This window comes from Poecile atricapillus, chromosome 1 (genome assembly GCF_030490865.1).
Source record: "Poecile atricapillus isolate bPoeAtr1 chromosome 1, bPoeAtr1.hap1, whole genome shotgun sequence".
Classification (NCBI taxonomy): Eukaryota; Metazoa; Chordata; class Aves; order Passeriformes; family Paridae; genus Poecile; species Poecile atricapillus.
The window spans coordinates 86,367,262-86,511,440 of record NC_081249.1 but is presented as its reverse complement, the minus strand read 5'-3'; the positions used below and the strand labels follow the sequence as shown (position 1 = coordinate 86,511,440).

General features: G+C 42.8%; 2 protein-coding genes across 2 annotated transcripts; both read right to left on the bottom strand.

The window, feature by feature from the left end:
* Window positions 1-10,320: 10,320 nt before the first annotated feature.
* LOC131574909 (transforming growth factor beta activator LRRC32-like) lies at window positions 10,321-22,527 on the bottom strand. Its single transcript, XM_058829773.1, has 3 exons — window positions 22,239-22,527; window positions 18,474-18,564; window positions 10,321-13,931 (listed from the first exon to the last, which is right to left on the bottom strand). Exons 2-3 carry the CDS (start codon window positions 18,558-18,560, stop codon window positions 11,991-11,993), a joined length of 2,028 nt encoding a protein of 675 aa, XP_058685756.1. The 5' UTR covers window positions 18,561-18,564; window positions 22,239-22,527; the 3' UTR covers window positions 10,321-11,990.
* Window positions 22,528-35,977: 13,450 nt separating this feature from the next.
* GUCY2F (guanylate cyclase 2F, retinal) lies at window positions 35,978-98,282 on the bottom strand. Its single transcript, XM_058837038.1, has 19 exons — window positions 98,159-98,282; window positions 75,446-76,033; window positions 74,237-74,538; window positions 72,401-72,755; window positions 69,083-69,167; window positions 65,017-65,113; window positions 64,379-64,513; window positions 63,030-63,110; window positions 61,881-62,057; window positions 60,849-61,005; window positions 59,320-59,469; window positions 57,260-57,408; window positions 55,730-55,893; window positions 55,233-55,425; window positions 54,980-55,154; window positions 49,814-49,912; window positions 48,424-48,518; window positions 47,274-47,359; window positions 35,978-38,193 (listed from the first exon to the last, which is right to left on the bottom strand). The coding sequence occupies exons 1-19, from the start codon at window positions 98,280-98,282 to the stop codon at window positions 38,055-38,057; spliced, it is 3,351 nt and encodes a 1,116-aa protein (XP_058693021.1). The 3' UTR covers window positions 35,978-38,054.
* Window positions 98,283-144,179: the final 45,897 nt, after the last annotated feature.

Genomic DNA, 144,179 nt, shown 5'->3' with positions numbered 1-144,179 from the left:
TTCCTTACGCTGGGTAAAAGCAGCACTGGACATCAGAGCAATCTATCTGGCTACTGAGTCATTGCTGCCAGCCCAAGGGGACCAGGGGGTTGGATAGCTAATTCCTGATTTAATAAAGTGGAGTGCTGTAGGACAGCTTCATTACCTCTTCCACCTTTGACTTCGCTTTGAGCTTCTCAATGTGGAGACGTGGTAGGGCATGAGCTGACCCTGTCTGGGGCTGTGCCCAGGGAAGCTCCTTGGTGGAAGCTGTGAGCTCAGGCACACGGAGCCATCCAGATCCCAAACAGAGCTGGTGTGAGGCTGAGCAGCTCAGCACCAGGGTGGAGCAAATATACAGCTGTCTGTACCCATCCATGCAGGGCACCCTCGGGGAGCCCAAAGGGAGCTGCTGGCAGGGGTTGTCCAATGCCTTTTCCCCAGAAGCATGTTCCCTGGCACAGGATTTGTCTGGAGCAACCCTCCCCAGGGGGCTGTTTCCTTAATGGAGGAATGTACTGACAGCCTGATGCAATGCTGAGTTATAAAGGCATGATTTATGACATATGTTACTGCACGAAAGGAAAACAGTAGCACTGAGGAGGCGGGGTCTGGGGACAGCAAGATTTATTCCCTACGACTGTATCCAAAAGGCAGTGTTACATAGGTACTGCTGAACAATGGAAAGGTGCCTTCTCTCACAGCATCCTAGGGTCCCACTCTCTTCTGGCAGCCACACGTGTGCTTTCCCAACACGAGGGAGGGAAGAAGGCAACCATCTGGACAGCAGGACAATACAGGGATGCCTCATTCCACTGGGCTTTGGACAAGTAGCAGATTGCTGGTCTGGTTGCTAAACTGGAAGCCTCAAGTTTAGCTTCTACTCCAGGAGATCTAGAAAGATGGGGAATAGCTGCTACAAGGAAACTCAGTAAAGATGCATTGTGATTAATGCCTCTGCCTTGTGTGCAATTTCATCCTTGGCCAATGCAAAATGCATTTTGTTGCAAATGTGGTGTGATGCACACTTTAGGCTGAGAACAGTGTGCAAGCTAATATTTACTGTACATGGGTGCTCCAAATGGAGTCACCTTGTACAGTTTCTCTGTGTCCTTGGAAACACTCAGGTCCTACCCATCTGTTAGAGGAACCAGGTTGTGCTCCTCTCCTACCATTTTTGATTGATTTTTTCAGACATGTTATGATACACAGGACAGTCCTGATTCCTGCAGTCAGTGGGACTGTAACATGGACAGGTTCTCACTTGAAGCATGTAAAAAAATGTTCATTTTTCTCTACCTGGGTTCAAAGAACACACTGATTTATAAGTGAATTTTATGTAGGTTCTGATGAAAAATCTTCCTTAAAAGGAACTTCACAGGTTTATAAGTTATCATTGCTACTTTGAAGTCCTTTACATTTGCCACAAACAGCACACTCCATGACATGTTGGATAAAAAAATGCTTTCAGCTATGCTTGGTGATCCAAACCGCTACACTGTAGAAATCAACAGGTTCAGAAGAACATACTACAAAAGAGAAAAAAAAAAAAAAATCCAATGAAGATTTGACCTTCTACCTTTTCAATAGGACTGTGGTGGTGTTTTTATGCCTACACTATGAACAGTCAAAACTAGACCCCATTTTCCCTTGGTCAGAAGTTTTTGAGAACAGATGTATTTTTGACACAGTGCCAGCCCACAATTCATGTTTGCCTGCACCTTTTACAGCATAGAATTGATTTGTACTATAATATTTTGACACATTGAAATGACTGTTCCAATTAGCATAGTTTTGTTTCTAGTCAATAATATTATTTCTAAAAATTTAAATGTTCTAGAAATAATAATAAAGAAGGAAGAGAGGCCTCACTTCTTTATGAAATATGGGTGCATGAATTCCCCTGACCTAATTTCCGGTAGACTCAAATATGATACAGTTCAAAAGTTCAGCTTGGGTTTAAATTTTGTTGAGTTTATGTTCTGTTTGAGACAGATGGCCTGAAACAGATGGGAGAAGTCCAGTGAAGAACAGAGGGAGAGGAGGTCAGCGTTCAGGATGGAGTATACAGAACAGCTGGGGAAGAAAAAGCAGAAGATGCATTAAATGAATGAATATTTTGTACAAAGCCTCACTTTTGTTGAGGTTTTCACCTTAGTGACACCAGTTTTCACCTTGGTTGTCCTCTGATCACAGTTCAAAAAGTTGGTGGATACATGGAACCTGATGAGCATCACCTGATGTCAGCAGCTGTCCCATTGTTGGTAAAACAAAAAATGAGCACCAGTGGCAGCAGTGCCTTCACTGCTATGACTGAAGCTTTCCTACCAAAGGGTTTCCCCCAATCAGGAGCCTGGACATGTTGGTTTCATTGTTTTGGGACAAGTTTTTGTTCATGGAACAAGAAGGATTTAGGTACTCAGGCTGGTATGAAAGCCATCCAAGATATTTAGAATTGTCTTAGAAGTCCTGAATAATTTACATTTCAACATCTCTAAGTCCAAATTGATGGGAAAGCATCCACTCCTTTCCCCATGCAAAAAGCTTCTTCCAGAAGGCAGACTGCTGCATTCCCGAGGTTCAGGATTGATCCCAACATAGATTTACATCTGTGCAACCAGTGAGACTATAAAAATCCACCCAACATTTGATTTACATTTTCTTTGTGTTTTTTCCTGCTTCACCTCTGATTCAGATTTTCCCTTTCTGTTTATATGCTTTAACTCTCTCCCTTCCTCTGTGAACCAGCTCTCACAACCTTTTTGTAAAGGTCCTGTTTTTCACGCCTTTCCTAGTTGCTCCTGGATCCTTTCTGAACTCTCTCACAGTGTCTGGATGGAAAATATTGCCAGGTTTTGTAACCTTATTCTTGAGACCGTGATTCTTGAGGAGCAAACCTGGGAGCTCTGCAAAGCAAGACAGCACAAGGCAGATAGGAGCAGCTGCCACAGAGTTGTGTCCTAATAAATTATCCCTAGTCAGGATGTTAATGATACTGGAGATAGTTTTAGCCTGTCCCATTTGTCAAGTAAAACATGAAAATGTTTTAAACTGCTTCACAAGCGAGGAGAGATGTAGAGAGCTGTGAGGATTTGGCTGGTGAACAGATTGTAACTTGACCTCATTCATTTACAGTTGAGACATCTTCAAAAACTCTGCTGGTTTAACCAGAAAAGTAATTTCCATGCATTCCCAATGTGGATAGCATATTGTGGATTTGTTTCTAACTTGTGGGATGTCTGAAACAGTGCAGTGGAAAAGCAAGAGAGGTTTGGATGTTTGTACAGAAGACTTAGCTATGTGCTAGTCATGTCTTTAAGGCTTTATTAATTGAATAAAGCCTTTTTTATTATTATTGGAACAGGAAAGATAAGAAGATCTGCTCATTTTATTTAATCCAAATAAGGCAAGATCTTTCTTTGAGATAAGACTTTATTCCCATAACAACTCTTGCACAAGACCAAAATTGCAACAAGCAAGTTGTGAAAGAAGAGGTGGCAAGGAAAAAACACCCTTTGGTTGGTAAGATGCTGAAAGCATTGCTCCACAGACAGCAGTAAGCCATTTGTTTAAATGTGCATCAGCTGGGTACTCTGCAAGGAAACATCTGAAAGTGCTTTGTGTGGGTGAATCCAGAGGCCTACTGAAGAGCAGTTGGAAGTACATGATGCAAACCAAATGAAGTGACACATACTCTGGGGCACAAACATGTGATGTCCTTGCACTTTTATTGACTCTACTGGAAAACCTCCTTATGAGCAGTCTGAGGAAGCAGGGGGCGGCAAAAGTAAACAAAGAGGACAACATGACATTGGGTGTTCACGGGAAGAGAGCTGTGCAAAATCTTCTGTGATCAAAGTTTATCCTGGTTTCTAGTTTGGGTTACTTTTTAAGAGAGTAAGCTGACACAAGACTTCAGAGATCAGGTTTAGTGTATCAACCAGTTAAGGCGAAACACTTGGACCCTCTGTTTATTGAACTAATTCTGACTTCCCATCCAACAGGGAGCCCAAATGGATACACACAAACCGGTGTGCAGTTGCCTTTCAGATACCCTGGGGCTTGCTGATGTCATACTCCTTCATGGTGGCACCTTCATTTTATCCTTCCTCAGTGACTTAAGTGCCCCAAAGTCTGGGCTGTAGAGGAAGACAGAGCTGACCACTGGTGGTTCACATCCACAAACCTCCCACATGAAACACAGTGACTGAAAGTTGTGGTGACTTTTCTTTCCCTTCTCTCATACAGCCCCATGTTCAGAGCACCATGTAGAGTATGGCACACCATGGCTCAGTGTTCCCTGCAGGAAGGAAATTGCTTTAAAGAGTATATCAGGAAATATGGGAGGATGGTACTTCCCAACAGTCTTGTTCAGGCTCTTCCCCTCTGCTTCTGCAGTCCCAGTGGCCAATTTGTTTTGTTCAGTTCTCCAGAGATTATTTAAATGCCCTGTATGGAGCATAACATTCTATAAATGGAGCCAAAAACGAGGATCAATCGATAGGATCCAGACAGGGTTACCCAAGGACTGCCAAGGAAAGCACCACTTGGTGAACAGAAAATACCCATCAGGGAAGGGAAGAGGACTGGTTTGGCCATCTAAGCATGGAGTTATCATGGCAGGTCTATTTCCAGCTGCACTTTGTACAGAGCTTTTTCGAGCAGTGACACTTTGGCAACGTTTACCCACTTAGGAGACATGGTACGGGGATTCTCAACTGTAGAAGGACAGTAAAGATTTGTGTTTTGGATTTAACATATGTAGAGAGGCAATTAAAGCACCTGGAACCTCACCTAACTGGGCATCATTCCCTCCAAACAGCTCGATTAAGGAGTGTTTGGTCCAGCTCAGCAAGGCAATAACTTGCCTGATGTCCATGGTGAAACACAAGGGGCAGATTAGAGGAAACATATGGTCTTGGATCACATATGTAAGGAAAGAAACATATGCTGAAGTCTGTCACAAGGAGCTTTTTCCAAGAGTAAACAACAATTAATGAAGCTGGAGGCTTGAAATTCCTCAATCTACTACTCTTGCCAGAATTTTTCGTAACATTTTAAATTGAAAGGCAGTGGAGTCATAACATTTGTAAGTATTATAAAAAGCACAAATTACTATATAAGTGCTCATGATGGAAGGAAGTTTTATGATCAAAAAAACATTTTAAAGTTAAAATCTTATCTGATAGGTTTCTTCTGGAATTTTATACATTCACTACCATTATTGTATTTTATTTTATGCTCTTCCTGTGTCCCAGCACTAATTGGAGTGTAAAAATATGAAAAAATTTACGTAGTTTCAACAGCCTAATATATTTTTTTTTACTTTGTTTTGTTTTATTTTACTTTGTTTAGTTTTAGTGATAGCTGGGAGGGATGTTATTTAGGATTAGCTGATAGAAACATTTCCTCATCTACTCTTGAACAAAGATAGTAAAAGCAAACAATGTTGCAATGATTACTTCATTTTGTTATATAAGAATGTGCTCGCTGCAGTTGGAATATCTGAATTCAAAATGAAGTTCTGGCCTTGCAAAGGACACATTTCCCAACCTCACATTTTTCAGAAGTTTCATGGAAAATTTTGAAAATATTAATTAAAAAAAAAAAAAAAAAGGAGAAAGATGACATGAACTCAGGCTTCAATAATCTGACTATCTCTGCCCACATGTGACATCATCAACTACTTTTGCTGTCTCTCTGGACACTTTTACTGTGAAATCCCTTTTACTGCATCAGTACAGGGAACAGATACTGCTTGCAGACTCTATTGCTGCAAAGTTTCTCTGCTATCTGTTTCTCATCTCAGTGCATGACCCATATCTGTCTTGCAAAGGTTTGGAGAATAATTCAGATTGGAAGGAGCCTCTGGAAAACCTTGTCCAGCTGCCTGATAAAAGCAGGGCCAACTTTATTGTCAGAATTTGTTGTTCAGGGCTTTGCCCTGAGGAGTTTTGAAAGCCTACAAGTATTTTCCAGAGTTCAGCCTCTCTCATTATTAAGAATTTTTTTCCTTATGTTTAATGGGATCTTCTGCAATTGCAACTTGCAGTGGTTCTATCTTGTCCTTCAACTGAATCCTCCTGGGAGGAGATGATGCCATCTTCCTTGTAGCTGCCCATCCAGTCTCCTCCTCTGGAAATATCCTAGGTGAGCCTACTCTAGCAGGGCAGCTGGACTAGAGAGGTCGCTTTCAGTCTGAACCATTCTGTGATTCTTTGATTTGTACTCCAAAATCCTGGTTTAGCTGTTCTTACTCCTCTTCTGCTTGACTCTTGCCACAGCTCCTACCCTGCTGTCTGTTCCAGACTTTCTTCTCTTTGTTGGGTTTCTTTCCTGAAAATGGAGTCTTTTCCTCTAGTCTTTGATCTGGCACTCTGGATTCCCTTCTCCCCTCCATTTCCTGGGAAAGTTAGGAACAGCAGAGAAGAATCTCCTCTGTAGTCATTTCCCAGAATGTTTCTTCACAAAGTATACTGCTTATGAACTGGAAAATCATAGAATTACTGAACGGTTTGGGCTGGAATAGATTTTAAAGATCATCTAGTTCCAGTCCCCCTGACACAGGCAGGGTTGCCACCCACTAGGATCAGATTGCTCAAAGTCCTGTCCAATCTGGCTTTCATGGATGGAGCATCTACAGCTTCTTGGCAACTTGTGTCAGTACCTCACCCCTCTCACAGTAAAGAATTTCTTCCTCATGTCTAATCCAAATCTCCCCATTTTTTAGTTTAAAACTGTTCTTCCATGTCCTGTTTAAAAAGCCCATTTAAAAAGATGCTCTTTTTTTTGTTTCTGAATACTGAAAGGCTGCAATAAAGTGTCCCATGTGTCTCCCAAATGTGTCTTTGATGCAATGACTGTTAGACATGGACAGGAGGAGGAAATCTGTGGAACAAGCTTGGCCCTGCAATGCAGCAGAACTGCCATGAACAATAGCTTGGGAGAAAAGTGACTCTCCAAGTGTTTCAAGACTGTTCCCTCATTTTTGCCAAAGTTTTCATTAGTATCATGTTGCATCAGCCTCCAGATGTCTTTCCTTGTGAGTGTTGCACAGTCTGACAGACTCTCCTCAGAAAATTCTTGTCTCTTTTTCCTCCCATTTCAGCTTCATCCCATTTCCCTGTTTACTTTACACTTCTGTTTGCCGCCCTGCATGAACTGATGTCCTTCTCTGTTTTCATGCATCACACACTTGTATGTAGCCAGTATGTTGTGTAACCAAGGTACTTGTGTCTCCTCCTGCTCTGCACAGCTCATCTCTGACTACCTGTTTGCAAAGCTGCTCCTATCCCTCCCTATTTGATGCTCTTCAGTTTCCAATTACACTTCTCCGTTCCCCTTCATGAAGACATGAATTGTACTAAAACTCTCTTCTCTACTCCATTTCCTTTCCATCTTTCACTTCTTCTATCATCCTTCACTTCTGTTCCATTATTTTTCTCCTAGGCTCTCTTCTCACCTTTCCTCTACAAGAGATTGGGTGATGCTTTCCTGATCTTCTCTAAACTCTTGGGGAGAGGTGGATAAGTGCCTACCACTGCCTGTTCCTCTTCACTTCTCAGAGGGAATTACACCAACACTTTGTTTCCTCCTTTTCCCATCACTCACTCTGAGCACTTTGACGGCTCTAAACTCTCAATCCTCATTCCTCTTTTTTCTTGGCAAAATCTATTTGGACCCTCACCAATCCAGGACCTATGGGACCAAAATCTGTTCTGGCTGCATAGCTGCAGCATTGACAGGAAGCTGAGGATGCTGCACTTAATTTTGCTCTTTTCTTATGTCTATTTTCTCTATTTTCACTCAAACTTACCCACAAAAACTGAGGATGGGAGTGAGAGTGGGGGGATAGTTAACTTGAGTTGATATGGTCCTTCTGAGGGCAGACTACAGGGCAGAGGAGGTGTTAACATTGTTGTTTTTCAGCTCTTCAGATGCTCCAAACAACTCTGGCAGAGCAGAAACTCTAATTAGAAAGCTCTGAGAGAAATAATTATATATACATCTGCACAACCTCATTTTTTTTCTGGGGTTTGTATAAGACATACCACAGAGCCTTGGTTTTTGGAGGAAATGGACCCCGTTTTCTGGAAAATGTGACTTGTTGCAGGGCTGGCAAGACACAGGCTGCAAATTTAGGCATCTGAAATGAATCAGTGATCACTTTTGAAAATCTTGATCAAAATGTTTCACATGGACAGGCATGAAATAGGAATCCACAAGCAGCAGCACCACAGGCTGTTTGTTATTACAGATGATTGTTTAGCACAGGCTGTTCTAATTTAGGTTAAACAAAGCTAATCCTGAAATTATCTATTTCTGAAACTAGCCTTGTGTGTCTGTGCCTTTGCACATGTGTGCACAAACAGAATAGGTAAATGTTTATGGAAAATAACATGGCAAGAAGATACCTTGCCTGGTTTTCTTTCTTATAGAGATACAGGGGATCCAAGTTGTTGTCTTGGTTTTCTCCCCTCCAGGGTTCTGAATTACATGGGGATTAGATAGAATAAGAGAGCAAATGCTTTGGGCTCCCAAAATATTAGGAGGCACTTACTGTGTTGTGTACTGACCTACTGTGGCTGCTTTAGGGCTGAGTACAGTCCCTGCAGGGCAGTCTGTAGCCAGAGGCCCTGGTACTCTGTCAGGGTACAGGATATTCTGCAGGGAAAAAAGGGTACTCTGGAGAAAAAAAGCCAGTACTTCTGGAAACTGAGACTTATTTTCCATGGATGGCTAAAATGAGCCATGACTTGCTGAGTATTTAGGGACTCTCTCTGTTTCTATTTTTTCTAGCATTCCTAATGTTTCCAGTACTTATATTTACCTGATGCCAGGCACATTTAGTTTAGATGTCATGTAGAAATTCTTTACTCAGAGGGTGGTGAAACGCTGGAGCAGGTTGCCACATTCCTGTAAGTATTCAAGACTAGATTACAAGTCTGTTGCAAGGACTTTACAAAAAAGCAATAAATGAGGGTGTAAATTCTTGCCTGCAAAATTCTAGTCAAAACAGACTGTATCATGCCTATTATCCTGGTATCAGCAGGGAAAGGGTTAATTTTCTTCTTCATTAAACTGTGCCATTAATTAGGAAAATGGAGCTGACTGGTGGCAAGATGTGTAATGTGTGAGTAACGTCAACGTTTGATGCGGGATCATGGCTTGGCATTTGGGCTTCTTGAAGACACACTAACGGACAGGAGAGGCAAGAGCTGGGGCTGTCAGCTACAGTCCCCCTAGTTTGATGCATAATATCATGCAGGGCTCATATGCAGGGCTCATATTTCTCCCTGTTTTTCCTCTCTGCTATTTTATTCATGGGGTTTTTTTCCCCCCTCTTGTTCCTCACTCCATCCAAAATAATAGAATCGGCTGGAGCAGGGTTGTGTCACTTCTTGGTTGATCATACTGCTAACAGAAAAATCCAAACAAGCCGTGCTGCATTTTACTCCTGAGGCTTATTCTTGAGAAAACTGTTTTTGCTCCTGGGGAAGTCAATGCAAATCTAATTAGTCCCAGATGTTTAGTAGTAACAACCACTTCCTTTTGGGAGAGCTAAACAAAAGCAGTGTGAAAACTAGTAATTAAACGGGTTTGACTCTGTCATCAGGCTATTAACTAATTCCAGCCATGCTGGTCAAGTTAATACTGGCTCTGAGAAGGAGATTGTCATGCTTGACACAAAAGCCATAAACTCAGTGTGTGGCAGATTAACCTGTGTTTGGGCACACAGCTCAGCTTGCCTTCACACCAAGGGAAAAGCTCAGCACCTTCAACATCGGACTTCCAGATAGCTCCTGGGATTGCTGCTTGTGCAGTCTGCTAGACTGGAGACTAAAGACTGGACTTTATATCCCTACTTGAATAAAGGCTTGAGCCGATGGTGGGCTCAAGCATGAGCTTTTGTAGATGTTAGATCAGGCCCCATTGCTGCTGAGGATTTGTGCAAATTTGTAGAATTAAGGAATCACAGAATGGTTTCGGTTGGAAAGGACTTGCAAGACCATCTAGTTCCACCCCCATTGCCATGGGAAGGGAGACTTTCTGCTAGACCAGGTTGCTTAAGACACCACCTAACCTGGCCTTGGACACTTCCAGGATGGGTCACCCACAAGTTCTCTGAAAAACCTATTCCAAATTTTTGCCTGCATCTTCAGTAGACCCTCTTGGTCTCCATGGCACTCTAAGATATGGAACAGTTGTCCCTTCTTCAGGACCAGGAGGTAGAGGTCTAAGGTGGAATCTGAACACCATAGGAAAAACAGGAAGGATTTTCTTTTCATCTGTGGAGCATTTCAAACTGGTGATTTAATATATTCACAACCCTGTGCATTTTACAAAATTCAAATATGTTTTTATTATACAAAATTCCACAGTGAAATCTACCAGCCAGTTTTTTATGTAGCTGCTTTAAAAATAGAATTATACACCTTTTTGTAGTGTGTTAATTTTTTCATTCACTAGCTTGAAGAAACAGAAATGAAGCAGCAATTTGAGTTATTTACCTGGACAGGTTTTGGTTTGACCTCTGTTTCTGTTATATGCCTTAATGTAAAGTTCGTGGCATTAACAGAAGACCTGATATAGTTCCTTTTGAAGCCATTGCACTCCATTAGCAGGTCAGGCTCCCACTGCTGGTGAGCTTTTATTCACTTCAAAAGGGTGAATTTTGTGTCAGGGTACAACACAAAATACATGTCAGTGTCAACTTTTAGCAACGTAGCATGTTAGCTGTGCTAAACCCATCACGGAATGAGGATCTGCATAACTTTTCTTACAGCACATCCTCTAGACTGTAATGCCTTTTTAGGGTGACACAGTGAACATCTGATCTGAACAATGGCACACAACTGGGTTTCCTGTGTATCACTTCACAATGGTATCTTTTTGCAGTCTAACTTTCCATGACCTTTAAAAAGAGATATATTATTCTTCTGTATTGAAATTCAACTGTATGCTGTGAACTTCCCTCAGGTTTTGCTTAGAAATGTAAGCATTTCAGTCCAATTCTAGCTGGTTGAAGTCCATTCTCCAAGATTTTTCTTTTGCAAAGTATTCACCCCAGTGATTAATTTCTTCACATTATACCCGGTTAAATATGTATTGCACGTGAGAGGCCAATTTCTCCTCTTTTAGTTAAACTGTGGACCTGTGACAGATCTGGACCTGAGCAGATCTGGTAACACATCAGCAGCTGTCTCATGCTTGAGATTTCTTTCTCATCCCTCATGGGTACTAAGTGCCAGAACTAATTGATCTCATCTACCTCTCATGTCTTGCCCCAGTGACTGGAGCAACATCCCAATAAATGAAAGGAGATATCCAAAGAGGTTCCTACCACATGGTCTTTGGTTTCCATGGTCAGCTGTCTAAATAGTGAACAGGAGCACAACGGACACTACCTGTAATTTGGTTTTGTTTTAATTTTTTTTTTTTTTAGCTAAATTCTCATTGTTTTGGAACTCAAGGGGAATTTGCAACCAACTTCACTGAGTGAAGATGGTGTTTTGACCCACTCTGGCATATCTTTGTATAATTTCAGTTTAAGAAGGGTTAGGAGCTAACCAGCTAGGTAAAAGCAAAGCTCAGACCAAATCGAAACATCTTGTGGAGGCACATAATTTTGAGAAAGGATTTCTTAATTGGCTGATGCCATCATCTGAGCTTAGTGAAAACTCTCAGATCTCAAGACCTTAGAGGCCTTTTTCTTTTGAGCTGGTTTAAATTACACATCTCTCAAAACAACAGCAGAACTTTACAGTGGCCTCTTCTAACACTGTGTCATCTTTTAAGCAGATCTGCATGTGAATGAAGCAAGTGCAAAACAGAGCAAATTCTCCTTCCAGTCCCTCCAACCCAGACCACTACAGTGGTGCAGTTCAGGGACACCTCAAAACCGTCTCAAAATCCACAGTTAAAACTCAAAGATGAGATTTTTTTCCTTCATTCCTACACAGTGCCAGGGTAGCACCTGATTTCTTCAGTTTTCAAGGCATTTTGTGTTCCTATGCTTTAAATTGATGGTTAAAGTTTTGTCTTCGGAAGCAAAAAAATGAACCCACACCAATGATGATCACAGATAAAACTAGTACAAATGTTAATATAATGAGGATGTTGATTTTCTTCAGATCCTCTTTTTCACAGTCTTCTGGTCTAATGTTCCCAATGTGCATTTCTTCCCAATACCCGAAGCTTTGAATGTACTGGCACGTTAAGTGCTCCACATTGGGGATCTGGACATTTTTGTTCTGGATCATTGATGAAAGCCAGATGTTTCCACAGCAGTTGAGTGGGTTCCCAGAGAGATACAATTTTTTAAGTGAATTTTCTAATGCTAAAATATTGCTGTCCTGTAACGTACTGAACCTATTGTTCCGTAGGTCTAGAACTTCCAGTGGAGAGTCACTACTCCACTTAGGCAGCCAGTTCAGCTGATTTTCAGAGAGGTTTAAATGCTTAAGGTGACTAAAACAAGGCAAGTCAATATTTAAATCTGTCAGGCTATTGCCATGTAAATGCAAGTATTCCAGAGACTTTTCCAGTCCTACTAGTGCTTTAAGTTCCATTTTCAGTCCAGGGTTCATGGAGAGATCCAAGACAAGCAGCGGGGTCTTGTAGAAGGTGTGTGCTGGTAAGATGTTCAGCATGTTGTCTGCTAGGTACAAGTACTGGAGAGCAGGAGAATTAACAAATGACACACAGCCACTTTCGTCTCCAGCAAGTCTTTGCTTAGCTAATCCTGAGTACATGCTGCAAAGGCTGATATTATTGCTCTGTAGGTTAAGAAGTCTGAGGCTAGGAAGACTGGAAAATATGTCGAATTGCAGGGTCTGAAGGTTGTTGTTTTGAATATGAAACTCCCTCAAATTTGACAAGGCATCAGCATCGAGGAGAAGGTTCTGCAAAGCATTGTAGCTCAAGTCAAGGACGGTTAGGGAGATTAGTGTGCTGTCATAACCTACTGCAAATGCCTGAAGACAGTTTTTGCTGAGATTAAGGGTGTGAAGGGACAACATTGACTCAAAGAACCCATCTGGAATGGATTTAATTTCATTATAACTTAAGTCTAAATATACAAGTTGGGATAAATGAAGAGAACTTGTATTTTTACTTTGCTTCTGATCAAGAAGATGAAAAGAAGCATCTAGCCATTCATCATCCATGTAGTCCATTTTATTATATGGGGATTCAGCAGTGAGCTGGATTAAATTATTTGATAAATTCAGAGTTACCAGTTTATTTACCTGAGGGAAGACTGGGAAGTGAAGCAATTTATTTTCACTAAGATCTAGATATCTTAGACTATATTCATCATTTGACTTAGTGATGCTGAAGGTCTCAATGCTATTCCTGCTAAGGTCAAGTATCTCCAATTGCCTGAGGTTGAAATCAGAGATGCAAGTAATTGAATTTGTGGAGAGATTGAGTTTGGAAAGGTTTGCTAGAGTCTCAAAAGCACCTTCTTCTATTTCCATGATGATATTTCTCTGAAGATCTATCTCCACAAGACTGGGGGATCCCTGAAACATCTTGTGTGATATCACTACAATACTGTTGTCTGCCAAGGAAAGATACTGCAGTGTTGGAGCTTGATTAATGAAATACTCAGCCATCCCATTGTACAGATTGTTGTGGGACAAGTCCATTGTTTCCACCTTGGGCAGAAGTCCAATCCCCTCTGTCCCATTCTGAGCAAGCTCATGTAAATGATTATTGGCTAAATTTATTTCCAGTAAACTCGTCATGTGTGCAAACACTCCAGACGTAATGAAGCTTATCTGGTTGAAGCTTAAATCCAAATACTGGAGTGAAGTGTAAAATGATAATGGCATTTTAGGGATGCTTTGAATCAGATTTCCAGACAGATCTATTTTGTTTACATTCAGATGGAGCTCGTGAGGGATTCGGTGGAGGTCTTTGTTGTGGCAAAATGCCTGTGAGTTTGCCTGCCAAAAAAGAGAGAAAAGGGGTTGTCACTTGACAAATTAAAAACATTTTTGCATGATATATATAATGAAAATAACATTCAAGATCCAGGCAGAACCTCCTCCTGAAACACTGATTCCACCACTTTATCTGAGCAGTCAGACAGCAAGAGCAACAATCCTAACACTTCTCTGCAGCTAACAGCACTCTTTTCGTTTTAAAGGCATCTCTGACTTACAACAGTAGAGTTTTATCTGTGTATGATACCTACGGAATCCTCTCCTTTTGTACCTTTCTCCTGGACTCTTTTTAACAGTCCCAAGTAAAGGAGTTTTGCCCCTTTTCCATTGCAATCAAGCACCATTTCTTCACTTTTCTTCTGATTTTTTTTTTAATTTTCTCACTTTTACGTCTGTGTTAGATTTTTTTAACTCAACTTGCAAGAGTAAGCAGTACTTGAAAAAGCTTCACTCTGTTGACAGTATGGGTCCAAAAGCAAGGAGGTGGAAGAACATATAAGGATTCTGCATCACAAAACCTGTCTCTCCTTCATAATCACACCCTTGGATACTAGATCATGCTTTCCTTTAGCCATGGCTTAGTTTAGTAATGCACCTTTATCCAAAATGGGTCATTCAATGACTGAAATATTTCTGATGTAAATCCCCAAACTCTTCCTGCTTTTACTATCCATGTTTATCCTTTTGCTAAGGTAACAGTTACCTTCTTCTTGCATGGGGGGTGTGCCTTGTGAAACTGCTTTGACAAAACACACATGACACACCATGGAAAAGAAAAATTCTGTAAAGCCAGCACTTGAGAGAGAAAAAAGCTGTGAGGTGCAGTGAGAGTCATACTTTTTCAGGCCAATTCTCAGCAGCAGATAGAGAAAAAAAAAAAGTCAAAATCAAATCCATCTTCCAGAAGCAAGTCTGTTTAATTGCAGGTAGGATTGAGTCTGTGTCTAGGACAAATTTGGAGTGTGTGCTTTTAAGGAAGATTTGGAACATGAACATGGTCATCCTTATGTAAAGATCAAGCTATATTTTGTTAATAAGGAGAACATACAGCAGCGTGAGGAAATGGAATGTGAAAGACTTGGATGGCATTTAATTTACTGGAGGAAAACTCTTTGTCATGAATGTATTTGCTTGTCTGGACCATATAGTATTTGTAGAAAGATCAGAAAGGAAATAAATAAAAAGAAAAAAAATCTGTTTAATCTTAATTTTTATAGAGAAACAGGATCCAGATTTCATGACACAAAGTTTTTCAGATAGTAAAGAAACATTAAAAGTAAAAAAATATTAAAACCCATCTGTTTCATGTGAACTTTGAGGTGAATGTAGTGGCACATCTGCCTTGGAGAAGTGTGACACTAGTCAGTCTTTTGTGAAACTCTTTTGCATAATCTAAATTTTGGAGACCACACAAAAATGTGTCAGAAAAGTACCAGTGCTCATCCAAACTCCAGATATAGTCAGACTGCTCCACAGTCCTTCCTGTAATATATCTTTCCCAAAGATCCTAAGTAAACTGACTACAAAAACATGAAACCCTTTTTCCCCACCTCCAATTCACTTAAATCTCCCCCAGCTAAAAATATTATGGAGAAAGAAGGAATTTTTCTGGCCTCTCCCTGATACTATTTCTTTCCTGCCAAGCCATCGTAGGATTCCTCATTTTGAGCTACAATATGCCTAGAACTGGGCTTAGCTCCAAGGCATTAAAAGGAAGCCTTTTTTATTTGGTTTGTGGAAGAGGCAGAATCCAGAAGGATGAAAAAATCCGGAGTGAAAAAGCAGCAGGTACTTTGCAGCCTAACGGAGATGCCAGGTTTCTTCAGACACTCTGAGCCAAATCTCAACAAGTGTAGAGCCCCCTTCACTCCTTCTGTGAGAAAGTTCTGATCCAACTCCTGTCAATGCCAGCCAGCCTATTTTCACTGAAGTCAATGGGCGAGAGGTCAGTCTCGCCATGTATCACCATGTATATTGCAGGATTTGGCTTTTAATCTGCATTCATTTCCCACTGTCTGCCATTTGCTCCTATAATAGTTCCCCTCCCATATTTTTTTTTTAAACCATCATTCTTTTTTGCTGACAATTTGATAGTCACCATATTTTTTCTGCACCTTCTTTACTCCCCTGAGGCCCAAACGGCATGAATTTCATCCTCATCAGGAATGGGAAGAAAAGATAAAGCACATCTCATTGGGATAGATCATCTCTTTGGTGTATCTCCCCTCCTCCCACCTCTTAGCCCAATGCATGGGCAGCCTGAGACTGGGGAAGAGTTTTGCCAGTCTCATGTTCTGACTTCATCTTTTTTGCTGGTGCTGCCATCAGTTTATTTCAAGTCCATTGTCAAGAAGTACTGCAGGGTGAGGGGCATTTGGTCCCTTCAGTGTCTGGTCCCATTTGTGTGCTGGCAAAAAAACGACCCAACAGCTCAAAAGCTGAGCATCATTTGGATTCTTGTTTCAGTTCTTTGCTGCTCAGCATTGGGAGGAAGTTGTCATCCATGTTCTTAAGAGCCCTGCAAGAAAAGCAGCTGGATCCAGGCCTCCACTCACATTTTCCTTTGAACTCATGAACATTTGAACCAAAGAAATTGGGCTGCACTTGTGTGGTGTCCATGGCCATTCCTAGAACAGCTGCCCAGGTGGAGTTTCAGCTACAGAATCAAACCTCAGCAGTTTGCCCAGGTACCCCACATCAGCTGACCTGTGATAACTGGTCGTGCACATGTTCTTGCACCACCTCAACCCAAGATAAGACAGAATTTCCTAAAATTCCTTCCCTTCTGTAAATTATTTCAGAGCTTATCCTTTGCCAGCAAACATGAATTAGCAGAAACATCTTTCTTTGTGAGGTAGAACATGATCTAATTGAAGCCTTGCTTGTCCTTGGAAGGCAACATGAGTTAGGAAGAACCTCCTGACATTTAAGCTGTGCACTGTTTTGCAAACAAGTAGACATGCCATAACTTGTATAATCAGTGCAGCTCACTCCTGTGTCAAGGGTCTGGAAGGGATTGCATACTTCCTAAAACCTCTTCTAGGGTTCCTGTTCAATGTCAGGAACACTAGTGGTGAATCAGAGATGGGCACAAGTTTCTGACTCATGCCTCTTCCAGGAGACTTGAGATGAAAGTATTAAATTTTGAGCTGTTGCTGTTTTAGAGGTGTCAGCACAGGGAAAGTACCATGTGAAACACTGAGGCTGTGATGAAAAATAGCGATGCAGGACTTCAATGAACCCAGCAGCTAATCCAGTAGCTCCTTCTTTCTTTAAGCAGTGTTTGGATTTACATGCACCCTTCGTTGGAGTAAACATCCAGTGAAGGAAGATGATCAGCATCGACATCTGCAGTGCTGAGCTGTTCATTTATTTGAGATAAGTGTTGCAGCCTTTGACTGCAGCTTTCTGTCAGAGCTAAATTTATCTCAGTTAACTGCTTAGAGCCTTGGGTCATTGGCTTGATGGAACCAGTTTACGGTGGAGTGGTTGAAACAAGCACATGTTTACTTCTCAGCAGTCAGCTGGGTCTGCGACCCATCCAAAAACAGTGATGGGACAAGTCTGCTTGGATTACTGTGTGTCTTTCCCAGCCTTCACTTGACTGTGATACATGGGGCCCAAGCTTCATCAGTCTTCCATCTCCAGCCAATGAACTGAACTATTCAGTCACTTTCCCAAGATCGTTCTGTATAAACTGGGTTTTAGTTTCTTTAGAATTCAGGAAGTGCAGCAACACAGCAGGTGGGCAGGAATGCAGTGAGTCCCATAAGGGAGTTGTGTACAGCCAGTAAATAGGGTTTTTTTTCCTATTTTGGAAATTCTTGAAGATTTGTGCTAAGCAGCTCCAATATTCAGGGAAAAAAACGGTATTTTTAAAAACCTATTACAGTCAGAAACACTTTGATAGGGAAGGGAGAAAACTCAGGTCTGAATAACATTCATAATAGTGTACTTGGTGCTTGCAAAAATCCAAGGACAAAATTTTGTACTAGAGCAAGAGGCTTTGCCACTTATTTTGTCTCCAGCAGAAGTCAGGTGCAACTTCCCTGGCAGCAAGGCTGTGTCAGGGCAGAGGAGGTCAGTCTCCCTGCTGGTACAGAAGGGCTGGTACAGATATACTTCACAGAAGATTCTCTATTTAAAGCACAAAAAACTTAAGCCTGATAGAAAGGAGTTGATTTTAGGTCTAAGCGTTTTCTCTGTCTCAGTCCCAGAACCCCTCTATGGTCTCAAGGAAATCAGGTCAAATTTTTTTTAACCAGCTCCCCTTTAGAAAAAAAAACCCTGAGATAATGACCCTTCTTCCTCCCTCACCCCTCCTCCACCCCTCTTATGTGCTGTCATTAGAAAAAGGACATAGCCTGAGAAGTGCCTGCTACCCATCCCCTAACCCTGCAAATCCCACCTCTGCCACCACAGAAAGGCTGGTCCTGGGGGATTTCCCTTCTCAGAGACTATGGCTGTTTGCACAGTGCCTGTACAAGGCTGTCCCAGCCCCACTGCAGATCCCAAAGGGCCTGGGCAGGAATCCCTCCTTACCATTTCACAGGATGTCCCCTCTATGGGATGATAGTTAGAGGCTCCTGTGTTCACCACTGCCAGCAAGAAGATGATGTTCAGTTTCATGGTTCTGAGGGTAAAAGCAATTATAGTTAGATTTCAAATGGGACACAGAGGACAACACATGTTAAAGCAGGCACCAGATCATCATATAATATGGAGATGGACACAAGCAGTGCAATAAATGAACTCATCTCTGAGCCTACTACACTTCTGACCTACCTGTGTAGCTTTGTGTTCCTTTGAGCCTGGTGGGAAAAGGAGGATGCAAGGCATTTAATGGGTTTGTGTGGTTCCAGATGCTGCCTAGATGATACCCAGGCCACCCAATGAAGACCAGATGCTCATGCTGGGTAGTGTATCTGGCATCATAGAGAAAGAGCACTCAAATGGAAATGGTTTATGTCACCCTGAAAATTAAGCCTTCTGATCCTGTCTTTTCATCTTTCCCAGGAAAGTAACTGTAAACATAGATGTTTATGCATTCCTTCTAAGAGACGTCTTTTGATGGATGTTTCTCATGACCACTGTGATCGGGAAGGTGGTAACTTAATTATCCAATCCCTGGTCATTGTCAAGAATCTATAAATACTGGAGTCAGAAAAATAAAGTGTTTTTAATTTCCTATCATACCATTGAGACGTATCTGTGTGAATCATTCTGTGTCTTTTAGCAACAGGTTTATGTTTAGATACAACAAATTAAGATGAGGATATTAGCCACAACAGGGCACCACCCTGATAGACATTCTTCTGTCATGCAGAACATGATTTCAGATGGCTTGTGAGTTCAAGTTTGTATCTATTACTTTGTGCTGCCCTCTAGGGCAGAAGCAGCTGTCTAATTGCTGGTTTCCTCCCTGTCTCCTGCTAACTAAGTACTGCTGCTGGAAAATCCACCTTTACACAGGTTTTCCCATTGTTTTCTCCCAGAGCCACATGCCTCTACTGTAGCAATGCAAATTTCCCGTGGTTGAAATAATATGCCGAAGAGCTGGGCTCTTAACACTTAATTTGCTTCACAATGCACCCTGAAATGAGAGGCATAAATCGCAGAATCATGGAGTCACAGAATGGTTTGGGTTGGAAGGGACCTTAAAGATCGCTGGCTCCAGCCCCTCTGCCGTGGTTAGGGACACCTTCCTGCAGACCAGATTGCCGGTCTAGCCATGAAAATGCTATGAAAAAACAACGGGGGAGGGCATGATTAGGTGCTATGGATAGAAAAATTCATGTTAAGCTCTCAAAACAGCAATCCATCAGTGAGATTATCACAACCCCAGACAAGTTCCCCTTGACTGGTCTCTTGTCATACTCGTTTTGACCATCTTCCCTCAAGCAGGTTGTGTCTTGAGCTCCCCTTGTCTGGAGCTGGCTGCAGTGCTGATTTTGGCATTCTTCCTGGACTCAAGCTCTCTATCTGCAAACCCCTTGGGGTGAGCAGGGAACTTAGGCCGAAGCTGGGGACTTCTGTGGTGTTCAGAGGTTTAAATTCCTTTCAGATGCTCTGTGTTTAGAGTTTGCCCTGTCAGCAGCATGTAATAGCACTTGCAAAGCACAGACTCTTTTGCAAGACAAACCTCAAACATTTGAGGCCTCCATGAGGAAAAAGATATAAATTTAAAGATGGGGTATTTTGATTTAATTTAGAGATGGACTACTAATATCATGCCTGTAATGAAGAGCAACAAGTGACCTAGATGACTGTAGCTTCACATTTCCTTCACATGGAAGTTCAGAGCACTTTGGGAAGTTTGGACTTGCAAGTCTAAAAATAGCAGAGATTTTGTTGGTTGTGCTTTTTAAAAACCCAGCTCAGTTCCTCAGGCTGTTTTACCAAGGGACCAAACAGTTGTGCCAGGTGAACTGTGAAGAAGAGCCTGGACAGAAACAAATGCCAAACCAGGAGGGAAGGGCATGCACTGATTCTGCTGCTCAGGACTTTGCTTCATTAAAATCACAGCCAAGTCAAGTCTGCATACCAAAATAAGGATTCCTACATCTCCTCTAACCCCAACATGGCTTTTCTCCTGTCTTTTGATGCTGTTGCCTTCCTTGTTTCTCACTCTGTCTTCTCTCTACTTGCACCTGCAGTCAGATGTTTAGACAACAGAATTTCCCCACCAGAAATGAACATTTTCAATTAATGGGATACATGGGGTTTAGCCAGATTCCCTATGTTATTCACTTTTTTTTTTTTTTTTCTTTTTTTTTTTACCTACTCCTCTCTACAGGAAAGGAAAAGGGAATAAAATGACAATTGCATGAAATTCACCAGGCTGGAGACTTGCTGAGCAAGGGGATGAGTGAAGGGACAGTAGGAGAAGGGAAAATGAAAACACTTATATCAGCAGAAAGTGATTTGCAGATTAAACTATCTGACCATGAAAACAAACTATCTCCCTGGAAAACACAGTTTCTGGGAAAACTCAAATTCAGGAGCTAAAACATAATAATTTCCCATATTATTTTAGTGCAGCAAAAGAGAGAAAGACAGGCTTTTAATTCAGCAGTTTGTTTTAGTTGACAGTGGAATCAGTGCCTGGGAAAAGATCTATTCAATTTGTGTGATCCAACGGGAGGAAAAATGAGGTGAGGATAGTTATTTCTGATAGATCTGATTGCATGATACTGATACCCATCCTTGAATCCATCCATCATTATGTTAGTAAAAATTAAAGCACTGGTACAATCACTGAAATGGAAATATCTTTATAAAAAGAGGTTACTTATTGTAAATGTCTATCACTGAAAATTAAAGGATTTTAGCATTTTAGAGTAATAAGTTGATTTTAAAGTTGAAATTATTACATCTTAGTAAAAAAAAAAAACCACAAACATATTTCTGCTGTTGTGGAAAACCTAAATTTTGATTCTATTTAAGGAAACATATCTGCACTTTAATCAAAAATACTTTATCAAAATACAACAGGGTTTGGCTTTATAAATTTATCTGTGACTTTTAAATAAGTAAGAATTTTCTAAAACTTTATCAGTTCCAAATACTGTCTAAGTGTTAATTCCTGTGGTAACAATCCAGATGCAGCAAAACCCTCTCAGTAAGTCATTGTTCACCCAAGGTGACATTCAAGCTGTCAGGATCTTAAGAGTAGCACAATAATGCTGCCATCTCACACTTCGTGCTCCAACAGGGAGAGCTCAATGACAGTGCTGATAGTAAGAAGAGCAGAGGAGCCAAACAGCCTTTTTTCCCATTTTACCCGGGGGCTGTGTGATTTGCCCAAGGCTGTGTTAAGATTCGGGGAGCTGGGCAAGTGGCATTTAATCAGTGTACAAGGCTGATCTCTGCAGCACTCCTGGTTCAGAGCACTACTATAATGCAGCAATTCCACAAACAGGCTAAAGTCCTGTAAAGAAAGAAAAAATACCCAGACACGTCCCCATCTTTCACTACTGCAAACAGAGAATAACAACAAACCTGGAGTATGACAACTGCATTGTTGTAAACTAATCGGTGCCTCCTTAACACAAGGGATCTGACTCGCTGCAGTGCAAGTCCCTGATGGGTTAAATATACAGCTGTGTGGATAGAGCCATCTACACAGTGTGTTTAGCCAGTTCCTCAGCCTATCCATAAACACGGGATATTTTATTTATACAGTACCTTCCTCGTTCGTGTTACTTTTAAAGGCTGCAGCTCTAAGTCGCCAGAGCCCCCATCTCTCCTGCAGTCAAAAGCTCAACTTTCCAGCATGCTCCCAGGTTCGCATGCATCTCCACATACCTGCTCTGTGGCTGGAGGAGAAGGAGGAGCAGGAATCACCTCTGCTTGCAGCCTTCTGTCTCACAGATTCTCCCAGCAGCTTTTCCACGGCAAGTCGAGGAAGAGTTTCCTTAGGGAAGTCGTACCTCTATTGCATGCCAGCTGACTAAAACTCTGTGAGCTCCGAGAGAAGTTTGAAGTCACAGGGAAAAAAAATGCTCCCCATAGACTGGTCCGTGAATTCATTCCTTTGCAGTCACGATCTCTTATGTATTCCCAGGCTCCCACAAGCATGTGAATACATACCTCCGTAATTGTTTTAAAATGTGTGTGTCCTCTGCGCTTCTCTTTATTTTCCATTTCGTCCATTCAGTCTTGGCTAATTTCCTGCAGTTTCTCAGCTGGTAATTATGCTCCTCTCATATTGACACACGAAACAGTCTGTAAATTCCACAAAAAGATCCCCTCTGCAGGCTCTGCAGACACGTGCTTGTCTCTGAAGTCATCCCCGCCTGTCCCACAGCTGTCAGCTTGCAGATTCCCAGGGGATGGAGTGCATCAGGGGCACTGAGCTAGTTGCAAACCCAAAACTCCAAGTCCACGCAGAGTGGGATGCATAGGAAAAGGTTATATGGGAGGGAAGCTTTGCAGTAGGGACAACACATATGTTTGGTTTCCCAACAGCTCAGTTGTGTCTCTGTGGCACAGGAGTAGGATGACCAAACGCACCCTTGGGGGAAAGGATAAATTCAATTTAATGCTTGAATGGGAAATAATGTAAATGCCTTCCAGAAAGGGCAGTGGGATGGATTTTTCCTTCTTTCCCTTGCATGTGAAGATTTCTTTTATTTCAGAAGCAGTGCACTTGTGCAAACCAGTGGGGTACCTGTGCATTGCATTGTTGTCTTTTTCTGCTTAGACGTGCCCTGGTACCAGGGCAGGGGTGCATTGGCCCCTACATGATAGTTTGCAGCAGTGCAAACCTCTGAGAGAGTTTGGCCAGCTCCTCAGTGGGTGTCTCAGGATCAAACTGAGTGTTGGGTTCACCAGCCAAGGTGCAGCCCTGCCTGGGCCGCTCTACCAGGGAGCTCCTGCAAGCATCAGAGACCAAAGCAAGCATCCCAGGGACCACTGCAGATCTTCTTCCCTGGGTTCATAAAGAGTATCTCAATTGGGTCACCTCCTGCCTGGAGTAGAATTTTGCCTTCAGAATTGTGTGTTTTCCCCTCTTTGCACTGACATCTGCCATTATGAATGAGGATTTTTGATGGGCCAAAAGGAAAAACGGGGCTACTGATTCCTTCTACTGGACAGCATAAATTCTGTCCAACTTCCCCGGATTTGTTTGTTAAAATCAGATAAAACCCATGTCCTTTAGCACCATGTGCCAAACAGCTTTGTGGATTCTGCTAAACATATGCTGGCTCCAGGGTTTGCTCCTCTGTGACAGATTACTGTTCATTCTCTTTAGCACACCAGCTCCTGACAAGGTTACTTCAGATCTACACCTTACTGCAGGATTCAAGATGAAAATGCCTACAGATGTGAAAGACTTGGTTTGTTAAATGTTGCAATGAGTACATTTTGCACCTGTTACTGCAATAAGAATGTAACAAGGATAATAAATTTTAAAGCAAAGTGCACATTATGGCAAAGAAGTAAACAATAGCGATAAATGTTCTTAATGATATAATGTATGATAATGAACATGTATAGCTGCACATGCAGATTTTTTAAAGGCCAAATGGTTTAACAATTAGTAGGCAAACTATTTCTCATTGACTTGTCTTGGCAACAGAAGCAGATCTGGAGGAGTTTTTTTGTGCACAGCAGCTCCAAAACCTTATTGAGGACCTCAGAATAGCACCTATACTGGACATAGGTAGTCCAAAAAATACAGCACAGTATCAAGGAGTGAGCATGTGGTCTGAAAGCCCCAATGACCCTGTGATCTTCCTAAAGTAGGAGTCCACTCTGGCTCTATCTTGTGGCACTGTGCCTCATGACTATGGCGGTGCTATTTGGTTTGGCATCAGCTCCACACTGATGTGTTGATGTCCATCTCCCACCCAAGCTGCACCTCCCTTCATGCTCCATGCTCTTTCATTTGTCTGGGGCTGACAGAGGGAGGACACCAAGGAGGTATTGTCTCCCCTCCTGTAATCACACCAGGACAACCTCTTGGCCAACTCGACATCGCAGCAGCCAAGCCTGGAGGACAGCTGCATTTGTGCTGCTCAGAGATGTGGGGCCAGTTTTATTACCCAGGTGGTGCATGGCTAGCTAAAGGAAAATGGCCTGTCACAGAAAGGATAGGAAGCCTCCTGAAGATGAGTTTCAGGCTTACATGGAAGCAGAAGAAATTATTCACACAGAAGCTGCTCTTGTTAGATGTCTATCTCTGGTGTGTGGGCTGCAGAAACTTGGGTCACCCAGTGGTTGGTGCCCAGTGACACATGAGTGCTGTTGCTTCTCCAGTTACATCTCTCCCAGTAAAGGTATCTCTCCCAGGGAGTGATCCCTGGCTGGATCCATACAGACCTGTCCCTTCTCTAGAGCAAGTTGTCTATTTCCTGGTGTGTAGCACTCAGGTATCTGACTCTAGATGGTTCCCCTACAGCCCTGAATTTCTTGTTTCACTGCTAGCTTTCTTTGAGGATACCTTGATATTGTGAATATTGAATATTGACAGTGTCCAAATCTGCTGTGGAATAGTGTGGGAGGACTGTGTGGAGCAGAAGCAATCAAACCTGATGCAGGTCCTGAAGGAAACCACAGAACTACACCCAGCTTGGAGGGAACAAGCTGTTTTTGTGGGAAAGGGTGCCCTTGGGAGAGCTAACCCTCAGTGGGATTGACTCTGGAGAGATGGCTTATCTGACAGCATCGATGCACCAAAGCATACCCCATGGAAGAACCTGAGGATGTGAGGAGGGACACCACACCCGGAAAACTTGCCACCAAAACTGCTTACAAGCACCAGTCCTGTGATAACGTCTGCTGGTATCTGCCATGCACAGATCCTACACGCCTCCATATTCAGGCAGCAGGATGTGGCAACGAGCAAATCCCACATGAAAATAAAAAGCCACAGGTCAGTTCTGGTCACACAAAATCAACCCTGGGCCCTCTCCTTCCCTTCCTACTGTCACGGGATTCCCACTCTTCCATGGGAGAGGGGAACAGGCTTGGTTGGTGGGGCTGGCATGGAGACAAGCAGTAGTGTATGAACAGAAAGAAAAATTCCTGGCTATTGAGATGCTCCAAGATATCACTTCCAGTATAAGCATCATTATCTTAAGCTGACGTAAGCCCGGTTGCTTTTTTAGAAATATACACTAAAAAAAATCCCAAAAACCCCAAACAAAACAGCCAGGAAGAGAACTGGCTGGTTTTAGTAACTTGCAAAAGATTAGAAGTTGATCATGTGCAAATAAGTTGTATCTTATCAACAAGATGTCTGTCTTTAATTATAAATTATATTTTCCCAGCCTAAACAAAGTTTGATATTTATGCTCCATTTCCTCTATAGCCTCTTCTTTTTTAAAAAAATACATAAGGAACAATGGTTCCAAGAGCTTTGCTCTAGCCACTCTTTTTCTGTTTCAGCTGCTGTTGTTGAGGGAAGTTTGGTGCTGGGATGATGCTTCACACACTGGTGCTGATACAGGTAGTGAGCTGAAAAGTGACATTTCTCTGGTCACCAGGTCAGCTGTGATTCCTGTCCCATCTCAGCCCTCATCTTATGGTGCTGCAGTTCTCAGCAATGCTGATTTTAAATCAAAGAAGATGTTGCTCTTGGCATTTCCCCAGACTAGATTTGTGTCAGTCCTGTTTGGTACTGACCATAACCTTCTTCAGGTCCACATGGCAGGGTAAAAATGCATATCCAGTTCCCATGGGACACCCCACACTCAGCAAACCAGATGTGGACAGCTATGAAGGAGTTAGCTGCAACCATGTTACAATGCAGTGATTTAAAGGGTGGACAAAGTCCTGGCTCATCTGATTACTCTTGGGTGCCAGGGTCCTCAAACACTGCTTGAAGCCTAGGCAGACTGTGGCAGAAAATTGAGCAAGAAAGCAAAACGCACATCACAAAGACAAAAAGACATTTATGGAACCCTTGAGAGATGTTGTACCTCACCTGGAGTGGCAGATATGGTGGAGACTCCCAGCACAAGCAGGAATTGCCACAGGATGGGGTGACTTTGGTGAAAAGGGTCTTCTGCAGAGTTTTCAGAGAGATGATAACACAAATAACTTGGGGAGAAAACAATGCCTGATGGGGAGGCTCCTGGAGGGAGCTCTTACAGGGAGGCAGTAAGAGAAAAAAGAGAGGAAAACCATGTGGGAAAAACTCCCAGACAAGTAAACAGATATGACAGGAGCTGCAGAGTCTCATACTTTTGGTGGGGGTTGGGGTGAGGGTGTCAAAATTGTGCAAATGGACTTTGTGTTTGTACTATGGAGGACCTAAACAATCTCCAGGCTACTCTGGCTTTATTTTCCAAACCCTGTTGTCCTCAGACATGCACCATCCTGCATTGAGAGTTTGAGCTATGGCTTGCAAGCAAAGTCAATAGGTGAACAACTCAAGAAGCAAGAAATAAGGGAGAAACTTTCTGCCTTGCACTTGCCCTGCTCCCATGGTTGAAGGAAACCTGCATTTTACCCTGACTTTTGAAGTGTCTCTGGGTTTTTCCTGCCCTCTGCTAACTTCTCCAGGGATATCTTCTAGCCTGTGCTTGAAACATCCCAAAGCTTTATCAACAGGTTCAAGGAGCTGTGCTGCATGTGACAAGTCTGATTTATCATGAAATGCAGAGCAAACAAGATTGATGTGGTTTCTCTTGCAAATATTTTCTATATCTCTGCTCTAGCACTGCATTAGCAGAAGGATCAATGAATCAGGTGGTGTGGAACAAGCTGAAGAACAGTTTGCTCTGCCTTCTGTGCTAATGGGCTAAAGATCATGTTTCTCTCTGAATCTCCTGCTTAATTTAAAGTGTGCAATAGCATCCATTCCTCCTCCTTCTTTTCTTTTGGTTGGTGGAATGAAGAAAGTTGGTCCTTCTCCCCAGCATTTTCAGTCCATAGTATTGAATCAGACTAATAAAAATTACTCTTATTTTTCAACCACCATTTAAATAATGAATTTTCCCTTTTTGTTGTCCCTTCTTTCCACCTCTTTACCATGTTTTCTGTGGATAGGTGGTGTTTTACTGCAGTGAAGCAATAGTGAATAGATTACTGGCATTATAGCTATAAAGCCTTGGCACTGGTCATGATACAGGTAATTTTCAGCTCTTGAAGAAAAGCATTTCACAACAGTTAGTAGAGAGTATGATCTACACTGTGTTTTTCTCCTCCTAGACTTCTTTTTTAGGCAAATGATGGGGAAAAAAAAGGTCAGAATCATAGAGAGAGAAGAAATGAGTTAGAAATGCTCTATTTTTGTCATGTTCCCTAAACACTTTGATCCTTCCCACAGCCCCCTGATCCATCACTACGTCATCACTTACTGAAATCACGGGGGTTTTTTATAGCCCACAGTGGGATTCTGGGTTATTTCCAAAATGTCTTTGCTCATTGGACTTTTTTTTTTTTTTTTAATTATTAAGGAAAAATATTGAAACCCTTACTTAATTCCTTCAGGGTCCTTGCTGAGCTGCAACCATACATCATCAGACTTCATTGTGTGAAGTGTTTAGGTGGAATATACTGATGGAGGAGAAGTTCAGTCTATCAAGCCCTCTGAACCAAATGATGAAGCAATGAACATTGGGAGATACAGAGGGATAGTGAAGTTATTTCAGTGGAGACAGAAAGAGGACATAAGGCAATAATCTGAAGGAAAAAAATCTTGCTCATCTATCTGTTTGATTTTTCAAAACACTGTAAGCATGATTTGCTTCTGGGCTTCTCCTTCCAAATTTCAGAACAGGGGTGCACCTCAGATAAAACTTTGAATCCAGTGTATGGGCGAAATTTGCAGAAAGTTTAGTGCCTTGAATGGTGAAATACAGGGAACAAAGAAGCACAGTTATGCTCAAACGTGTATCACCTGCATCCTGCCAAGCCCAGGTGGAAGTAGTGATGCTATTGAAGAGCTGAGTAAACTCCTGGTCTCATTTTTCTCATAAAAATTTGTAACTCCAGAATAATGTCATAGGTGAAAAAGATGAGATATATTTGATCAAATGTAGACAGCTGCAAGGTTGGGACCTATCAAATGAGCCACTGATCTTGATATCCTCCACAGCTCAGGGAGGGAAATGAAAGCCTGTCTTGCTCATGATTCATCTAATTGTCCAGCAGATGAGTCACCTCCACAAGCTCTGACTTTCTCTTGTGAAGACGAAGGGACTGGTGCGTGACTACTGCAGACATAGATTCAGAATTAAGGGAAATGAATCCCTCTTGTCATCAGGAAACAGAAAATTGGTTTATTCTGATGGCTGTGAGTATACATCCTGCCAGTGTAAGTCCCAGCTTTCCAGCCCAGGCTGGACATAGCAATCCCTTAAAATACTTTCCAGGTTTCCTTGAGTGAAGCCACTTGGGGATGGTATTACAGGACGTGCTACAAACATTGTAAGTGATTCTGCCATTCTGTTGTTCTTTTCAGGGTATGACATCAATCATCCCATTGAGCAAAGCCCTGAAAAGGGCCTCTGTACCTCCATACATTTTCATCTCCTTGTACACAATTGTAAAGGTCTTTGTTATGGAATTGGGATGAAACTTCTGGATAAGATTTACCACCCCTTTTCCTCCCCAGGTTGAAGGCACTGGGTTTTAGATAATGACCCTTATGGATCTCTTGACCCATAACATCTAGAACATCTGTCTGTGCCATATCATAAGCATCTCCTGGCTGGAGGTACATGCTTTTAAGGATTTGCTTTCTGGCATCAAGACTTATATATTTTTATCCTCTCCATAGTACAAGTGAAAAGAGAAGCTCTTCTTTGCTCATTGCACCTTTCCAAAAGCTCCTAGGACTCAGGGCTGTGAGAGTGGACACACTGATTCATATCAACATTGCTAGATTTAGATCTCAGACAACCAAATGAAACAAAAACTACCCATCACCCTGTGAAATACGAGGTAGTTGAAAGGGTTGAGATTCAGGACAAAAACATTTTAGCAGGGCCTGTTGCGAAAGAACAAGGGATAATGGTTTTAAACTAAAAGGTGGTTGGTTTAGATAGCAGGAAGAGGTTTTTTGCAATGAGGGTGGTGAAACAGTGTGACAGGTTGCCCAGAGAGGTAGTGGATGCCCCACCCCTGGAAACATTCAAGGCCAGGATGGACATCTGAGCCACCAGATGCAGTCCCCAGCCATTGCAGGAGGAGCGGATTAGATAAGCTTGGATGGTCCCTTCCAACCCAAACTGCTCTATGATTCTATGATAAGAAAGTCATTGGAGATGGTCAAAGAAAAGGTTGGTATATCCTTCTGCCCACTGAGCAATTTGTTCATTGACATGTGTAGGGAAGCACAGGACAATTAATTTTCGTATTCTCTGCCTGCCCTCTGGTGGTGAATGGATGCTGCTTAGTTGAATGCATACAAATACATTTATTGTACACATATGTAATGCATATATACATGTAGGCACAAATGCATTTACATACAGAGCATAAAATGCTTACATTTGAATTGAACCTTGAATTTGAATTACAGATGTGAGAAGTAGTTACTGTCCTCATTGGCCATGCTGAAGATCTCCCTGTGACTTTGTTAAAATTTAGTTAAAATATTTCAGAATGACAATAATAGGAATTACAGTGAAATATTTTCTCCAGCTCAAGAGACCAGCAATGTCTTTTTCTCTCTATAAATAAACTCCACAGAATCTGAGTGAGCTGTACAAAATCAAGAGCAAAAGGTTTTTCCAGGACCAGTTCTTACAGCAAGTAAGGGACAGCAAAAAAAGATAACTGCTGCAGCATGGATGTTCCTTTCCCTACACAATAACAGTCTGGGATAGCAGGAGGCCACTGAGAGAATGGTGAAAACTTGGAAGGCATACACTCACAGAATCACAAAATATTTGGAGTTGGAAAGGATCCACAAAGTCATTGAGTACAACGCAGGGATCAAATCTGCAGCTTTGGCATTTTTAGCACCATGCACTAACCAGCTGAGCTAATCTCAGTACTCCTTCACCCTCAGTGAGGGTTTTTTTTTTGGGTTTAGCAAGGATTCAAAATCATATTTCCACTCATTTTGCCTTGTAATTTCAAAGAGCAGGAGGATTTTCCCTGCAGCCCTTCACAACTCCTAGGAAACTCCAGCACCTGGGCACGAGATAGCGAGGATAAGTGCATTCAGCACTGCAGCTTTCAGGACTCACACAAATACAGGAGGTATTGGCTGAACACAGTGTTCCAGCATTGTCTCTTTGGATGACCTACTGCAGTGGGAAGAGAAGCAAAGGTGATATTCACATTGATGGGCTTTGTCTATGTCCAGATGGAAGTGAAACAGAAAAACTTCCCATCAACACCTTAATTCACCACTCAGTGCTTCCACAGTTGTGAAACTACAGATTTCCCCTCAGGGGAAGGGAGAACAGCCTTCAGTCCTTGGAGCCACTGAGATCTGCAGGCCCTTCTGTAGATTATTATCCTGATTACACATTTGCCATGGAATTTGGTTTGAAGCTATGCATGGGGACACTGTGTCTCTGGGTCCCTGTAGCGTTAGGCAACATGAGTATGATGTCCATAGTCACAGGCTCCCCAAGGATGCAGCTGCAGCCCCTCCAGATCCTTTTCTGTTGGGCAGTTTTCCAGGCACTCTTCCTCCAGCCTTTAGCACTGCCTGGAGTTGCTGCAACCAAAATTCAGGACCTGGCACTTGTCCCAGTTGAACCTCAAACAATTGGCCTCAGCTCATTGATCCAGCCTGTCCAGACCCTTCCTGCCCTCCCAGCAGATCAACACTCCCACCCAACTTGGTGTCCTTTGTGAATTTACTGAGGATTCTCTCCATGCTTTGTCCAGAAAATTGATATAGATATTAGGCAGGACTGGCCACAATACCCAGCCTTGGGAAACACCACCTGTGACCAGCTGGATTTAACTCTATTCCCCACCACACTCTGGGCGTGGTCATCCAGCCGCCTGTTTTCCACACAGAGAAGAGTACACCTGTCCAAGCCATGAGCAGGCAGTTTCTCCAGGGGAATGCTCTGGGAAACAGCATCAAATGGTTTACTGAAATCTGGATAGATAATGCAAAGCTGGCTCTTCTCAGTGCTTAGGCATTATTCCAAATATGGGGAATGATTTGGTGGAGATCTCATAGGATATGAAAATTATTGTCCCACCAGAGCTGGAAGACTCCCCATTTGGGGGAGATTCTTTACACAGCTCCTTTCCACCTGCCCACCTTCTGCTGCCTGGTTCCTCTCCAAACACACCAGTGTTGGACAGTCTGTATCCATCCCAGTATGAAACACAAGGACAAAAGTACAGGCATAGAGAGAAGGTTTTCAGGCTGATCCCTCTGTAGCTTGAGAAGTGGAGCGCCCTGGGTCACCCTGCAGATTGGACTGAAGTCTTGGACCCGCCATGAGTATCAGGTTGTACTTGTCTTTTCTCCTGACTTTGTTGCAGTCTTGACAGGACAGGTGCAGTCAGGCAGAGAAACCTTGATGACATGAATAAATGAATAAACTTTGAATACACTTTGAATCCACTTTGAATCCATGAATAGACTTTGGCACCTTATTTGGAAAACAACCTGCGGTTGTTCCCTCCAGTGCTTTCTATTTGTTGATGGTGTATGGAGAGCTAAGAGTTACAGATTTGGCTGAGAAGGCAGTCACCTCCTCAGGGAGCCCACACAAGTAGGTTAAACAAAAGCTTTATTTCCACACAGTGTTGTTCTCGGGACAGAGTGCCAAGATATCCCAGACAGCTCAAAACAAGGAATGGAAAGGAATGCTGTGCTCCTGTCATGCTTTTTTATTGCAAACAGCCCTGAGTCACAAAATGTATGTTCAGAGCAGAGTCTGGCCTTCCTTTAAAACCAGAAGTGTTCAGCATAAGAGTTTAGATTTTTCCTTTAAAACAATACTGTACCAAAGCAGAGGTCACATGCAGGGAAGTGTGAGCAATTTTTTTACAGCATCAGACTCCCAGTCTATGAGACAACAGAAGAAATATTCAATAAGCCATGGTTATTAAATAAGTTAATTGCAGCACATCTGCCACCAGCTATTACTGTGTGATGTTTGGACAGTGCATTTCTTCTGGTGAGAAAAGACCTTGAGGCCAGACATTTAGCCCTGCAGTCTTTTTGCTGCCTACTCTTCCTGCCCACGTTTTTCTGACTAGTGTGGAGAAAGGTCAGTTGGTTTCCTGCAGGATTTCAATTTTTGAAATGCCTTTTTTTTCATTTAAACCTAATCCAGCTTTTGAATGAAAAAAATAAAAAAAAAGGAGGAAATTGTATGTAGGGATTGGAGCTAGACCTCTGCCTCCAGGGCTGCTTTGGAATCAGTGACTTCAATAGCCCAGCAGACGGGCAGCTGAGATGTCTGACAAACAAATTCTGAAAACCAGGCCATTTTCCACTTGAAAACTGCAGAATGTTTTCAATTTGACAAATTTTAACAACAATAGAAAATAAAAAGGCTCCAGCACTTAATAAATGCCTTCTGTTCAAGACCAACTGGGATTACACACATGGTTTTGCAGTTTTCATCTGGGCATCAGGCCTATGTGGATATAACATCTTTTAGCATTGGTCTTTGGCTCTGGATTAGTTTTTCCTGAGCTTCTCTGTATGTTAATGAACATGTTTCAGACACCCAGATTTGTGAAAATGAGTGTATTTACTTTCATCATCTGTTGTTTTTTTCACTGTGTCTGAAGTCCATACTACCAAGTCTGGCTCCTGGCTACCAAGTGGAGAACAGAATATGGCAAAAGGAGGGTTAATTCCTTTGAATAAAGTAATTTTAATGTGTTAGTGAAAGCAGTCAATAAAAGAGAGCCACCTGATAAAATTTTCTTGACCAAACAGGTCCTGTGCAGGAAAAGATGACATTTTGCACCAAGTAATGACAAAATGAAAGGGAAATGTCATGGATCAGGACAGGTGTGGAGTCAGGAAGCCAAGCAGAGAATTGCATTATCAGAATTGCATCATATGACAAATTTGTGGGTGGCCCTCACAGTCCCTCCACTGGGTCCTGTGCTGTTCAACAGAATTTAGGGATGCTCAGGGAAGGAAGGAGAACCATGGGATGCTGACATCTGCCAATACTGTGAAGTCAGGCTTGGAAAGGATTGTGAGAAATTCTGGTGAATGAGGAAAAAGCTGGTGAATGAAATTTAATACCAACAGCTGTAAAGTAATGAGCATCAGAGGAAAAGCATTATGTGCTTCTTGCACTGCACAGAACACGGATTCTGTTTCATTTGCTTCAGAGAACTCTCTCTCCTGTGGTCATTTTAGGAAGGCTGGAGGAGTACTCTGGTGTGGGATGAATATAGAAAAGCTCCCCTTGCTCACCTGTCTCAGTAGTTGCTGGCTTAGGAGCGGTGTGTGCTGCTGCTCACACTGCAGCTGCAGGAGACTGGAGGAGAGGATTGCAATCACCCAAGGTCTGGAAATAATCCTCAGTGCAATGGCTCTCTGCATTTTGGGAGGTCTGTTTCAACTCCATGTGTTAATCCAACCTCCCTGTACATAAAACTCTCTGTATCCTACAGCTGACTTAGCAATCCTATAACTCTTCATCAGGCTGGATTTTACCCTTAAGATCTTTCTCTAACACCACCATTTCACACAGCTTCAGTTTGTGTGTGATGAGCTGTAGTTTCTCTGTCTTCTCCCATGTATTCTTTTATTCTGAGCACTCTCTACAACTACTCCAAAGGAGGTTGTAACTGGCTGGGGGCCAGCCTTTGCTCCCAGATAAAAAGCAATAGGACAACAGGAAATGTTGCACTAGGAGAGGTTCAGATTGGGTATTAGGAAATGTTGCTTCATTGAAAGGGCTGTCAAGCACTGGGACAGGGAAGTGGTGGAGTCACCATCCCTGGAGCTGTTTAAAAGATGTGGCTCTTGGGGGACATGGTTCAGTGGTGGACTGGGCAGTGTTGGGTTAATGGGATTGATGGCCTTAGGGGTCTTTTCCAACCTAAATGTTTGTATAATTCCATGATATGATTCAAGCCATTACTTTTAACATAGATGAGGCTGGTGATGAGTGCCACACTAGGGCTTTCAGGCATGGCTGAAGGGGAATGAAAGGATGTGTGGCTACAGCAGCAGGTGATCCTTAGCCCACCTTCACCAGTGATGTATCTGTCTGATGACTGCTGTGTGGGTGGGTAGATAAAAGTGGGTGAGATTCTGCCTGTGCACAGGACCTTGCCAGACCATGTCCATTGCATGAATTTAAAGGAGCTGGTTGATGTGATGTCTGTTATGCATCTATTTGACAGATTCATTGCTGGTGTGAGGATGGAATCACAGAATCGTAGACTTATCCTGAGATTACTTACCCTCATCTCTACTCCTGCATTCACATGTCTGAATTTCCAAACCCCAGAGGAGCATCTTCACATTTTTTAATGAGAAATGAAAAAAGGGCTGTGCTGTGAAGAGTGGTATTGACCCCTCCTCACATTAACACGCCCTGTCATGGGAAATTTTCCCAGACTTGGGAAAATTGCAGACATTGCAGCTGTTTGGGCACTCATCCATGCTGTGGCTGCTCCATATCTTCTTTTGCATCTCACACCTTCTCTGCCTGAGTATCCTGTCCCTGGCTTGGTATGTATCTTGAGACCTGCTTGTAAGTTACTGTAAAATCCAGTGAATATGTGAAAGACGGTCTCCATAGGTGCCTTATCTTCACAGGGAGATGAAAAGTAAGCTAAGTCATCTGAAGGTAAATACACAAACTAGAATGAGATTTTCGGGTGGAAGGATAAGTCTTCAAGGATCTTTATTGTCATAGGTTATAAATTGACTGCTAAAAATACTGTATGAAATACAAACTATATTCAGATATTGTTTATTGTATGTAAATGCATCTTCTACAGCTCTCAGTGGGTTTGCGTGATTACATTAAAATTCACTCTGTAACATTACTGATAAAACTTATAGCAATCATGTGGTAGGCTCTTGTTGATAATGGTTACTTCAATGTGTGCTTCCCTGTCCAAGAATCAACCAAGTGCCTTGTCCACAATCACCCAAGAAGTCTGATGTGGAGTTACAAAAATTTCCATTTGCTGCTTCCAGACCACACCTTCCTCATTACAACATCCTAAGACTAGTTTTAGAAGCACTATAATTAAAAAAAAAAAAAAGAGAAAATAGGAGCATGATACAGTAATCATAGTTTGTATGGGAAGAAATCTCATGAGTGAACCTAAATCTAGCTAAACAGAACAATATAAATATATATATAAATATATATTATAAATAAAATAGAAATATATTTTATATATTTCTAACAGCATACTTCTTTATACATTTCTAACAGCATATTTCATATATATTTTTTTTATATTTCTAACAACAGTGGTAATCACACGCAGGGATGAGTCCTTGGACTCTTCCTGTTGAAACTAAGGAAAAGTTACCACTGGCTTCAAAGAGAATAAAGAATTATCCTGGGATTACTAAAGTCGTCAGTGACTAGAACTTTGCTTTTCTGCTACCCTTTCCCACAGATTTACTATCTTAATTTTTAAAAGGAATTAAAAGAATGTTGTTTATTTTAGAAGACTACAGGCTGAAGAAAGAATTCAAAACTGTGTGCAGAAGTGTGGGTTGAAATCTTGTTTCAATCATTTTCATGGAAAATTCAGGTTGATATAACCCACTCTGCTATGTAACAGGATAGCAATGGTAGATTTTTTTTTTTTTTTATATAGGAAAATAATGAAAAAGACATTGATTCTGTGGAAGTTTGATTTTAAACCCATGTTTGCACAGACCAATCCAGACAGCATTCCTCTTTGGAAATGTACTTTGAGGTGTATTGTGGCAGCATTACCTGCCCTATATCTCTTGCATAGGACTTTTTTCTTAATGAATTTTCAAAGAGGAGGTGAGCATAGGGCAGAGGGTGAAGGCTTTCCTAATCCCCATTTGACAGCTGGAGTGTTGTATGAGCCTTTTGACAGATGTTCTTCAAGGGCCAACTTCTCCCACATGGAATATTAACTCACCGCTAAAAAAGTAAAAGCTTCTTTTACAAAATGAGGTGTCACAGAGTAAAAGCTCATTATTAAAGAGCATTAATGAACTTCCCTTCTGTTTTTCCTTTTTAGATGTTTATACTTCAAACATATCTTTGACAGGGCATGCTTTATACTTGATACAGTGAATTAGTTGTGAAAATACTGTGTTCCTTAACTCTGTCAAGTCACACTCACCTTGCTTCATAAAGATATTTTCAATATCCATCAAAGTTTGCCAAGAGTTTGTTGATTCTTACTTATTATCTGAATGGTAAAAATGTGTTTTGATGAGAAGAGTTCAAATTGAGCTTGAGGAGGGTCTCAGTGTTCTCAGTTAACTACTTCTGGTGGTAATATTGATTAAATTACCATACCTGCCCTTCTCTTCAGCCTTGCAGAAGAGAGAACAATTCCCAGAAGGTTGTTAGGAGCCAGATGTTGAACAGGAGTAAAAACCTTGGAAGAAGTAGGGTCCAACACCAAAATGATTTGACTTTTAGGAAGTGTGCTGTGGTGGAAGTGCCTACAGGCCAAATGTTAACCCTTTACAAAAAGCATTTTACCCACAGTGGGGCTTACTTTATAGACAAATGCCTTAGAGACCACTTGGAGATTGGAAGGGAAAAAGAGTGATGGGTTTTAGGTTTTGCACTGCTTTAATGATGTTCTCTTCATTCCCTCAGCCCCACTTTTGCAGGAAAAAAGAAGCTCGTATTTTATTAGTACTACTCAGCTAACAGAACTGCATCACAGTTTTGCAATATCTTGACATTCCATTTTCATCCTGCTTTGGGATGAAAAGCATAAAGTGTTTTAGATATCCTGTATATGTGTGTATATAAAGCAAAAAAATAGTTCTTGCAATTTAGATCTGGATTTGCGAATATGACATATTTTGACATTTTGAGCAGAATCTCATTTTGGCATTTGAAACAAATATTGATTCATACCAAACTGTTTCAATTCAAAACTGTTATTTCATTTTGCAAATAGCATTAAATTGGCATTTGCAGATGAAATGTCAATTTGAAGGAAAATATTTCAGCTTAAGTTGACATACAGGAGCAGAACATTTAGAATGAAAATTTCTGTGGGGGAGTAAAGATATTCTTTGTTGTTGTCCAAAACATTTTCTTCTCAATTGCACTCATTTTCATGAAACCAGACCTTCCCACAATAGCAACAGGAAAACAACTACTTAACATAAAGGAGTTGAACCATTTTAGCACTTTGGCATTATTGTTTGGATCCAGGCCCATGGGCAGCTGGACTTGTTAGTGCTGCCATGCAGACCTAGTTAAAATACTGAGTTCATCCTTGTGACAGTTGCTTGTGAGGAACAGGAACTACCATCATTATCATCCTCACTTTCCTCCCCAGTGCACCCCTCCCAAAACACACACATACAGCTCTGAGCTGGAGCCCAGTTTCACAAGAGATGATGGTCTGGATTCATCTGCCTGCTCAGGTTCAGTCTCTGAAAGAGCTAAGAGGCTTCATTAATTATACTGCTTTGGACTGGCTGGGAGCTAAATCGAGAGTGTGAGCTCTGTTGGATTGGCTTCAAGGTGTTCCTCCTGATCTTACTAGTTCTTTGCAGTGGTCTTCTCATATTTCATCCTTTCCAAAACTTTTTCCAGCCTCATTCACGATCCCCAGCTCTTTAAAATTTGCTTTTCTTAGTGTCCTCTTTGTGTCCCTCAGGACAGATTTCAATTTCTTGGTCAGTACATCTGGCCAGTTGTGGCTGCAAAACAGAGAAGGAAAGAGGAGTTAGCAACTCAGCTCACCAAGGCATGACTTTTCATTTAGCATCATTTTGTGTCAGCCAAAGCAGAAATGTTAAATGATGCAGTTGAAGTTGATCTTCTGCTGAAATACTTCAAGAGTTCATCAAGCCCAGGTCCTGGGCCACCCTCAGTTGGTGGGTGCAAATTCATTATAACATAATGGGGTTCTCAGAGACAAAATAAACATCAAGGACTTGTAAGAGGCCAGAAGCCCAGCAAATGGCAGGGCTTTAGGAAGGTCTCAAATCTACAATTGCCCTGTCATGGATAAAGCATCATATGGAATAAGATTCACTGTATATAACAGAAGAAGATACCATTCCAACTGTTGTAAACCAAAAAGAACTAAATCCTAATCCCTACCAATAACATCATTGCTATTATATAAAGAGTAGAAAGAAATAATTAATATAATTAATATTTTTATTAATAATTAATATAAATAATTAATATGAAATAAATAATAAATAGTTGTATATATACATAAATGTATGGCTTAAACTGTATGCACCATCTTTTTGTGTAATGAACGTGCAATTACTTTAGAATAGAAATATATGTTAAAAACCATCTACATGAAGCAGGTATCCTGTAGAAATAATACAAAGGCTAACGTTTTTAAACTAAAACAGGTTAGATTTAGACTAGGTGTAAGGAAGAAATATTTTATGATGAGGATGCTCATTGCAAGGGGGATTGGACTAAATTACCTTGAAATGTCCCTTCCAACTCAAGCTATGCTTTGATTATATGATCTTATCTGCTGGTCAGCTGCACCATGTTAGCCAATGGTTTGGCCAGCAAGCTGCAATTATTTGGGTATTTACTGTATTTCCTGAAAAAGAAAGAATGCCAAGGGATCTCTCCTGTCACTAAGCTGAGTTCATAGGATGAAGGGTCAGAATTCAAGGAGAGTCAAATCCTTGAGTAACCAAAAAAAAAAAAAAAAAAAAAAGGAAGGAAAATAACTTTAAAAATTGGACCTCAGTACTTTTGCATAATCCCAGGCTGGTGCTTTTGTCTGTGCAGGATACACCACCTGTATGCTTACACATCTAAAGTCAGCAGAGTGCAGTTCAGATTGTACGAAGATTCACATACAATGGGTCCCTCCATAAATTCGCCAATCACACTGGGGTGAAATCTCACCCCTGAGAACTCCACAGTGAATTCTGACTGACTTGCATGGGGTCTAAGTCTCATATACTAACTGAGACCTATCCATGGATCCTAGGGAATCACTGACCTCTCTGTGACACAGTTCTCTGTTGTGTTTTGAAGCTAGAAAGAAATCCTTTTCCCCTTTTCCCCTTTTCAGAAGTATTGTAAGAGGCTATGGATGGGATTCATCTGCCTGAGGATATTGTCCAGCAGCATTTGATGCCATGGTTTATCCTACATAGCTGTTGTACCAGCCTTACACAAGTGTCTGTGAGAGCCATGGTGCTCTGGGCTGAATCCCACTTGCATGAGTGGGTTAGAAGGTCCATGTTAAGGTCACAGACCCTACCACAGGACAAAAGATAAAGGTCTCTAATGATATAGCCCAGAGGTTTATCTTCAATTATCTTTATCAGGTAACTGGAGGTGCACTCTGGTGTTCCTCATGCTTTGCTGGGTTTTTTTATCAAGATCCATCCAGAACCATCACTTGTATTTGAAATCAAGAATACACCAAGGACAGCAGAGTCTACAGCCATTCTTTCAAGGTTAAAGGATTGACTCCTGAGCAGGAGAAGCAAAGTCTTGACCTTCCTCTAGACTCCAGGCCAGATGAATACTCCAAAATACACAGTTACTCCAAGAAGGGGGTCCCTACTGTACTGCAGCAAGAACCCTGGGGGACTGCTAGCATATTAGGGTCCCAGACTAATAGGACCATAAATTGGGTGAATGGACTATAGATCACTGCATCTGAGGTCCTTGTATAATGTTCCTTTATTACCATCAAGGAAAAACAAGGTTATTGGCAGCATAGTTCCTTTCATCAGAAGCTTCTAAGACAGATTAGCTGGAAACATCATTAAACCACCAAGCAGGCATGTAGGAATAAGTGGCTGTTGAGGACTTAATTGCCTCATTGAAAGCTTCCTGCACACAAGAAGGATTGAACTAGGACCACTGAAAAGATAAAGGTATGAATGTCTTATTGATTTTCCCACTATTTCCAATGGATTAAGGCAAGTTGACTAATGAGGACCTTCTGTTTTCCATAATATACTGCTGATCAGCCTGCTTCAGTGTGGAAGCCTATATCTGTGGGTGATATATGTACTAGATATTTATATATTAGTATATGTGCAGGTTTCAAGCAGGGCTAGCCCAAGTGTGAGATCCTCTTTGTCTGGCCTTGGAGGATTAGCTGGTACTCTTAGGTGTAAATCAGCAGGGTGGTCTTCTGTGCCTTGGAGCTCGTATTTAGCAGTTCATATATGGTAGTGCTCATGCAGGTCTCTTCAGATTGTGTCCCATATTCAAACAATTTTGTTTATTTTATTTTTTAATGAGGATTTTCCTCCCTTAGGTGATCGATAGGGAGAATTTCAGACAAAAATTTAAATACCGGTTAAGTGAGATAAAAAACCAGCCTGGTAACACACCCGGAATCTTTAAAAAATATGTTTGGGAAAAAGGAACACAGCCAACAGTTACCTGCTGGGATTTATCCTTGTGAGAAAACTGGCTGGAGCTTTAGTCTTCATAGCAATCTGTCAGCCTGATACGGTGTGTCTTAGGGGTTTGTAACTAATCTAGGCACTCTGAGCTTTCATTCACCCCTCCTTTTTTAGGGAAGTGGAAATGAAATACACATTAGTCCAGAGGAGTTGAGCAGAAGCATTACCAGTGCTTTTAGAGATATTATTAGAAATCCCTGCTCATATATTGTTTTCAGGGGACACCACACCTGTGCAAGTGTGCATGCTTCTATGGCAGCCTTGCTCTGATAACATCTACTTGATCAGGTCATGCTGTCATATTCCATGTGACTTCCAAATTCCACCCAAACCATAAATCCATTATCTCTTGTACCCATCAGTACCATAATGGTGAATATCAAAGCTGCATCCTGTTTCTGTCATGAGGTATGGAATTACACTAGGCAAGAGATGTACATTACACAAAAACAACAGTAGGCAATTTGGATTTTTCCAGGCTTAAACTCCGGTTTTATCTCTGTGTTTACCATGTACTGGGCTCTTCCTGGCACCGTGAACATCAGCGTGGAGTGGATTGATAATACACGGCAAATAAACATAATAATACCCAATATCTCCCAGGAATTAATGGGATACTAGATTATACATTCACTAGGAAATCACCCAACAAGGCTATAGCTTTGCTGCTGTTCCAAGCACCTCTTGAATGAGACATGTTAGAATAATAATACATATTAAAAAAAAAATTATAAAAGGAGAAAAATAGAGGGAAAGGGGGAAAAAAGACACTAAAACCAGTAAAGTGCAGACAAATAACACACAAGCAGACACTAAACAGCAGAGCTACATGGGGACTGTCCTACAGCTACTACCTCAGATCTAGGCCCTTTTGCCAAGGAGTTTTTCAGCTTTCCTCCTTTTGAACTCTGCAATTTCTTCCGGGAGTAACCCATGAGCTCTATACCTGCAGTGAACAGGTAGGCCATTAGAGAAAGAACCAGTTCAGTTTCATCTGAAATAAAGAACAGACTATAATGGAGACTGAAGGAAAGGTAAGTGTCTTCTGGTGACAGAAAGGAAAACAAATATGGGTCCTCGTTCTGGCTTTATTAATTCTTCCCTTGTCCCACTCAACTTACTGCAAAGGATGAGGTCAGCTAATTAAATTTTAAGTGTCCAGAGAGCTCTTGGCACTCTTAGACACTTCTGCCAGGACAAGATGAATGACTTTGTTGATTGAGGAGTACAAACTATATCTTTATCAAGGCTGTTTCCAGAACCTATTAAATGAGATGACTCCTGGGAGAATGATTCCTTTATTCCACTGATACTTTCCTCCATTCATTAAAGGGAGGAATAGAAAAAAACATCAGTGAAGACTTTGCATTTGGTTAGTTCAGTTCCTGCTTCAGTGCCTTTTCTCTTCAAGGGATGTTGCTTTCAGAAGCTCTCACCTCGCTAAGCTGTGGGCTCATTTCCTGGTGGAAATCCTATTTAACAGTCCCAAGAAAAAGCCAGTTGTCCCTGAATTTAACAGCCTTTCCTGAGGGAGGTTAGAGCCAAGTTTCAGGTCTTTGGCCAGTTCTGCTCTACAAATGGAAATGCCTAGACAATTTATCCTCCCATGCCTTATCTAAATCTGGGAACATGTTTCTTCTTTTTAGAAACATTGATCCCTGTTTATAAACTTCCTCATGAGTGATGGTGCCTTTAGGGCTGGGTCCCAAGGAGAGGCAGCCAGGAAGATATAATCCTGATGGGTTCAACAAGGAATGACTTCTGGGAATCTACAACTCAGGTGAGATTTAGCTCCCTGGTATTTTTTTATCTGCAATAGAGATGTCTCCATCTAAGCCAAATATCTTGGGTTCTATTCCGAGCCAGTGGAGGGAATCTGGTGCTGCTGGACCACAGCAGGAGTTTTATCCCAAAGCAGAACTGCCAAGCAATATCTGTTTCTCTGCATTGACTCTTGAAAGACATGCAAGGTGACCAGATCAGAAGGAGGTAAATAACTTTTAATAAGACTAAATCCTGCCTGTTGCAGGGAGAAAAGGAGTCTTTGTGTCCAGACCCTTTATGGAAGCAGTAACAAAATTCAGCCACACGTGGGTGAGCGTCAGGTGTTTGGTTTTTGAGTCCACCCAGCAGGACTTCACCCACAGGGGAGTGGAGGGGGCTGCTGCTGTGTCTGCACAACAGTGCAGCAGGTTGTGACCACAGACAGTGAAGGCCTGTCCAGGGTATTTGGTGATCAAGCACGCTATTAGACTGCCTGAGGTCCTCCTCCAGACACTGCTCACACAAATAAATGTTTGGCAGTGACTTGACTTTCAGCCACTGCACAACAGCAAAAAGAAAGATCCATTGTAAACAGAACTTGCACATCTCCTGAACTCACAAATGTCTGAGCATCTGGAGAGGTCTGATTCTGCATTATCCATTCCAGCCTCAGCCAAACCCCTCTTTTTGGAGACAGCTGTTAGTTTTCCAAGGTCCTCTCTCCCCATCACCTTGCTTGCAAAACCAGCAGGAGAAAATCTGTGAAGTTCTGACTTTGCTTTCTTTCTGAGCACTGCATTTAGGGTTACTTGCTATTAGCACAAATTCTGTAATATTCCACTCAATTCTCCCAGAAATTTCAGCTTGCTCAGGAAGAGCTTGTTTAAATATAAAAGCTGGTGCAATCACATCACAAGTCAAACAGTCTTGTTGAAAGGGAGATGAGTCACCAACTTTCATTCCCTTTTTCATCCTCCATCAGATTTCAGAGAAAGTCTTCTTTCTCACTGTCATTATGCCACAGCCATGATCAGAATACTTCTTTGTCTTCATTCTGCTGTTGTGTTAGGCAGTCAGAAATAATTTGGAGAGAAGGGATTGGGTGTGAAGCAAAACACATCTGTCCTGACATTGCATGATCAAGCCTATGAGACAGAGGAGGCTTTGATTTTCCTGAACAGCTCTTGTTAAATGTTATATAAAATTTATTTAGGAAATATTTTTATGTTGTTGTATAATTCCAGCTATGAGAGGACAACAAGAGATTTTAACTGCTGTTTGGTCCACAAGCTATTTAATTTTTGATTTAAAAGTGCATTTGACAGACTTCAAATAGGAGCCCAAGTGAAAGTGCTTTACTTTTCTCCTCAGAAAGACACATCAGCAGCAACAGCAATACTAGAGCCTCTCTATGGATCCAACCAGGGTGCTCCAACACAGACAAAGCAATGACAACCTTGTACTGGGTAGAAGAAAAAAAATTTTGTCTTAATGACTGTCTTTTTCCTGGCTCATAAAAAGGTGTTTCTCACTTGGGGCTGGGAGATGGATTCTCGGAGCATCCTTCACTGCTTCTCACCCATTTATCTTTAAACAAGGATCTCAGTGCTTCCTCCAGAGCTGATCCTTATGAACGTGAGGATGAGAGAGCCCCAAAATACTCACTTATTCCTGGCTGCATCTTCAGTTTTCAGTGGTGTTGCACATCAGGTTGCACTTACCACCATGAGAGGTAATGGGCTAGAAGACCTATCAGGCCTTCTGGACTTACTGCATGAATTCATACAAGGTAAGGGATCTGGGTTTATGTTAAAAATCAAAAACTCTCATATGCCCTCTAGTTAGGCATTGGGTGAATGGTTAAAAGCCTTTGAGAGGATTGACAATATGTATCTTTGCTGAATTGTATTAATTTTTTTTCCTGCAGTTAACTTAAATTATTTAAAGGGAAAGTTTCTGAATAAAACTACCTGCTGGGATAGAGGGCTTCTGATGCTTTCAAACACTGTATTCAGTATCAGAGAAAAGAATTTCTGAGCCAGGATAGTAAAAGTTGGAAATTCAGAAGACCAAGAATGTCACTCATCTCCTTGGAATGGCAGAAGAAAATCATTCTGGCTCTAGATTTTGTTCTGGTTTTGGGCTTTTTTTTTGTTTGGTTTGGTTTGGTTGGTATTTTTTTTTTTTTTCCTCTCTGAATTTCATTAGCCATTGAATTTTTCCTAGTGTTAGATATTTTTTCAGTGCTTTGCAAAATGCATCTGAAATTTAGTCCGGGTTAGGCTTGTGTCTGGTAATTTAGTATAACCTCATATCTTTTCTGCTCTTTTGGACAAAATGAATGCTCCACTGGAGTTAAAAAGATGTTGCCTGTCCCAAAGCATCACAGGATGCCAACTTCAAATATCCCATGTTCATATACTCACAACTTTGTGCTTTCTCCTTGTCTGATAATTCAGCCTCCCAGATAGTCAGCTGGTGTACCCTCAAAGAAAATCCGCAGCCTTCCTTTAAACCTTTCCTATTGAAATCTCAAAAGAGTGTCTATCCTACAGGTAGTCTGCTGCTTGACTGCTTGGCATGCTTGGTTTTGCTGTCTCTTTATTTTGTTATGCCATATCTCTGTCCAAACTGCCGTTATCTCCTGTGCAGCACCAGGTGTGTGTGTAGAGATCTGCCTTGAGGCAAGGGAAGGGCTAGAGAGGCTGTAGAGCTGTCCTGGTGTGTGTCATGTAAAGTTAACCCAAAGCTGCCATGAAAACCAGGTAAAACTGAGCTTTGACCAGACCAAGAATGTAGGATTTATCCTTTGAATAGGAACTTCAAAAACTTCCATTTGTAGGATCTGACCATAAATCCATGGCCCACAGGTTTGAAGTCCCATAGCATGGACATAAGACCAAACGTGATGTACTAACCTTCACTTAGTAGGAAACACCTCTCAGCATGGCCACCACAACTGCCACCTGCAGATGTTTAGGCTGCCCAAGTCACCATATAAAGCACGAGATAAATACCAGTGCTCATAGACCTCGTGGTAAGGAAATGCCCAAGAGAAGATAAGTTGCCTCAGGACAGAGTGAAAAAAATGAATAGAAGAGGAATTTATTCTGCATTTCCTTCTTCAGCTCAAAAGCCTAGAAATGAGGAAATCCCTGTGGAATGATACAAGGCAGTGACTTGAAACCACCATGTTGGCCAACTAGAGAGAAAACAACTTTCAGCCTCTTGATTTTTTGCCAAAATATGAATCATCAAGATAAGGCTGGAAAACAGGACATAATGTCTGATACCTATCTGGTAACAGCACAGCCTATGCATGAGGCAGTTCTCCAAATATTTGCTTTGCTTCAACATCCAGTTACTTCTTTCTGTAACTTGACATTTGATTTATATGGGGTATAAGTTCAATTTTGTCCCTTTGCTAGGATAAATATGATTTTGTGTAACTTAACTTTTTTCCTCTGATTACTGCCAAAATCACTCAACCACTGCATGACCTGTGGGGACAGAGATACTACAAAAGAACAATGAGGATCTGCACCTTGGGACAGGGGTAGATCACCTCTGTCTCTGCAGTGTTATGGGTGGACTCTTCAGAGGTTACACATGGATCCTCAAGATCCTCTGATCCTAAGTATGTGGGGAAATGGGGAATTTTTGTTTTTATTTACTAAGAGGGAATGAGGCAATACATTGAGCAATATTGATCAGGAGAAGTCAGAGCTACATTAAAACAGACCTTGTTTGCTGTCAGGCATCGCTCTCTGAGGTAGTTACTTTAGGACCTCAACAAAACAGGCATCTTGGAAAAGCCAATCGAATCAGACCCCTTAGCAAAGTATTTCTCTTTATTGTCCATAAAGGGAGTCAAGGCTGACTGCTTTTAATGTGGGTGACCACGCTGTTCTTGTCAAACAAATCTGACTCCTGGTTTTTATGTCCTGACCACAACATCCTTTCCAGGCATACAGCAGGTGACAGCTGAACAGGGAGTACTCTGTTTGCAAAGTCAGGCATTGCAAAGCTAGAAAACCACTTAATGAATTTTGAGTGCTCAATCTTTGCTCACCTCCATCTGTATGGAAGCAACATCAAATATTGAATTACATAACAGTGCCAGAAATTTGTAACACGAAGCTTTCTTATTTTCTGTTAGAATGAAAGGGAAGAATGCTTTGAATGAGGTTGATGTTTTGTTTGATGTTTTCAGCAGGAATTTGATGGAAAGGGAGAAAAATCTTGAGTCTCGTATACACTGATGATGCCAGAGACCTGAAAGTGTTCCTTCCCATGTGTCTCCTATATGCACACAGAGCAGGAAGGAGATTCATGGAGGAATTCCCTGGTGTTCAGTCTCCAAGGGAATACAGGGGAGAAGCAGAAGTTTCCATGTCATGTCATTTCTTGGGAACTGTGAATAAGGAGTGGTGCTGAAGGAACTGCATCACTTCTGAGTCCCAGTACTATGCCTGAACATGTAAGGAGCTTGATATAGACTTTGCAAAGAGATAACATGGATGGACAGATTTTCAGCCTGTAAGCTCCAAAAGAGACCTTTTAATGAATGTCCTGGACAGTGATGAAGTCACACTTACCCTGGCTTTATTTCAGGAGGTTTAGGTAAGGGCTTCTGGAAGCCTTTTTTCCCAACCAGCCAATATGTTTCTTCTACTCCTTTACCCTGAAATGAAATCAAAAATACAAATCAAATACAAATACAAATACAATCAAAAAGCAGCTCTTTGACTGCCCTCTGCTTGATATGTAATTTTCCTCACTAGGTTTCCCTGGCTTCATACATATCCAGAGACAGACCATGCCTGGAAGTCTTGGGCTGTCCTTCAGAATAGCTCAGGGATTATTTGAGTTTCATTTTCCTGAAAGAGGATATTCATTATCCTTGTTCCAACTGTCATTTACAAATTACCCTCATTGATTTGGGTCATTGAAACTACACAGCTGAACAGAAATTGGAAACTACAGGATCACTAATCATCTTATTTGGCAGTACCAGCATTATTAATTGAGAGATTTTACAACTCATTCTGAACTGAGTATCAGAATAATAACTTCCTCTCCCACTACTGATGATTTAGCTTTCAAGGTGTGATGCATCTGATGAACTGTAGGCACCTGTAGGAGAGTCAATCACCCTTGACTGAAAAAGGGGAGGAAAACCAACATTCATCTTCACATAAACCAGACCCTAGAAGTACTTCAGGTTAATAATTTCCTGAAGGGACAATTTATTCCCACTATGTAAAGGTTTATTTCCATTGACTAAGGCTGGAATATTTACCCCAGATCTCCACTTGCAGACATATGAACTTGCATGATTCCACTTGTCATGTAAGATTGTTGAGGGACCTGAGGCCATATTTAGGCATTTTATTCTAGGTATTTAAGGAAAGGAAAGCTCCTACTTCTGTCTATTGACTGTGTAAGGGTAGAAATAATGTTTGAATTTTTCAGTACTGTCTTGTTTGGACATTGAAAAGTAGCAGCTTCTGTCAAGGGTGGACTAAATAGAGGACTATACTTATATAAGTACCAGCACATACAGCAGATTGTTTGATCCCACAGTCCTTCAATAACCACCTGGTGTATTGAAACAAATTAAAGGGACAATTTTGGAAGGATTCAGCTGAAGATTGGTGTATGAAGACCAAAAAGATCTTAATATGAAATTCCTCAAGCGAGATGAGTTCCCTGTGAAGGTACTTCTCACAGCCCTGGCCTTCTTACCCTCAGTTCTGTTTTTCCCCTGGGTATGATTTCATAGCCTTCATTCAGACTCCGAAGTGTATCCACTGTACTTTGGCTGACATGAATTCTGTAAGCTGGGAAGAGAAAGCAAAGCAGCTGGATCACTGTACCGCACACATGCTGCGAATTCCCTGCTGCTTCATCCTGACAAGGAGAAGGGCTCCAAAGAGGGAGTGCTCCAATTCCAACTCCAAGGTGTGTGGCTGTGGAGCTGTGTGGTGCTCCTCTATGTAGAGTTTAATGCTGACTGATGGATTCTTCCAGGCAGGGCTGTAAAGAGCACAGGGGGACAGGACATCTACTCTGGGGGCTTCCTGGAGAAGGATACCAAACACACTCAGTGTAGAAGTCCATCTCTTCATAAAGATGGTAAGTGGTTTTCCAGTAACACTGTCAGCTAGGTTGCTGTTTTATCTATTGCCACAGTATAACTAGGGAATGAGAAAGAAATGAAAAATAGCCAACTGCCCTGCTCCAGACACCCAACATAATTTGAAAGCTGGGATGAAGAGCAGAGAGATGGAGTTTGGAAGGGAACATAAAGTATATGTGTCTATGCATGTAGATATGTCTGGATTTTTGGTAATTTATTCCACCCAGAGCTGCCATTTAGTCTATGAACAAAGAGGGCAAAGGTGGAGAACTTTATTGAATTCCCATCTTCCCCAGATTGTTTTACAGCCACTGCTGGAACTCACTGAAATTTGTTATTGTTCTGCTTGTGTGAACAAGCCAGGAAATATTTCTAAAACATTTCCCCCCAAAATAGTTTTTTTGTTGAGCTTTTATTTCAATTTTGTCAATCACATTGCCTTCCCCTTTGAAGGATGGGGTATGAGCTTATTAATTTTTTTTCCATAATAATAAGAAAGAAAAACATCAGTTTGAATATGTAGAGGAAGATCACACAGCTATGAGCTACACTTCCTGAGAGACTAACCTACTATTTTTCCTATTTATCTACATGAATTTCTATTAATGTGTAACAATGTTCTTGTACCTGCAGTGCTTCTGCTGTCTCCAGTCTCAGTGGGACTTTCTATGGGTATGATGGAAGCAGTGCCCACATGTGCTTCAACCCTTGCTTTGTACTGGTTGTGAAAGGTAAATGCATTATTTTACTGTGCAAGAACACCTCTGAATCAAGGGTTCTTAGCACTGACTGAAATCAAGATCCAAACCATATTGGAGGAAGGTAGGGCAAGATTCATGTTGATTTTGGTTGATGGGATTCGAGTCAGAGGTCTGAAGCTGGAAGGCAGGGTCCTGAACACTGACCTACAATGGCAAAACTGGTGCCTTCTCCTTCAGGCTGCTTTGAATTCTGTCATTTGACTTTCCCCTTTCTTTGACTGTCCCAAATACTCACGCAGGCCCGTGGACTCCATTCTTGATGCCGTGTTCACCGTGTCTCCAAAGAGGCAGTACCGTGGCATGGTCAGCCCCACCACGCCTGCCACGCAAGGCCCTGAAAGACACGTCAGCTGCCTTACCCTAATGGTCCTGTATAAGTCTAGGGTTCACTGACAAACAAATCTCATCTTCTCCTCTGATACTCAAAAAATCAATTTGGAATGCAGAAGAAGGTTTTCTAAAGATCTCATTGGCCTTGGTGCTTGCTACAAGCAGTCAAAAGCTAAGAATTTCTCTGGATTTCAGGCTGGTGTTTCATGTCAGAGAAAGGTCATGTCTGGTAGGTCCTCAGTTCACCATCATCTGGGAGAAATTTGTTCAGAGTTCATGGAAACTCCAGTACTATCATAATCTCATTTTTAAAAGGTCTTTTTCCACATGAGAAAACCAAATTTCAGATCCTGTGACATGCCCTGTAACCCACTGAAACAGAATTAAAAATCAGTCTTTGTTGTCCAGAGGTGCTAGCCGCACTCTGGACCACCCTGTGTCCCCTCCTTGGAAGACACTTTTAGCTGGCCTGTCTAGTCAAAGCTTGTTTTTTCCCTCTTAATCATTTTTTATACAAGATCCATTCACTTCCTAAGTATCTTCCAAAGAATCATTGCCAAGTTGTCAGGGAGAGGTATGTGTGCAGGATCCACATGAACATGCACAGACTGGGAGATAAAATGTGTGGAAGCCAAACAGCTCAGACAGCTTTCATCTGGGGCATTTAGCTTAGTTAATGTTTAGACTGTACTCTGAAGGAGGAGATGCTAAATTTCATTGCCTACAATAAAAATATCAGGTCTGCAAAATAAGCACAAAAATAAAAATAAAAATCGATGTGATAAGGTGTGGGGCTTCCTGCAGACAAAAAGAAGGACTCTCTGTATTTTCCATCAGATGCATTCATGAGATATGCCTTTTCAGGCTTTGCTGCCCTTTTCAATGTCATGATCCCTCTGAATTAAGATTTAGTATAACTGATATCTAGGAAATCTTTTCCCATGCAAGATTACAAGAGATGTGAACATTGTACATCATCAACAGTATCTGAAATGATGTTATAGGTTAGGGCTTTCATAATACAAATCGGTTATAGGTTAAAATGTTGGTTTTAAAACAGTAATAATATAAATAGTAGCGATTGTATAATATTTTAGAAGTGATCAGTTACTTAATTTAATACAGTGTAATTTTATGATGATTTTAGCCTTATTTAAAAAAATTGAGTCTTCATATAGTTTTCAGATCTATCTTATGGACAATGAAACTCCATAGTTGAAAGCTATGGAGAACTTCACAAGAACCCCTCTTGCTGTGACCTCTGAAAAGCTGATGCTACCCAAAGTGTCTGTATTTTAAAATGCTTCATGAGAATGCAAACTCAGAGGTAAGACAGATATTGACTCCTGCCTGATGAAGCCTTGCTTGATAAAAGATTTTAAAAAAGAGAGAGGAAGAATGGTTCATACAAAAAGTATTACAAGGACTTGAGCAGCATGGATCAAACTGGATCAAACTGGATAAAACACAGCAGGCAGAGACTGTTGGAGATCATGAAAACCTGACTTAAGGGGGTTTCTTTTCAACTGTCAATGTGTCTCGGACAAAACACTGTTCCTCAGAATCTCTCACAAGTTAATTCCCATCCTTATCAGTACTCTCTAATTTATTTCAAGCTTTTCAGGAGAGGAACTATATCCACTAGAGGAAGTTTAATTCAGGTTTTCATCTATAGGCACTTCTATACAGAACTGTAGCGGCACTGTCAATAGTCTCAGCCAAGGACCTTACAGTTCCCTAACTGGTCTTTATTGTGTGCATGCTAATATGACATATACACAGAAAAAGGTCTTGTTGGAGACCTCTTACTCATGCTTCAATAAGAGGTTTCCCTGAGAAAACACTATCTCACAAAACACTGCCTCTCTTCTTTTTGTGGTGATAATATGACAGCAGCAATCTGAAATCTCACTGAGGACCAAAGCTCCTTCTGTAATAGGTGTTGCAAGGACATAAAAAGGTAGTTCCTGTTGAAAAAAGAGCCTCCATTGAGGAGGATCTGAGTTCCATTGGTTAGAGCATGGTGCTAATAACACCAGGCCATGGGGTTGATCCCAGTACGGGCCATTCACTTCAGAGTTGGACTCCATGATCCTTGTGGGTCCCTTGCAACTCAGAGTATGCTATGATTCTGTGATTCCATTTTAAGAAGCACAAATAAGAGCAGATGAGCTTCTGCTGTAGTCAGTGGTGACCAAGTCAATGTGGTCAACTGAGCTGTAAGAGTTTTTCCACTCCTGCACATGAAGAGATTTACAGGATTCACTTACACGTCCTCAAAATGAGTGCAGGCTCCCTAAAAGTCCTGGAAACACCTCCATGTGGGTGCCTGAATTCAGGTTCCCTACTCAGTTGCTGTGATCACCCAGCCATTTCTTCAAAGCGCACAACATAGGAGAGGCAAGATTTATAGGGCGAGGTGTTATCTTTCTAGAATACTGCTTTTAAGCCTGTCCCATTGCAGAAAGCTGTCAGCTCAAAACCAACCCTAACTATATAAAAATTCACAAAATTACATGTTCCCTGTGATGAAAGCATCTAAGACTTAATTTGCTCACTGCTTTCACCTCCTGTGTGTGTTCCCTTTTTCCAAACAGCTTCAGCAGAAGGCTAAGAAAAACTTCCAGTGGTAAATCTCCCACGGTTACAAGTTTCAGAGGAAACCAGAGACCCTGTGATGAGGACGTTATGACCTAGTTGTTTAATTACACAGGTTCATAGGTTTGCTTTGAAGTGTCTCTTTGCCAGGGCTTGCAAGGGTCAGTTAATGAGAGGCTCTGGCTAAGACTCTGTAAGGACCATCAGCAGTGCTGCAGAGTTTAAAAGTAAAGATCAAAGTGCAGGGCTGACTGCCAGAGAGCCTGACTGATACACAAATCATCTTCAGCCTCCGTGGAAAAGCTTATTTTCTCACCACTGCTCTCACTGACTGTCCTGCTCCAGCCCAGGCAAGGGTAGTGAGGAAGCAGCTGAGTCAGCTGAGTTATCCTGGACCTGCAGTGAAGTCAAGAGAGGACAGCCAAGATTCCAGGATGTGTTTAAAGCAGGGGAGAATATGCAGACCAAACACCGGTTGTCTTGTCCTCTTTGCCTTACCCAGGCTTTGCCACAAGCGGACCATGGGTGTGGGCCATCAGAAGTTCCCAGAGGTGCAGCTGTCTGTTTCAGGGTTGAAAAGACATGGACAGCCTATGCTCAAAATGCATTAACTGCTTTTTTTGAGAGGGCATCGTGAGCTCTTCTTGGCACCAGTTTCCAGAGAGCAGCTGAAGTACATGACTGGGGGTCACACCCTCTCTCCATCATTTCCAGTACAGTGAAAGTGTCAGCCAAGCTCCCCAAGAGCTTCCCGAAGGCTTTCGTGATGCTGGTAACTCCTTCTTCATGCATCTTTTCTCAGGAGAAACAGGGTCTAGGGTTAATCAAACTCTGCTGTCATCTCTGCGGCTCAGAGAGCTGGTTTGCTTTGGAATATGTGTTTGTGGCTGCTCCCATGACACTATGATGCTTCCAGATCTGTGCAAAACAAAATCTACAGTCCTCCCCCTTCTTCCTCTCACACCCAATACAACAGTTCATAGCAACTGTGCTTTCCAGATATCCAGAGTTCATAAAAACAAACAAAAAGGTTACTACCCCCTGTAGACATCACCTAGGGATGTATTTTTTGGCCAACTGCAAGGGAGATACATTGCAGAACTGCTGTCAACAGGCAGCAGCAGATGTTGCACAGCAAATTCCCCTCTTTCCATGTTGAAAATATGCTGCTGGTGCTCCAGAGACTCCTGCTCTGGGCAAGACAATCTGCAGCTGTAGTCTCATCTAATTTCTGATAGAGTATAAAACACACAGTGCTCCTGCAATCATTCCTCAATGCTTTACACTTCTGTGAAGGGTCAACTAAGAATCACAAACTTCAAGAAAAAAAGTAGGGAGATCTGTTTTAGAGATAACTCCAAAAGACGATCTTATAAGGTCTAGGATTCATAATATTGAATTTAACTCTGCTAAAGGCACAGCTCTGTTCTTGGGATATTCTGAGGTACTTCCTTTACTCTGCTTCTGTTTCCCAACATGTACATCAGGGACTAGGATACTGACATCTGCAAAATGCTTGCATGCTAAAGCTGTAAAAGTGTGGATATTATCAGATAAGCAGAAGGATAAATATAATATTGTATTATATATAATATAATGACCCATATAATATTGGGTCAGACTCCTGGCCATTCTTAGTCATTGTTTGGCTTCCCACAATGGGCAACACCTGGTACGTTAGAGGAAGAGGCAGGAAATCTGGTGACAAACAGCTGGAAAAATCTATTAATGGTTGACTAGAAATGTATAAAAATTATGAAGGTTCATATATCTTATACATATACAGATTCATGATAATAGCAGATGTATTTTCCTACATTTAAAATACTTTCACTTATATAACTGTAGTTCTACTGTTTTGGGGTTTTTGTTTTACTTTGGAGTTTAATTACATTTTGTATATATATCTATGGAACTTCTTTTATTTTAAACAAGCAACTTTTCTGTTGATTGAATACAATATGATTTCTACATGAGAGATAATATTTTCTTTATAACATAAATGTTTTTAAGAGCTGTATCACGTTTTTCTTTCAGCATATCCTACCTATAATAAATATCTCCAACCTTTTTCTTCTTTTACTTTATATGTCAGTGTTTCTATGTTTTTTAATTTCAGAACAGAGTTGCAAAGACATGGCTGGGTGTCTCAATATCCCACCTCTGAAGATCCTGTAGCACATTAAAGAGCTATCCACACAATGAAACGCTTGTGACTAACATGCCAGATGTAGTTCCTGGCTGGGACAGAATACACAAACCTCTCCCTAAAATTTTACTAAGCCACTTTCTTCCACAGACCGTCTCTGGGTTTTGTTTTTCCCATTTGAACTCCCTTGTTGATGTGGAAGATTTTAAAGTGTCTTGTAAGGGTGTTTTTTGGAGGGCAGGCATGAAGAAAGCATTCAGAGTTGGAAATGCAGTTGAGAAGGAGTTCTCTGATGTTGAGGTGCAGGCGGATGCTGCTGCCTACCTGTGTGCAGCCCAATTCGTATCCTGAGGGGAATATCTGGCATGTGCCTCATTTTGAATGTTCCCACGGAGCTGAGGATGTCCAAGGACATGTTGGCTATTTCAGCTGCGTGTTTGTTTCCATTCCGTTTTGGGAGCCCTGAAGCAACCATGTAGGCATCACCAATTGTCTCCACCTAGCAAATACCATTACGTTAAGAAATATAGAAATTGAAAATGATGGAAAGGAAACACAGAATAAAATTACTTCTCACCTTGTAAACATCATGGTTTCCAAGAACGGCATCAAACAGCGAGTAAAGGTCATTCAGAAGGTCCACTACTTCAATGGGTTCACTGAGGGCTGAAATGGATGTGAAGCCCACAATGTCATTGAAGTAGATGGTCACCTGGTCAAAATACTCCGGTTCCACAGTGCCACCAGTCTTGAGGGCTTCTGCCACTGATCTGAAATAGCAACACAAAAGAGATGGCAGGAACCAAGCCCTTTCCTAGTGCACACCGAAGAGCTCAGGCTCTTGTTCTTCTGTGTTCAGATCTTCCATTAATAGAAAGTTCTATACAGCTGTAACCAGCATTGATTAGAGTTTCTTACTCTGATTTGAAGGTGCATGTCAAAATTGATGGTCAGGTCTACAATGTTGCTCACATCTGGGGAAGGGTGTTGTCCAGACTGGCTGTGGGTTTGTTTTGGGGTGTTTTTGGTTCGGTTTCCTGAGGATTTTTTACCACCTAAAGAGCCCGTACTTACGGTGGAAGCATTTGTGACAGCAGTTTTTCTGTCTTCTGTTTTTCAACCTCTAGCTCTTCAGTCCGCTCACTGATCAAATCTTCCAGGTTGCTTGAGTACTGCTCAAGCATCCTGAGCATTGAGTCAATGATATTGGTCTTTTTCCCTTTGTTGATGGTTTTGAACTGGAAAATCAAACTGGAGAGTTATTTGTCTGCCTCTTTACACCACTGTAGCTCTCTGGGTTTGGAAAGGAACAAAGAACAGTGTCAGTGCTAAAGACTGGCTTTTCCAATGGGAAGAGTTCAAAGATAAAGGAAATGGTGAATTAGAAGGTGAATTTGCATCAGTCTGTGAGGGTTAGATGAAATACAACCTTATAGTAGCTGTCAACATGTACATTGTTACAGAGTCATGTCAGGCTGTAGGTTTGCAACCCCATTTATCCTATGAACAATCTATAGGGTAACTTGCAAATCTTTGCATTCAGAGGCACAAAGTTCAGGGTGTTATCAACACTTCTAATATTTTTATTAGCATTAGAATATTTTTATTTTTATTTGCACACTGATATGCACGTGTACTGCCACCTCCATTCCCAGTTCTTTGTTGAATTGTCCTTTCTCCTCCTGACCTGAAGTTGAGCCTCTGGAACTTTTAGATAGTTTGTGGCTTTAGAGGCTGTCTTAGATGCAATAGTGGAATCACTGGTTTCAAAATTATTCACAGCTTCATAGAACCCCAAGGTAAAAATTGTGGACATTTGCTTACGTGGTTTGAGGAAATGCCCTAAAATTGTGTCAGGGAAGGTTTAGATTGGATATTGAGAATACTTTTTCACAGAAAGGGTTTGTAAAGCCTGTTTGGAACAGACAGCTCAGGATAATGGTGGAGTCACCATCCCCAGAAGTGCTCAAGAAACATGTGGATGTGGCACTTGAGGACTTGGTTTAGCAGTTCACATGGTGGTGGTACAGGGTTGATGATTGATGATCTTAAAAGTCTTTTCCAATCTTAATGAGTCTATGATTCTATGACCTTATAAGAACACAGGAACTACATTGCTTGATCAGAAAGGGGGGTTATTTTGCCAGTACCTGTTCCTAAGACTGGACAGTAACAGGTATCTGGGAAAGCTGTTGAAACAGGCCTCAGGTACAGTCATATTTCTCTGGGATATTATCCAAGCTTTCACCAATCTGGAACTGAGAGACCTCCTGTGCCAAATGTTGTATCTTTGTCTTTAAGAGTCTTTGTAAAATTTTCCTTATAGTCACAATTTAAAGACTTAAGAAGATAAAAAAAAAATTTGATCTGAAGGTGCATAATTTACAAATCTTTTATCTCCATGAGACCATCTGTGCAGGTACACTGCAAATCTGAAGATATCAGGGCTGCTTCATCACCCCTAAGTCAGGACTCTAGGGCTCTGCAACTTCTTAATTCTTAAATAACTGAGCTTAAGCAAAAAATAAACCCAAAACCAAACAAAAAACCACTTCCCTGCCAAGAGCAAACAAAGGGGTTACAGCAGCTTCTTTATTCACTGACCTTATGAAATACCTCCTCAAAGGCTGGACGTCGTTCAGGGGCTTCAGCCCAGCATTGCTTCATTACCTGGATGCATGTGAGGGGGGCTACCTCAGGAGCTATGTTTGGGCGGCACAGGGGAGGGGGCTTCTTCACTTTCTTTATAATTTCTGTGGCAAAGAGAAGAATGAGAAGCACACTGTAAGATGGAGGGCCTTGCTAGGGGCAAAGGACATGGACCTTTTCGTATGTCCCTGGCTTGCTTCTTCAGCTGTCACTCTTAGCCCTCATCACCCAGTGTCTGTGACAAATGAAGCTGGAGGTTCCTGCTTTTCTCTATCAGGAGTCTCTTGAAGTGTTTAAAGAAGATTCATCTGCCTTCTTGTCCCTGGAGGACCAGGTTATGAGTAATAAAGTGGCTGGATGGAGGAAGGATGTGTGACAGATGATGTGTGAGCCTTCAGGCTTGTATTTTATTGAATTGCCTCTGACGACCTCCACTAGGCCCTGCAGTCTTCTAAGACAGCAGAGGTTTAAGGCTGAGCCCAGACAGGAAGGATACCAGCCTCTGATGCTTCATCGTTAACTGGGAGCCAGGACGTAGGAGGTTGGTGGGAGTGGTGACAGTGGAAAATGTGTTAAGGGGGAAAGTTTGAATTCAAAATAATGTCTGGGAAATGACTCCTTGTCTAGAGCTCCCTTTCTAGAAATGAGGCTTGTAAGGAACTGGGCTTGGGTTTTCAAACCCTGAGAAGTCAGTCTTTTAACACCCACCAGAGTTATTGTATTTTAAATCTTATTTTGCTCAGTGCAGAGCAGTCAAATGGAGTGAAAACCTCTTTCTCTGGCAGGAGTCCTGCTGTTGCTGTGAGTACCCAAAGCTTTTCAGCATTGACAGCTTACTTTAAAGATCTTTGGCTCATACCCCTACACTCTGCCAAATGAACTGATCAAAACATCTGGCCCCAATATTTCCAGGGGCAGCCGAGGGGAAATTCCTTCCCCAGATTGTTTTAAAGTTCGCACAGCAAGTGGAGAGCTCCTTAGTATTGAGACACAATGAGTAGAAATTCATCACTCTATCAGGTTAGAAAACAGGACTGAACTGTGTTCAACATTTGCTGGAGGTTCTGCAGGGGAACAAGGTTGGGGAAACCTGCTAATTGCGTCATAGTCTACATCATAGGTCCAGCTCTGATGTACACAGTGGGATACATCATAATCATTGTCTTTCCTTTGAGACAGCAGCTTCAGGCTCAGAAAGGTCATTTTTCCAGCTGAACTGGCAGACATTGAAATGTCATAGCCCACTTGATGGTTGTCCAGCTTAAAATGTATTGAGAATAGGCTGTCACTGAAATCAGCTAATTTAGATTGTTGTCACTCCCTCCCTGCTCAAGTGCTTGTGACCTGACCCTGACTTCAGTGAATTTGTTCTTCCCTCAGATGCACAACGTGGTTTCACCATAAGCAGCTCCTAAGGAGTTCACCTGTTTGCTGTTTCTGATATACATGAGCAAAATGATGCATCACTTTGACCTCTGTTGAAGAGAGAGTCTCTTTTAAAAAAGACTTTTCCTCTTTCCTTTTGAAAGGATTTTGACTTTTCCCTTTGAAAGGATTAAGAAAAAATAGATGGGTAGATGGACAAAATAGGATGCTGGCAAGGAGTCCAGCTCAAAAACTTCTGCCCTCACAATGCACAAAAAAGGGATGATGAGTGGGTAGCAAAGAAGTTTCTTTCTAAGCTATGGGAAATTCTGCTATCAGATTTGACCCCATACTCTGATGAAAAGTACGAGTTTGGACAGGGAACTGGAGGTGCTGCAGAGGCCTGAGGCAACCTGGGGAGCACTGAGAACCCTGATCCCAGTGAAAGCAGTGAGGAGACATGTACCAAGATTGTGATGAGAACCACACATTTTGATGTTTATTATGAATGCTTTGTTAAAAACAGACTTCTACCACTGAGAAAGGTCATAATACTAATACATTATTGTCTTATTAATAAGGGGACTGCGCCATACCTTTTATGAGTGCTCTGCACAAAGCCTTAAAAATATATTGTAGTAGTTGCCTACCTTCAGCTGAGAGTTCTGATGTGCAGTAGGGTGGACCCCGAGCAACCACTTCTTGTAAGATGATTGCAAAGCTATAAATGTCCCCTTTGATTGTGCCTTTTCTGCACATGTCTGGGTCCCTCAGTAACTCAGGAGCTGTCCAGAGCAATTCTAAAAAAATATCAGAGTATCTCATTTCTTACACTTTGACTCAGACTATTGAAAAGTAAGTGCTTAAATGGATAACTTATTTCAGTCATTTGATGAAAGGTTGGAAAATACTACATTATTTATTGAATCAAATCTTTTACTTCTTGTGGTGCGTTAGAAATACTAAACTTCTGTGATGACAAAAAAAAATAATTTCTAAGTTTTACTCCATGTTATTTTTTTAAGTTGCCATGTCAACAATATTTATTTGTTAATAGTTATATTTGTATCATATAACAACAGCCATGAACTTCAACATAAGAAGTCATCTCACCACTTCCAGAAGTTTTGACATCTTTTTTTTGATTAAAAATGTTCCTGAGACAAAATGTTGGCACCTAATCTTGAATTTCTTTTTACAGTTGTTGCTCTTTTACAAAGCAACAATTAGCAACATATTTTCTGTAGTTGTTTTTAGATGAAAATAGTTTCTGTAAAAGCAGTTTGTGACAATCTGATGCACAGTTCTTATAATCCAATAGTTCAAGTGACAAAAGACACAGTTGTAAAACATATCCAGCCTCATCAAACTGAGATATTGTTACCCTGGTAACTGCATTCTGAGTAATGGGGATATGGAACATTTCTGCCCCTGCAAATGTATTTATTTTCTGTGACGGAGGAGAAGGAAGTCTTCTGTCTGACAGCTGCCCTGTGTGAGACACTGGAAAGGTGTAGGCATCAAATTCCCATGACAGAGGCATCAAACCACTACATACTACTTGAAACCAGGTTTCAAGAATAAATTGGGATATCAGAGGAACCCCAAAGCAATGGGCAAGTGAAAGAAATCCTGTCAAAGTCTGCACACCTTGTCCCATGTGATGCTGTTCATAAGAGATGGGAATCTCTTGTGGCAGCCTTTGGTGATTGGTATGTAGAGGACCTATTTCAGAGACCTACATGATTTTGTGTTTTCAATGACTTATTTTAAAAAAAAATGTGTCTTTGCATTTGGGTTAACATAAAACTCCAAATATAGTGTTGTGTCTAAGGATGTGAAGCCATTCTACTGGTCACAGAAATCCAGTACTGATAAGATTTCAGGGACAATTCAGGCCTTCTCCAACTGCAACATGCTGAAGTTCTGTCACTGCTTACAGTAAAACATATTTTCTTTACCATGTCACTCTGCTATTTGCTTCCTTTTCAAGAAGTCCAAAAAAAACGTCTGCTTACCCTTTCTTATAACAATGCATGGTATGGAGGAAACTATGTGTAGTGAGATTTAGCATGAAAATCCTTGTGTGGCCACTGGCCTGAAATTGTACTAGGACAAACATCTCTTAAATCAATGGAAAAATATTAAAAAAAAAAAAAAATTTCCTCATGACACCTACCTTCTGGGGATGGCTGAATATAGGGGCATTTCTGTGCCTCTAAGATCTCGTTATAACCATAGTCAGTGATCTTCAGCACAAACCGGCCATCCACAACACAGTTACGAGACTTAAGACGCCCATGGGCAAAATCTCGGTGATGCAAATATCTGATTCCCTATGAAACACAGAAAAACATCCAGGTTGATCCTTAAGAATTATCTTATCCTTCAGCACACAGAGACACCAAGCCAATTTTTCACCTCAGATGGCATCAAGTGCAGCATTGACTCTATGCCAAACGCAGTAATGATCAAAACAATAAACTATGGGAGAAGTTTAGAAATTGATTAGAAACAGGAAATAGGTTTGTCTGGATCCTAAAGTAATATTGGAAAGGCCTGACAACTTTAGGAAGACTCAGATGCCTCCCTCTGTAGCCCTACATCTCACTGCACTGAGAAGTTCTGCTTTTAGGCGAGGATAAGAAAGTAGACACAAGTGTTACTGAATAGTTAGGTCAAAGGAAGCCATGAAGAGCTGGGTGCCCCTACCCATCTCCCTCAAGGAGGTTCAGAAGGCAGATCACAAACTGCAAGAATGGTTCTGGCTTCCTACTCTCTGGAATCCACCTGTCCCAGTTTAGTAATTCACCATTAAGACATGAAACCATGGGACATGATTGGAAGTGTGAACCAGGGGATGGATACTGTTTGGCTCTATGGTGGATGCATTTCTGATTTACAACAAGAAAACGCCTTTGCAAAGAATGAATTTGTCACAAAATTCTGTTGTTCTGGGTGATCAGTTGCAGCCTGATACATAGCTTTAGCCTCTTGTCCTGCTGTGTGGCTGTAGTTCTACTGGCCCAAATGGTGCATCTCTCAGATGGCAACAAAATAAGCGTGGGAAGTCTTCTTTAAAGACTGATACAATTACATCCAGATTTGTTTTCCCTGTGTTATTATTAAAAACCCAACATTCTGTTTGAAATAACTTAGTCATCATAAAAGTCCCATACAGATCATGCCTCAGCAGGAGAAATGGATTTACTTTAATTAGATCCATCACAAGAGAGGATTTGAACATCCAGTCCAGTTTCATATCCTCGTTTCTCAGCAAGTCCTCCAGGCTGCCTCGTGAGCAGTACTCTGTCACTATGGCAAAGATGCCACAGTCAGAGAAAAAGCCCAGGAACAGATTCACATTTTCATGACGCAGGTCCTTCATCTGAAACAAGACAGTAAGACCAGGTCAGCCAGATATCTGCTCAGCAGCTCCTTGATACCACTGGCTGCCCTTTTCACACTTGTACTCCCAAACTGCCTTACACAGAAGAATGGGGACATAAACAACCTCTCTGATGCTTATTTTTCAAGCTCTTTTCAAGCTTTGTTTTCCTTTGTCTATTCATTAAGGCAAAGAAAGCAAGGTAGCAAAAGCAAACTAAACAGAAGTTTGTGTTTTGTTTAGACAAACTGGATTGAATCTTTCACTGGGCCAGAATGGCTTTGCTGGGGTAGATTGAGCTCAGCATGTGGATCTTGCTCTCTACTGGAAAGCAATACCATACATAGAGTCCAAAGTCATCCATCAATGGTGTTTTGGGAGACACGCCCTGGTAAATTTGTTGCTTTTACATGCATAAAAATGCCACTGCTATGTTAGCAGTAGCTGTCAACAGCTAATGACCTTGAATTTGGAAATCAAGATTGTTTTCTTGACATTTGAAACAATAAAATTGAAGACCAAAATTAAGCATCTGAGAGGCAACTTAGGTGGAAACACAAAGCAAACCCCAGAGAAATACACAACCCTGTCTGTGTCACACTGTCAACATATAATACATGAAAATATCTACCAGTTCCTCACACTGCAGGGATGAGTTCCCCAAACCACTCTGCCTTTGCAGGCAAGGTCACTTGTAGCATTGGTTGTACATTTAACACTTCAACAGTTTGGAAGTGGCAGATCCAGGGTGGGGTTTTACAAGCTGCTGACTGACATGTGGATCTATGGTAAATTTGTCAGATGCAGTCTTGTGGGGTCCACTCTACCGCATTCCACCAGACAAGACTCATTGACAACCACAGTGCATGATTTAATGGATAAACATGAGACAAAGGACAGCAAAAACACCCTGAAGCCTAAAACATCCCCTGAGAAGCCTTCCCTCCACATGTCATCATTCCCTATTCCTACCTTCCTTAAGATGCTGGTGGAGCTTTTCTGCAGATTGTGAACTGGTCCCATCTCAAATTTTTTCAGCCACACCTGGTCTCCCTGTCCACAATCACAGAATCAGAGAATGGTTAAGGTTGGAAGAAACCAGTGATGGACCACCTAGTCCTACCTTCCTGCTTAAGAAAGGTTATCCTAGAGCACACTGCACAGGATTGTGTCCAAGCAGTTCTTGAATATCTCTAGTGAGGGAGACTCCACATTGTCCCTGGACAATCTGTTTCAATGCTTGGTCACCTGCACAGCAAGGTTTTTCCTCATGTTCAGGAGGAACTTCCTGTGCATCAGTTCCTGCCTTTTGCCTCTTGTCCACTGAGAAGAGCCTGGCTCTGTCCTCATGACACCCTCTCTTCAGATATTTATACACCTCAGTAAGGTGCTCTCTCAGGTGTCTCTTCTTGAGGCTGAACAGGCCCAACTCCCTCAACCTTTCCTCTCAAGAGACAAGCTCCAGCCCCCTAATCCCAATACAGGTGGGTGACTGACAGAGCAAATCTCTGAGCAACAGTTAACATTGGGACCCAGATCTAAATTTCAGATCCTTGATTTTGAAAGTGGCTGGGGAATTTTAATGTTCTTGGCAACAGACTATTTATATACTGAACCCAAATAAGAATATCCACAGCAAACCATCAAAAAAAGGAGTGAGGCAGGGCTTTCACCTGGATCACAACTTCATGCCTGGAAGTGTCTTAGTATCTGACAAACAACAACAAATTGATTAAAAAGGAAAATAACTCTGGCCAGAGCTTTTGTCTGGCATTAATTATTGATCAAATTTATTTTGCTCTTCTTCAGGAAAAGTTACCATGCCATTTTTCAAAAAACTGCATTTTCAGGAAAAAGCTGATGGATGGGATGAGTTTTCTTGGCCATGGCGTCTGCTTAAGCTCCATACAGTGCTATTGCCATAATGGGAATTTGAGCTTCTATTTGTGTATTTAAATCCTGTCTTGTAAGAAAGTTCCTTATTAGAGATGTCACCAAATAAACATTGTCTTGTAAGAAAGGTTCATCGTGGTTCCACCACCTTAGATGATGACTTCTCTGGCAGGACCAGACTGACAATGTTGCATATGTATGTTGAATATTCCCATCCCACATGACTCCAAGCATCAGGTTGAGGGTTGGGACAGGGTCACCTTAAACACTGCTAAGTCCATGCTTGGGAGCAACTTATTTTCATCCTTAGGGTTTGTTCAAACTATTTTCATCCTGGGACCTACAGTACTGCAGCCAGATACTTTTCCCCCCGGAGCAGCCCAGTGAACAGAAGCAGTGAGAGAAGGCTGCATGAGGTCCCTACCTACCTCATACAATGCCACATTGGAGGTTTCATGGGTGGCAACTGTGCTTTTCAAGGAAGCGGAGCGGGTTACGGATTTCAGGCTTCTGCTCTTGAATGCTATGCTGTTTGCATCAGTCAGACTGTCCAAGGTCAGCCTCTGGAAGGCAAGGAAAGCAGGTGCTAGGCAGCTACCACCTTTGGGGTGTAAACCTCCACTCCAGCTCTGCCTTGCAGTACAGATCTCTGGGTAAGGAAATCATGGGATCATCCCCCAGCAGATCACTAGCTCTGGGTATGAGACAGAATGGACCAGGAATGGTTCCAATGCATTTGAATGAAGACAGTTTATTTTAGAGAGTAAGATGGTTTATCTTTTTGGACATGCCCTATGGTGTACCATCCAACCTCAAGAATAAGGAATAAGCCGTGGCACCTAGAAGAAACACAATCAAGGCTATGATTTTGCATCATCATAAAAGCTCTGACATCTAATCTGAGACTCAAAAGCACTCAGGATATGGGAAATTTTCCAATATGCAGGGGAAAATGACATGAAGAAGTAAAATGACCCTTCCAGAGCTTCATGAGTATGAAAATACCACACGGCAAATCTGTTCTAGAGTATTCCATCAGATTCCTTTCACGAGTAGAAGGACTCACCTTTCTGTGTAGCTCTGGTTTGATGAAGATGAGATCATCCAAGGTCAGTATTATCTTGTTTGGACCCCTGAAAAGCTGGTTGTTCAAGATACTCTGCCTGCAAGAGTTGCAGAGTCATGGTTATCAATTTTAGGTACTGTATTGGGTCTGACCACAGTAAAGTTCACAGCCCTTACAGCACTGTGCTTTGCATTGGTAGCTGAAGGGGTGTTGATAACAGACCAGTGTTTTGGCTTCTGCCAAGCAGCAGTGTCCTTCTGGCATTATGGCCCCTCACCAAAGGGGATGGGAGTGGGAAAGATCCTGGGAAGGATCACAACCAGGCCAGCTGACCCAAATTAGCCAAAAGGATATTCCATACTGTATGACTTCAGCTCAGAGATATATGCTAAGGGAGAGAGGAGGAAGTTGTGGCATCCCTGAGTTTTCAGTGTTTGCCTTCTGGAGGAACAGCTATGCCTGCTAAAGCCTTGCTTCACAAGAAGTGTCCATCACTGCTGATGGGAAGTAGAGGCTGATCTTTGTCCTCTTTAGCTCTTGCACATGCAGATCTCCACTTATTTCGTTTTTTGCTGTAATAAAACTGCCTTACCTCACCCTGCTGGTCAATCTCCATCTTATTCTATCCCCTGTCCCAGTGGGAAAGGGAGTGATAGAGTGACTGAGTGGGTGCCAGGCATTCAACTAGGGTCAACCCACTACAGGTAGGTAGCCAGTTTACACCTCCTCTACATCCCCCACATCTGGCTCCCCTGCAGTACTAGACCCTGCCTGCAGTGCTGCATCCAGCTCTGGGGAGCTGAATGATTTACAACCCTGACTTAGGAAGGTCATGGACCTGTTGGAGCAGGTCCAGAGAAGGCCATGAAGATGATCAGGGGCTGGAGTACCTCTGCTATGGAGACAGGCTGAGAGAGCTGGGGCTGTTCAGCCGGGAGAAGAGAAGGCTTTGGGGATTCCTTAGAGCACCTTACAGTGCCTAAGGAGAGGGGTGACAAGAGAGCTGGAGAGGGACTTTTGATGGGCATAGAGTGTCAGGGAGAATGGCTTCCAGCTGAAAGAGTACAGGTTTAAATTCGATATTAGGAAGAATTATTTTCTGTGAAGGTGCTGAGGCACTGGTACAGGTTACCCAGAGAAGCTGTGGCAGCCCCACCCGTGGAAGTGTTCAAAGCCAGGTTGAATGGGGCTCTGAGCAGCCTGATGTAGCTGAAGGTGTCCTTGCCCATGGCAGAGTGGTTGGAACTGGATGATTTTTAAGGGCTAAAATGGTGTGGGAGTGGGGGTAGGCATTGGTAAAAGCACTGGACAAATCACAATGCATTGGCTTGGACTCAAATCCTAACTAATGAATTACCCATTTCAACACGGATAGCAACAAATTCTATCATCTCAAAGGGTCTTATCACAAATAGCCAACTGGATTTAATCTGTTTACAAACATTAATTGGATTCATATGTAAGGCATCTTTTGTTTTGCTTGCTTTTATTTGTCATATCCCAAATCTTTCTCCATTAGGAGACAAAAACAAATTCTATTAGTCCAGCTGGTCTGGTCATGAGCAAACCACATTTAGGCACTTCAGCCTTTCTTAGGGACTAAAGCTCAACTATGGTTAATTTATAAGAGCTGCCTGGACACAAGTTACTGTCTAAACAAGCTGTCTGAGTGTCTATATTGCAGCATGGTGCGTTATGAAGCACAGAGCAAGATGTGCCCTTGTAGTGGTCACAGGTTTATACAGAGGGAAAAGCTACAGGGGATGAGCAGTACGGTACATGTCACATCACACCTCACTTCGATCCCATTGTTTCAATGGACATCAGAGTTTAATATTGAGCACAAAGCAGCAGTATCTATTAGACAGTCAAAAACTCCTCAACCAGGAGCAGAAAAAGGAAGGGAAAGTTCCCCCATTGCCCTCAGTGTCACCTCTTTTGCTTAAGGAGCTTTGTTAACACTACAGCAGATGACTGGTCTGCACTCTCCTAAGTGTTTCCGTGATGAGGCAGACAATAGGATGACTTTTACTAACACTACTCTAGAAGGACACCACCACATAAAACAACCCCAAATCACCACAATTCACTTTTCCTCTCCATGTGTCATTCTGGAACTTTTAGAAGAGCACAAACATCTTCTTGAAGCTGAGAGGAAGCCTTGGCCACATAACCACAGGCTTTACTTGGGATGACATTTTATAATCTTTCTCTAAACACACTGTCCCTAGCCACCCAACTCATCTTCATGAAAAATATCATTGTTTATGTACCTTTCACAAGTCCATCTGAAAAACCTTACTTGATAAATCACATCCTCTTCCTAAGCAGGGAGGAAAGCATCCCTCTGCCAAAAGTTAAGCAGAGAGAGTGGAGTGACTCATTTAAGGTCATGCAGCAGATCCCTGACAGAGCTAAGACCAGAGCTTCCATATTTCAAGTCAGACCATGCTGTGGTTTAAATTTAGTTCCAGACATGCCCCTTCCTAATATAAATCATTGTCTGAGTCATGCTGGACTTTTTCTTCCCTTGCAGATGGCCATACATCTTTTCTCATGACCAAGCCTTCCCAAGCACAGCCTGGTGCTTATGGAAGAGCTTACAAATAGAGTAGGCAGAAAGATTGTCTTTTATTAACTTAATTGTAGAGGATGGTAGCCAGGGAACAGAGCAGGGTTTCAAAGTGTGGGTGGATGGAGGCAACCTCATCAGTGTCTGCATTTCTATCAGAAGCAGCTGTGTGCTGAAAGTGGGGGAGCCGTTTGGGGTGCTGCTTGCTGGGTGGCCTTATATCTGGGTTTGGAGGGATGACTCAGGAGTGGAGACAAAACATGTCTGGGAATTATTTGAGAGGCAAAGCTGGTTGTTCCTGAAACAATCTAGGAGCTCTACTCTGCTGAACTTATTGCTGCTCAGTAAATATGCCTTCTAATTTCAGTCTATTTTCACTCTAAATTCGGTCATGTGCACATCAGTAGTTCATTGACTACTTCAGGGCTACAGTGACCTTGCCAAGAGCAATCCATAGCTCCCGGACCAACCAATCCATCTGGCACATTTCTACCTTGGATTTAGAGCTGGGACACAGATGTGACATGCAATTCTGGGAAATTATTCCTTATCCAGAAGACTACTGCTTTTACTCCAAATATCTCATGCCCAGACAAATACAATGGGAATGACCAGGGAGCTGAACCCTAGTTCAAAATAGGGAATTAATCAAATTGGTAATAAAGATGTATCCTAAATATTTGCTCCAAATTATCTCCAGAGGTATTTTCTTTCTCTTTAGTACATGGAGAAAATACAGAGGGTCAACCTCACATGTTTCATAGGAAACATGATTATATTAAGAACAGAAATCCAGGCAAGAATGATCTGGAGTAAGAAAAATACTTGGTTTTAACCCTCATGTTCTCATAACAGATTCCCGTCTTTGGTCTATATGTCAATCTTTGCACTTCCAAAGTGATAACCACCTTCCCAATGCTTCAGAAACATCCAGCAACACACTTCTGGAGCAGGGGAAGGGTGTGAGGAGTCTTTCCCCTCAGGAGGAAGGAGCAGCAGAGGCAATCTGGGATGAACTGACTGCAGTCTCCATTCCCTGGCCCCATTGCCACTGGTGGGGAGGAAGTAGAGAATCTAGGAGTAAGTTAAGCCTGGGAAGAAGGGAGAGATGGGAAGAAGGTGTTTTTAAGATTTTATTTCTGATTATCTTACTCTGATTTGATTGGCAATAAATTTAGTTTCCCCACATCAAGTCCATTTTGGCCATTGTGGCAATTGGTGAATGACCACTTCCTGACTCCTCTTGACCCATGAGACTTTTATTGTATTTTCTCTCCTCTGCTCAGCTGAGGAAGGGAGAGACAGAAAGGCTTTGGTGGATGCCTGTCATGCTGCCTGGGCCAACACACCACAAATGTGAGGAGATACATGGCTGGAGAGCCAAGAGCAAAATCAGACCTTCTGTGTGTGCATAGTCTAAACTGCTGGCTAAAGCACAAGCCTCACACAGAAGCTAAAAGTGACACCAACTCAAATGTGTGCTGCAATTCTCACCTGATAAGAGAAGCCAGGCCCACAGCACACAACACCAGGACAAATAACAGCATTACTCCCAGCAAAATGACTGCAGGCTCAATCCCTGTGCAAAGATGGGAAAAGAATCACTGAATTAGAAAATCATTTTGATTTAGGCAATAATATCAAAAACATCAATATCAGGCCATTGGATTACAAAGTCAAATATTCAGCCAGGAGAATTCCGGAAGAAAATTTTAATGCAATGTTCATTTATGAATACACAAATACTTACTAAGTTGGTGTACATAAGACTTCAGCTATGCTAATTATTTATTTCCATTCACTTTTTTTTCCTAAACCAGACTTAGAGCCCTGTATCAATGGAAAAATAATTTATATTCAAGTAAATAAATAGACTCACAGGGAAGTATTAAGTTTTAGAGGAAGCTTCTGCAAAGTTCATAACTTTTTAACACTTGTCCCTTTTATCTTCAGGAACTGAAATGCTGAAAAAATCTTTATCATGTGGTACTACACCAGCAGCCAGGGTGAGTCACTGGCCCATCTGGGCTTTTTCATTCTCTGCTGCAGATTTCTAATGTTGAAAAGAGAAGAAAAGGAGGAGTAGCAGAAGGTTGATGTTCTCCTCAACACATCCATCAGCATAAAGTACTGGAGACAGATACTTTGCTGATGAGTGTGTTTACTGGAGAGCTAAGGGAAGCTGAAATGACTGCATAAGCTAAATTCCAGTGGGAACTGTTTGCTATGTCTGTCTCTTTGGTTTCCTAATTTTTCTGTTCTATTCTGTTTGTATCCAGACATCTATAAACACAAGCAAACATGGAGAAATTTGGGTTGACCAAAGGTTTACAACTCTATGTCACACTGGCGCCTATCTGCAAGCACTGTGATCTAGAGCTTTCCAGTGAAAGCTGAAGGCATTTTTGAAAATTGGTATTTGTTTCAGGAAAAGATAGAGCATTTTAGCTGAAATGTCACTGCTTCAGTCTAGGGCCCCAGGCCCTGACTGTCCTCACACATACACAGGAAGAGATTGCCCATGGGAGCTGTGGCTGCCCCATCCCTGGCAGTGCTCAAAATCAGGCTCCATGGGACTTCAAGCAAGCTGATCTTGTGTGAGAGTGGAATAGATGGCCTTGAAAGGTCCCTCCCAACCCATACCATACTTCACCACTAACCAGAAGTGAAAGTAAGCTAATTATGAGCTTTTGGGAAAGAGCAAACTTACAGCATGCTTGAGGGAATGTATGAGATTGAGTTAAAGTCATTAGGGAATGCTTTAAGGGAACTGTGGGAGTACATGGAACTTCTTACAGGATCTTTAGGGAAAAGGGCAAACACACGTGAAGGGGGAGATAGAATGGGACAGGAATGCTCAAGTATGTGAGAGGATGGGAATTCTGGTCACATGTAACCATGTTGTGCATTTTTTTCCAGGCAAACACTGCACTTGATTGGTGCAGTCATTTTCACATTCTTAACCCCATCAACATTTTTTTCCTGGGTAACTGTGCTCTCTGACTGTGGATGGTATTTACAGACTTAACATCATCCTAACTAATAGGGAAGGTAAGTCCTGGAGCCTGCAACCCATGAGAGACCACAAGTCTGGAGTCAACTCCTGCACAGAAGGGTTTGAGGGATGGCTATGGGGGAATTTAGGTTTGGACCATCTACCAGAGGATGCATTTGCGAGTCTACAGGAGCTGAGGCTGTGAGATCTGGTAACAAGCTTGGGGCCTAATTATGAGGTGCATAGAGGCAGCACCAGGCCTCTTTCTGATGTCCATGTCCCAGCAGTTCTGGCTGTGGGTAATGGTGCCTGTAAAGACATAACTTTCCTGCTTGTGTTACTCTGCCAATGACTGGCCATGTCTGCAGTGTGTGTGTGTGTGTCTGTGTCCTGGGAACACCAGCTCAGCCCTGATCCTGCTGAACCTGGAGCCAGGAAGCACAGCAGCCTCACAACTTCACACCCAACACCCCTCCAAGCCTAACTTCAAACAAAAGCTGGAGTGAGGCTTGCATTTAATTCTAGCCATAAAGTTCAGTCTCTGAAATTCTGGCAATCATAATAAATTACTGTCTAATTGACAGATGCCTAGAGCTTTATGCTTTTGTTAAGGTATGAACATAAAATCTGTTCTCTCTAAAAATCAGTGGGACTTTTCCATAGACTGCAATGGGATGCTAAATTGCTACATTGTTCCTAGGGGCAGTGCAAAATTAGATATATGATAGTATTATACTTATCTCTTCTATTGCTTGTCAGTTGCTATAAAATCACTACATCTCTAGTTCTCTAGTTTTCATAGAGTGACACTGATTAATGTGTCAGCTCAGTTATGGCTAAGCCAAGAACGGTTTTCTCAGCTACTGAATGAAATATTCCATAGATATGGTTCATTTAATCTCTTTAAGTCATATCCTGGAGCAATAGGTGTGTTTAGTACTATAAGTGAATATGTCAAGAGGAGGTTAAGTACCCTACCCTGAGATTTTGACTTTCCTGTGAACTTTAAAACTGCACCACAGTTGCCTCAAATTAAAAACAATAGTTAAACCCAATGCCCAGTCTGACAAACCTAGGAAGCAGCACAGATATCTCTGCCTCCAGGTCTTTGATTAATACCTCTGTTATCTATAATAACTCAAATTATTTTGAGTAATGATTATCATTTTTTCTTGATGAGGTGAGATCTGATGGTTCTTCACTCCTCATTGCTACCTGGATAAAGAAGCAGGGGTTAACAGGCAGGATGCTGAGAGTATCTGCTCTTGTGCAGCTCTCTTAGGCTGTCTTCAAGGCAAATCCTCTTAGTGCTCTGTCCTCCAGAAGGACAGAGACACAGTGCTGGGTGGAACCTTTGATATATAATGGTAACTATTAATATTGGCAGGTGTTGAGTATTAGACCCTTTCAAGCACTTATTGTCCCAGGAGAGTGGTGGGATTAATGGCACTGGAATTGCTGAAATGATTGTGTAGGTGTGATATTCAGTGGTGGGCCTGGCAGTGGTAGATTAAGGGCTCAATGATCCTAGATGATCCCACTGTCTTTTCCAACCATAATTATTCTGTAATTCTGTGTCCTAACAAACAATAAGAGAATATTGTGGATCAGTGGTGTCACCTCTGCACAGGATTCCTGTTACAAACAGCCTGATGACTGGGTGTTTTTACACTAGATTCTTGAATTTAGACTCTTCTGGTTGGGGAGTTTTAATTCAAAGGGGTAACCACTTGCAGTGAGAGAAAAGATGAAAGAAATGAGAACCATGGACTCGATGCCATTTCATCCTATTTTTGGTTCTTTTTTTTCTTTCTTACCTTCAGTGCAGAGAACATCTGGATCAAACCAACAGCTGGAGTCTGGTTTGGGTGGAACTTCATTGGGGAAGTGGATGGACTGGCCTAGGGACAACACAGAGCCTGAAGACATGTCCAGCAGGTGGGTTGGGAGAAGCTGGTTCCCATGACCATCTGTGTCCAGTATCACATAATTGTTCAGCCCCTTCCCACAGCTGTCTGTCTCTACCCGGTGACTAAATCCAGGGAAGCTGAAGTTTTTTGTGTGCTCAGCTATGTTTGCTCCTGAGGTTCTGACTCCTTTCCTCCGTGCACTGTCCATAGCCATTGCCATGAAGTAAATGGCATCATAGATTGTTCCAAAGAGTGGAGAAACCTAAAAAATACAGGAGAAGTTGAGGTTAAACTGCCCCTAAGCTTCAGTTCGAGATTGGTGGCAACAACATTTCCTCCCTGGCTAGGTTGTGAACTTAAATACTGAGACACCAGAACATTAAGGCTCACAGAGTAATAGATTTAAAGAACCTTAGGCTGAAGGTAGACCCAATATATGCATGACCTTGAATATCCATCTTTTCTTATGGTGGATTCCCAAATTCCATTTCAAAATATTTTTAAAACCACACAAAATTGCATTATGATGGGAAAAGCCAAGATTCTGAGCCTGATGTTTGGCTGAAATTTATCACAAATTTTTCCTGCCTCAAAACATGACACTAAAACATCTTCTACAAATAGAAGATAAAGTCAGAGGCTCCATACCAAGACAGGAAATGTGTCATGCCCAAAGAATTGGTCTCCTCTGTCAGAATATTACTTATCCCAAAGATGCAAAAATCCCACAGCAGAGCCACAGCAAACTTGTTCTGTGGGGTAATAGAGCCTTTTCTCTTTGCACTGCTCCCTTCATGCCAGACTTGATTTAGGAACCTTTAATACAAATGGTGACTTTTGCAATCACGTGGTCATTCACAGCTGCTAGGTGAAGAGAGATTATAGCCACACACCTGTGAGAAAAATGAGGAGTACTCTTGGGAGCCACAGAACCTGACATTTGGGGGATTAATTGACCAGATGTAGGTATCTGCAATGAAGAACCTGTCACTCAATACAGTTAATCTGGGCTCTCATTAAAGTGAAGGAAAAGAAATTAATGCTTTCAAGACATGATTCATCTCCTTCTAAAGCAGATCCGTGCAGATCTGATAAATCGTGCCTTAAAAGCACTTGTAATTTTTTGAAATGTTGTAGGGAGATTTGAAGAATAGCTCAGATGAATCCAGTATCTCTTCACCAGTATAAGATTCTCCAGTTCTTATAAATGTCCTCAACTTTAAAACTGATTTGGTTTTTAATAGGCCGACAATGACTAGATAATCGTGCTGACAAAGAATATCTTTGACTATAGTGCTAGGAAGAATGCAACAGCAATGGTCTTAAATATTTCCCTCTAGAAGCATCCAGTATTTCTTTAGCCTGTCTCATCTCCTCAAATTCTCCGTCATATGGACATCTTGTTTTGATTCCCTACAGACTCCATGGACTTCACCCACCTTAAGAGATACCTCTTCAAGTCCATTGCAGCTAGCACATAGAAAAACAAACCTGAAAGCCTCAGACACAGCCCCTTTCTCTTGAATTCCCATCACGGTCCTACAGTTGAACCAAGTGAGTTATATTGCCAGACATCTGGGAAAAGTGATCTTTCCAGATGAGTGTAGACCACATTCAAACTTCTCTTTTTCTCAAAATGAAAGTATGCAGGCTGGATTGACTCTTTCCTGTACTACTTCTGTAACTATGGCTTATGTTTCCTATTGACAGGTCCCAGAAAAGCGCAAGAGAAAGACTATTTACCTGTGTGGCTTCCAAATCCCTGATTATTTCACCGCTTTCTTTAGCTTCCTTGAAAGCATCATAGAAAGTCCTTTCTCCAGACTCCAGTGTGATGGTCAGCACAGCATCATAAGCTTCCCGGAGCTTGCTGTCATTATCAAAGACACTGAATGAGTTGTTTCGGTAGGGAAGACTGTACAGCAAAGTGTCATATGGAACAAAGATGTATCTTCCATCTGCTAGTCCCATTTCCAGAGCTTTTGTGAGTAAGGCGGCCTGTTCCTGCCCTCCAATGAGAACAGAATGCATGCACAGGAGTATAACTGGAACACAAGGAGAGCAGAGAGAGTTAGTATTCTGTTTGTGGTTTTCAACACAAAATAGCTCTTCCCCCCCAGTAAAAGAGCTGTCTGAACTACTCTATCAGGTGAGATTCTGATGTTATGTGCTGAGGAAGCTTAGAGTCACACCCATTTTGTTCAACCTCTAGAGGTCTGTAACACCTAATAAAGGAGGTTGTGAATTTTACCATCTCTGCAGATGTAGAGAAGGAATAGAGAGAAGTTTTATAGAAGTGGGGTGCCGGTCAAGATGATGGGCAGTTGTGGTCATTGTCGCCATTGACCAAGACCTGAGCTTTCTCTCTGTGTGCCCTGAGCTGGCAGATACCTCACAGTGGTAAGCAATGCCCAATCTCCACACGCTCACCCTGCCACCAAATATACAGATTTTACAATGGACACTGCATTGTGTTTAAACATCTGGTCCATGCTTAACTGTCCCAAAGTCTGTGCTTTTTCCTGCAAAATGCCATGGGAACATGGTGGGGAGATCTGAAATACAGGACACAGCATCAAAGCCAGATTTTTGATATTGATTTAGATTTTTGATATTCCACAGTACAAATTACCATTAATATAAAACCTTCCTATTAACTCCTCTGTACACAAGCCAAGCACAGAGAACAATTTCTGAAATATTATTTTTTTCAGACAAGCTGGACCCAATTTCTCTGGTTGCAGTACACTATTTTGATCTATCTTCAACACATACAAAATACCCAGCATTCTTTTATGTGAAGCCTTGAGATCAGAGATAAGATTCTGCTTGACTTAAATCACTTTAGGTTTTCATTCTCTAAAGTATGTCCGTTGGCTAACAATGCAGTCCTCCCCTGGGGGAACAACAAAAAAAAAATTAAAAAAAAGGAATGAGACTCAAAGCACTTACTTTTAATGTTATTAACTTCTTTAATCTTGTTCCAGGTGTCTTCGATGCCTTTTTCTCCCTTATGCACTGATGTAACAATGCCTACAGGTAGCCCATGGTTCCTGAGCACAGTTGCTGACTCCTTGGCTGTGTACATCCAAATATCCTCACTGGATGCAATGATGCCAACATGAGCCCACTTAAAATATTTCATTATTGTAAGCAAAATTTGGGTTGGAGAGGGCAGAGTTCTTGCAAATGCATTGTAGTGGATGGTGGAATCCAGCTTATAATTGATGCACATCCATGAGAAGATAGCTTTATTCCAGTTTTCCCCTAAATGTGCAGCCACCTCACAGAAGCCAGGGTTTAGAGGGCCTATAAAAGCTGAGGAAAGCTTTCCAAAGTCAACAAATCTAAGTAGAGCTCTTGGTGTCTCACATTCTTCTTGTAGGATCACATAATCCAGCCGGTGGCCAAGATCTAGTGAAGGGTCTCTGCTTATTCGTCCCACAGCTAACCTGGCAGCCACATGGGGAAAGGCTTTGGAAAAGAAGGGGTCACAGTTCCAGGGTCCAAGCAGTCCAATCTTAAAGACAGAGCAATGTGCTGGGGAACAAAGTAGGATTATTCCAAAGAGCAGCTGCCAGAGAGCCTGGAAAAATGTCTTGAATGAATTTTCAGTGTTGAAGTGATGCACTCTGATGTGCCTTGACAGCACCCAGAAGAAGCTCTTAGGACAGCACAGGAGAAATGACATTGTTTTCCAGGTGGGTAGATCTGCACCAAGATCTTCAGGAAACCAGGAAGAGCATTACCAGGTGCTGGAAGGAAAGGAGATTACATTTGCCTTTCACCATAGGTATTTGTTCTGTGTGTGTAGGTACAGCTGAATCAGCCCAAGCTTCACAACAGCTCTAAGGGCACAAGTCCTTGAAGAGCCAAAGCCACACACAAACATGTGGACATGTACCACAAAAGCCACTTCACCATGCAGAAAAGGGTCCAACCAGTGGCAGACGTGTCATAACCCTTAAATTCACATTTACATAAACATTTTAATATGCTTTGCAATATATGCTGAAACCTGGCAGTGAAGAATGAGTCTGCTTTGTTTGCAGCAGTGAACACAACCTATGCACAGAAGCACTGTGCTTCTGGTTCCTAGGAAATATAGTTTCAAAGTCCTGCAGACAAACACCCATATAAGTAAATTAAAAGGTGAAATGCACTAGGCCATCAACTTCCTCAAAAATCCTCAGTGGGTTGTGAATATGAATCACAGCCCATACAAAGACAAAACACAGACAAAAACACACATACACACACACATACATACTTAGGGATTTGTATGTATGTGCGTACAATTTTAAAACTTGGGAAAATTTTTTCAAGGACAACTGAGAGTCTCTTAAATCTGGCAAATTGAAAGGTGGATAAACAGATAATCAGAAAACGAGGGAAAAGGAGGATTATGATTTGAATTTAGATAAAGAACTGCTAAATAATTGTCAGGTGAAGAACTCTGTGTACACTCTTTGCTTCAAATATTCTTGGTTAAATACTAGGAGCCATAGGGTCATTTGGGTTTTTTTTTCAATAACAGTCTCCCCCTTCACAGCCAAGCACAGAAATAGCAAAGCCATAGCAGGCTCCCCTCCATCTGCAGTGTCACCCCATGGCTTAGAAAACTTTGCTGATCCTAGCAAGTTTGTGCTCTAAAAATAGCAGACCCCTTACTCCAGCTTACCTGTTCATGACTGGAAAAGTATTTTTATCCTGGATGCTCAGGCACCGGGACACGCAGCATAGAGCACTGCAGTGCAGCATGTGCTGTAAATTCACTCACAGCTCCTCTGCCTGATGGAGGAAGATCTCCAGAAGGAGCCACCCACAGCAGGGCAGCCTCTCTCCAGTGTCAGTGGCTGTCCTTGGATGTGGGTGCCACCATGAGACTAGGCAATGCAGGGTCAGCTTCTCCTGCTTTGGTGCCCACCTCCTTCAAATTCTTGTGTGCAGAGGCCATTCCATCTGGGTGGGTGCTCTGGGATCCACTGTGCCTTCTCAAAAGCTTCCTGTGTCCCTTTTGGTGAGGGCCATTCCTCTCCTGAGGGTTTCACAGCTTGGGCTATAGCCTCCCAAGCCCTTGGCTCCTTGAAGGTCTTGCCGAGGTCCAAGTCTGCCTCACACTGAACTGTCTCAGTACAGATTGTACTCCAATCTAACCCGCCAGTTGTAGGGATGGCATCTTAAAGCTCTGCCCTTGGATTAGTGGGATTTAGCTCCTGGGATCGGCTCCTGCAGAACAGCTCTTTAAATCTCTCTGCATCACAGCAGAGATGGCTCCTCTTATTGAGCTATTATATATATATATTATATTTTATATATATATTATAAGCTTATTGGCTTATTGAGCCATAGGTTTGGGGTACGCAGAATATTTGAGTTTTGGCTTCATCATTCTGCAGATGTGCCATGCTCCCCTTTTCCCTGTTTGTTTGGTTTTTTGTACCCATCCTGACATACACAGAGCTTTTTACACTTGCATAGAAGTATTCTTGGGGGTTGGACTAGATGACCTTTCAATACAAACAATTCCAATACAAACTATTCCATAATTTAATGACTCTTGGTTATTTCTCTGTGTCCTGCATATACCTCCCTAGAGCTGAGCCCTTCAGTAAACCATTCCCAGGCACTTTCCCTCTGGACCTGGCAATACAATTATCATCCTGGAAAAGCCACAAATGTCTCCATGGCTGTCCTAGCTAGGAAGCCCCTTGTAATAATTTATCTGCGGTCAGAGGCCCAGCATTTGTGGTCTAGAGGGAATAATTTGTAATTCGACCTTTTAGCAGTGTTAACTTCAAATACATCATATAAATTATACACATCTCACTGGCATGAGTTCAGGAACAGCTCCTCATGACTAATGATTGAGGGAAGCCAGAGTCTTTCAGATGCAGTGGGGAGAGCAGCTCTCTCTGTTAATTTGCTCCCATTCATTCATTTCCTTGCACAGTTCAGATCCAGGGAGGTTCCTGGGCATGTGCTTCATTGAAGGCTGTTACAGCTCAAGATAGTTATCAGGGATTATAAAATAGCTTCATATTTGGAAAGTGCCTAAGACACACTCTAAAGTCAAGCCTGAACTCGGAACACTGCTTTTTATGTTACCAGTGCATTAGGTTTTGACACCAGGTTTTACTCAAAAAATAACATTTAATAAAGTTTTTTCAGTTGGGAGTCTTTTTTTAATTTGAACTTATAAGTTTGATTTATCCACATACTGATGTACCTATATCTCTATCCATATGTTATATGCACAGTGCTATATCATTTCTTTCTGTAACAACAATGGGGCTGCACAGTTTAATTCCACTTCAGGTCAGCAGACTCAAAGTCTCCAGGAGAAGCTGCAAAACTCCAGTGATTCACTTGTAGAGGATGTTTGTTTATAGCATTCAAATCCTAGCAATGAAAGATTAAAAGAATAATCTTGGCAGTCTAATCATTAGCATAATTACTGTACCCTTAACAATTCAGACCTTTCCATAGTAAAGCGGGTTGAGAACTTTATCACTGCCTTCATTTTCTTCTCCTTTTGTTTGCAGATATAACAGCCCTCCATCCATTAGGTAATAACTGTGTCAGTAATCCATCCTCCACAGGAAAAGCTGGTTATCCCAAATGGCTCCAGCACATTTCTCCCATGCTCAGGGTATCCAAGACCAGGGATAACACTCTTACTTCTACAAAACAAGCTCAGATACTGGCACTGCCTTCTTGGTTTCACTAATAAACAAACAAGGTAAATCAAGTAGCTGAGGCAAAACCCCCCAACTATTTATGTAATCCACATGGCTGAAATAAACATTGAAGTTTAAAACCCTGCCTCTATCTCCAAACCCTGTTTTTTTCCCTCACATCTTCAGCTTATCATTACTGCCACAACCACACTAGAAAGCAAAGATTTCTTTGCAATGCTGTGTTATTTGCATACCATCAGATTAATTCCCAACACTCTTCAGTGCTCACTGAAGTGTGTAAGTGACACAGTATTTCCCATGGGACAGTTAAGCCACAGCTGTATTGCTTTGCTTTTAATTTTTAGAGCAGGAGAGGGTGCTCTAATCTCTCAGTCTGACCTCCCCCATCAGCCTGGCCAAGCAGCCTCTCAGGAGCTGTTGCTGATCTGAGCTCTTCTAGCACCCTGGATAAAAGATGAGTTTTGTAATGAATTATACCAGAGGGTGCTGCTGAATAAAGCTGATTTCTCTGGAAAATCTTTGCTGTGACAGAGAGACACAGGGAAAAGGCTTGATTCATGTTCTGCTGTCCCTGAAGAAAAGTCTCATATCTCAACTGATTATAGAGAAAATTGAGGGAGAGCAGTACAGCAACACTCACATTAGGCTTTCTTCAAGTCCTCTGAGCCCTAATTAAAAACTACAACCTTGGAGGATCTACTGGGCTCCTACGTGTTTTATTCCAAGAGCTAATTACCCTCAACATTAAAAATACCCACTTAACATCTAGGGTGTCTGACTTCAGCTTCCTGCAACTGGCTCGCACTCTGCCTTTGCCTGAGGGAAAAAAAAAACAGAACAGGAAACACAATAAATATCACCTCCCTGTAGAAATTTGCACACCATAATTAGCTCACATCCCAGTCATTCTCTGGGCAAAATAAGTAAACAGCTCGTTAAGGCTTTTGCCATAAAGCGTGCTTTCAGGATTCCATCTTGCAATGCTCTTTTAACATTCATTTTAAATTTTCTTTCTTTTGGCTAAATTAAAAACTGTATCAATTAGTAAGCCTTACTCCTTAATGCTGAATATGGGAGTCATGGCATCCTTTATCACCTATTTGATTTTTCTCTGCTTTAATTCTATGGCTTGGATGAACACAATTGCAGAACCACGGTGTTTAAACCCCTCTCTGCTCTCCTTATTGCAAACGTCTGCCTTGTAAGTGTGGTTTAAAGTTTTCTTCCCAGATGTTTACAAACCCATCTGGTTTAGTAGGTGCTTTTCAAATAATTCCATTTAATCAGAGGTCCAGACCAATTTGCAAGTTATATGAATAATGATTTTTCTCTCTCTTCCAGGTGACATGGTAGAGTTATTGAACAGCACTGGGGGGGGGAAAAAAACCAAACATCCCAGAGGCTCCACTAGAAAACGCTAACAAAAGAGTCCTCATCTACTCTTTTATGTCAAGATAGCAATTAATCTTTTTTTTTCTTCTTCCTATGATGCAGACACATTGACTATATAACACTAATTTTCTCTTCAATATCACCTTTCAGTAGGATGACAGTTTGTAGTTATTTAGGAAGACAGCATCACCATTTGACTTTACATGCCAGAATTGTGACTTAACCACAAAAGTTATATAAAGTCTGACAGACAAGATTTATTTTCAGTCCAGCCTCATGGTCTGGCATTAATAAACCTTCACTCTTTCATTCTTTACAAGTTCCTCTCCACTTTGTCCTTTCCATGACATTGAGTTTGCATGATGTCAACCCAACCTGAGCTCAATTTCTTGACTCTGCAGTACAGGAAATATCTGATATCCCATGGTTTTTGTGGGACTGCAATTTCTGGGAAGGATTGTCCTGCTGTGGAATATTATCCTGTTTGCAAGATGCAGTAAATAATTTGGAAACCCTTTTTCTCCAGATTATCTGGTTTGCATCAGAACACCAACATGTCATCCCCAAGTCCTGCAGAGTCAAGTTCAAGTGAGTCCACTCCTTTATCAAAATGGCTAGATTTATTTGGTTTTCTTGGAAACAGATTTTGTAGCCTGTGGAACTGATGTCTCTGGCACTGGCACTAGTGGCATATATGACGTTGCAGGTTTAGATAGTCAATATTAGGGCTGGCAGGAAAGAGTCTCATAACACCGGATGAGATATTTATACATGTATTTATTTAGGCATCAAAACCTGAGTGTTTAATTTGACAGCCTTGCTTCCAGAAGCTCCTTATACAGCAATACAGAGAGTAACACTCCTCTTGCAGGAGACTTTTCCAAACCTCTTAGAATACAGCTATGATTCAGCCTAAGAAGTGGCTACTGTTCATCTTTTTTTTTTTTTTTTTTTTTTTTAATTTTTTATTTAACATGAGGCTTAGCCAGGCTGGACTTTCAATGAGCAAGTTAAAGCCATCTGCTGAAGAGGATGTCTTCCCATGGGCAGGCAGGTGCTCAGCCATCTCCAGGAAAGCAGAGCCCCATCACAGTGAACAGTGATTTGGGCAAACATCACTCCAAATGTCCCATCCTTCCTCCTTCTCCCCCTGCGTTACGCAGTGAGCATGATGTCACACCCTCTTGAATATCCCTTTGGTCAGCTGGGGTCACCTGTGCAGCCTGTGTCTCCTCCCATCCTCCCAGGCACCCCCAGCTTCCCCACAAGCATTGCAGTATGAAAAGCAGAAAATGCTTTGGCTCTGTGCAAGCTCTCCTCAACACTAGCAAAAACATCTCTATGTTATCAACCCTGTGTTCAGCACAAATACAAAACACAGCTCCATACCAGCTGCTGGGAAGAAAGTTAACTCTACCCCAGCCACCACCAGCACATTGAGTGACAACAGCAATTTCATTGGTGGCCTCAACAGACGACCTCAGGGGAACAGCAAACCCACACAGTACTTGCAGAGTTTAGGAAGCTTGTCATTCCTTTGATACTTAAAATGTTAATGTCTTAAATGAGGCATGGAAAAAAAAAATCCCAAAACCAACCAACCAAAACAAAATTAAACAACCCCAAAAACAACAACAACAACAAACATCATCATAAATCTTCTGGCAGACAAAGAATGATAGGTTTTAGCCAAGCCTTCACAGAGTGAAAACAAGACTTCCAAATGCGTCAATGGACTCATGGATTGTTGACGTTTTGCATGATGTCTTACCCTATGCTATGTTGCAAACTTTCCCATAACCACATAATCTCACTGGAGCATTCATCAGATCCTGACAGATCTGATAACTGGCATTTATCCCTAAAATAAGGCCAGGAAATGACACTGAGTTGCATTTCCTTTGTATGAGGGCTTACAAACCCCATAGAGGAAATTACACCAGAAAATCTTCTATCTCAATAGATCTTTCCTAGTCTCTGGTATCTTTTGAAGCTTTGAAAATAGCCAGTTTTACAATCTTATCTAAATGTCTGCGCTTTCAAATGTCTGCTGGATAGACTTTCACTTGGATACAGAACCACAGCACAGGCCACCCCAGTATTGATATTATGCCTTCCTCCAGCTCTCACCTTGCTTATCAAAAAATTTGTTCTCTGTTATCATGATACCCAGATGTCTAGCCATAATTAGGAGCTACATAAATCATAAATCAATGAATTAACTGCTTAATTACTATGGAGCATGAGCTAGGTATTAATTTCTGTGGGTAGATGGAAGGTCTCAGCAGGCAGCAGCTTCCAGTGGCCGAGTGTCTTCATCTTTTCTGCTTCAGCTATGTATATCGATATATCCATACATATCTTCAGTTCATAGAGTCATGGAATCACAGAGTAGTTTGAGTTGGAAGGGACCTTCAAGGCTATCTAGTTCCAACTCCCCTGCCATAGGCAGAGACACCTTCAACTAGATCAGGTTGCTCAAAGCCCCGTCCAACCTGGCCTTGAACTTCTTGACAGCTTCTCTGGGCAGCCCATGCCAGTACCTCACCAGCCTCACAAGGGAAAACTGTTTTACCAATCTCTAATCTCACCCTGCCCTCCATCAGTTTGAAGCCATTCCCCCTTGTCTTATCACTCCAAGTCCTTGTCAGAAGTCCCTCTCCAGCTCCCTTGTAGCCTCTTGTAGGCTCTAAGAGATCCCCAAAGCCATCCCTTCTCCAGTTGAACAACTCCAGCTCTCTCAGATTGTCTCCATAGCAGAGGTGCTCCAGCCCTCTGAGCATTTTTCTGGCCTTCTCTGGATTTGCTCCAACAGGTCTACATCCTTCTTATGTATGTATATATGTGTATATATATGTATATATGGATGGATAGATAGATATGTATATGTATCCTCCGGGATGCTCTTGCAGTGTCTGACAACAGCTTTGAATTGCATTGTGGCAGGAGAGTCACCAGCTTTCTGCATCCTGGTTCTGTTGACTCCCTCTCCCATGAAAAACCTATGCTCTGCCCCAGCCTTCCCACTAATCACCTCTGTATCCACGGTGTTGGACCAGTGCTTGCTCAATTTGCTAGAATTTAACTGGCCCTCTTTCAGACTGACAGAAAAGCTAATCTGAAGGATTTAAATTTAAGATTTTTTAAAACTGAATTTAAAGCCTTTCTGACAACCCTCCCTGTCCAAAGGAAATATTTTCCTCATTTCCAGAGCCTGGACAAAGCTTAATGAGGGTCAAAGTACCTGGTTTCACAGCACACCTACATTTTAGTGCCTATTAATTGTCATTTATAAAGGCAACCCTTGACGTGACTATTTCCAGGGGACATTTGAACCACATAGATGGTTGCAGATGGTTATTTTGTAGTGCTGCTCAAACTCAGTTAACCCATCTACAGTAACACATCTGTTAAACGCATGCTTTAGCTCTTCAGAAAGAGATAACAGAGCAAAACACATCCCAGGTTCACTTTGTCTTTGCCTTCTGGGATTATAGACGTAATCAGTCCTAACTGCCACCCAAAGAGCCATACATGCAATTCAACTAACCACAGAAGGGAGAAAAAAATAAAATTGCCAATTGTTTGTATCTGTCTTCATGCCAACAGTGTGATTTGTGAAAATGGAATTATAATTTAATGAAGATGTTGACAGAAGCAAGACAAAGGAAAAACCTTACCATGTTTCAAACCTGCTGTCTGCAGGAGTCCCTAACAAGCCCCCAGGTATTAATCCCTTTGTCTGAAACAAGCACATCCAGGCTAACACCTCGCTAAGTCCCCATTAGCTGTTGCTGCACAGCATGGAATGCTACAGCAGGGCAAGTGAGGAATGCCCTGGGACAGAAGGAGAGGAAAACAGACCAAAACTGTCGGTGGAAATAAGCACTGACCCAGAAGACAGGCGTATTTAAATACAGCAGCCTGCTGTGTCCTGGTACAGCTTTTCCAGGTGGCCACCGTGAAGGGTGCCTTCCAGAGTGGTGAGAGAAATAAACAGCATGTTCCTCATGGAAAAGAAAAACCTTCAGAGAATCTGACTTTCTAAGTACATCTGTGGCTGAAAACCAGGGCATGAACAGTTGGGGATCAGCATGGCATCACTGCATTTCGTGGAACAATTTATTTCAGCCAGGATGAAGAAAGAGAGTCCCAAGAGCTGCGGCTCATCTCTTCTGGTGCTCATTTAAGGGAATTGATAATATCTTTGTCTCTTTGGATGTGAAAGTGTCTCTGCTGATTAAAATTCCCTGACGACCTACATCTCCTAAGCTGATAAAGATAAGCCTCTCAGGCTGACGGTGTGCTGCTCTGATACCTCTAGCGCTGCTGTGGATGGAGAACAGACACGAGGCACAGGCAGTCATCGCTCAGAGCTTTGCAAGCCAGAATGGAAATCTTGAATGCTCAGAGCCACAGGAGAAAAAGGCAGCTTCCAGGTCTGGGAAAGCAGCAAAACTGCTGTCCTAGGAACCACTGGGTTTGTCATGGGCAGATCCAGTGGCACAAATGTCTGAAGGTATTTGTAGAGAGAACTGCAGGGAGATTTATCAGAAGAGGGTCACAAAAGCCCCGTCCTAAACTCTCCATGGCTCTCATGGGCTGTTTCCAACTTTCCGTGGTTACAGCTTCAGTGGCCTTTTCTTCCCTTTACAGATCAATAGGGTCCACAAGCATCTGAGCCTAGACTCCAACCCTCATCAGGGCAGTTCTCATTTGTCCTTGCAAACCGGAGTGTCTTTGTGAGGCTTGCAGTGTTCAGAGGTGGGCAAAACAGAGCAGTCTGGTGAGAAACCATTTCCCCAGGTTCTAGGAATGCCTCTTTCTCAGATGGATTTAGTAAGAGCAAGGCACTGTGGAGGACAGCTTGTCTTTTCCTACTAGCACTGCCAGCATCATACTGTGAAATAGGGACACAGTCCTTGCCTCCTTTTTTCTATCACTTTACCTTCTGCAGCTGTCTCTAAAGCAGACCATGTGGTCTTGTGCAATAAGGCACTGGAACCTGGATTACTTTTTCTTGTGTTTTAGAGAGCACAAAACACGACTGAGCCTGCACTTGGATCAGCATCACTCTGAGTGACTGAAATACCAAGTGCATAATGCAGCAGGTGCAGAAAGAGCTGTCACTTCTGTTTCCTCCCTAAGACCATAGGCATATGTGCAAGCCATGTTTTACCCCATCTTGAGTAATTTATGCTGCGTTTCCTGAGCATTAGACTTGTTTAGATGTGGATCTGCCAAATGATTTCCTATCTGGTTGACTGGGAAGGAGGGGTGTCGAGAAGGAGTGTAAATATGCCAGCAGTATTCCATCTGTATAATATATATGGTATCTATGTAATATATAATGTAAATATCAATGTAAATATTCCATCAGCTTTCAGCTGGTGAGGAGTGAAGATGTTCATCTGCAGCAGCATCAAACACTGGTTCTGGTCCTATCCCAACCTCTGAGCATTATCATCTGAGTGGAAAGGCAAAGGAGAAATTCTCCTGAGCCAGGAGGAATCTCAACACAGTAAAAACAGTAAATGCAGTATGTAAGCATACTACAGTGAAGTATGTAATGATATGCTTAAATGCAAGAATCAGCATTTTGCACGTTAACTCAGCTCCATGTATTGGATCTGGGCTGGGAAAGGCTCTAGTTGTCTCTCTGGGGTTTCTGGTGGATATTTCCCAAAGTAACAAGCTACAGAGCAAGAGGAAACGGCCTCAATTTGTACCAGGGAAGGTTTAGACTAGATATTAGGAAAAAATTCTTCCCTGAAAGAGTTGTCAAGTGCTAGAACAGGCTGCCCAGGGAAGTGGTAGGGTCAGATCTGCAGCGTTCAAATGCATGTAATTGTGGCACTTGGGTACATGGTGTGCTTGGCAGTGCCAGATTAATGACTAGACTTGGTGCTTTTTGAGGGTTTTTCTAAGCTTAACAATTCTGTGATTCTATTCTAGTTTCTAAACATTCCTGGGTCATGAGAGGCAGCAGAGATCACTATGTGAGTACAGTGTGAGAAGAGTTCTTCTCAGTACACCTAGGCAGGTCCAAAGAGGTGGAGGGTACTCCAGGAGCATAGCCTTTGTTTCAAGCTATTGTGCTTTGTCATAGGCTTTTTCTAAGTCCAGTGGCAAATTATTTCACCCACCCAGCAAAAACAAGCATGGCTGTCAGCCTTGGACAAACCATCTTGTATCAATTAACAGGATCTTCTCGTTCATCATCTGTGTTTCTTTTTCCTCGTGTTCACCACATTCTTGTGACTACAGGCAGAAGAATACCCACCTTTAATTGCCTGGTCCAGCTGCCATCCTGAGCTACTGGCTGCTTTGCTAAAGCTTCAGTACAGAAGAAGTTAGAGCAAACCCAGGCTGTCTGTGCCCTGTGGCCAGCTGTCCTACATGCTTCTGCAATTCACAGCCCCCAGCCAGAGGCATGTGACATGTTGGATCTTACCTTTCATCTCAACTGGCCTCAAGCAGCACAGTGGGTGCCTAAAGTGGCCCTGACTTTGAGGGGGGCTTATTTGTGTTCTTTCTTCCTTGGTTTTCCAAGGAGAAGATCAAAACAACCTGACATCTGGTTACACTTAGCTGCTGTGTTGGTTTATGTCATGCCTTTCTTCCTCAGTCTTTATTTTCTTTATTAATCACCTCTGAGCCAACATAGCTGACACACGCTCCACTCACACTCTGCATAGCCCACAAGAGAGCGCTCCTTCGCTGGCAGACTGCACATTTTCCAACTGGTTAGACTGGAAAGCAATTCAGCTGGGGTAGTTTGATCCCTGGGCTCTCTTCTAATCCCCTGCACATGCTCAAATACCACCAAAACCAGCTCCGTGGGACTCAGACATGATACATCAGCATTAGGTCTGTCAGAGAGGGATTTTTTTTCCAGGAAAGAGATTTCTGCAAGGTACAAGCACTTGCAAGCTAAACAAGAGAGCATGACAAGGGAGAGGACTTCTGTTATCCCAGTCACACATTTTTCCATGTGTAAGTGTGATTTGACAGTTCATCATCCAGACTAAACTGTCACCAGCAGCATTTTGATCCTTAGACCAAGCTGAAATAAGTGCTGGTAAAATACATTTCACTGTCCTCAGCCTTCCTTCTCATATTCCTGTCCAAAAAAGCCTTGGATGTTCCACTAAGTCACTGAACACAGTTTGTTTCTCCAATTAAGCAGTGAGCTGCTATGGAGAGATGAGTGTCAAGCCTCTCTCAGTACCTCATTTTAATTAAGCTTCCCTCTTGGTGAATGTCTGAGTATGACAAACAATTCAGAGGACTCTCTAAATGCCAAGCTTATAACCACTCCTGATTTTATGTTATATTGTGGATTCTTCCCTGCTCAGATGATCGCTGGGTCTCATCGAGCCATGAGAGCAACAGTCCTGATGCTAATCAGCAAGTCAGAGCTGCAGCCCACCATCACTGCATCCTGCAGCTGCAAAGTAATGCTATAAAAACAGTCAATGAGGCATGATGCCTGAAAAACACCTAGCTCGTTCCTCCAGGGAACGGAAATGCCCCCAGCCATGATTAGAGTGCTGCTTGGACCCGCGGGCTGGGGGGAGGATGGCTTAGTCTGCCTGGTGTCCTGTGTCTCACACGTGCTGTAGGACAGCTGTGGAGGCTGTGGTTGATCCACAATCCTGCTGCACTGGAAAAGGGCAAGAAGGTCCATCTTCCTCAGAGCAGTGCAGACAGGATGTTGTGGATAGCAAGGCAACCCCCTGCTATAAAACTGGGGAAGATGAGTGGCCCAGCACCCAGCAATTGGTCTTGGGGCTGGCCTGGGCTTGGTCTCTTTGGATAAACACCAATGGCCATTGGTTGAGAATACAGGTCCTCCAAAAATGCCTTTGACATTGAGTTTGTCCCTCCTTTCCTAACATCCTTTGAAGTTTCTTTTCCTCCCAGTACAGCCCTTTAGCTGTAAGAAATCCCCTCCCAGCTGTGCCTGTTGGCAGATGTGATGCAGAGTCGCTGATGTGATTCAAACCCTCCAGCTGATGCCAGGATGTGTTTTCATGTCTACAGGGTAACTGAACTCCCATGTTAGTGAGTGATTTTGGAGCCACCAGGGAGCTGGAAAGTAGCTCATCTCCTGCTAAAACATTGAAGAAGCTGGGTAGCCCATTCAGCTCCACTCCCAGGTATACAGTGACATATATGATGTCCTCTGGGTGTCACATATCCACGTGGTGTCAGGTGGCTTTAGGCAGGTATTACAAGCTCTGCTGGGACTTCACTGCCCTAGACCACTCCTGAGTGGTCTCACAAATCAGGCCTCTCTTGTTCCCTAATGCCTTTTGACCTCCCCAAGGTGTCCCACCTGGCCTGCCACTGGCATCTAAAAAACACCAGCTGTCTCTCAAAGGCTGTGTCACACCTCTCATCAGCACCATGCCCAGAGAAGCTGCAGGTGCTCGATTCCTGACAGTGTTCAAGGCCAGGCTGGGTAGGGGTCTGAGCAATCTGCTTTAGTGGAAGGTGTCATTGCCATTGGGCAGAGGGGTTGGAACTAAATGGTCTTTTAGGTGCCTTCTAATGCAAAACATTCTATGATTCTACAAAGCACAGCCTCAAATGGGAAAACCAGGAAGGGATGGCTCAGCTGTGGATGAGAGCAGACTTGGGACATGGCAAAGCCCCTGGGTCCCAGTGCATTGAGATGATCAGCCTGCTGTCCTGCCAGGGAGAGTAACCCACTACAGTGCTCATATATCAAGACAAACACTAAATTCATAGAACCAGGGGTATAAATAAGAGGGTTTTTTCTGCAAATTACAGGTGCAAGAAGCCTGTCTGTGTTCCAGAAGGATCATCTTCAGATTTTACCAAAAACCACTGTGGGGAAAAAAAAGGGGGGGAAATGCTAATTGCGGAGTTTTTGATGGCATGGGGTTTAACACTGAGGGAATTACTCTAATTTTCTAATTTCTCATTTATACAGTGCTTTAACATGCCCTTTTAAAGCTGAGGGCCCAGTACGTGCATGGTAATTGGTGTTTGGTTTGGTATTGGCACTAAGGTGAGGGTCTGACATAGCTTAGCTGCCCATAAAGAGGGGTTTAAAAGTAACCTTACCACATACTACCTTGAATGGATGGAGCTAATGGAGGGATGTCACAGTAAGTTAATTTCCTTGAGATGGTGGCTCCAGGTCCAAGTGTACACAGGCATGTGGGTATTGTTGTTTCTGAGCAATCAGGGGTGTAGTAGGAGGGACTACTTTGGGCCAGCATTTGACTTTGAAATCTTCCAGAAATGTTCAAACATCCTGTAGGCAAGATTGTCTGTCTCTCAGAACTCTGCTTAGATTCTCTGTAACTCATAAAGAACCTTCCATATGCAATTCCTGCCCCCCCCTCCTGAGCAGGGAGACACTGGGATGGGGTGCTGGTGCTGGCTCCTAAATTGCCACAACCCAAGGTGAGAAAATAAACAAACTCCTTCAATTGGGTGATAAAAGAGGGGAATTAAAACACCTCTGGCTATGTCTGTAATGTGTAGACAATATCTCCTCAACTCACATGGTTGTTGAGAAGAAAAAGATATAAAAATGATGAGATACTCCATTGCTATGGAAACAGGAGCCATTGAATTATGGGTGGATGTAGTCAAGTCAAAATGATCATGGAAATGCATTTGTGTCTCCAGCTCACTGTTTATACAGGTCTTTTTCCACTGATGTTCCTGTTCTGTGCTATTCCAGGAACAGAACACAAAATGTTGTTGTCTCCACTCCCTGGCTAGAGAGCATGGTCTTCCCCAAGGCTTTTATGTGTCTTTATCAACATTCTACATTTCTGAGATCTTGTAAAATATACACATCTCCCGTACGGTTTGCTTAGTGCTAACCCCTGTTATTTCATTGTCTGGCAGAAAAACTGAGAAAAAAGGCAACTAATTCCCCTGAGTGGACATCTGTGCTGATGCTGAAGAAGTTCCCAGCAAAGAATACAGAAAGGGTTGTGCTCTGCTGTGAGTTAGCTTTTGCAGCAGGGGAAAGGACCATGTTAAAAGATCTGTTTTGCACAAAACTTGTCCAACCCTCACCCCTGAAGCTGAACCCTTCAGCTGGGTGGACATCTCTATTTACAGCATCCATTTCATCACAAGGAAGCCTTTTTCCAGGGAAGAAGACACATTGTTCCAGGGAAAAAAACTCTTTACACCAAGCAGTGACTAAGCAAAGATGAGGTGTAGTAATGAAGGAGGATAAAGTTTATTGCGAACCAGATTTCAGCTTGCATGGTCACAGTGTCAAAACCTGCATATTTATACTCAATTATCACTTGGTGTAGTTCAAGGAGAAATGAGGACAGAGAACTGAGTACATGACGAAGGAAACTAAACAGCAGCAGCCTAGAGCTCAGCAGTGTTGGCTTAGACTTCCATGCTATGTGAATGTGATGCATGAGGGCAAACACATCAAGCTCAGGTTTTTGGGTCTTTTTGGAGGTGCTGATCATGGCTCAGGCTTACTACCAACATCAAGTTTTCCCTGGGAGCTTGAGCATGGTACACTCAGAATGTAGGAAGTAAGGGAAGCAGGAAGGAACAGAGCTGGAAGAGGGGGAGAGATAACTGTCCTGGAATTGCTGTCTTGGACACAGTCTGAGCAGTACTATTTGGCCCCAGAGGTGAAGAATATTCCTTAGTAGAACAGATGAAACAACACAGTCCATAGAGATTCATGGAAAACCACCAAGAAGATGGCACATCTCCCCAGAAGATTATGGGAAATTCAAATTCATCAGAAAAGCCCCAGTCCCACAAGAACTGGAAACCCATAAAGCAAGAAGGCAGAAAGAAACAATGACATGCACGTATGTAGGAGCTGATTATGTTTTTCTACTTACCCTTTTTCCTGTATGAGAGGATGGATTTCCATTTAACATTGGTTAAAGGGGGTCATATCTCTAAAGAACAAAGGGTAAATGCCTATTCCTGGCTATCATTGCCCCATGCTGAGAGTGGTTTTGCAGACTTTCTAAACCTCTGCAGCAATTTGTTATGAAGTGAACACTTATGCTTAACTTTTAAGCAGCACAGATCTCCATATAAGTCAACAATATATGCAGAGGATCATTAAAATTTTATTGTGCAAATCTGGAGGGGAAAAAAAAACAACCCAAAAACAAAAAAGCAAGCTAGCAAGCAAAATTTTGAATAGAAATGGGGTGTGTTTACCTAGTGTGATATTTTTACTAGAGATAAAATAGAGGTGTTTTGGAGCTGTTTGCCTAAAAGAAATTCAAAACAGGCTTGTGTAAGAGGAAGAAGGTGAAATCCCAGAAACCTTTGTTGACACCCTCAAAGCATAACTTTCCAGATGCTTCAAATAAGCCTCAAGGTGCATAATGAATACAATTCTGCAATAACACCATTGGCAGTATTAGAAAGCCTCATCCGTTTTGGTCTGATGCATTTTACTATGGATACAGGGCGCAGGAGGCACAGCATAACAGCAGTAATGGATAACAGAGTTGGAAACAGATGGCAGCGATTGGAGCTCGTGTCAAGTATTGAGCAACGTGAAGGTTCGGCAGGATTGGATTTGGCTTTGCGGCTTGGCCCGTTTTAAAGAGAGGCATTGTTTGCAAAGATTCAGTGTGGGATTAGATTTCCAAACTCTTCAAAGTCTGAGGGATGCTTGGATAGAAAACAAAGGTCTGGGCTATTTGCTAAATAATAATAACAACAGCAGCTTCTGGTTGCTATGTTTGATCCAAATATTTCCTTGGAAACAAAGCACAGTAGCAGTTTTTGCCAAGTCAGATGAAGCTGGTTTGAAACCAAAATCCAAATGTACATAACAATAATCATTTGGAGGGGAATAAGGTTACCAAAATCCCAGTTAGGTAATCTGCAGGGGAATTTATTTACCTGGGCTGCTCTAAGGATCATCATCTGTACCAGCACAAGTGGTGCAGAGAAGGGGAAGATTATTCACTGGTGATGAATGAACTTGTGACAAAGATCCTGGTGTCAGGTTAAAAACAATCAGGAACTGCATGTTTCTTTTTAACTTGGTGCATAGAAATCTGCTTCTAGATGGCATAAAAACCCCCATGTGTCTGTGGTAGCTGCACAAAAAGTGTAGCCCATATTCAAACTCCATCTCAGGAGGTCTTTAAACCACTACTAAAAGCTGAGAAGGTCTGTTAGGAAAGGTTCACTTTATCCATTACACCTTTTCCTACGGGTTCTTGACATGTCAGAGAAAGGACAGTTTGACTCAGAAAAAACTTCCTTGCATTTTATTCCAAGTTTCCAAATTTCTCTCATTCCCAGAAATTATCATCTAAATTACTACTATAATATGAAGAAATTAAAACCGTTTAGCTGTGATAAAAACTTAAGAGTGATGAATACAATGTCCTAAGAGCTGTCATTCCAGACAATATGTGTCATTCTGTGTCACAGCAGTGAATGTCTAAAAATTTTTCCAAAATGAAACAGTCTGGAAAGATATGACCCCGATGGGCAAGTGCCAAGACCTGAGAGGATGACTCTGTGGTTAATAGATGTAGCAATAATTTTGTTAATTATTGGCTTCCTTTATGAGTCAGAGTGCACAATGTAGTTCATACTTTTGAAAAGAGTATTGTTCAAATGTAGGAAATAAATAGTGAGCAAGCCTTTCTTCATCTGTAATAAAAAATGACATCTTGGTGTGGTTGGCAGATGACTAGTCAAGCTAGGCTCTGCTTCACTCTTCTAGACTCTCACATCCCCAAATAAACACACACTATTCTCACTTTTGTCTCCTTAGATCATCTGCCGATGTAGTTTTATCCTATTTTGCATACTGAGGTGTCTTGTGCCCGATTAGAAACTGGCATAATCAATGATTATTATTAATGATGGCCATATGTTTCCATCAGGAAACAAATTATATTCTCTGCAACAGAATGAAACTGCTGCTTCAGTGTCTGTCCCTGTTGCAGCTTGAGGGCTTACACAGATGTGTTTGCAGCTGCATAATCACCTCTTCCAAGGGACACAATGGTAATCTTGTGCCCAGGTGCAGTGTCTTTCATCCAATTACAAGACTGACTTTGTGATGTTCCACTGAGCATCTCCTGGACTAAGGAGAGGTCTGAGTCAGGACTGAAATGGTGAGTCCAGCTGCAATAATAAGTGCAAGGTGAAAGAATTTGCTCTCAGGAGAAAAGGACTTGAACAACCTTCTTAAGAAGGCTGCTAATACACAGAAATGTGTGCAATCAAATTTTCCCAGTTCAGCACTCCATGGCATCATAAAGGGTATGAAATCCATCCTTTCACCACTGTTAGAGGCAAGATCTGAGATAAGGCAGCACATATATCTGTTGTGCTTTTTAAGGGCTCCCTACTGGTTCTTCCTGTTAATGTGGCATTTAAATTAAATGCTCCTGTAATTCAGTAGTAAAGGAGACACTTATTTCCTGGTTTTGGCTAAGAAAGGTGTAGAAGTACCTGGGGCACTAGCTAGTTCATAGCATAAGTGATTGTAACGCACAAGCTCATCTCCAATAAAACCAAAAATCATCCCTGTGTAACGTGCCTTCTTTCCAAGGAAGGACTGTTCATCACATGGTCTGTGCTACCTTGGCATGCCTGTAGCAGTTTCCCTCTACAGTGATGCTCAGCAGATTGTGATCTGGCACAGTGATTCCTGGAACTGATGTGGGGCTGTCTAGGGACAACGTTATAAAACGTCGCCATCTGCCCAGTCTTGGTTTTTTGGCCATGAGCCTGTTTCTCCTACCACATGAAGGTAGAGGTCTCAAGGCAAACATTGTCCTATTCATTCAGGCCATAATACAGGCCTTATTTAAAGCTTAATTTGTTCTGTGCTGAAATAAGAATAAAATTTCAGGATTTGATGGTAATTGTTAGAGCGGACTGGAAACAAATTTTTGGAAAATGTTTTCTCAGCTTCTCATTATGTTACGCATTTTATAAAACACTTTTCCAGTGTTATTGCCTGGGAAGTTTAGATAGAAATAGGTCCCCTGTTACTGAGGATCTCATCTCCTCCTGTTCAGCATCAGATGTCATGTGTGGTTACTACAGCAGTACCTCTTTGATGTTTGCAGGTGGAAGATGGCAGTGCACAGCAGGACATAATAAAAAGCAATGGAAATGTTGTTTGCCCTCGTTTCATAGGGAAAGGAGCACTGTGCAATCATGCTACCTTTGTGGCTGCCGCCCTCTGTCTTTGCCTGCCTAACCTTTCAGTCCTGTTCTCTTTTCCCCAAGTGTCTTTGAACATACCTCAAAATTTCAGTCACTTTTGACAGAAAGTTGGATAGCACATAGGTACTCTAGAGCTAAAAATTTTCTTCTCATAGTCAGTGGAGAAAGCCTTTACTGGTTGTCCAAAAGGAAATTCAGTAGGAAAGTTTGAACCCTTACAAGGTATTAGGGTATCAACCACAAGACACAGATCCATAGGAAGACAGGTTTTGGTAACACCACATGTGGGAGTGAGCCATCACTCTAATATGGCTGAAGAAAGAGGTACAGAAACACTATGAGCTCTTGTTTCCACTAGGAAAAGGGTAAGCCCAAGTCAACTCACCTCAGGCAACATTAGCTGTTTGCAGAGACAATTCCCTATTTTTGGGTTTTCTTTTTCCTCATGTGTGTGTTATAGATAGGTAATAAGATGATTGGCTCACTCAATTAGGGGATAAATATTGTGTGTATGTTATAAGAAGTTTTATTGATGTATAGTTATGTTATTGTGGTTTGTTGTTTAGATGCCCTCTGCTCTCCCCATTTTCCCCTTCCCCCCACTCTGGGGCCAACCCAGAGTGGATTGTCCAGGACAACACTTAACCTACAACCAAATTGCAAGAAAGCAGTCTCCACAATAAAGGGCAAAGAAGAGTTGACTGACGGACCTTTGGAGGGGCCCGGGTTGCCTGATGCAAGCCCCAGGGGTACCAAAGGCAGAAAAGCCGTTTTGTGGATGAGCATGTGGCAGACAGTCACGCACTCCCAGCGCGCTGCCCTTTTTCCTTATTCAGTCCTTTCTGTGTTTGTTAAGGTTTAATAAACCTTTGAAAATTTGAAAAGTGAGAGGTCGTTTCTCACATGTAAGTCATTACAGTGGATCTGGAGGACCTTTAACTCAGTGGTTTTTTATTAGTATTGTGGTTGTTGTAACAAGCACCTGCAATTCTAAAAGAAATGTGGTACAAACTGAGAGCTGATAAAATAGCCTTTGGGCAAAAAGCAACAGATAAATATCACATGGAAGGAGGATATAAGCAATAATATCTGAACTTTCTCAGTTCAGAAAACCAACTGTATCCTGGGCTGCATCAGGAGCAGCACGGCCATAGCAGGTCAAGGGAGAGGATTCTCCCTGTCTGCTCTGGTGAAAACCCACCAGCAGTATAGCTCTGGGACCACCAACATAAGAAGGTTGTGGACGTGATGGAATGAGTCCAGAGGAGACCATGAAGATGATCAGGGGGCTGGAGCACCTGTGCTATGGAGACAGGCTGAGAGAAGTTCAGCCCAGAGAAGGGATGACTCCAGGAGACCTTATTGTGGCCTTCCAATACCTGGAGGGTGATACGAGAGAGCTGGAGTTTGGACAAGGGCATAGAGTGACAGGACAAGTGGGAATGGCTTCAAACAGACAGAGTGCAGGTTTAAATCAGATATTAGGGAGAAATTCCTTATGATGAGAGTGGTGAGGCACTGGCACAGGTTGCACAGCCCCATACCTGGAAGTGTTCAAGATCAGGCTGGATGGGGTTTGGAGCAACCTGGTGTAGTGGAAGATGTTCCTGTCCATGGCAGGAGGGTTTGGAACAAAGGGATCTCTAAGGCCCTTTTCAGGCCGAGCCTCTCTGTCCTTCTCTGGTTACCCTGGAGCTGCCCTGGCCAGCAGTAACTGAGTAGGTTATTGCCCCTGTGAAGTGACATGCTTTGGCAATTTGGTTTGACTTTTATAGAGCTAGTTGATGTCAACCTCCAAGGCAGAAGTAATTTCTTGTCTGCCAGTCCCGGTACATGACATAGAGACTTACCACAGCCCCTGAAGGCAGGAGGTAGTTTTACTCACAAAAAGGCATTTGCAGGGAGTGTGAGAGATTCTAAAGGTGGATATTCCTATTGCATCTCTCTCTCTCTCTCTCTCTCTCTCTCTCTCTCTCACTCTCTCTCTCTCTCTCTCTCTCTCTCTCTCTCTCTCTCTCCCCCTCTCTCTCTTATGTTGTGTTGCTGCTCTCCTGTCTCCATGCATCAGGTCATGGATAGAAGAAATGGAGGTCACATGGCAGAGGGGTGTCCATAGGGAAAATGATTCCTAACAGCAATCTCTGATCATCCATCCTGCACAGATCACCCCCTTGTTATGGCTTCTGTTGCTCTGTGTCCTCACAGCCCAGTTCAGCAGCTCAGATTGCCCTTTATTTGTGTCCACAGCATCTCTCATTTCTTAGGAGTGTCCAAGAGATTTTTGTCAAATCTCTCCAAGAAGCTGTGAGGTCACGAAGAGCTATGAGACATCTGAACTGGGCTGTCCTGGCACTTCCATCTGCAACCTCAGCCTGAATCTTCCATCATTAACCCTGGCATAGCTCTGGCCCCGGATTTTCATGCCCACACAAGACATCCATTATTTAGTGTGTTGATACAGCCCTCCCCCAACAGACCCTCCCAAGGCCTTCTGGAGGCATTCAACAGTTCTGTCCTCCAGGATAATTCAGCAATGACAAGTCCCATCCAGGAAATGTGACCTCATGTTGGAAAAGGTGGAGCCATTCAAAAGTGCCTGATGCAATTTTACTGAGTAGCACAGGGAAAAGCAACTCAAAGAAAATCCTTTCCACGCAAGAAACTTTGTTCAATGTGATGGTGAAAATAGAACACCAGCCTTTTAAAATTTCCTTTTCAGAGAGTTTTGAAAAGCTTGGGTAAAACTTATCTCCCAGGCAGTTTCCTAAGAGATCCTTTGAGGAAAATATGTGGTGCCTCTGCCATATAGTCTGTACTAGCCCTGGGCTACGATGAGGGAACTGCAGGAGGGAAGCCAAGGGACCAGGCACAAAAGTTGAAGCTGTGATTCTTTTTCTATAGCCAGTTACACTATTCCCATAGTACAACTAGCCCCAGGCCATCTCCCACATGTCAAAGCAGAGGAGCAGAGGTGCACTGTACTTCTTTGTCCATCCTTCATGCAAAGCAGATGCGCTTTTTCCAAACTCAACCCATAGTAGAAATGAGTGTGAATGCAGGTCTTTTAAATCCATTTTTTTGTCCACTCCACTAAGACACTAAGTGCTTTAAGAGGGTCCAGGGACTCTGATCAGCAGAGTTTCTAATTTTCTGAGATTGTTTAAACACCTAAAACACAGACCAGAGGAACGTCTTGGATTTAAGGGCTCTTGACCATCTCCTGGGACACAGAAGGGATAGTAGACATGGACCCACAGAGGGGGCTTTCCTGCTCCCTACAGCCTCACACACTCAGCATCAAAGGATTTTCAGGCTCACAGTTCTCTGCAGTGGGATATGAGAGCTTCTGGGTTGAGTTTCTGTCCACCCTTACCTTGCAGCATGTCTGGTCCTAAGCAGTCATCGTCAACCTTTGTATGCTGCAGACTTCTTGCAGGCTCACTAGGATCCAAGCTCATTGGAACCAGCTCCTGGGACTTTCCCAGACTCTTATCCATGTGCCTGACAGGTTTCTTTGACAGCCAGGTTTAGGGATTTGTCCCCAGGTAGACAGTTTTAGTAGAGTGCTTTGAGGAAACTGGTTTGCCATCGGTCTGTGTCTACCTGTGGCAGCTTAATGAAGTGTAATGATCCTCCATTAACCCTCTAAATGAAAGCCATTAACTGAACTGATGAGAGAAATTGAATTATTGTCTCACCCAATACTCCCAATTTACCTGCCAGTTCATCTTGTCCAAGATGTGCTGAACATGAACATAGTCTCTGTCAGTCACCAAGTTGCAGGCAGAGAGAGAGATCCCTCCTTGGCTCCCCAGGAAAGTAAAAGCATGCTAGTAAAGTCCTTGGTCAATTTCTGACTGCCTTTTATAACTCACTTTCTGCCCTTTTAATCTGACCTAGTTTGAGGTTGATTTTTTTCCCTGGTGATTTGCACTGACAGCAGTGTGTTTCTCCCAAACCAAGCCCACCTCTGCCTGAGGGAGGGACCACACAGTGGGTGCAACATCAATGATCACAGACCCACTGGGTGAATTCATGCTGTTTTATCAGAGGCAGCCTGACACTCTTAGAGGAACCAAATTTAGTGACTGCACAAACGTTAAACATGGAAATATCAAGGCAAACATGAATCCATGGCTTCCAGGATGCACGTGAGCAGAATGTCCTAGGTTCTCCCAACATTCAGCATTGCCTCGGTCCACTGGCAGGCAGCATGGCAGACTGGAAAATAGAGTTTGCCTGCAAATTTCCCATTTTGAGGCAATATCTAACAAATTAGCATCCCTAAATCCGGGTTACTTGCAAACCAGTTTGATGCCCAGGGTACAGGGGTGCCTTGTGAGCACTTACTGCAAAACACAGAGGACTTAAAGCAACTCAGCAATGTGTAAGAAGTAATTTATTTTTTACTTACTCATCATGCATCCAGCTATGGGCAAAGGGGACATTTTTGTCCTTGGTGATGTTTGATGAAGTAGATTTAATCAGACAGGACATTGGTAGTGTTGTGTTAGCCTATCTATTATTCAGGTTTTGTTTCTGCTGGCCCCTAGATGGATTGGTGTGTCTCCCAGATGTTCTTCCCTGTTCGTGCAATGTCTTTTTGTTTTTGTGGTCGATAACCTTGTGTCTGGTGTGTGCAAATCTAATTATATTTTGGTCTAACAGAAAATGTCAGCTTGCATATACTTCCAAGAATGATGGATATCCTATCTCTGGAAATAACAGAGCCAGAAATGGGAATAATCCAAGGCTGTGAAGTTAACATAGTCTATTTGCAAAGTGGAATAGAAATAAAATAAAATAATAAAATAAAATAAAATAATAAAAAAAAATACCCAAAGCACAGCATGGCTTTATTCTTTGCTTCTGTAAAACTGCAGCAATAAATGGAAAATGGCAGCAAAGAAGGAAAATAGAAGCAAATAATAGTGCATAGATGAGGTGTGCAGGGAGCATAAAGAAAAAAATTTCTGGTTTGGCTCCTACTGCTTCTTGCTCTGTGATCTCGATGAGAGTTCATTTTAACCATCTCTCTTCTGTGCTGGCATTTTCCTGCCTCTTCTTCCTCATTATTCACTCTGAATTAATGTTGGCCTTCTCCTGATCCTCCCAAAAATGTAGACATCCTCATCAGAAAAGACCACCAAGTTTGAAATATCATCTTTTGCACTACTGTCTGTCTCCATCTGTTGTCTGTTATCTTAGCTCAACAAAGACCCTCTGTTGGGGCTGCTTGTGTGCTTAAAGCACATACAAATGTTCTTGCAAAACTGGGGGCTGAGGCCATCAGGAGATGCAAGGGAGATGCCCCAACTATGAACACAGAATGTTTTCAACAAGCTCTGCCTGCTTTCCCAAAAAGCGTGCAGAGCTCCCTGAATACACAATTTTAAGTAGGTTTTATTTAGAATAACTGGTTTTTTGGTTTTTTTTTTATTGTGTTTTCTCTTTCTATAGATTTTCTGGTACTGTGGTGGCTGGAAAGGCTCTTGGTGCTCATGTTGGAAAATGCACTATGTATAGAATGGGATGCTGTTGACAAAACTTACAAATGACTGAAACTCATCAACAGTAGCAAACAGCTGGTGTTAGTCAAGATGCAAATGAGTTTTCCATGTCAGGAAGGAAGGCACAAATTATCATCCCAAAACTCAGCAATAAAGACCTACTTCTGTCATTTAGGATCCCATATAACTCCTGGACACAAAGCCTCCTGAAATTATGGGAATGCCTTGCTTCAAACAACAGCTCAGCTATGGTCTCTTTGGATTCAGGATTCCTTGCATCGATTGCCACAATTAGGATGAAGCTGATTTATTAAAACTGAATGACTGGGGTCTATGGAGCATGACTCTTTCATCTGGTGGCTCAAGAGATCCTGTTCAACTTTCACTGGCCCTTTTGGTTCAGATGCCATCGGAAGGCAGTGGCAGGCCCTAATTATAGCCGTGTGTGAGTAATGCATTTCACAGCTGTCGTGCTATAACGGGCAGGGAGAAGTTCAGGCAGCAGCCAGCATTTTCATGGAGTGCCGGATGCCGGTTGCCGGGTCTCCGCTTGGTGCAGAGCCTGTGGGTTGCAGCTGCTCAGGCTGGGAGTCAGGCAGCTCCTGGGGAAGCACATCCCACAGGGGAGGCTGGTGCTTGCAGAAAGACCAGCAGTACCTGGAATGAGAAGGCGGTCCGCATTCCCAAGGGAGGTTCATCCTACTGGGCCACAACAATTGCTGTCTCCAGAAGCGGCACAAATGTTGAGAGGAGAAATTGAGCCTGAAGAGACAAGCCAGGACACAGAGAGAAGAATATTACAAAAAGACCCTGGGGCTCATCCCAGGGTAGTTCTCCTGTCACCATGGCCAGACCGTGAACTCCATGAGGCAGGATTGACAGATGGCATCATATAGAGGGAAATATTCCTTCAGTATCAGTTCAGTGATGGTCCTAAGATACCTTGTGCCCTGTCTGCCCTCTGCATCTCTCTTTTGTGTCAGACTTTCTCTTCATTTGTCCTCACAGATGCCACACTTCAAACATATCTGGCTCTCTAGGCACTCTGGAAGCGGCAAATACGTCTGTGGGGTTAGAAGTAGGAGCCAGCTATACAGAGTGTGATAACAACCTGGAAATAAACCAAAGGGCCAAAGAGTAATGGCAGAGGGGCTGTCACCATGTGTGGGAGATGTTGCTTTTCCTGCTACTGGCAGTCAAGGAACAGTGGCTGTGGACCATCCATGGAAAGCATCCAAGTTGCCATGTGTTCAGACAGGGAAGAATTCAAGCTCAGCCCCCATTCCTCACAGCCCCTACTATTTCTAGCTCCCTTTCGTGTGTGTGTGTGTGTGTGTGTGTGTTTGTGTGTTTTAAATAGATACAATCTTTAAATAGTCATGACTGCAGATGGTAATCTTCAAATAAATTCAAGTGATGGACAGTAGTCTGACTGAATACTCTGGGACAAGGTCTGGCTACTCACCACAGCCTTAGTCCTAGGATCCAGCTGAATCAAAACCAAGACCCTCAGGATACAGCACCTGAATTATTTGGTACTGGGCTTTGTTTTGCATTGAGTGGCTGGTTACAAAGTTCTTCCTGAGCAGACAGTGCATCACCTGGGTGAAGCACAGCCCTGTTCCTCAGGACACCTGGAATGCACTCAGATGAAAAGTTCTGGACAGCACAGTGACTGCCTAGAGGCAATAGGCAAGGACATAAAGCAGTGCAGAACTTGCCTACTGGCTTCAAACACATATGATGGATTATAGTGCTTTGTGTGTTCTACAGTTTGGATGAGGAATGTCCAGTCCTTCAGCAGCTTTCACCTGGTTTTAACTGCCAGGTACCACAAACCAAAAGCTCCTCAGGAAACCTCTGCCAGCAAAAACCAATCTGATTATAAGAGATCTGATCACATTTGTACACTTGAATTTAAACTGGGCTTGTTAAACAGACCAGGTCTGAGTCTGTTCTCAGTCTGTTTCTGCAACTATAAAACAGGGGCAAGAGAGAGCAAAAACCAACAGCTCCTTGTAAGCAAAACTACTTTTCTGTCAGACTTGACCTGTGACTCACAGGACCTGTCCCCTTCACCCTGTGACCATCTTCCAACATTTTAGTCAGCCACTGAAAATACATTTAAAGCAAAAAGTTTATTTTCTCTGTTATCTTTGCAAACTTGGTCATTGAGTGATACAGGTTGCAGGCTTTAAAGGCTGCAAAATGTTGCAGCTGTTAAAAACATCTGCATGCCAGAAGGAGGAGGATCCAGTTTTCCTGGCCAGAGCATGATGCTGACTGGTCTCAATGCAAATGTTATTATGTGAAATGCTGTCCAATGTGATGAGCTCAGCTTCCCATGCACAATGTGCACTCTGCATTGGCTGATGCATTGCCCTCCAATACAACCAGTCCTGACAATTTCTAGAAGTAGGATTTGGACTACAACAATATCCATAAACTGTGCAGGAGTAGCTGCTTGGTTTGGCTGTGTCCCTGCAGGGCTGATTCAACAGACTTGGTTCAGAGCTGGGAGCTCACTATAAGACAAATCTCCCTGCTAGGGTGGGGCAGGCACATATTTTTTACATGACAGCTACGCAAACACAGCACTCTGGTAATTCATAAAGCAGGGATAATGCAAGAAGTCATTAAATTCTTGCCTTCTGGCAGAGATACTGGATAGCATCATGCTGCGTGACTATACAGCAAACCACGCCTTGGCCCAGCTTCCCTATGGGGATAGTTTTTGAGGATGGTTAGCAGCCAGGGAAGGGCACCAGGATCCAGGATCTTTTCAGCATAAGGTCCATGAGAGCAGACATGTACCTGTCTAGTTGTACATTTGTTTCTCCTCCACAGGCAGAGGCCTGATTCTCCAGTACACAAGGGCAGTAAGTGCCTGAGGCTCATTCCTGTTATGAAAAGCAATGAAAAGTGGGTAAAGGCAAGTCCTGCCAGTCCCTCCTCTTCCTCACACAACCACCACCTAAACAAAGTAGAAGTTTCCTTCACTTCTGGTGAAGGAATATCTTGGGTTTAATCACTGCTTCCTGAAAATGAAGGTGATTCACTTTCAGCACTTTTCACTGATCACCTCAAACCTTCCACAGCACCTAAGTGCTTCACAGAGACAGGTTTTAGTGTAAATCTGAAGAGGAGATTTGAACCTCTCCCTGCTGATCTCAGTAGAACTTCACAGCTCTTCAGAGCTCATTTGCTCAGGAACAGGCCCATTGCACGTGAGACCTTTCCAGCTTGACATTTGCTTCTAGCCACAGCACTCTCCAACAGGGCAATAAGGTCTGACTCATGAGGCTGAAGGAGTTTGCAGCTCAGGAGTAGGGCTGTATACCTTAAACACATAAAGGTGATTTATGGGCTGCCTTCTGAGTCACATCCTCAGCTGACCGTGTTTTGTCCGTGTATCTTTCTGCATTCCCATCAGACCTTCAACAGAGATTGCAGTTCTGAAGTCACCGCGGATGCACCCTCCTCATCACCAGATTATCAGTGCCTCAAGGAGCATGCAAATGTGGTGCTTAGGAACATGGGATAGTGGTTGTCCTGGAAGTGTCTGTTGGTGGTCAGACTCAATGATCTTCTGTGTCTTTTCCAACCTTGATGACACTGTGATTCTGATCCATCGGTTTTTGGGCAGCCCTGAGCCAAAACCCACACATACAGTGCCATAGCATGAGAGAAAAATATCAGGGATGATCCAGCTGTAGAGCCCAAGTCCTGCTCTGATCTGGTCCTTCTTGTGTCCACAGCACTCTGCATGGGCAGTGACTTCATCCCTGTTTCTACACATCACATAGATACACCCAGAGCCACTAATTAACATCTAAATCAGGAGAAGAAGGTAAAAGTTTTCTTTCTGGTATCCTTTCATCTCTTCATTCTCTGATTTCAGTCAAATGGGGAATAAAACATCCTTCCACCTTCCATTGGAGGACTGCAAGGGATTCATAAGGCATCATATGTAGGACATGTCAAAGCTTTTAGCAGGAAGTCTTCTCCCACAGGTCCCATAGAGCTGCACCTCTGTTCTGCAGACACATGATGGGGAACTGCTTTACTCTGCAGAAGTGGAGACATCAGGCCCCCAGCATGAGGTGGTGTTGGAAATCCTTGTCCTGAGCTAGCTCAGACAGCTTTTTCTGGAAGAGAACCCCAGCCTCCGCCCAGTTAAATAACTCCTCCTACTTTATACTTCAGGGAATTGAAAACCCACTCCACCACACTTCCCCCACCTCAGATCCCATATTTCTGGGGGCCCCTTTGGTGTTTCACTAGGTTTCCTTTATTAAGGCTTCACGTACAATGCGGGACTTTGTAGTGAAGTGACAGAGGGCAGCCAGTTCATGTGGGACTCTTTGTCTCAGGTTTTGTAAGAGCTGCTCTTGTGAAAGCATTTGACGGGCCCACCAACACAAATATAAAGACAATTTAATGACTTATTTCTTTTAATTGGGGGTGTGGAGAAGGAAAATAAAGAAGCAAGTGCCTGGCTGAATTGGTGCCAGGGGGCTCAGGTGGGAATTTATTGTAGCAGCTCCGAAGATTGCCAATTGCCCATAGCAATGTATTGTGTAGGAGCACAGCCTCCACCACTGAGGTGATTAAGGGTCCAGAGATGGAGGCAAAAGAGTGGTTGAATCAGTTAGAGCAGGAACAATCAGTCCAGGTGGGCTCAAATCCACACAAGAACCTCTTAGGGGAATCAGGGCAGGTTATGGAGGGGAAGAGATTTCTATTCTCCCTCAGTGAATGCTTGGTCTGTGAAAAGTGTTAAGCAGCTGCTTTTAAAACATAGGTTTGTTCCAACAGTAAAAATCTGGGCAGCACAAATCCACAACTGATCTTATTGTGGCAACTTACAAGGAACCAAAAGCTGTGAATTCAGCTCCTGACTTTGGCTATGCCCTGTCTGTAGTGGAAGTTTAAGGCTCAGGATAGGGAACATGGGATATAATTTGGAAAACCCATTTTGATGCTCAGAATCCCCTCTTCCAGTCCTGAAACCTGTGGTCCTGCACTGAGCACCATGGTGGCCTCCCAGAGGCAGAGCAGCAGGCAGAGGAGAATTATCTCATAGCATGCAGAGAACAGCACAGCCTTATTTCAAGGCAGCTCTTGCACTGAAGACTTTAAAGGGCTAGAAAGTAGTAGTAGTAGTGTATGGACATTTAGAGGAAAACAAGCTTGTCTTTCCTCAGTGATACTTAAAACAGTGGTTGATAGGTGTAAAATTATTTTTACTTGTCTAAAAGCAGATATGAAGTGCACTGGGTGAGGCAAAGGAAAATAGAATTATTTAATGCCTTCTTCCCCTCCCTTCACCAAAAAACCAAACCAAACCAAGCCAAAACAAAAACCAAAACAAAAACCAACCAAACAAAACAAAAACAACAAAAAATACAACCAAAAAAACCACCCAAACATAAAAAAGAGATGTTTCCTGTGACTTCATTTCATGCCTGGGAAGAGAAAAAAACTTTAAAACAATCTTCCTGGGAGGTCCTGATGAAACAGGGCTGTCAGAGACAGCACTCGCTTGCCCTTCTGATTTGAAATCCAGCTAATTAGCTCCAAAACACAGTGCCTCAGATCTGAGCAGGGCATGAAGCTGCTGAGTTTGATATTTCCAGGCCTGTCAGCCCATGCATTAAAACAGAAATGAGCTCCATGGGGCTGAGGGAGCAGCAGGCTTAATGAGGCACCCTGGGGAAATGTGGCAGGGCTGGAGAAGGGACTGCCCGCCTTGACGGCAAAGGCAAAGGCCTCCTCACAGAGCCTGGGGTACAGGGCGTGCTGATTCCTCCTCCCAAGGACCCTCCAGGGATTCACCAAGGCTGGGACCAGGAACAGCATCAAGAAAGAGGGGAAGATGTGCTCTGAAGGAGCACAGCTGCAGAGCCAAGGCACTGTCCTGTAGCAGCAGCCTCTTCCTGGCAGGCCGGGGCTTTGAGCTGCCAGAGGATGAGATGCCATGGCCTTCTAGGGAGGCAAAGTCATGCACAGATGTTCCTGTCTCTTCTGCCAGGCTTGGGTAGCATCAATTGCATTTGTAGGCCTTTCTCTGAAGGTATCTGGATATTGCAACAGCCCTGAGGCAAACCCCAGGACAGAGCCACAAGTTGTGTTAAAAAGTGCCTGAAACCAGGACAAAACCTGCTTTAAGAAGTGACAACACCCTGAGCAGACTCTCCTGTAAGGTTGGCAGGACACAGCTAACTTTGAATGAACTCTAGGGAGACAAAGGCTCATGGGTTCACACCACCTCCAGGATATTCTTTCATCTACCCACAGAGAAAGAAGTGAGGGGAGTTTTTTTTTATAAGATACAAATGAGAACCAAGCTAGAAATAAGGAACCTAAATCCTATTTGAAGATCAAATTTCTCCAGCATAGAGTTTATCGCATCTGGTGTAAATAATTGCTTTTCATAAGGACTATTGCATTGGTATCACTAAACCTCAGAGGTTGTTATTCAAGCTCAGATGGTGGCTTAGCAGTTGTCAAACATGATTTCTTCAGCTAGGGTCCCAGGACTGATGCAGAGGTTCTCCAGATCCTTCACCAGTAAAAGTGGTGTCACTGCACATACCAATTTCCTAACAGGTTCAGGAAGCTACTGCTGTCTTTAAGCATTCCTGTTTTGAAGCTGCAGCATCCTGCAGTTTGCTGAGGGCTCCAACCCCATCCTGGAACGCAGGAGAGTCCAGGGGAGCTCTGTGCTGCTGTGCAGATGTGCTGCCTGTATCCAACACAGCCACAGTAAAACATTCCTGAGTCTGTGCAAACTGCAATGCTTTTCGAACCAGGACAGTGTCAGGTGGCATCTTCCTTGATTTTCTCTGTATGAGATCTTTTACATGCCTGTTTCCTATTTCAGACGCTTCCTAAATTTGGGCAAGGGGTCACGCTGCCAGGCACAAGAGAAATGTTCCCTTTTGCAACCAAGTATCACACTTGTAAACCATACACTAGTTTGTTTACCTCTTAGCCCTAAAGGAAGAGATAAAATAGGGGAAAGGGAGAGAGTATTGATTGTGAAAGTCCCTACAGCAGTGTCCAGCAAGGAATGATTTTCACTTCAATGCCTCACTGGAGAAATCAGAGCTTGAAGAAAAGGCTTAGCCAAAAGAAGCCGGAAGACAATATTATTCAGGTAATATAACATTATGCTTCAGAGAGCACGAGAAGTTTACATGGGAGGGTGAGAAAGCCATTTTTCACATGGTTGAGGATATTGCACAGCTCACCAGCTGCATCCTGGGAAGAGTCTCATCTTCCCAGGGAGCAGTTGCTATCTGAGAAGACAGGATTAACTGGAACAATGGTCTGACTGGACCACTGGACTGTAAGAATTGGCTTTGTCTGAGTACCCTTTATCTTCTTTTGCTTTTCCCTTGAAAACATACACCAAGACAGCTCACAGCTCTCTGTCCCACCAAACAGAGAGGTGTGCTGCTGCTTGCACTAAAAGATAGGGCACACACAAGCAGATGCCAAAAGTGATGGACCTTGCTTCTGCCTGGTGTTTGCACTGCTGTGAAAAATCATGACAGTTAGCACAGATACTGAGCTGGATAAGGACAGAATCACTGAATGGTTTGGGTTGGAAGGTACCTTAAAGATCATCTAGTTCCAGCCCCACTGTCATGAGCAGGGCTGATTCCTATGTCTAAAAGCAATGAAGGGTATCATTAACCTATGTTAGTATTGCAGGATGAACTCACCCTGCCATGATGGATTTTTTATTAACAAAAAAACCTACACTTCAGATTCCACATTGCTGACATGTTCCCTTGGTCAGCAATACTCTTTCATTCCTCTGCTTTGCCTTTTGCTGCAGAGCAAACCCTAAATTTTCCCCAGGAAAACGTAAATATATTCCTTGGATCCCTTGATTTCAATGATGTACAATGTGTTTGCATTTTCTTTAAGCTTTGTTTCTCTCTCTGCCATAAATTCAACCCTAAAAACAATTTTCAGGGTGTTCTGCCCACCCCCATTTTCTGTTGTTTAGGATGTCTTGTCCATTTCCCATCTTGCTACTTAAAGAAGCAATAATCTGTGTATGCAGCACTGGTGTGGGATAAATATTGCCTGAAAGATTTCAAGGCTGAGCTTAAGCAAAACCTGTAGGAGGGAACCCAACTTTATTAAGCCAACTGCTTTAACTTGAATAAAGCAGAGGAATTCCCAGGCACATCAAACATTTCACCTGATGGTGGATGCAAACCCAGCCACCAGCACCACATTGCAGTGAAAGAGTCAAACACTGACCTACCCTAGGGCAGGCAAAAAAGAAAGATGTGGAGCAATACATGAAATTGTCAAGGATTTTAAAGAGCCAGGTAGGCCAGTGTTCACAAGTCCTTTCAGTGTGATTTGGATGTCACTGCCTCCCCGATACCCTCTATTCCTTTATTTCTCAATGCCATCCTGGTATAAATAAAGCACTCAGCATGGAAGAAGCCTTGACCCCAGTCTGTCATCCAGGGAGATTGTTTTGTAAAGTGTGTGCTATGCTGAAACTACATTGGGAATATATAAGAAAGAACAGGAAGGGTGGAATCGCCTATAGCTCCTGGTACAAACTGAGACTGTATGCCCAATGTGCACAAGAACATCTGGATTGTTTTCACATTGTCGGGAAGGGGAGGGAGGGAGGGAGGGAAGGAGGGAGGGAAGGAGGGAAGGAGGGAGGGAAGGAGGGAAGGAGGGAGGGAAGGAGGGAGGGAGGGAGGGAAGGAGGGAGGGAGGGAGGGAAGGAGGGAAGGAGGGAAGGAGGGAAGGAGGGAAGGAGGGAAGGAAGGAAGGAAGGAAGGAAGGAAGGAAGGAAGGAAGGAAGGAAGGAAGGAAGGAAGGAAGGAAGGAAGGAAGGAAGGAAGGAAGGAAGGAAGGAAGGAAGGAAGGAAGGAAGGAAGGAAGGAAGGAAGGAAGGAAGGAAGGAAGGAAGGAAGGAAGGAAGGAAGGAAGGAAGGAAGGAAGGAAGGAAGGAAGGAAGGAAGGAAGGAAGGAAGGAAGGAAGGAAGGAAGGAAGGAAGGAAGGAAGGAAGGAAGGAAGGAAGGAAGGAAGGAAGGAAGGAAGGAAGGAAGGAAGGAAGGAAGGAAGGAAGGAAGGAAGGAAGGAAGGAAGGAAGGAAGGAAGGAAGGAAGGAAGGAAGGAAGGAAGGAAGGAAGGAAGGAAGGAAGGAAGGAAGGAAGGAAGGAAGGAAGGAAGGAAGGAAGGAAGGAAGGAAGGAAGGAAGGAAGGAAGGAAGGAAGGAAGGAAGGAAGGAAGGAAGGAAGGAAGGAAGGAGGGAAGGAAGGAGGGAAGGAGGGAAGGAGGGAAGGAGGGAAGGAGGGAAGGAAGGAAGGAAGGAAGACTCAGGGCATCAGACTAAAATACTGAGTCTTTGAGGCAAGGCTGCTGCATGTTCCTGATCCAGAAATGACACATCAGATCTATTCTCCTAGCAAAGAGTTGTGGAGCTTCAGTGATATCCTTGGCTCTCATTCTTTACCTGTAGTATCTTGGGCTGCTGTGGGACAAGTCCTGACTTCACTTAGTCATGTAGCTTAAACATCTGAAAACTTCTCCTTTTACCACTCTGTTTTTTGATAACATATGAATATCCAAAGTAGCTCCTAATCCTGGCACCCCCACAACCACTGATTATAGCCCTATCCAAGCAGGTGACCTCACTCAACAACCAAGTCTTGGGAGCATCTCTGCCTGCTCTTGCTCTCTGCAACTGTTTTGCTACATGCTTTTGCATGATGAGCACATCTTGGACACCAGACTCCATCCAGCAGTGGATTAGCAGCAATTAAGCAGTGCTCATTGACCTAGTCCTAACTGGACCTCCCCTGAACTGAACGGGAGCCACACTGGATCTTGCCTCTTTCCATTCGTGGGGCTAATTATTACCAGCTAAACAGCACTAGGCTTTCCCTTTTTCTCTTTGCCATGCTTGTTAGCATTGTTTCTTCCAGCAGCTTTTCATCTCAATGGAGGCAATTGTGCCTGGCTGACATTTTAATTCTTTCCAGCTGCATCTGAACAAAATGACACAAATTAAGTGGAAGGGCTTGGAGAAGAGGGGGAAGGAAGCTCCCAGCCCCCACAGTCTGTACTACAGCATGGGTTTTGTGCTGAATGCAGCAGATGTTCAGAAGGTACCATGGGTAGAGGCTTTGATTCCACACTGGCAGCGTGGGCCAGTCCCAGGGATGCTCTGTTGCACCAGAACCTCTCTGGAGCTGTTCCCCTGAAAGTTGTGGTTGGGAAACTTAGAGGTGAAGGATTTGCCAGGTCTCCCAGCAGAGCAGTGGCACACATTTGCCCTTGCTTACGGAAAGATACCTTGGTTTAGGGTCCTCTACATTCAAATAAGTGAGATTGAGTGAGCTCCTGAACACTCTGTGAAGGGTCTGCAGCTGAACTCTGCTGGTTAAAGACAGATTTAGAACAGACTGTCAAGTTGCAGATTTCTTTAGCAAGACATGGAAATCCCAGCCATGAACAAAGACCTCACTGGGTAAGATACTGCATTAATACAGAATAGAAAGTCTGCTTATACCCTATAATTAAGGAGAAGCATTAAAACAATTGTATTAAAAAATTGCTCTTGCAGTTTTTAGGTTGTTTTAGAGATACCCAGATAGCTTGTTTCAGAATCTAAGCTGTTTAGCCTAACTTAGGACAAAAAGTGGTCTCAAAAGAGGTATTAAATGCAAAAAGTCTCTAGCAATTACTATGAACCATGGGGAACAGGATCAGACTAGTACAGTAAACCACAGAGCAACACAATCAGGCTGATGCTGGATTAAGCCAGCCCTGAAAACAGAAGAAGAAACCAGAGATGTTTGCTTGCCACATTTCTGTTTTTGCAGCCTCATATTAGTGAGCAGGAACAGAAAAGGGTTTGGCCTTTTAGTGATTCCAGTGTGAGCACCAGGCTCACAGTCACAACTCAGCTCCCAGTTTCCAGGCAACAGGAGCCTTGCCTCCTTGCTTGCTGCTTGGACATATCCCCATCACATTGGCTCTTCTTTATCTTCAGGAAGGATACCTTTTTGACTCTTGCCTACTTTCTTTGTGCTACACATGGACAGATTTTCCAGGGTCTTGCACTGCCTGATATTCATATTCTGTGGTTTCTGTTCACTTCAAGCATTTTAAATCCCAGTTCTGCCTGAGGGCAAACAGTTTGTGGTGTGGTCTGAGAGTGCAGCTATGACTGTTTTCAGAACTAGCATGAGACTGCCTGGCTCAGACACTGTAACTACATACACTGGATGGTCCAAGGTCCAGAGGAGCTTCCCTTTATGGCACACAACAAGAAGCAGGAGCTGGTGCAGGATGTGTCAGGACCTGGAGATCAGGGGGAGTCCAAATGACCAGAGGGAAATCAGATGAAGAAGGTGAAGAAGGTAAATGGATGAGAAGTGATAGACACAAACAGTTCCCAGTGAGCTGATTGTTGCTACTTGAAATCCCTGTGATTTCTCTGCCCTGGCTTCCAAAAGAGCAGCACCACTGGGTCTGGAGAGCATATCCCAACATTTGATACCAGACCTAAGTGCCCACATGGGGAACTGAATAGCTCAAGGTCATGTTACAGCCCGGGTCATCTCAGAGACACTCCTGAAAGGTGATTTTGATCTGAGAGTCAAATCAGTTTCTGGAGGCACCGATTGCTCTACATTAACCACAAAATTATAGAATCAGAAAAATTTACATTGGAAAACACCTCTAAGATCATCCAGTGTAACCATTAACCTAGCTGCCAAGCCCATCTCTAAACCATGACTCTTTCCAGAAAGAGTCAAGCACCTCTGAGATCTCAACCCACATGTCTCAGGAATTTGAGAAGCTTTTGGTTCCAGAACAAAGCCCAGGCAGGACCATGGCAATGAAGGAGAAGTGAAAATGCTTTCCAGAAAGTCTCACTGCTAAATTTTTCAGTTGCCTCACAGACTAATGTGAAAAGCAGATTCCCACTTACAAAAAAAAACCCCACCTCTGTGCCGTTCTTCCCCAAAAGCCCTGGAGTGCAAGACCCATTTTACTAGGTGATAAGAGCTGCTTTCAGGCGGTGGAGTTGGTGCTTCTGATGCCAAGAACAAAATGTAATCCTGGCAGTTTTTCAAAGCACTGATCCTAACACCTGAGGAAATGTCATTGGGATGTGCTCAACTGAGAAACCCGAAGCAAAAGCAGAGAAAAGCCTTGCTTCAGCTTTTGCCATGATTTGCTTTTTCTTTAAAGATATATTTGAACAGCTCTCAGCAGGAGCTCCAGATGCTGCCAAGCTTTCAATCCATGCAGATCTAAAATATTTGTAATCAAAATTGAGCTCCAGGGCACTTATTTATTGCAGTAGTCTACATCTCTGTATGTCCCCATGACTCCAATTTTAACAGGACGAGGCACAGAAATGAATAGAGGGTGACAGAGATAATAAGCATTTCCTAATTTATAAAGGGCTGTTTGTTTGTGTTTTTGGTTTTTTTTTACTTGCAGAAAGAATCTCTGTCCAGTAAGTCAAATTCCATGAGGGATTTAAAGGAACATGATACTATCCCTGTTTTTTTTCACTTAGAGGCCTTAGATTTCATGCTGTGCTTTCTTGATACATTTTTTTTTGTGGCAGCTTCAGCTTAAACAATTGCCTCCCAGTCCTTGTCCCTTACCCTCTCCCAAGCGTTTGTTCCTACAATATCGTGATGTAATGCCACAAAGCTATGGCTAAGTAGGGTAAGATAAAAAGAATTAGAAAAGCAAATTATTATCCCCAATAAATCTGGTTTGGCTCTGTTGCTTTGTTGGATCTGTTCCCCAAACCAGCGCTCAGCAGAGCAGCTGTGCTGGCAGGGAAGAAGGGATGGCATGCAGCGGCCTGACTACAGGATTGAGAAGCAGCAGAGGGAGGGAGGAAAAGAAGAAAAGCCATCAAAGACAACATACCTTGAAGCTAAAGACTCAATTAGTGGCTTTTCATGCAGCTGTTCCACAGAAAAAAGGGTAAATCACATATCCTGCATCCTCCCCATCACCCAGGAATGCCTGGAGCACTCACAGTACCGATGCAGAGCCCTTCCCTACCTTAGGGACTCAGCAGAAGAGGAGGGAGAACCAGCATGCCTTGAGTTCTACATATGAAGAAAGTTTGGAAAGACAGCTTGAGACCTGCGCACCTTTAAGCCACACTTGGGTACTCCCAAGCTGCAGCTTTAAGGAAGATTTTGCAACAATGCACATGGAAAGGGAGACAGGGTGTGCACTTTGAGCCTCTGGAAATCTTTCAAAGCTCCTAAAATCAGTGTAGAAATAGTCTTGACTATTTAAAACATTTGGTAATGTGGAGATAAATGGATGGTAGGAGCTGCATGGGGCTCAGGGTGGTATCAAGTCCAGTGAAGGGCACTAAAGGAGCAGGGTACAGAACACAATGAAAAATAACAGCACACAGCAGGCACACAGGCAGTTCTGATTTAGGTCCTACTAGGAATGAGGCAGTGGTGGAGCTATCTGAGGAGAGGAAGGACTTTCTTTCAGTCCGTCTTTCAGTGAAGAGATGGAAAAGGTTGGAGAGGAAGGGGAGCACAGCTCTGCAAAATGCTAATGAGGCAGAGGTGATACTGCTTTATATAATGCTGAATGTGCTTAAGGGACCCTCCAGGGACAATTACCCAAAAGCACTTTCAGAAAACGCCACTGAGACACTTCTGGCTCTGCACAGAGCATGCAGCACAATACACCTTCACACAGGGAGATTGACACATGGATGATAGATGTCAACAGTGAAGGAATTCCCTTTAAAGGAGGAATGGTAATTAACCTTGGAAACAAGGACTCGGTCTGAATTTACCAGGGAATGTTGTGTATAGGGCCGGATTCAAAAGGAGATGGGTGAGATGAGTGTGCAACACTCATGATAATGTCTCCCTGTCCCAAAACCTGCCATGCAGGGCACAGTTTACAGTCACATCTTAGGAGATTCATGAAATCCTATTTCTGACCCCAGAATGAATGTGGATGGTCAGGGGTCTTAGTCCTTAGCTTTAAGTTCAAGCCCTAAAGCTTCAAATAACTCAAAGGGAAGGGAAGCTTAGCATGCCAAGGGAGAAACTGCTGTGCATCCATGTCTGTGCCTTCTTGAGCATGTGTTTTACAGTTAACACCTGCCTCATTAAAACACACAAATACAGAGAGCAGGAAAATACATGTTGCCCTTCTACTTTACTGGAAGCCCACCCAGACAAGCTGGTTGTCTAGTGGGTACCCCAAGCTATCTTGTATATTAGCTAGCTATTTAGTCATAGCTAGAGGTGCCAGCAGAGAGTTTGTGCCTTTGTTAGGAGGAAAGAAACCTCCTTCACCTTTACCATGCCTTATCAACAGCTACAAGTTGTTTCTGAGACTTTACTTCAGCTGCAGCACCATCCTTATTTCAAACCCAAATCAGTTTGCTTCAAATTCTTCCAAGTCCAATTTGTTAAACTAAGCAACAGCAGAATCCACACACTTACTGGGAGGTCCTTCACAAAACACAAACATTCATCCAAATAAGTAAGAATAATATCTTGCCCTACCACCTCAGGAAAAGAAACTCATTGTTCCCATTAAACTTCAAGGAGTGTGCTTTGCTGTGATGCAATATCATGGGGAGAGCGAGAACAAAGACATACTGGGCAAAACCATACCGTATTTCACGTCAGGATTCATGTTTTAACATCTTGTAAATCAAAAATGCCTTCATTGTTTTCAGTGTGTTTTGGAACCAGAGTTTTCCTTTGCCTTCTGTTTTCAACCCAAATTGATTTTGAAGCCAGGACAACAAAGAAGTACTAATGCTGGCTTTGTTTCTGAGAGGTGATTACATCTTTGCTTGTGGGATGCCAGATGCCGTTTCCTGTTCGAGATTCCTGGCTGGTTTTGGTGGCAGCCCTGACATTCGTGGTGGTGGGCGGACATAAGGAAGATGCTGTTCCCATTGTAGCAAGCTGTGATTACTGCCTACCCTGACAGCCCTATCCAGTACACCTATTGTCAACCAGCTCATGTTGCTGCTCTGAATTGCCCTCTGAAGAGGTCGCTTTCTCTCCGCTTGCCTTCCTTGTGACCTAAGCATACAAACTGAAGTCCTACAGCTGACAGCAGAAAACTTCCTGGAAAAGGTTTTGTGTCTCTGCAAGCAGGTCTTGGAGGCATTTGCTTGGTTGATGCACCTGGAGAATTCTCCTTGTTTTCTGCAATCTCTGTCAGTTATTTCAACAGATGTCAGGCTATGATTCATGTCCCCTAGGTCTACACATTTACCAAAAGATAAGCATATAGTCTACATATTCTCTTTATAAGGGAAAAAGATGTCCAGAGGTTCATACACCTAATCCATTTGGAACACATACACCAGGGTAATTTGAGTCAAGCTGCACTGCTGCCTTTCCTTTCCATACATTAGAAAAGTTTCCTCTGACACTTTGACTAGTGGCTTCCAAAGACAAGGGCATTTTCTATTCTGATATTGTACATTTCCACGGATATCTAGATAGCTATTACACTACCTTTCTGTCTAATTCTCCTTTCCAATTATTCTGTGTACTAATATACATAGATAGGCTTTATTATCAATGGTGAGAAAAAAAAAAAAAAAAAAAAGAAAAAAAAATGGAAACACTCCCAGGACTTTTGGTTTTAAAATATATAAAAAAAATTAATACAGATTTCCCTGGTTTAGAACAATGCTGCAGCTAACCTTACATTTTTGTCAGCTTTCTGTTGTCTAGTTCATCATTTGGAAATTATTTGCCTTTAGAGAGAGGGTGACAAGACTACAGTAGAGTCACAGGATTATAGTACAATTCACTTTAATTAATTTTAATTAAATTAACTCTGAAGGCTGAAGTAGTTTATGTCAGTTGGGAAAAGGTCCTGGCTCAGATGCCTCCTTTAGAAATCCATGACTAAACTATCTCAAAAACAAGCTCATCAAAAGAAGTTCCTAAGAAATATGGCAGAGTTTGAATGCCTTGGACCAATCTGCAAAGTGAACAGGGGTGTCAGGGAGACAGTGTAGTCAAGGTCTAGAGAGCTGTAGCAGTGACTGGAACTCCCAGCAGTGACTGGAAAGCCAAATTCCATTCTGACATCTTGGCACTTCCGTCAGATGGATGAAGCTGGGATTTCAGACTTCAAAGCACAGCTGTCCTGTGCCTGAAGAAATTGTGAGCAGGAATTGATTCATATAGGGTCATCTATCTCTGGACACCTAGTCTTAAGGAGATGGAAGCAGAATTGCCTATTAGTTTGGATTATTCTGGGAACTTGGAGTGACTCCAACATTACTGGTGTGAAAGATATGAGACTCTGGTCAGATTCTTGTAGTTTCTCCAGAGAAATAATTCGCTTTACCAAAGTGGTGAGGAAATGAGTCCCATCTCCTTAAGAGATTCTCCATCCGTGTGACCCCTAAATTCTTCACCATGTCCAGTGCAAGCTCCACAGTCCCTTCACCATCCTCTTCAAGTAGAGCCAAAGCCCACCACATGCTCTGCACCATGCAGCAGGGGCAGCTGCACCCTTTTGCTCACTCTGGAATTCCTCTCTGGATCCTACACCATGAAGGATCTTTAGTTGTCCACTTCTTATTCATTTCAAACACCTATGTCCGACACGTTCAGGAAGGTGATTTCCCTCTCTACTGCACTCTCATTAAGAACCCACCTGGGGTACTGTGTCCAGCTCTGGGGTTCTCAGCATGGGAAGGATGTGTTCCTGTTGGAACAAGTCCAAAGGAGGCCACAAAGATGCTCAGAGGGCTGGAGACAAGCTGAGAGTTGGGGTTGTTCAGATTGGAGAAGAGAAAGCACCAGGGAGACTTTCTTGTGGCCTTTCAGTGCTTGAAGGGGGCCAGTAAAGACAGGGACAGTCTTTTGAGCAGGGACTGTTGTGATAAGAGGGAATGGTTTTAAACTGAAGGAGTGTCAACTTAGATTGAATATTAGAAAGAAGTTTCTTATTGTAAGGGTGGAAAAGCACTGGCACATGTTACCCAGAAAAGTTGTGGATGCCCTATCCCTGAAAATGTTACAGGCCAGGTTGCATTGGAATTTGGGCAACTCGATCCAGTTAAAGATGTCCCTGCTCCTTCTAGAGGTGTTGGACTAGGTACCCTCTAAAGGTCCCTTTGGAGCCAAACTATCTATTCCATAATTCTGAACCGGATGTTTCTGTCTTCCGGGAAACTGGCTAAGACCTCCCACCTTCACAGTACCCAGGACCAAACCAATAGCCTACAAAGCTGCAAAATTCCCCAAATGCTTTATTTTTAGCTAAATAGTAAGCTTTTTCAGGCAGCCCTCCCTACAACACCTACCCACTGTGGGTACACAGGCATACCACACAGAGCAAGGACTCCTCATGCCTTTGAAAGAGGAAAAAACAAGGGCCACACACATTTTCCATTGAGCTCTACAGTATCCAGGTATGAAAGGGACAGAGCAGGGGGCACTGGACTCTCTATGTGGCCAGTGCTGAATGGATGGAGCTGGCAAAGCTGGATTTCACCAGGGCAGACGCTTGCTAGCAGCAGCTACTTTTGTTTGTCAAGTTCCTTGTAACTGTGTGAATTACAGACTGGATCATTAGCTTCACAATGAACCAGAATGCTGATTTATTTAATGAATGTAAATGGTCTTTCGTTAGCTAATTAAATTAGGGAAATGAGAACTGTTGGCAATAAAATGGATAGCAAAGAGTGAAAAAGCTTCTGTACCCCAGGGACAGCTGTAATATAGATCTTCCCATGGCCAAGCCTCTCTGTAAAAGCTTCAAACCAAGTTTCTGTCCTTGAGGACAGCCTTTTACTACATTACCTGTGGCCAGACAGGGTTTATTGGATGTCTGTAGAGGTCCTGAGCCAAGAGAGATGATACTTCCCTGATGGTGCTTCACTTTGTAGTTACACCTGGTGCACCCAGACTAAGCTGAGTGGTCTCCTTGAGTTTGTCAGTATAAACACAAGCATTTGCATAATAAGTGTGATGAACTGTTTACAGTAATTTTCACTTTTATCTACCATGAGTCATTCCCTCCGTGGTTTGGAAATTCCCTGGGCTGAAAACTTTGCTGTTCCAAACCACCTGCTTATGAAAACACTCTATGGTCCTTCTGCAGTCTAGTCCAGCACCCAGTAAGTCCAGTCCTCACCTTGTAATTCCCAAGCCAGAGACAAAAAGAATTACCTTCACTCAAAGGCTCATGCTGGTGGTTCCCAGCCATGCATTTCAGAACTGTAAAAGACCAGGTACCACACCAAAAATGGATTCTCTGTATGTTGTAGCAGTCCTCGTGTGTTAGGACAACACTGTGGAGGAATTTGAGATGCCAAAGACACCAAAACTTCTCACATAAACAATATCTGGGAAAATTTCACCTTTGCTATGCTGAATTCCCAGTTAACTCCTTAGTTCATAGACATTGCTCACTTCAGGAGCCTCTTCTCCTACCTAACAGAACCACAGCAATGGGAGTCTCCTTCAATTTGGATCCTTGTGGACAAATGCTGGACGGTAAATCTTACCCATTCCTTCAGATGAAGCATGGATATGTTAATAGAGCTCATGGAGGAATGGCATTAATTTCCTGCCAAAGAACATAACTAAAAGCCAAAGTGCTTTTTGACAGGTTTATAATCCACCCATGTATTGCTATCCATGTAGGTCATACATTAGTCTAGCCATATCTTACTCAAAACTCCTCTTAATATGCAACTTAAATACTTTTAACAGCCTTTTTGTAGGCTATTAGAAAGTAAAGCAATAACAGAAATGCACAAATCACTGTCCATCCAGAACACCTACAGACAGACTGCCATTCTCAGGAAGTAAATCAAATATAAGACTTCAAGCATCAGGGAAATAACTTCCATCAATTAAACCATGTAAATGACCAAATTCTTAAAATCAAATTAAGCCAGCATAAATAAATCATCACAAAAGGCCACTTCTTGGCCAGAGGCTATGGAGGAAGTCACCACATCTGTAACTGTTATTAATAGGAATAAGTCTGTAAAGATCTAGATACAAGCTTGAATTTTCAGGCCTATATATCTACATGGGAGGCAATAATTGGAAAGCAGAGATGATTAATATGCCTGATTAATTGCACTATCAGAAGACAGGCAATGCAATTACAGAGTCTTTCAGACATGCATGATCCTACACTCCATCACCGACCAAATAAAACAAGCACAAACAGAATTAATCAAAAGAAATAGGAACGCTGAATTTAAGTAAACACATGCAAAATGTCAAAGACACCTTCATTCTGGATTGCTCTCACTATCAACAAGAGAAGTGTAAAATTAAAAAGGTGAAAGAGATAAATGATGCATTCCTACCAAAATTAAGGGAATTTCCCAGCACAGGCTCTTGTAGCTTCCTTTGGTCTACAGCCTGGTGGTGTGGAGGGAATACAAAGTGGATAAAGCCACTTTCAGGACCAAATGCAAAGTGCTTGTGGGTGTTGCCACTGGCCATGACTAATCAGGACTTCATCTCTTCCCAAGGTCAGCCTCTCAAAGACCTTTGGGCTGTGGTTGACCTCATGCAGTAAGCCAAGTCTATTCGTGTTGAAAAAAGGGGTTGCTTCCCTTTATTATCCCATTCCTCATCTTCCTTGCCCCTCACCAAGAGGGGAGGACTTCTCTCAGTGGCCAGCTCATTCCCTCATCTTTGTTTTTGTTGGTGAAGCAGATGTAACTTCTTTCTCTCCACCTCTTCCCCACCCAAATGGACTTTCCCCAGCTGGCTGCATGGTACTACTTTGAATCATTTCCATGTGACAGGCTGGGGGTCTTATGTTAAATCTGTAAACTGATCCAAGTTAAAATAATCTTACCAAAAAAAAAAAAAAACAACCAAAAAAAGCACCAAACACTTTAGGAAGGTGAGAGGCAGCCCATGGAAGGGAATGGAATCCAGGGGAAGGGTGACAGCTGTTGAAGCCAGGTTTGGCTCCACAGCAAGTGCCTTTGAATCTACAGTTCAGCCAAGTTAATGAGTGAGGGGTGTCATGTGGAGTAGGGGCTTCCCAAGCTCTGTGTACACTCACCTCCCACCTTTGCAGGACCTCTAGGGAGGCTACAACAAAACAGAGATCAAAGCCAAAAACTCCTGGCTATGAGAGGAACATCTTCACAAGAAGACATCACACCAGGAAGCCCATCTTGGTGGGAAAAAGCAGCACAACAAATAGGTGACTTGATGGGAACTGCTGCCTCCTTCTTTGACATAAGCTCGTGGTATCTTTTTCTGTCCCAGTGCACAGCCTTTTGCTCCTTATTAATCCATGACACCTTTCCTTCTCCTCTCTTCTCTGGACCCTGACCATGCAAATACTACGCTTTCCAAGAATATTATAACATTTTAAAAAAACTTTTTTTGGCCTCTAGGGTTTATTTAGTTGACTGATGTACATATTCCATCCTGTGGTCGCAAGCAGTGGCAGCAGCTCTCAGCCAAATCCTGGTACTTCTTTTTTGTATGTTATTTTTTCACAGCAGAAGTGTCAGTTCACAAACCTAGCTTAAAAAGGGAGAAGAAAAGCAAGAAAGAGCTCCTCAAGCACCTCAAATGCTCCACTATCTCTGAGAGCCTTTTTGCAAAGGAATATTTCCACTGTCAAGACAACCTGATGGTTTTCCCAGAACACGGGAAGTTCATAGGAAGAAGCTAGTGCGATGTTGAATTTTTCACTTGGAAACCAGATCAACCCTACTGTGAAGCCCAGAAACCACAGGAACACCAAAGTGACCATCAGAGTGATTTGATACATCAGGGACACCTTCCACTAGACCAGACTATTTAAAGCCCCATGCAACCTGGTCTTGAACACTTCCAGGGACAGGGTAGCCACAGAGTAGTGTAGCATGCTTGAAGTGTAGGGTATTAGGAGTGGGAGTAAATCACAACATCTGATTTCCCCTCTCCTTTGAGAGCCACAAATACCAAAAGGCAGTCCAGGAGGTACTCATCCTGAAAGCCCTTGGAGGTCACTTATATTGGCTTCCACATTTTCATGTTCTTTAAGTTCTGAAATGAATCCCAGAGTGCAGGTCTGGATTCCAGTGCAATGTAATTTTCAAGTTAAAATCATGGAATTTGGGTATTAGGAGCAATCAATATCTGTGAAAACCAATGGTTGCTGCTAAATGTTATGGATGGGATTCAGGATAAGCCATGAATTCCCTTCATGTTGATTGATCTGTATGTGTTTATGCAAAATAAATGATCAGCAGGAAGGACTGCATGAGTTGCTGGCTGGAGTGATCCCATGGTGCTTAAGGTGGAGGGGAAATAACCAGATCAGCCATTCCAGCCACCCAGTGGGGCATTCAGACACTCTGATGTCAAAGCCCAAAAGAACAAGGACACACCTCCATGTGGCTGGTTCCTCCCCAGACATCTGTGATGTCCCTCAAGCTACCTGAAGGTGTCTAGGCTGGATGCAGGACATAATTCTCTGAAGCCTTCAGTGCATTCGGTGTAGAGTGGTTGGTGCAGTTCCTTGGGCAGTAATGTGCCCTGTGCACCCACAAATCTTTGGTTCTGTTTCCAGCATATCTGCCAGGATCCTGGAAAGCCGGACATGTCACTGCTAGTCAAGCATTTCCTTTATCACCGACAACTTTCTCAACGGCCTTACCTACTGAGAGAAAGCCAAGAATCATATAATCATTTAGGTTGGAAAAGACCTCTAAGATCACTGAGTCCAACTATCAACCTAAGACCGCCAATCCCATCACTAAGCCGTGTCCCCAAGCACATCTACCATGATTTTTGAACCTTTCCAGGCTTGGTGATTCCACCACCTCCCTCTGCAGGAGGCTACAGCTACCCTGTGGACTTCTGGGGGATTAGGACACAACGGCCTGATTCAGTCAGCTCAGACTCCTTAGACAATATATGTCCTACAGCAGTCTCCTTGGACAATTATGCTGAGAGGAAGCCTTTTGCCAGTGTAGCTGGAATTCATGAAATTCCTTAAATGCTTTGAAATGCCTTAGATACTTGCATATTGCTCCCTGGCCTTGTTCAGATGCACAGTAAACAGGAAGATGGGCTCCTCTTGATATCTGGGATTGATCTGGAAGGATATTGCAGTAATAATCATGCAGGGCACTGGCCCAAAATATTGTGCTGAGCCAAGCAAATTGGGACTTTTCCCATCCCAATCATTCAGGCTGAATCAGCCCATTTCCCTGACCATAGTGTTTTTATCAGATGCTGTGCAGGAACAGTTGTACCAACATTGCTGATTTGGAGGAACTCTTCCCTTCATCACCCTATCCCATTACAGAGACTGGTTCTAAAAGCAGTCCAAGTAGAAGAACTCTGGGCCCTTGGAAAGAATGGGAAATTTTCTGAATATGGGAAATAGATGTACCAAAAGGAGGTTAGCTGGGTTAAATATTGTGCATGAAGTGACAGTACAGTGAGGCTGAGGAAAAGGAAGGGAAATAAGAGCCATTCACATGGAAAGAAAGTGCTCACTGCCAGCAGGAATATGTCAAAGGAGCTCCCTGTTTAAAGGCATGAAGAGGCTGTGCAATTATAAGACCCCTGTTACTAAATAAGAGAATTGGTTTTATATTGCTATCAGTGTTGGTTAAAACCAACAAGGAAGGGCTTAGCATGAAAAAGAAGGTTTTCTGCTGTTTTTTTCAAGACCTTTCTGGAGCTGGGCTATGCTTTGTTTTGCTCAGTCTTCCCCATGAGTGCAGGCTTTTCTTTATAGGAATATAGCACTTCCTGAACTCCCACCATTCCCACAACACTCTCACAGTCACGTTCTCCTTTCCCTGTTTTTTAATCTCTCACTCAGAGGGCAGCAATCAGTGGCAGGGAGGGTCACACATTTATAGGCTTGAGTCCAAGTTTCCAGCTAATGACTTGAACAGAGGGAGAGCAATGAGGGAAAGGTCCCTCAGAGAGTGATGCTGGAACAACAACAGCGTTTTTCCGGGAAATCTAAGGTGTGAGACTCAAGTTGAAATACAGCCGAGTGAACCCCAGTGAGCAGGCACTTAGCTATGAAGAAAGGGAGCCAAAGGTGTTATGTTGCCCATCCAGCATCTCCAGATGCACTTGGCTACTGTTTTTCCTTAAGGACGTATCCTTGGAAGTTATATTGAGAAAGACATTTGAGAGTGCACAAGCAAGGTCTGCTGATCTAATAGGAATGGATGTACTAACCTGAAGGTAGAAACAGAAATAACAAAGAAGTGGTTAACTGTTGGAACACATGAACTTCTTCTTTTGGAAATTTAAAACTGATATTTTTTCTGAGAATCTGCTCAGGCCAATTACAATTTATTGGGCTCAGTTCATAAGTAAGGCAGGATATACCACTGCCTAAGGAATTCCTCTGAGATGAGCAGCACTGGAACAGGCAGCCCAGGACAGTGGTGGAGTCACTATTCCTGGAGACATTTAAAAGGCATGCAGATGTGACACTTGGGGACATGGTTTAGTTGTGGGCTTGGCAGTGTTCAGTTAATGGTTGGACTCCATGATCTTAGTAGTATTTTCCAACATTAATGGTTCTGTGTTTCTGTGAACAGGTAGGAAACCAGGGTTTGCTTTCATTTCCCTGGTGTTTCACAGTAAAGAACTAAGAAAGTGCCTGATCTCACTCACCCAAAGGATGGGAACTGCCAGAGGATGGGAATGGATATAGATGATCATGAGTGAAGAGGATCATGAGGATAAAAGGAGCACCACAGTCAGTTCTTTCTTGCAGATAATACAAGATCCAAGCTGGTTTTATTTTTTAAATTTATTTTTAGGAAAAGAGCCATTTAAGTTGTCAGTCCTTTAGCACAAATTTCATCTGACCATGCCAAGCAGCCATCAGGGTTAAAACCTAATACAGCTCCAAGTTCTTCCCACTGTACTTGCAACAAATAACTCTCTCACATCCCAGGGATGTGGCCACTCTGAGCCAGCACAATTCACAGTCAGTCAGGGTTTGATTTTGCAAATCCTTCTCTAACCAAAGGTTTCACACACAATGAATCCTTTGACCTCACTGGGTTTGATGACGTGTGTCCTAGCAATTTTTGATGCCTCAGCCCCTGACCTACCAAAAGCATGGGAAAGCAAATGCTGCCCTCAAGGGCATTTCTACATAGGAAGACCAAGGGACCTTGAGTACTACAAGAGGGCCACAATTTTAGCGCTGTGAATGAAGTCTCTGTCAACCATCAGCAAAGAGCACTCTGGCACCTCAGGGCTTTGCCATCGTCAGTGTAAAATTAACAATGTCGTCAGACAGATAGTGTATATTTGTCCCTTTCTGTTCCATTTTTTCCCCCTCTGAGTCCTCACTGAGATTCATTAAAGCAATGTTAAACCAGGGGTGTTAGTTTGCAAGGCTGAAATAAGGTATTTGCTGTAACCTTGGCTGCTGGGCTGAAAGACACTGTAAGCATATTGTCAGAGAAATACTGCATGGGCAGTGGAAATTATGATTTTTCCTCTAAGAGCCTGTGGAAGCTGTTCTTTGTTTACATGAGGACTTCTGGAAAGTATGCGTCTTTAATGAGCAGATCCCTGGTAATAAATCAGATTGGGATCTCCACATTTCACAGCTCCATGGGCAGCCTGTCTGCTGTATGACTGATGCTTGAGAAAAGGGAAAGCTGGGGGCTGCCCGTGGGTACATTCCCACAGACTCCTGACTGGAATCTGAGGAGATTTAGGACCTGAGGACATGAGTGCATTGGGGCCGTATTCAGGGCATGCATTTTGGAAACCAAATATTCTTGACAGCCAGGGATGATTCAGACCAGACTATCTCTGTCTGCCAGCTTGGGTGAAGCTAATACCAACCATGAACACCTGAAAAGGCAGTCATAATGTATTTCCACAGGCTTGTATCCACCCCTGCTTGGAGCATCAGGTTGGACTGGCACCTCCTGGGGCTCGGTGCAGCCCAAATTCTCCTATAATACTGAGAAACTCCCCACAGCTGGATTTAGGCATGTCCTGAAGACACCAGAAAGGGTGTCATCCAATATCAGCCTTATACAGTGAGGCAGCAAAACTGCACAGGAGCTTATTGCTGCTGGTGGCTACAGAAAGGCATGAGATGACAGCTCTTCACAGCCCCCAAGGGAGTTTGGGTCCTATACTGTACATCTGCCTCATACAGACATGAAGGCAGATCCCTTCTGTGCTCCTCAGGCTGCTGAGTCCACGGATGTGGGCTCCTGAAGGATCAGAACATGTGTGGGCATCATCTGATGTTTCATTTAGGCTACCTTTTCGTTACATCTTTGCTTAAATATCTTCAAAACAGGATGTGGTTATTTTGCAAAATATTCCTTCTGATATGTCTCATTTTCCTACAAAAAACACAAGTGTTTTTCAGCAAAAGATACTCTGCAGGTCCACAAGCTCATTGCTGGTGGTTAAAGAGCTCTCTATATTGTCATCATCAATTGCAAACCTGTAATTCATTTTTAAATTGAAGGTTTGTCTGAATTTCCCCATGGCTTTCCAAAGGAAGAGAACACCAGTGATACACTTTTGGTGAACTGTCCTGACAGGGCAACTGATGGTTAAACAAACAGGACTTCCCAGAGTGACCTTTGCAGAGGAAAAAGTCCTTGTCTCACCACTTCTTCAGCAGAGCTGCCTAGCAGAAAAAACCCAGCATGATTTGGAGCACTTGGAGCTTTGCAGCCTTGAGCAAAATGCTATATTTACAACCACTTTATTGTCATCTGAATCTCTGCAATACAATTGTTTGATGCTCAGACATGTCATTGACCTGGCAATTTATTACTTTGTAGTCAGTAGAAAGTAATGAGTGGTTCTCAGCAAAGTGAACTGGCTGCTGTAAGTGACAGGCAGCTGATAAAGCCAAATTTTGAAATTAGTTCAGAATTAACTCCTTTTATTACCCAAAACCCTCTGCTTCTTAACCTCTTCTCAGGTGAGGAGTAGGCTGTTGCTCAGTGAGACAATCACAAATTAACCTTTAATTTGCTCAGATCTCACCAAGGCACAGTGTGCCTAGATGTCACCAAGAATTCATGCAAAATGACTAGGAGTGTCAGTGAGAGCATGTGTGCCCCAAGCTGGGTCACCCAACCTGGAACTGGAAAGGAATACCTGGAAATCACAGAGCCATGCAATGGTAGAATGGTTTGGGTTGGAAGGGACCATCTAGTTCTAATCCCCCTGCCATGGGCAGGGTTGCCAGTTGCTAGATCAGGTTGACCAGGACCCCCTCCAACCTGACCTTGAACCCTTGGGGCAGCCACAAGCTCTCTGGGCAACCTGTGCCAGTGCCTCACCACCCTCACACTAAAGAACTTCCCCTTAACACCTAATCTAAATCTCCCCTCTTCCAGTTTAAAACCATTCCCCTTTTTCTTACAACTTTCTGAACATGTAAAAGTCACTCTCCATCTTTCATATAAGCCCCCTTTAGGTACTGGAAAGTTCTTCTCTGAGCCTTCTCTTCTCCAGGCTAAATAACCCCAACCCCCTCAGCCTGTCTTCACAGGACATGAGTCCCTCACCCCATCAAGCCCCAGTGTGCCACAGTTCATGTTTTAAAGCCTATCTCTTTGCTCTTATCACACACAGTAGGACACGTTGGTGACCTGTCATCTAAATCCCACTCAGCATCTTGACAATTGAGGTCACAAAGGCAAGGGCTGAAGGTTACAGAGGTTAACCTAGGCTGTCTTAACAGAGTTCAAGGCACGCAAATGGCATGAAACACCAGACCAGCTGAGCTGGAACAGGTTTGCAACATGAGCATTGCTGTATTACCCAGCTGATATAGCTGACACAGCAAGATGTTGGGTGCACCAGCTTCTCTATGGCTAAAGTGAGAACAGCAAACTTTGAGAAAAAGTGTTTTGCATTTAGTCAGATTATACAAATTAGACTACCTTCTACCTGTGGGCACCTCAAGGGTAGAGGTGAAATTAATGAAGGGAAAAAGGTGTTTATTTCCCAGAGATAGGAAGTGGTACATGGAGAGGAAAGCTGAGATTGTGCTGGCAAGCCAGTTTAAAAATGCTTGTTGGACTGGTAGAGTAGCTGGTGTTGCATAAAGTAGCATGATTGTACAAGACGTATTTTCAGTGGAAATCTCAAGAGTAAATCTTGCTTACTCATTAATTTATTTCTGTCATAAAAAACTTGTTTGCCAAAGAACCGAGGGTGTGATGCCAGCATTTTCTTATCATAGAGTTTTATAAACTAGTCAAAATATTCTGTACATTCTGTACATCAAAATATTCTCTACACCTCTGTTTTTTTTCCCCTTCCCTCATGACTACCCAGGTATTTGCATGAACTTTATTCTTCTCTTACATAAGTACTTTGCAAGCGTTTAAAAACTCACTGATAGTAAAACTTTATCTTGGCAAAGTAAGCACAGCAGTGATTTCGCATTCTGCTTTTATCAGCTGACTTCAGTCTAGAAACTTCACAGCCCGGGGTTAATCGTACATCTCATGAACTTCATAATCTACAGGCAATGGGTCAGGAAAGTTCACAACCATTTTTATCAATGTGGGTAAATGCAAAGTTCACTACTGGAAAAAAAAGCAGTGCTAAGCTAGAGCAGATACAGTAAAATAAGGCTCCTGAAACAGGTTCCTTCAGGACTGTTTGGCTACACAGGGGGATGGAAAGGGTAAGAAGCATTTATACACCAGTTCTTCTGATTTTACCCTTGTCTAATGAGCACAGGAATCACTCAAGGATAGCTATTACAAGGGTAAGACTGGAAGGCTTCAAAGTAGGATTAAGCGTTTTAAGGGGAATGAGAAATGACAGAGCTACAAGATTTTAATAGGACAAAATTAAAAGATACTGGAATGGTTTCAAAGTGAAAGATGAGAGATTTAGATTATATATTAGGAACAATTTATTTACTATAAGGGTGGTGAGGCACCAAACCATTCTATGATTTTACAAAAGTGTGAGATCAGAGGTGTGCAGAAAACAAATGAGATGGCCAAATTTTCATAAGGATCATAGATGTTGATACATTTTGGGCACCAGTAGCAGCCTCTGTTCTGCAGGATCTATTCTCTGGGTAGACTGTTCTGTCATTACATTCCAACTGAGATCTTCAGAATTGCCAAAAGAGTGAGGAGAATCTTTACCTGTGGCTATTGATTCATGCAGATTTCAGTAGTCTCCAAGATGTGAAGGCCCTGACCTGTCCTTGCTACCTTGAAGGTGTGCACAACTTGCCCTTAACCCCAATAATGGTATTTAAGAGGAAACCCCAGAGAGGATCTGTGCTATCTGCATTGATCTCCATGACTGCAGGGGACCACACATCATCTCTGGGAGATGGGGCTGAATTCCCAGCCCTGCTACAAGTCTCATCTTGCCCATGGGCATCTCATTTGCCACCAAGCCCTCCAGCCATTTTCCATGCTACAAATAGTAACACAGCTCCATGCTTGCAGATGCAGGCTGTTGTACTAGACCAAGTGATGTGTGAATTCCCAGTGCACCTGCAAAGATGTGTAATTACCCCTGAGTAATTTTTCCTGAGGGCATTCAGGGAAGGAAAGCATGGTCCCACCTAAAGTTTCCCTGCTTTTGGCAAATTCCCACATATTTCAAAGGGAGTAAAAAGAAATCAAAATGAGAGAGTAATATTTGTTTAATGAATCTGCAGGAGTATATTTCTTTCTGAGAAACTTATTAAAAGTCCCTTCCTCATGGATATGTGGCTGGTGAGTAGGTACTTTGTCAAGTCTGAAAGGGAAAAAAACCCAGATCGGAAGTCTGATCATATTAAAACCATATGTGCAGCATATGTCAGCAGTTACAGAGAGCTTTAGAAAAAATAACTACAAAACCTCGGCTTCTGACTTCAAAGGGGTTTTAAAAGAGCCAAAATGTTGATCACTAAATTTCTGCCCATTAGGGAAAAGTCATGAGGATTTGTGTGTGTGAGTATGTGCATGTGTGTGCCTGTGTGTGTCTGTCATTGTGAATGGTTTTGCTACAGAAAACTAACTAGAGGCTCCTACCATAACAAAAAATCCTACCAAAGCTGGCTTCTTCCCTGGGACTCTACAAATCTCAGCAAACACTGAGTCAGTTTTTTCACAAGCCAGGGCTCTGTTTTAAAGCCCAGTCCTGCCTCTGAAAAATGGCTTTGTTCAACAACAGCACCATGGGGCTCTCTGTTTCCTGCCTCCCCTGGTTTCAATATGACATACACATTGTTTGCTGTCACGAGGGTAATGGTCTTTCCATCAGCTGTTGAGACCAAAGACTCATTGTGGGTTGGAGGAGTTTACACAGGCACTTTCCCTTTTCATCTACAATCATCTCTCAAAACACTTCAGCATGAAGGTTGGTGGTAACACCCCCTTCATGGCCTTGATCCTCTTCTTTACTGCTATGGAGTACCTTTAATGAGGGAAGGCATGAGCTCCCTGCACAAACTGTAGTTGTACTGGGTCCTGCAGAAACAGGGGTGAAATCCCTAAGCCAAATACTTGGAGACCTAAAGGCAGAGTGGGGGCAAACCCTCCTTAGCGTGTGGCTTAGCTGTCAGCACATGCCAGCTGTGTGTGCCCTGCAGCTGCAATCTTTGGAGGTAAGGGTAAGGGTTAACTCCTCCATGGAAGCCTGTGCATTGCTAAAGCAGACTTGCCACTTCTCAGGAGAAGGTGCATGGGGAGCTCCCCCATCCGCTACAAGCTTTCCCAGGGAGAAGAAAAGCCCCCTTCCCAGAGGGTTTGGGGATAGCAGAGACGTGAGAGCCATGGGAAGGCAGCAGCACAGTGGTGTTAACAGCCCAGCGGGATGCGGCTCATTGGAGAAACTGGTTCTACCGGGATGGTGCAATCCCCTTAGTTCACACACAACCCTTTTCCTTCCCACCATGAGGTTCCACTGGGGCAGTTGCACGTGTCTGTGAACTGGAAAATGGCAATTAGAGACTTCTTGTAAAAGAGCCGGTGAAAAATCAATGCAAGTACGTAGAGCTTCTAGGAAGCATGCTGCCTGTGTATCTGTGAGTATGTGGATTCTACATGACAGAGCTGTGGCAAAGGACACCTTTGGGAGGTCACACCGGACCAGACAGTATGGGAAGGCAACAGAAACTTGCCTCCCAAGCAGTCCCACTGAGATACTTGGCTAGCCCCACATCCTGATCCTGCTGCTGTTCTGTCGAGTAGAAGACGGATACAATTCAAGGTGGGGTTCCTTAGTCCTCTGTACTGGCAAAGGGGTGCAAGGAAAGGCATCTTCTCTCTCAGGGGACAGGGGCTGGGAAAAGAGATTCTGTCCTTTCTCATGTGGCGGTTCTCCAGCAAGCCCCATGCACCATTCTCTCCTCAGTCAATGGCTGTCAAATACGAATCTCCCTGATGTCTCAGATAACTTCCCCCAATACACACCTTTTAAATCTCTACACAGCACACACCACAGGAGAACCTCATTTGATCCTTGCTTCACCTAACTCTCAGCTTTGCTCCTCTATAAAACTGACCTCCAGCACACAGACCTAAAATAACATGAATTTCTTCAGTCCAACTTAGGGACTTGGTGATTTAGGATTTTCTCTGCTGCTGTTTTCAAGGCTCTTGGGAAAGGCTTTAAGTTGATAAGTTACACAGAAATGTCCCTGACATATACTACCTCACCAAAAACATTTCTAAATTCAAGCTGGTGGGAGATCTGAAGTGCCAACTCATTCAGCAAACTACATGATATTTTGTTTAAGGATCCAGTTTCTTGATCATCTGGAAACATTGACCTCATTTTGACATTACTTGGAAAATTAAGGATATATCAACCATTGATGCAAATTGACAGCAACAATTTTTAAAGAAAACTTTTGAGTTCCCCTGTGACAAGAAAGACATTGAAGTGTTGAAGGGTGTCCAGAGAAGGGCAACAGAGCTGGGGAGGGATCTGGAGCACACGTTTGATGAGGAAAAGCTGAGGGAGCTGGGGGTCTTTAGCCTGGGGAACGGGAGGCTGAGGGAGACCTTATTTCTCTCTACAGCTGACTGAAAGGAGGGTGCAGCCAGGTGGGGGTTGTGGTGTGTTTTCTAAGTGACAAGTGATAGAACAAGAGGAAATGGCCTCCAGTTGCACCAGGGGAGGTTTAGATTGGCTACTAGGAAAAAAGTCGTCCCCAAAAGGGTTTTCAAGCACCAGAGCTGTTGATGGAATCACCATGTCTGGAGGTGTAGATGCAGCATTTGGAGTGGTGGGCTTGGCAGATCTGGGTTATTAGTTGGACTCATTGATTGTAGAGGGCCAGCTTGATTGTGACATGATTCTATGGTTCAAGATCTTGGTGAAGTTTCAAAAAATAGTTATCTTCGTTTCTCATTCCTGTTTTTGTAAGGAAAAGCTCTTATGTGGTAACCTGATTCATGAGCTCAACGCACTTGGGAGCTGAGCACGCTTCAGTTTTGGATATGGTCTGCTAGATTGCAGAAAAAAATTCAAACCAGCCCAAGGAAAATTAGTTAAGAACAATGGTTGTGACTCATACGAATTCTAGAAAGTCATTTTGCTTGTTTGGCCCAAAGAAATAAGAGCAGATAACACCATACAATCACTTCATGTGTGGGACTGTAAACAGAGGGAGAAAGGCTGTGCAGGTTTAGCTGCGGTGGATCGAGCAAGGAAGGGTAGATTAAATTTAGCTGGCTATTAGGAACAATTTCCTGAGAGTGAAGATAATTAGGCAGTGGAACTGTTTTGCCTAGTGAGGTAATTACTGCACAAACACTAGATGGACTCAAGCCAAGATTAGATAAGTATAGTGGAAAATGTAGTACAAGGTCTCTCCTGATGAGCCCAGAGGGGCTGGCTTTGCTGGCCGTGCGCCCAGCCAAGCAGTCACAGCAAACTTTCCCTGAAGTGTTCTAGAGACAACAGGGCCTTTACTGGGACAGGGACTGCAGGACCAGAGCTGGCTCTTTCGTCAGGGCAGAGAGCAACACAGAGCAATGCATCAACCCCACCTACCATAAAAGCCCACAAAATGTCCGAGGAAGTTAGGAAATGAAAGCTGAACAAAAAAAAGAAATCAAAATTGTAACTTTTGTGAGGAAATATGAGCCTTTGCTAAGCTTAGTAAAGCCACTTTTTGTTTCATATGAGACTTGGATGTTTCTGCACTTGTTGGTTCATGTTGGATTTTTTCCCTTTTCACTAACACATGTGGAGTGTTTGCCGAGTCTGGAGCTGGGACAGCTTCCAGAGAAAGGAGGCAGATTTTTGGAAGAGTCACAGGGTTGAGAGCAGAGCAGTTAAAATTCTGGACTCCTTTAGTATCTCTCAGAAGGAGGGAACATCTGAGTCCTCTCTAAAATGTACTTTCCTCAGCTATGACAATACAGGGTATTAGGGTGTATTTAGGCTGTATTAGGGTGTATTAGGCTGTATTTAGGGTGAGGAGATGGGAGAAAGACCCTGTCCCACTGACAGACAAGGCTTCATCTCAGCAGGAGATGGTACCCCACACATGGTGCTGTACCATGGCTAAAGTCTGGAAGCAAAAGGCAACGTGGGTAAAGGAGCAGGGAAGTCATTTTGGGCTAAAGTAGAAGCACAGAGTGATGCTCTTGGGGTACCCATGGAATCCATCTATGTACCACACTAGGTAATCTAACCCTGGGGTTAAGCTCTCATTCTCACAGAATGAGAAGTCCCAGAAGGGCAACAGGCACTCTTCCCCTTCAACAGCTATTCACTTATGGGAGCATTTCTGGGGATACCCTGATATAATCCAGTTAGAGGTTATCCCAGCTCAAAAACTGGCTCTGCAAGACAGAGGAGAGCATGAATGTATAGGACACCCACCTATCCACCCCAAAATATGGAAGCAGAGCAATGCTCAGTGTCAGCCCCAGGTTTTATCCGCTGGCTATTTGCTTAACGCAGTTAGTTGTCAGGTATTTCACACTGGAAATTAGGTCACTTAATCAAAATGTTGTGTCATCTAGAGATGCTTAATAACAGCATATTTTCCCACTATATTGGCAATAAACTCCTTGATTTATTTGCCTGCCTCATTATATAGGTGTGTCCCTTTTAAAGGAGGGGACAGAGGCAATTTTTTTTTCCCACTACCATCATCACTATCATTTTTCAGTTTAGGGAAATTCCTCCTGAGTGGAAAAAGCCAGAGCTGAGCAAACAGCATTAAGAATGAGTGGGCCAGGAGTGAGAGAACCCTGCATCATTGTGCCTTCATCTGCTGTACAGTACCATCCCAAGATTTGCACATGGGTATTTTCAGCCTGTAGGCTGGAGCTCCAACTGGGCAACCTTCAGGTTGGAATCTTAGAATAATTTAGGAAGGAAAAGACCTCCAAGACAATCAAGTTCAACCATTAAACAGCACTGCCAAACCCACCACTAAACCATGTCCCCAGCTACCACATCTACACGCATTTGAACACTTTTAGGGATGGTGACTCCCCTACTTCTCTGGGTAGCCTTTTCCAAAATCTGGCAACATCTTGGGGAGAATTTTTTTACTACTATCCAATATAAACTGTCCTGGTACAACTTGAAGCCACTTTTTCTGGTCTTGTCTCGGTTACCTGGGAGAAGAGACCAAACTCCACCTGGCTTTAACCTTCCTTAAGGGAAGTGAAGCTTACAGAAATTTAATCTCCCTGCCCTCCAGCAGCGCTGGTTACAGCAGCAACAGCATGTTGACCATGTCTAATTCCAGAGGATGCTCTTTCCCGCAGTCCTGACACTCCATTACCTTCTACCTTCGAGCTCAGACAATGATGAAGGACTCCTGTCATCACCTATGGTGCAATCACACCAAAGTGCCTGGCATGTCAAATTGCTCCTCCAAGCAGGATACAGCACTATTTAGAGCAGTTAGCACCAAGCATCTAATATGCACTGGGTTGCCCTCAGAATGCAATCCAGATTCAACTCTGCTGTCTCTTCTGCTCCTAACTAAGGCCTGTTCAGACATTTCAAGGATATTTTTACAGTGACCACAAATTCCTTTCCTGACTAGTATCCCCTTTTGACCTTCTTCATGCAAAGCAGATATTTCCCACTCCAGTGCATTAGTCCCAGATGATTCAGGGGCTGGATTCATTCATTCTGTCTGTGCTGGTTTTCTGTTGATGTGCATCTCTTGAAACTGGTTATGTTACTCCTCTTTAAAATGTTCAAACAAGTACAGTTTATGCGACTCCTATGAAGTTAAATCAGGTTGAGCACCCCAGTGTAAAGTACTAGGATAACTGGAGCTCAGCTCAAAACCTCTCAAAACCCACACTGAACCTCATTTGCATGTCCTGGCACTTCCTTCCTGTGACTCTGCCATTCCAAATCTGGGGTACCCAGGAGAGGGATACATGAAAGGTCCAAAGGACTTCTCTAGTCACCCCTTTCCATGCATCCTTCATTTCTCCTGTGCCCCATCTCACCACACAACCCATCATCCTACAAGGAAGAAAGGGATCTGCATGACCTGAGATTGTTCTTTAATCATAACCTCACTAACTTGTGTTTTATTTCACTCATATGTCACCCATAATTTAAGTCTAGACCTAATAAACTCTTCTGGAACACGATGATACCATGGCCAGGCACAGTGAAGCAAAGTTCATGTGTGCTTGAAACCATTGCAAAATGTCCTGAAGCCACTTACATAAGAAAGTAAGAAGTGCCTGTTTATTATGGTCGTCGTTCGTCACCACTGTCTCAGCTCTTGCCAATTTACAACCCAGGGAGGCCAGATCAGGCGGGTTGAGGCAGTTCATGATGTGAACTTTACCTAAGCAAATACAGGCTGGGATGAATAATTAACAGGAAGCTGCAATATCGAACAGTCCTATGAAGGGTGGGAAGGGGCAGAGAGAATAATGAGAGAATATCAGTCTTGTAAAAAAGCAGCATTTTTTCTGACTTTCACTCTAAGCCTGGACTCAACTGCTCTTCTCTGATCCAAGCAGACACTCTCTTGCAAGGATATAATTTGAGGAGAGACAGAAGGGGTGTTTTTTTGAGAAAAGCTTTGCAGGACATCCAGTGTGGTCAGCATATAGCCAGGTTTCTCCTGTGCAAAGAGGCACAAAAAGGAGGAGCAAAGATTCTCAAAACCGAATTAGGCACCCAAGCTCACACTTACCAGCTGCTGGTGGGGCTGAATGCCTTCTTCATTCCTCTAGAGAGTTTTTCCCTGAGCTGAAGCTCCTGTTGAGGTACAGCCAGAAGGTGCCTGCTGAAGTCAGCTCTGAAAGGCTATTGGCATGAGAGAAACGCTCTCTGCTTGAGCAAAAGCCACCAAGCTGAATATTTTCCTACTGTGTGCATTGTGCCTTTTCTCAGTTAACTCAGAGCCATGGTTGTGTCCCCAGCAGAAGTAGAGGTGTCTATTTACTGATTTAGAACAGCCTGGGCACCCCTGGTGAGGTGTTTGCTATGGTTTGGAGAGCCCCAAAACTTCCACAGGTGTCTATGACAGGATACTGCTGTAGTTGAAGGAGGCACCTACCCACTCAGCAGAAAAGTTTGGCTCTAAATAGTGCTGAGATGAACGGGACTTTGAGCAACCTGGTCTATTGGAATGTGTCCCTGGAAATGGAAGGGGTTTCAGGACTAAATTATCTTGAAAGTCCCTTCCAACTCAGGCCATTCTATGATTCTATGCTTCTATGCTTCTATGATTCTATGATTCTATGATTCTATGATTCTATGCTTCTATGCTTCTATGATTCTATGGTTCTATGACACAAGGGCTCACACACCAACCTACTGTCACCCAAACCATCCAAAGATGAGCATGTTTCCCATCTTTGGCTTCAAGGCCTGTGTCCCAGGGTCTGAGAACAGGCAGGCTTTGACTTGGTGTCATTTGCAAATTTACTAATGAAGGAGAAAATTCCCTCATCCATGTCATCAATAAAAATACTGAACAGAGCTGGCCCCAGCACAAACCCCTGAGGGACACCACTGGTGCCTGGCCCCCAGCTGGATGCAGCACCATTCACCACCACTCTGAGCTCGGCCATCCAGTCAGTTCCTAACCCAGCACAGAGTGCTCCTGTCCAAGCCAAGAGGTGCCAGCTTTGCCAGGAGTGTGCTGTGGGAGACAGTGTCAAAGGCCCTGCTGAAGTCCAAATAGACAACATCCACATCCTTTCATGTATCCACCAGGCGGGTCACCTGGTCACAAAAGGAGATCAGGTTGGTCAAACACGACCTACCCCTCCTAAACCCATTCTGGCTGGGTCTGATCCCCTGGCCATCCTGTAGGGGCTGCGTGATGACACTCAATATAAACTGCTGCATTACCTTACTGGGTACTGAGGTCAGGCTGACTGGCCTGTAATTACCAGGATCTTCCTTCCCACCCTTTTTGTGAATGGGCATCATATTGGCCAGCTTCCAGTTATCTGGAACCTCACCAGTGAGCCAGAATTGTTGGTAAATGATGGAGAGTGGCTTCAAAAGCTCATCTGCCAGCTCCTAATCACCCTGGGATGGATCCCATCTGGGCCCATAGATTTATAAACATCCAAGCTGTTCAGCAGTTCTCTGACTGCCTCCTCCTGGATATCAGGGGGACCATTCTGCTCCCTGACACCATCTACCAACCCGGGAGGACAGTTGTCCTGAGGACAAGCCATCTTCCCACTAAAGACTGGGGCAAAGAAGGCATTAAGTACTTCTGCCTTCTCCTCATCTGCAGTTACTAAATTCCCTCACTCATCTAATAGAGAATGGAGGTTGTTCTTGCCCTTTCTTTTGCCATTAATGTATTTATAAAAATATTTTTTATTGTTCTTTATGGAAGTGGCCAGATTGAGTTCTAACTGGGTTTTTGCCTATCTAATTCTTTTCCTACATGACCTAGAAACTCCCTTAAGCATTTCCTGAGGTACCTGACCCTCCTTCCAAAGGTGATACACCTTGCCCATCCATGCTGGTCGTTTTCCTTGACAGCTCATCTTTCAGCACACAGGGACAGTTCCTGTGCCCTCAAGATTTCTGTTTTGAACCATGCCCACCTTTCCTGGACTCCTTTGTTTTTAAGGGCCGCTTCCCAAGGTATTTTCCAAATAAGTCTCTTGAACGGGTCAAAGTCTGAGTTCTAGAAGTCCAGTGTGGAAATTTTATTGATGCCCCTCCTTGTTTCACCAAACATTGAAGACTCTATGATTTCATGACTTGATGATGAAAAGTAAAAAGCTACCAAAATACAGGAGGCAAGAGAGAACTCTGTGCTTTCTTTTCAATGTTTTACCAAAGAGGCATATTTAACTTATTTGTGTCCTTATTTCAGAGACTGTGGGCTGGTAACCCTATACCTGCTCTAGCATTTGGTGGTGTATGTTTTCAGCTTGGGTACTTGAATCTGTTTCACCACCCAAACAAGGCAGATTTCCTTTTGGAATGGAAGGAACAATCCATGGCTCTTCTCAGATTTAAGAACTTAATATTTGCAAATACTTTCTATAAAGAAAAGCAAGACACGGGTATAAGAATTTTCCAGTGTTTGTCTTAACACTTCTACACGTGTAGAGCTGTACAGATTAGTGAAGGGTTTTGATCTTGTTTTGTTCAGAATCTGGGTAATGCAGTTAGAAGAAATAAAACCACAACTGCTTGTGCTCTGTCTCTTTTCCTCCCTCCCTGCCTTCATCCATCTACCTCGGTATCTACCTATCATTTGTGCTGTTCTTGCAGTAACTGAATCCTTTCCCATAACTCAGTGGCAATGGAGATGTTCCCAGTGACTGTCCTAGAGTTTTTGGAAGAATTGATGGTATTAGAACACCTCCTGTGGTCAGGTTCCGAGCTTGTTCATTAATTTTGTTAATTTCTTGATAGTTTTTTTTTCCTATAATCAGCCTAAAGAGTGCATTCATGTTTTACAGAAAATATATATGAATTCTTAGATTAATACAGATTCCAGGAGGATTTTATCTAATATCCAAAAGCAAACTCCTTGCTGCTGGTCAGATGAAACTGTCTGGTGGGAAGTCTCTACTTTTGTGTTTGAGAACCTCCCACTTCTCCCTTCGATTCTGTTCCCTGGGGAATTTCCACTGCTCTTTCTATTTCTTTCTGGTCTGAATTTCTCAAATTTCAGTTTAGCAAACTAAACCCATTAACAAGAGAAAGAGTTTGCTGGGAATGGTATCAGTTTACACAGAGGTGCCGGGGTGAAAAACACACAATGTGTGAGTACAGGAAAGAACAAGGACTGGTGTATAAGAGGGGTCAGGGCAGGGTCTAGTAAGGAAAGAAGAACATTGGTTTGGTTTTCGTTCTCTCACTGAGAAATAGCACTTGAAGGAATCAGTGAAAAGAGATGCGACCCAAAATGCATGTGCAGAGGGTTGCACAGAACTTGGAAAAAGAGATGAGGAGGCTCTGAGATGGCTCTGGCCAGGCTCTGTTGGTAACCAATGCTTGGCTCTGGAGGTCGGTTTTAGAGTAGGATCCAGCTCTCTCTAAGGGCAGCAAGAAGGGATGGGAACCAACAGGGAGACCTTCTAACAGCTGCCCTCCTATTCCAGATAATCTCTCCTCTATTGCCGTTTGGTAGTGCAGTTCTTAGCATTTCAGATCTTTCTAAATATGAGCAAAGGGGTGAGAAGGCAGAGGACAACAATGGTGGGAATGGTGTCAGTATTGGGATGCAGTAGGAAGAATGTTGAACAGCTAAAGCACTTTTTCCCTTCCAGCACACAGTGTTTTAGGAGATGCTTTACATCACTGGTAGTTCTTGACAGGACCGTCCGGATTGAATCAGATATAACCCTGCCATCTGGGCTTTTCTTCATGCATGTCCCCAAAATATCACTACACACATCTGACTTGCCTCCAGGGTGCCAGGATTGGGTATGGATATGCTTTCTTCCTGCTTTTTGCTCTGGGACGTGATGAGGGAAGGTCAGTAAGAACATGAAACACAGGAGGGGGGTAAGAAGAGAAGAGAACAGTGAGTGTTAGAGGAGACGCAAGGAATTCTTTCTAAATGGCAGAATTTTGTGGTTACAAAAGCAAAATATCTTTGTTTGCATTGGCCTCGAAAACAAAATATGTGTGAATGTTTGTCATTTATTCTTGATTTGGTGTCTAGTGGCAGCACTGGCTCTGTGAAAAGCTGGGAGCAGTGTTCCTGTTCCTGGTATGTGGAGATGAACTTGTGGTCGAGGGCCAGGCCAAGGAATTTGGCTCCTCTGACAGACCCTGAAGCAGACTGGCTGCCTCAGACACACAGCATGACAGCAAGCATCCCTGTGTCTCAAAATGTGTAACCATCTGGGGGCATCTGTCTCCAAAGAGAGTCAAGAGAGGGAAGGGGCAACTTGTTTCCCCTTTTTGGAAAATGTTTGGAAATGTTTGGAAAATGTTGAGTAGTGGATTAAAAAAATAATTTTTCTGGTGGGTTGGACCCTTTAATTATGAGGATTCAGTTCACCTTTGGATGAAAATCTTAACCAGCATATATTCTGACTTTGGCCATCATTAAATTTAAGAGAAGACCCTCTCCCTGCTCTCTTTGTGAAGGTCAGAGCCTGAGCTCAGTCAAACACATCAGATACCTAATTCTCTTAGGCTCACCCATCCTTTCCTAGACCTCAACAAGGCTTTCCTGGCCACATGCTGGTGCTCCAAAGCTGAAGGGATCTGACAGGGATTCTGATAGATGCTGTATTGTACTTTATATATGTATTGATGTGTCGTCTTTTGTCATGTTAATGCTTGCAAAGGTTTTGAGGCCCTTGGGAATAAAAAGGATTTGGGGATCAGGTGATCACACACATTGCATATATCAGTTTGCTGAGCAGGGAACAGATTTAAGCCCACATTTCAGGGAATTCTAGGCTTAAATGCATTCTGAAGGCATCCCAGCTTGTTGGTTTTATGCAGTTCTGCTATAACAGCATCTGCTGGGATATTATTCTCTGCATTACTCAGGCCAAAACTTAGGAGATCTCCATATCTGCAGAGTAATACAGGATGGTATTTTTGTTTTGGTTTCTGTTTCAATTCCTCAGTCCTTACACAAGCTGTTACATGAGGGCTGCAAGCTGCAGGCTGCCCACCTTCCTCTCTTGCTAAAGGCATCACTGTTATTGCAGGTAAAGCTTTCCCTCTGTATTCCCTTGCTTTGTTCCATGTCAGCAGCTGGCTTAATTTTGAAAGGTTTGATCTGCAGAGGGGTGAAAGCACACAGCCACACAGCCAGGGAGATTTCTGAGCGTGGCAAGACAAAGCGATCTCTTCTTTCTGTATGCCTTCCTTGGATTTATTGTCTGTGTCAGCCAGGCTCCTTGTTCCAGCTGCAAGTTTTTATTATTTCAAGAATAATTGTTTGGCTAACAGAGACCTCTCCCTGCAGACCAAGGGAAGGATCAACCCAAATTGATATTGCAGATGGAAGTTTGCTTGGAACAGCTCACAATACCAAAGGGAAAGCAAAGGGGTTTAAACAGAAGAATCTGCCTTTTTTTGTCCCTGGTTGGTCTTTCTCCCCTCTCTCTCCCCACTCCACCACCTTGGAAAAAAAAAAAAAAAGAAACATAAGTGCAGAACTCTATAACTGGAAGAAAAGCAGCATAAAGACAGACTACCAGGTTCCCTAAAGTGCAGATTCAAATCCAGTGGCTTATAGCATATGTGGGGTCAGGTCCTTTGGAAGAAATGGAGAAGATACACAAAAGAGGCACCTACAGCATCCATTTACCCATCCAGACATGGGTTGTTGTGAGTCCTGAAATGGCTGATTGGCTCCTCACTTATTGAGCTGAAGTATCAGAAAAAGGGGCCTGAAAATGACCCTTTTGTCCCAATTTCTCACCCATTAGATGAGAGTCATCACCAACAGAGCAGTGGGAACAGAAGATGGGAAAAGCATCAGTTACTCTGGTAGTGAAGCAATATGGGAGATGAGAACTGTCCTGGATGTGGAAACGTTATGTGATCTTGTTTGTCTTTCTCTAAATACTTGGGTTTACTGATGAGATTAAACCCCTACTCTGTGCGAGGTTAGCATTAATTCAGAGCAGCAGTGCTTCTCTCCACAGGCCACAGCCACACTTCTGCCATTGTTCTGGGGAGCAGAATATATGTCCAAAGCACAATGCCTGTCAGCCCCAAACAGGCTGCTCTGTTGGCAAAACCACACAAAACTTCACTTTTCCAAGAGCAGTCTATAGTGTCGAGGTCCCCAGTGCTCAGTCCTGGTTATGGCTGCTAATATGAACTCTACGCTTAACCCACAGGCCCCAGTTGCTCTCCACAAGACATCCAGATGTATCCCTAAGCTCCACACACTCCACTTTTCCACAGTCACAACTGCATGACTCAGTTCTGCACAGCAGTTTTCATTTCCAAAGCGTTTTGCAAACATGAGCTGAGTAAGCCTTGCCAGACCCCATTCCTTGCCAATTGTATTGAAGGGGCCTCTGAGGAGAGCGGCTACAGCTCAGCCCAGAGGTGCAATTTCATTTTCAATTGTATGAGCATTTGGGGGGAGGTTGAGAGACGAAAAAGTTGTTGTTCAGTTGCTGCTGAGATTTTATGCTTATTTCGTTGCCATGTCTACTTATTGAGGAATACAACAATGCTAGTGGTGATAACAAGCTCACCTCAGTGCATGGGACTTCTGGGCCTTGAGGGAAGACAATAAAGGTGATAGTTAATGTCTCTTCGGTGTTAAAATCTGTGACTACAAGAAAGATGATATGCTGTTTCCAAAACTGTACACCATCTTCCTCATCCCACCTCCACCCCTAAGGCTGGAGGGAATTAGAGCAGGGGTTGCAGTTTCCACAGAGGGAAAACTCTGGCTGCAATAAATTCAAACAAAAAGCAAGTCCTGGTCTCTCAGTCTTTTCATGCCATAGGCTTCTCCTCTCAAATTACACCACCTGGTGCTCTTCATGCTGCAGTTGGGGGTGACACCACAGGCAGAGGGGTGATGTACTGGGAACAGCATAACATGGGGAGAGGATCTCCATTACATGCCTTCACAGTTATTCCATTAAATCACAGAACTGTTTGGGTTGGAAGAGACCTTAAAAGTATCTCTAGTCCCCATCAGGGGCACCTTTCACTAGACCAGAGCTCCATCCAAGTTGGCCTTAAACATTTCCAGAGATGGGGCAGCCACAGAGTCTCTGAGAAACTTATGCCAGTGCCTCACCACTCTCACAGAAAAGAATTTATTCCTAATATCTAATCTAAACCTGCTCCATGTGAGGTTAAAGCCATTCCCCCTTGTCAAAAGTCCCTCTCCAGCTCTCTTGTAGTACCTTTAGATATTGGGAGGGTCTCTAAGAGCTCCCCACAGCCATCTCTTCTCCAGGCTAAACAACTCTGTATTTCTCAGTCTGACTCCCTAGGAGAGGTACTCCAGCTCTCTGAACATCTTCATGGCATCCTTTGGACTCACTCCAGCAGGTCCAGGTCCTTCTTATATTGGAGGATCAACAGCTGGATGCAGCACCCCAGAGCAGAGCAGAGGGATAAAATCATCTCCCTCAACCTGCTGGCCACACTTCTTTTGATGCTGCCCAGGATACAACAAATTTTAGTCTTCTAGCTACTAGTGAAATCCCAAGCTGTAATATGCTGAATTCGCATAAAGCTTGTCCCCATGTTTTGATATTAAAATTTAAAAAAAATTTACAGAAATATTTGGAGCAGTCCTAGGGGCTCTGAGGTGGAGATGGGAGAGTTAAATACTCAAATCCCAGAGAAAGAAATCCTTGGACTTCAGACCAATTACTTTGCATCTCTGCAAAGAGCTGGTATTTTCCAAACCTTGGAATTTGTATATCAACATCTGTTTTACTAGGAAACAGGCACCCAGATGCCCACAAACTTCTTTGAAACCCTGTACTTTTGATGCTAAACTTTATCACTTTTAACATATTTTGAAGGAAAGCAGAAGCGAAAAGCATCATTGAAGTCACTTCCTGTGGAATACATGAACTTTCTTCTACTCATCATCCCAGACATCACACATCAGCATCAATTAGTGCTGAGCTACCAGTGCTTGAATATGGGAGTCCAAACGGTCATGATGCCATCAGGGCCTTCAGTTATCTCCTGCACCTGTTGTAACAGCTCAGTTTTAGCATCTGTAAACTGCAGCTCAGGAAAATGGAAGTGTAGGTTTAAAATACCGACATAAGATGTAAATCCATACAGAAGAAAAGCTCAGTTTTATCAGAGAAAACTTGGCCTGGGGAAGAGCTAGTCTAAGCAAACCATGGTCTGGTCTGTACCATCTTGCAGTCCAAGCCAAAAAAAGCATCTGTATCTTGGATGCTTTTGGATCTCTATCTTGGATGCAGAACATGTCTCAGAAGCACAAGTCACTCTAAATTATAAGCAGAAAAGAGCACTCAAGAGAATTGTCAGAAGAGGAAGTCATGTGTTGGCATCTCCCTGGTCTGACCATGGTTTTACTGATCATTACATCCTGTAGAGTAGCTTTGGCATTTTGATAAATATCATTGATTTTCCTAAATGCAGACTCCAAGCAATGTATCTTTGAGAACAGTCTATCAGTTTCGCTCATAACTAAGTGTATTTCTATTTAGGTATTGACTGTTACTGTAAGAGGCTGTGAGTCAGGAGTGGAAGTGCCTTAGAAGAAACGCTCTGCTATAGTCAGTGCCATGTTTGTGAACTTCATAACGAGTGAAATTTTATTGCTTTAGTGATGCAGCACATAAACTTAAATGAACATGGTAGATCACTTCAGCTCTGGGATCCCCAAATCATTGGAAATTCAGCTATGGTTGGTTTAGAGAAAATATTAGCTACAGAGGGTTTCATCCTTCATTGTCCTATTTC

What these genes read in the sequence shown, in the direction of transcription:
- GUCY2F (XM_058837038.1), bottom strand. Translation starts at nt 98,282, where the DNA reads ATGGATAAGAGTCTGGGAAAGTCCCAGGAGCTGGTTCCAATGAGCTTG. An exon ending in AGGACCAGACATGCTGCAAG is followed by an intron (nt 76,034 to 98,158) that starts GTAAGGGTGGAC and finishes TTTGTTCCCCAG; the next exon opens with CACATTGCTCTGTCTTTAAG. An exon ending in CCACCAGCATCTTAAGGAAG is followed by an intron (nt 62,058 to 63,029) that starts GTAGGAATAGGG and finishes GTCTTGTTTCAG; the next exon opens with ATGAAGGACCTGCGTCATGA.
- LOC131574909 (XM_058829773.1), bottom strand. Translation starts at nt 18,560, where the DNA reads ATGAAACTGAACATCATCTTCTTGCTGGCAGTGGTGAACACAGGAGCC. An exon ending in AGGGGACATCCTGTGAAATG is followed by an intron (nt 13,932 to 18,473) that starts GTAAGGAGGGAT and finishes CTTTTTTGGCAG; the next exon opens with GCAAACTCACAGGCATTTTG.